At 42.4% G+C, this 139,613-nt stretch overlaps 2 protein-coding genes across 3 annotated transcripts; one reads left to right on the top strand and one right to left on the bottom strand.

Annotated features, from left to right (window-relative positions):
* Positions 1 to 25,283: 25,283 nt before the first annotated feature.
* On the bottom strand, positions 25,284 to 27,119 carry lbx1a (ladybird homeobox 1a). The gene is made up of 2 exons (XM_085799052.1): positions 26,782 to 27,119; positions 25,284 to 25,810 (listed from the first exon to the last, which is right to left on the bottom strand). The coding sequence occupies exons 1-2, from the start codon at positions 27,107 to 27,109 to the stop codon at positions 25,284 to 25,286; spliced, it is 855 nt and encodes a 284-aa protein (XP_085655178.1). The 5' UTR covers positions 27,110 to 27,119.
* Positions 27,120 to 102,493: 75,374 nt separating this feature from the next.
* slc2a15a (solute carrier family 2 member 15a) lies at positions 102,494 to 131,293 on the top strand. Of its 2 annotated transcripts, none has more exons than XM_085800952.1 (12): positions 102,494 to 102,762; positions 110,460 to 110,558; positions 114,074 to 114,234; positions 116,099 to 116,223; positions 116,843 to 116,988; positions 117,603 to 117,735; positions 118,167 to 118,354; positions 121,512 to 121,622; positions 122,449 to 122,550; positions 126,714 to 126,789; positions 129,181 to 129,308; positions 130,800 to 131,293. In XM_085800952.1, exons 1-12 carry the CDS (start codon positions 102,718 to 102,720, stop codon positions 131,052 to 131,054), a joined length of 1,569 nt encoding a protein of 522 aa, XP_085657078.1. In that variant the 5' UTR covers positions 102,494 to 102,717; the 3' UTR covers positions 131,055 to 131,293. The 2 variants fall into 2 exon arrangements, with proteins under 2 accessions (XP_085657078.1, XP_085657077.1); XM_085800951.1 differs by having other exon boundaries at positions 110,457 to 110,558.
* Positions 131,294 to 139,613: the final 8,320 nt, after the last annotated feature.

The raw sequence follows: 139,613 nt of genomic DNA, 5'->3' as shown, positions 1-139,613 counted from the left end.
TGTTTTCAGCACCCACCTCCCTCCCTCCCCAACACACAGACACCCCTCTTACCTTACCTCTCCAATGTCTCCATACACTTCCATGGTTACAGAGTACACAGTGTGAGTAAATACCCGTCCTGAGTCAGACTGCATGGTTTGGATTAAAGCAGAGTGAATAAGACTGCCGGGCCGAGCTCGGTTTATAGCACAAGTGCTCCATATAAACACCACTTAAAGTGTAAGTGCAGTACATACATCTAGCTCACTGCTGGTGGAATGGACAGTACAAACATGGGGCAGTAAACCCCCCTCCACCCCACAAGTTCTTCAAAAGCACCGGAGGAGAAGAAAGATAATGTTACAACTTTGGTGTTTATTATATTGTACACATATTGGCTGAGTTAGACCTCAGTGGGTGGAGCCAAATAAGATGTTGAAATGGCTGGAATCAGATCTTATTTTTTATCATTTTGGAGAGAAATGTGAAAATGTAAAACAATAATGAGGACAAATCATGCTCATATGGATCAGCCTGGGAGCCACACCTGCCATGTTGTGATATCTGTATGTAGTTGATAGCTGTGTAGTCCAGGAGACTTCTTATAAATGGCGACCACAGTCGTTTCCCTGGCAACTCCTTCTGTCCCCAGTAAAGAGGCATGGATTAAAGATACTGAAGATCTCTGACAGTCTGACAGATATTCTGTTTCAGCTATCTGACTCTTCCTCCTACATCACAACAAAACACATGTTTGCTTTGGTCACAGCGAAGAGGCTCATTCTGAGAGAGTGGAGATCAGGTTCCATTCCTCACTCGGTCTCTGGTTTGTACCTAGTGGTTGACTCTGTCCAAGGTTCACCCTAAGCTTCTGATAATCTAGGTGACACTTCATTGAACACATTAAGAAGACAGGACTTGAGAAATTAATTTAATTGTCGGTGCAAGCTAATTTTAGAACGGCGGAGCAGAGCCGCGAGCTGCTCAGAGCTACGCTACAGAGGCTCATGGGATTTCTTGGTTTCCCTCATCAAACTCATCAAATACACAATCCAACAACTGCACAACGCTCTGGTGGACAAGTTGTGACCTGCACATTCACCACGCTATGAGATAATAACAGAACGTTACCAGACAGAGTTGTTTTAGAGGCAAATTCATGCAAAACCAGTCTCGTAACGTTATTATCTCATAGCGTGGTGAATGTGCAGGTCACAACTTGTCCACCAGAGCGTTTTGGAGTTGTTGGATTGTGTATTTGATGAGTAGGATGAGGAAAACCAAGATGATAAATTCCAAAACATGCAAAAATATTTACACGCATTTGCATTATTACAAATGCAAAAACTTATTCCAAACTTTAGTCCTTAGTTTAAAACTAAACAATTTGTCAAAAGTAAGTTATCGAATGTGGATACTTGCCCATGAAAGGGTTGAGTTGGTTGAGCAGTCAGGAACAATAGAAACAACATTATTGTCCACCACTCTCTTGCGTCACATTCATTCATCTGCCACATCCAACCAGTCATAATTACTACCACCACTAAATGATGCCTAGCAACAAAACTATCTTTGGGTCATAATAACCTATGACTGATGACCTCTGGTCTTGAACAGCTGTTTTCTTCACCAGAGAAAACACAGGACCAGACTAAAGTTTGATCCACACTAAAACAAAGACTGGAGTCTCATGGTTGGGTTGTAGTCCAGACCAGCAGAACTACAGACCTGTGGAACAAACCTGTTTGTGAATATAATGTGATAATGAATTACAAGTGCTTAGCAGCTGTTATTCACTCTGTATTTAAAGCTGCATCTGTTCATTCATATGAGTTTATGCTACTAATCAAGTGCAGAGCAGATGATCCCTTCCAATTTACACCACATGTGCACGCTCAGTGTGGTGTGTGTTTTCAGGAATGTTAATGTGGAGACCAGTGGTGTTAAGACAGTAGTAAATCTTTTAAAACCAGGGCCTGCTTGTCTCATTCTTATATTCTTCATGTCTTCTTGTCTCTGCTTTCCTCTGAACAGACCATAAACGCATCAAATCAAATGTAGAGAAATATATCTAAATGGAAAAAAACAGATAAGTGTGAAAAACAATCCACTATGTTATTGTAGTAATTAACAAGTTAAACATGTAATATTATAAATGATTACTTATATTGTAATAATGATGGGGAATTCTAAGTACCAATAACTGCAATATAATACTTCGTATATACGTCATACATTAGAGTAGATTAGAAGAGGTTATTAGAGCTGTTACAACACTGTACAATCTGAAATGTAAAAAATAATAATAATAAAAATCACACGCTTTCACACATAGTGACACTTGTCTTTCTCACCACACATATGAAATGAAAGCAGTAACACCTTTATTTCACATCAGCATAATCAGAGAAATATTCTGTTTGTTGTCAAAGGTTATAAATCAACATAAATAATTTACCAGGATGAAAAATGAATTGCAGAGAGGAAGGCTCTGCAGACCTTTGCATTTCAATGAGGTGGTGTAGGATTTTACTGAAACTCTGTTCTTTAATGCAACACTGGATGTTCTGAGATGATCCTGACCACAGCTCAACAGTGTTTCTCTACCGGTTTTGAAATAAACTACAGTTAAGTGTCAAGTCTCTGCTTTAATTTCTTAAAGTAATTGACAAACAGGTTTCAAAATATTTTGTATCAATTTGAAATGCGAAGAAAGGTTATACAAATGGCTGGATTTATAACAAACAAATGAAGAAACACAGCTGATGGAATTACAAGATGACTCTTGATCTGATGTGATCTTGATTTGGCAGGAGACAAACTTCCAACGCTGACAATGATCTTCATAATAATCTGAAATGAAACAGTCGACACGTCTTTGTTATTAATGCAAATGTACATTATGACCCGGTAAAACTGTGAAGTTGTTATTGAACATGAAATGAAAAACTGCATATCAATAACTATGATGCTTTATCAAAACCCTGACTGAAGCGTTCATTCATTCATTCATTACAGTAAATCAACCATTATTTTACCTGTGTGTAAACACCAAAAAATGCTGTGACATCACCTGCAAGTTCCTGCAGAGTGGTTTTGGAACTGGGAGTGAATTGATCCACTGTCACCTTATTGAAATTATCTGATATATATAAAAAAAACAATACATGTAAAAAAACAACAACAACAAAAAAACACAACAACAAAAACTTGTGCAGTCATTTCAGCGTTACCAGTGATAAGCAGTTAGGACCATATAAAACCCAGTGTCTTTTTGCACCTCAGAGTGATGGAGGGACATCCAACCTCTGCATACAGAGTGTTATAATTATCACCAGTGATAAATCATGTAGCTGCAGAGTCATAAACAGGACTCAGAGTGGTAGTTGAGGCAGCCGCTACTGACAGTGCTGCTGGATTCAGGATGATTATAAAGTTATGGGTCGAGTGCATCAGTGATAGAATAAAACTACTGGAGCTACAGTTTAACAGCACGCCAGCAGCACATTTAGACAAGAGCATTTTAGCAGCACCACACTTAGTTGTATTGTTGTGTTAGCTGAGGAAGAACGTGCCTTTATCTCAGCAAAGAGTGAAAATAACTTAACATGAAAGACTTAGACAACTTATCAGATTTAAAAAAAACTCCTTTACCCAGAGGACTAAACAAAGCTGCAGCAGAATGGATGTAAGCAGCTTTACACACAACAGGCAGCTTCAGGGTCAGTGCACAAGTTTTCCTTTTAGATCACATGTGCAGTGAGGACACGCCCCCTTGTGGTTCACTGCAGTACACAATATTCAATAAGACTAAGATCAGAAAGCAAAAGAGTGTTGATCCTCTCTCACAGAGCAGATCCAGATCCAGATCCAGATCCAGATCCAGATCCAGGTCCAGATCCAGATCCAGATCCAGATCCAGATCCAGATCCAGATCCAGGTCCAGGTCCAGATCCAGATCCAACCAACAGTTTGGAGTTGAACATTTGGACACGTGGCATTCAAGGATGCCTCCCCCTCCTGCTCACATACAGCCATCTCTGCCTTGCACTGCTATAAGGAAGTGTAAAAGTCATTGGCACTTTCTGAGTTGACTGTATTGATTAAATTATTTAAACCTTGTTCAATAAAATCCTCTTCAAATCTGTTCAGAGCTTTAGATTCAGGTTGTGGGGGAGTCATCTAGAATTTTGCTGCCAGAAAAAAATATTTTAGTTCTTGGGTTTGAATGTTTCTTCAGTGGAGAAGAACTGGGTGTATGATCTAAAGGCTCCACACAAACCTTATAGCTTTTTTTTTTTTTTTTTAATATGACATGATATTTTAAAAATAAAATATTGATATCATGTTAATACACATTATGGTGATGGAAGATGTTGAGTCTTTTGTGTATCAGTGCATCTTGATGCCTTTTCACACACTGAACCTAGACAGAAAACACAATAGATGAATTTACTTTGAGTGTTGTTAATTTGATCCACTTTATTCAAAATTGATATTGTTATTGTGATAACAATGTTACGTAACGTGATTTTTTTTTTGCTTAAAATAACTCTTATGAAAATCTGACTTTCCTTCAGAGTAACATCCATGCAGTATATGATATGGACAACTTTTCAACAGCTTGTTACCGAGCCTATAGGAGCACAGATTTTGGCTCTCTGTGCACCATTTTCCATTTTTCCATAGTTCCATATTTCCATATTTCAAGCAGACGTTCCTCTGCTTCCTCCTGCTGTAGAAGTCTGAGCCTTTTCCAAACCACTGGTGGTGTGTCAAAGTTTCATCAACCTGTCAGCTACATGACCCTGCAGATACATGACTCCCCTGATTGTCATTGTTATTGTCATGTTATTTATCAAAATGATTTCCTCACCCAGCCCTGTGAGACATAAAGACCATCCTCATCTGTGTGAGTCTTCATCAGCTCATATGTATTTTCTTTGTTGCTGACTTCAGAGTTTAGGTCCAATTTTATATAATAGGCCTACTTAAAACATGACAGAAAAATGACAGGGACAGATATTCTTCTTAAATGAAATTGTAAGTTGATGATTTCACCACAAGGTGTCAGTAGAGGAACAACAGACAGGCAGACCATCACCACAGACCTGTGAGGCTGCAGCAGCTGAGACTCAGTCAGCTGTTATTATCAGTGAAGCAGGAAATCAGGGTCACCCACTTTCCCTATAAGGTAGGCTACCTCTACCTTCAGCTCCTTGGCTCTTGCACATGAAGGCCTGAAGCAGCCCTGTGCTCTTTCTTCTCTCAACGTCCAACAGATAGTTCAGAATTATTTCTATTTTATCTTTTAAGGCCATCAGAAATTTAAGTTACAGCTCAGTCTCAACAAGACACCTAGTCAAAGAAGAGTAGGACATAGAGCCAAAAACACCAGGCGGTGCCAGGACAGAACTGAACTACGGCCTGCTGCCCTCCTGAGCAAGCAAACAGCATCAAACAATATGCAAATAATATTGTCAACTGAAGTCTAAATGTGTTACCTACCTGCTGGACAGGAACAGGAAACCAGCCGGTGAGAAGTCATACTCATCCAAGACCATCAAATCAGGTTTACACATGGTACATGCTGCCTCCAAGAAATAGCCATAGGCTATTGTCATTCCCTGAATTCCTCTGCTTTTACCTGTCTCTGAATTAAGTGTCACTACGGTGGCCCTGAGAGCTCACACTGCAACTTAAGAAAACAGGAAAAACACACATTTAGAATACATCATCAATTTGACAATCCATGCGCTGCAAATACAACGTAGCTGAAGTGTGTCCAAGGAGTGCATGATGGAGTAGTTATAACCACAGTTGGCCATGTTTTGAAGGCAAAACATAACTTGATGATGTAAAGTGCTGAACCTGACTGGTGCATGTTGTCTGACTTAAACTGTGTGTGTTCCAGCCAAACTGATTTGTGATTTATCTGTATGCATTTTGACCTCTTAGGGTTACCTTAATTAAACACCTTAAAGCAGAAGTAAGTGGAATGTTTGTGTTAATATAAGTCTTAAATAGTTGTATCTTCCGACAGCAATCACTTCTATAGAGTGTTTGGTCTGAAACACGGGTCTGTCAGTCACTCTGCTCTGCCGTAAGCCGAGGAGAAAACTTTCCTTGTATCCTACAACCTTTATCCAATGAGGAGAGAGAACGGCATAAAGGGGCGGTCCTCTCTGTGTGTGCAGCCAAGGGATGCGCGTGAATGTGGTGACGTAGGGGCGAGGGCGGGGACTGCTAACTCCATCGGCTGACAGGAAGTTAGCCAAAATGACTGGATCGCTTACTTCTGCTTTAAGGGTCCCGTATCTTTTTGACCATAAAGCAGATGTAGGTTCCACAGGCCTGAACTGTGAAAGTACACAGCTCCCAGTGACAGAAAGGTGCAACCAGCCTATATTCAGAATACCCTGGTCAAATGAGCAGATTTTCTAATTTGGTGATGTGATGAGCTACACAGTCAGCTCCCCCATCCATCCCCCCTGGACAGTCCAGTCTTTCTACTTTATTACTGTGATAACACAACAGCAGCTACACAGTTATTGGTTATCATGAAGCCACTGCACAGCCCTCCCAAGGACAGCAATATTACAGCTCAGTGGCTGACGTTTAGTTTACTGAAATACTGTAGGAGTTTAATCTGAATTTGAATTTGTCCACTTGTTCAGTTCACTGTGACACTGACTAAAACATTCACATTGATCTGTTAATTTTACCAAGCTGTAAGAGGCTACAGTCTGAGCCGTGTGGTTGGCCTGGTAAGAATCACTGATAGGGGTTTCATACTGGCAGGGCTTGGGTACCGGCTGGTTCTGGTTCCCAAACTCAATTGGAACCAGCCAACGCGTTCAGACTGAAAAAGTGGAGAGTAGCAGGAAGAAGAATGCAGCAACTGACAAAAAGAAAAAGAGAAAAATAATTTGCAGTTGTTCTGCTGAGGAAACAAAATGCTCGGTCAAGAAAGAGCAAGTTATATGGTGAACTTGTGGAAGAGATGGCTTAGGCTGGGTTCACTCCAACTGCAGACCAAATAATTAATCAACTGAAAAAACTGAGAAAGGACAGAGGCAGCAAAAAAGCCAAGGTTCTGAGAGACCAGAACGGTGCCAGAACCAGAACCAGAACCAGAACCAGAACCAGAACCAGAACTGTGTCTGTCTGAAAGCGACCCGAGTAAGGTCTGTTGCAGAGACGAGGTCAACCAACTTTCTTTGTCTTGTAGTATAACCATACAGTAGTAACTCATGTATGCTACAGACCACAGGGATGGAGTTCAGGCTCATAAACACAGTACTAATTAATGACAGAGTTAAAACGCTCAGGGTAACTAGGACAGTTCATCTTGTTGATGACCTCATTCAACAGACTCGTGCAGGTAGACTCACTGGTCTGTACTCGAGTACACACAGCTGTTCACGTATCAGGATTGATTGCATGCAATTAGTAGCACAACAGGTTTGATTTCTGCTGTGAGCTGATTTGCAGTGAGACTTCTAGAAATGATGTAGCATTGAAGTACAGGCAATCTGTGAAGAAGATAATAGAAGGTAGCACTTCTGTTACAGCCTCCACGTGCCCTGAGAACCTGTCCAGGATTTTGGAGCAAACACCCTCTGAAGAATGGAACTTCTAGATAAACGTACAAGCTGCACGTCACTATCACGATGTGCCCGCTGGACCAAACCAGCCGGGGAAGAGAGGAGGATCATCAATGTTTAGCTTGAGTCCCATTCAATAGTCATCAGTGTGATCTGCAGCAGCATAGCAGAGCTCATCGACGTCCCGGTTGCTGCTGTAATGCACGCACATGTGGTACAGTAGGTCTGACGGCTTGATGTTGCCTCGGTCTCATCATTGTTGAGATACGATCAAACTCTACAGTAATGATAACATACCATTCTTATTCATATTGAACTATTTAAAACAACTTTTCAATGATTGATTTCAATTTCTTACCAAAACGGAAGAAAAATATTCATTTTTTTCCCTTGTTGTTGTTGGTATCAGTTGGTGGTGTAACTCTCCCTGGCCACATGTTATGGGATTTACTTTTTTTTTTTTTTTAACTTTATTTGTTTATTTGGTCTGGACAATGCATATTACTGTAATGGACAGTGAGTGCTAGAGTACCCACAGTAAATACACCGGATTTAGCACATGTGCTAAATTACATCCGTAGTCCCCAAAACAATACAACAAACTAGAAAATTTCCTTTCGGGAAATTTTGAATGGGCCACGGGGCTACTGCCGGTTGTGCCATCTCTGTCAACATGGGAATCAAACCCACGATCTTAAGGTCAAGACAGAGCTGATCAGACAGACACATGATCATCTTTCTATAAGCACTGATATGGAGGAGCTGTAACCACATTAGGTTAACTGTGTATGTGTGTGTGTGTGTGTGTGTGTGTGTGTGTGTGTTTATCTTGTGTAATAGGGCCAGGACTCAATTAAAACAATTAATCGAATTAATTAGAGGCTTTGTAATTAATTAATCGCAATTAATTGCATTTTAATCGCATATAAATATTTGACCTGAGAACAGTGAGAAGCATTTTTTTCACATGGATTTTAGTATACCATTGAATGACTGAATAGCTTAAGCAACAAAACATTGTTTTTTTTTTCAAGGTGGTACTTAACCAAGACCAACATGCAAATTATCGATTAATTCATTAATCGATATTTGATACAGATTTAAATGGTCTTTCCTGCCAATACACTATGATGATTACTGTAGTATTTAACTAGGCTACATAAATCACAGTAGCATAAAATGATTTGTTGAACGGACCAGGTGATGGGCTGACTGGTCCTGTCTAACTTCTGTGTACTGGGTGCCATTGTGCAGGGTGTTAAGGCAGCCTTCCTCCACTGCAGTCCCTATGGTCCTGGACCCTCTGGCTGGTGGGGTGGGCTGCTTTCAGCTGGGGGGGACTCTATCAGCTGCTCCCACGAGAGGCATTTGACGCATTTGACACCAACAAGGTTTAACTTTAAAACCAGATTAAATCATGGTTTAAGTTTAAATTCTGTTGCACGTTAACTGTGTTTTAATCACATGAAGGTGTGTGTGTGTGTGTGTGACTGTAATCACATGAAGCTGGCTCTAGAGTCTGTGTGTGTGTGTGTGTGACCGACTTGACACATAGTTAATTAGTAGCTGCATCCTGTGTCAGTCTGATTTAGCTGTGTCTCTGTTTATAAACATTTAAACGAGCGCCAGGTGGATTGTTTATGAAGTTAACGAGCTCTGGCCTGAGGATCAAAGAGGTTACCACGGCGATAGGGGCCCCCGCAGGCAGACAGAGAGAGAGAGAGACAGACAGAAACATGGAGAAAAAGAGCCATTTTCTGCCTCTGCACCAGTCTCACATTTAGGCTTAGGGTGAGAAAACGGTAACTCCTATCAGAACAAAACACAGATCAACGTTACTGAAAATTTCGGTACAATTTGGTGTTTCTACAGTAAATATTTTGGCGACGCTGGCAGTTTTAAAACATCAGGCCGTTCTGCTTCTCTCAGAAAATATTTGTATTGGACTCAATGAGGAGCAGGGACAGACGTGGCCGCACTTAGAGGCTCAGAGTTTAAATTCTGTAAGTCTCTCTGATATTTTGAGCAGATTAAGAGATCAAGGATGAGCTCGTCTACAACCGTGGCCGAAATTATGTGTGTTTTTCTGGCATCTCTCCCACTCTAACCGATGATGTCACCCACTCTGACACGAACATTCTGTGCAATACACACCCATTATAATCTCATAATTTCTCCAAAAATGATCATGGTCATTGATCATGGATTGATCAAAAACTATATGACCTATCAAAACGTGGAGTAATTCCGCCAATACACAAGACTTGTGTCTACTGTTTAAAGTTTAAATGGAGTCTCTAGGTGAAAGTATGCCTGAGCAGTAGACGTTTGTTAAACTCCAATGATTGGTCTTTTTCGCTCTTTTTTTTCCGCCCGTCCCATTGACTTACATGCAAAAATTTTGCGCAGTTTTTCGCGACGTAAACTGTTGAGAAAAGTAATAGCACACCGATCCCGATCAAGCCGCACGTTTTGATATATAATATAGTAGTAGCGAATCGAAAGTCGAAGTAATAGCACACCGATCCCGATCAAGCCGCACGTTTTGATATATAATATAGTAGTAGCGAATCGAAAGTCGGCCGGAAGTGGAAAAATAACTAGAAAAAACATTTCCAAGAATGGAAATGGTGTGAATGCTGAAAGCAATGCTGAATGAGCTGAAGAAATTGTTTAAACAATGCTGAATGAGCTGAAGAAAGAAAGAAAGAAGAAAAGGACAGAAGGAAAGAAAGAAAATGGGAAGGGTAGATGGAGAAAGAAAGAAAGAACAAAAGGACAGAAAGAAAGAAGACACAGAGAGAAGGGTAGATAGAGAAAGAAAAAGGTAAGAAAAACAGAATAATAGAACATAAAGAGAATAGAGAATGAATGAAAGAGACAGAGGAGTAGTAAGAAAGAAGGAAAGATATTGGGGTGGATAAATGAAAGAGAGATATATACAGAGAGCAGTAGAAAGAAAGAAAGAAAAAGAATGGGGTAGAAACATAGAAAGAGAAAAGGAGTAGAAAGAAAAACAGAAAGAAACAAAGATGTAAAAAGAAATGGGGTGAAAGAAAGAAAGAAAGAAGAAAAAGAGAGAGGGGGATGATAGATAGAAAGAGGTAGATGGATGGATGGATAGGGAGGGAAAGATAGAAAGAAGTTATGTAAAACACAAATGAAGGAGTAAAAGAAAGAAAGAAAAAGAGAGAAAAAAAGAGACAAAGGGTTTATAGATAGATAGATAGATAGATAGATAGATAGATAGATAGATAGATAGATAGATAAATAGATAGATAGATAGATAGATAGATAGATAGATAAATAGATAGATAGATAGATAGATAGATAGATAGATAGATAGATAGATAGATAGATAGATAGATAGATAGATAGATAGATAGATAGATAGATAGATAGATAGATGTTAAAAGCTGCATCCTATGTCCCAGGCTCCACCTGTAATTGTACTACTATTAAAGCAGATATCAGTGGAATGTTTTTGTTAATATAAGTCCTAAATAGTCCTATTTTCCGTCAGCAATCACTTACATGAAGTATTTCAGCCTAAACACGAGTCTCTCCGTCACTCTGCTCTGCTGTAACCCGAGGAGAAAATTTTCCTTGTGGGATACAAGTGTTATCCAATGAGGGGAGAGAACGGCATGAAGGGCTGTGTGTGCAGCCAAGGGATGCGCGTGAATGTGGTGACGTAGCACGAGGACCAATTGATGCCTGACAAGGGCGGGGGCTGCTAACTCATGGTGCGTTCAAGGAAACTCGTACTTTGTGTTTTTCCTTCCTGTGAAGTCATACCAGTTCGATCTGGTACGAGTTCACGGGTCGGAAGTTACGAGTGGCCGTTATAGGGAACTTTCACAGACAACAGGACGGTAAAAACACGAGCTACGGGTTACCTGGAACGCTACCAAGTCGTAGTTGTGACTTGAAGCTGTAACTTACGGTTTCAAAAGCCTGCCTTGAACACAGCATTAGCCGAAACGGCCGTGCCGATGATATCTGCTTTAATAGAGTTGGAAAGACTAAACGTCTGAACTTAAATTCATGAGAAAAATATAAATTGTTGGAGATGTTTATGTGACAGTTGAGGTTCCTGTCACTATGCCTCCAATTGATCATGTGCCCTGGCTACTTGGCCAAGGGGATGTCCCTTTGGGTGACTGGCAAGCGCGCATGACTCTTACCCGGGAGGTGTGGGTTCAATCCCCGCCCGGGCCCTCTTCACCTTGCCACATTCTGGCGTTGTTGGCAGGATCCATGTAGTACTAGTGGTGGGTCCATGGATTCCTAATGTGTGGCAGCCTGCGCGGAAGCACGAGGACGTGCTTGTGAAAAGAGGGGGAGAGATGTGACAGTTGAGGTTCCTGTCACTATGCCTCCAATTGATCATGTGCCCTGGCTACTTGGCCAAGGGATGTCCCTTTGGGTGACTGGCAAGCGCGCATGACTCTTACCCGGGAGGTGTGGGTTCAATCCCCGCCCGGGCCCTCTTCACCTTGCCACATTTACATCAAAAGTATAAAATAATTGAGAGGTTGATGAATGTGAGCTGAAAACCTGTGTGTGTGTGTGTGTGTGTGTGTGTGTGTGTGTGAGTCTGACGGTCTCTCTGTCTGCGTGTACATGTGCAGAAAGCCACAGAACTCCTCTCTCCCTAATGATCTGATTGATTGGCAGCCTGCCCTCAGAAGTTACCATGGCGACTCAACTAACTGCTTACATTTTACTGTGTGGAACAGTGTTGTGTTTGTGTGTTTGTCTGTTTGTGTATGTGTGCATGTGTGACTGTATGTGAGTGTCTGTGTGTGTCTGTCTGTGTGAGTGTGATGCCTGTGTTTGTGCGTGGACATCCTCTGTCAGTCTGGTTTATCATGTGTGTGTGTGGGGCTGTGTTTAAAAACATCTTAACGAGCGGCCAGGCTGCACCTGCACTGTTCTATTAATAGACTTTGATCACGAGCTGGCCGCTACAGCTGGACCAACTGCACTACACAGAGCTGAGCAGAGCAGTGAGATTTGAGCTCGGAGCAGCTTCTGAAAACAGCCCAGAAAAAGAGAACTTATCAGAATGTGGCCATGACTACTGGGGCAAGGAGACCTTCCTGAGCACATTGATGTGCATTAAATGTTTGTAGGGAAAAAACTTTTCTCAGGGTCGCAAGGTAGAAAAGGGGGGCATTTCTGTTTTTCTAAAAAAATCAGCTCCTACTTTTATATTGAAGTGGATGAGCCACTGGAGCGGGTCTAGCTGCACAATTAGGCTCATAGAGACAATTCTGTAAGTCTGTCTGCTGTTTTGAACACATCAAATGAGACACGACAAGTGTGGCTACAAACCGGTGAGGAAATCATGTGTCTAGAGTTTAATTTGTGGCCGTGCTGGCAATTTATCCAGAAAAAATCCTGAATGTTTTTTCGATCCCTCTCACTCTAGCGATGATGTCACTCACTCTAAGCCCTGCTCGTTAGACGCAACACACACCCATTATAAAGCTGGATTTTGTCAAAAAACTTAATGATTTTAAAGCGGCCAAATATCAGAAACTGTTGAAGATATCAATAAGCTGAGTCATAGAGGAATACTTAAAAAGTTTGTCTACAGCTCAGAATTTGAATGAAGTCTCTAGCTGAAAGTATGTGGACACTTTAAAGGCTGAAAGAAGTAAGAAGATTTGAAGAGTTTCAAGACTGTTCCAATGCATTCTCTATGGGGAAAAAAAAAATCAGAAATAGTTGAATATTGCAAAAGTATGAATAGTTGAAAAGAGAAAAGACATAGCACACCTGTCCCGAAAAGGCTGAACATTTTGATATTTGAATTGTTGAAATAGCACAAAGTATGAAGGACTAGTTACATGACGAAGAAAGGCAGAAAATGGCCGAACCGAATGGCCGAACCGAATAACAATAGTGTGAATGCTTCCAGCATTCACACTAATAATAAGAAAAAATCCACACAATAACAGTTGCAGGGACCAGTGCCCGGTGCGATTGCCTGCGGCCCTAATTAACATAAAAAGTCCAAAAAGACAGAGGACCATTAGATAACAGGAAAAGTACATTTACATAATTACAGGGTTATACATGATTTTATATAATCTATATAGCTGGAATTAACATGATTCATTGAAATATAAAAATATATACAGTATCTATACAGTTGCGATTGACATGATTCATTTTAAATATAAAAATATAAATCTATACAGTTGTGCTTGACATGATTTGTTGAATTATAAAAATATATATATATCTACACAGTAAGTTGCAATTGACATGATTCATTGAAATATAAAAATATATATATCTATACAGATGACCACAAGTCTGATTTTGTGACACAAGACACAACAATGAGGCATCACTAGTGTAACATTTCTAACAACTGTTCTTTTCACCTACACCCACCCTATCATACTAGTGGTTTAGAATCTATTTCTGGCTGAAAATATCCCTTGGATTTCAGTGTACATTAGTCACCATCTTCCTCCACCCACAACTGGAAGCAGGGCCGCTAGTCTGCCAGGTTACAGCCAAGGTCCTCTCTTGTATTAGCTTATTTGTTTTTTTGGAGGTGTATTATGTCAGGCCATGTCTTGTTGCACTGAGCCCGGCACATGCTGACACATTCATGCAGTGCAACCTGATGAAGGTGCATGAACACTTCGACCAAGAGGCTTTGCTGTACAACTGTACAAATCTCACAGGTGGTATGAACTAAGCCGACCAGCAGGAATACGATGCCCTAATTGATGGAGCCGGGGCTCCAGCAGAGCGCTAACCACAGACCGGAGCGACCACATGTCTGAAATGTGGCCCTTTCAGTGGCCGGGCCCAGAGCCTGAGCCCTGAGCAAAAAGGAATGAAAAATAATCCGACGGGCCCGGGACAGGAGATCTGGCTGATGGTGGAGCCCCCCTGCAGAGTCCTGAGGCTGCTGATGTTTCATCGCATCTGCGCTCCAGAATTGTATCTAAAAAAAGAGGTAACGGTGAGCTGCCTCCCTGGAGGTGAAGAGTCATAAAAGATGTAAGTATTAAAATAAAATGTGGGCGAGAGGAAAACATGTGACAGGACCAAAGCCGTCCAAGATATGGTGTCATGTACAATCTGTGGCCTTCATTTCTCTAAGGGACTTAGTGTGGATGTGCTCACTCCCATATTGTTCAAGGGCAAGAGGGACTAGTGTTTCTCAACCGGTGGTACTCGGACCCCTAGTGGTACTTGGTGTAATTGCAAGGGGTACTTTAAATGATAAAATATCATTTTATTGAGTTATCTTTACATACATTTATCATTTTATTAAAAGAGTAAGCCATCATTATTGCCTCAAGCTAATCTGCATTTTCCCCAGTCCCATATGCCATAATATAATTTTAATGGTTTTGATTCACTCTCTCTCTCTCTTTTTTCATTGACTACATTACACCATACAACAATCTACAACAAACTCAACACTTCTTGTATTCTTTTCAAATTATGAGCCCCACCAATAGTGTTTCATTGGACAGTTTTCATTTAATTGGGCCTTTAAATATCACAATGGAAGATGTAATACCCACTAACATGCAATCTTTAGTGTACCGCACCTTTTAGAAAGAAACTTTTCAACTTACATTTATTGAAACTTGGTATTTACCTTTAAGGGAGTACATACATTTGCTGTTTGCTACATCTATCTTTAAAAATACAGCATTGAAATTGCATATTTGGCATCAGGAGAGTTATGCAATGATACAATAAAAAGGCCATTTCTATTTCTGTCAAATTGATTTGGGACTTTTTTGCCCCCCAACCTCATGCTTGGGTAGTATGGGGGGCCAAGGGGTCCTCAGGGTTGCTAGAAAATATGCAGAGGATCCAGTTGACTGCTGTATGCTGCTGCTATGTCTTATCAACAGCGCCCTGCTGGTTCCTCAGCGCTGGCAGGAAGAGCACAAGAGTTAAGATAGACTGTAATTCCAGAAGATTGATGTGCTGTGGAAACCAGGGCGTGTGCCACTGATCGGTGGCTCCCCATCCACCAGGGAGGCATCAGATGACACGATCTGGCAAGGGACAGCGGCCCCAGTGCCTTGCCCCGTACCAAGCTGGCTGACTGCTCCTGACAACAGAGCGCTACACATAGTCTGTGTGTTACTAACACTGGTTTGCATAATGTCTCTGTGGGCCAAGTTCAAGGCTCAAGATGCAGCAGCGCCGCTCTGGACACATGTTCAGAGGAGCAATGTGAACGGTGGCTGCCATGAAACACCACAGGGTGGAGACAAAATATCCAGCTGACCCCGATGCCAGGGGTCAACGGACTGGGATGGCTGAGAGGGCTGGAGCTTAGTGCTGCTGGAGCTTAGTGCTGCTGGAGCTGGCTCGCACACAGGCCATCCTTGTGTAAATATGGATGGGAAGACCATCTTGATGCAGGGGTCCTAGACCTGCATCCATTTGAACCTGTGAGGGTCTATGTGATAAAAAGGGCAATGAACTCTAGATTCCTCTTTACTGGGCAGGTAGAACCTCAGATAGCGTTTGTGTGCCTCTTACAATAAAAATGTTTTATTTATATTCACTATAGAACCCAGCCCTCCCCAGATCAAAAAAGAGCCAATAGATCGTCTTAGGTGGGCAGGAACATTTTACATCCACATCATGGGTTTATTTTACAGTAATCCGAGGTTCTTTGAGGACGTTTCAGTGTGATACTGTGCCGATTAAAGACATCAATGGCTTGGTAGTAATTTATCAGTTAAGTTAAGATCTCGAATAAGCAGACGGGTGATGGGGATGAAAGAATATCGATGATGATAGATAAATACAAAATACAAAATAAATACAAAAGATGTATGTATGTATGTACTGTATGTATGTATGTATGTATGTACTGTATGTATGTATGTATGTATGTTTGTATCTATATATGTGAATGCATAATACACCTACGCCACGCATGTAGGTTTGTGATACATGTTTGTACGTATGCTTTTTTTATGGATATTTAAGAAAAGGGGTGGGGGCTATATATAAGCTGAGGCTTACAGCAGAGCAGAGTGACAGATCCGTGTTTCAGACCAAGCACTCTATAGAAGTGATTGCTGTCGGAAGATAGAACTATTTAAGACTTATATTAACACAAAAATTCCGCTTACTTCTGCTTTAATATTGTGATGCACTTTAACTGTGCATGCACTAATGTCCTGTCCATGCACCATTGTACGTATGTAGCAGCCTGCATGTATGTCCAAGACAAATTTCCTACGGGACAAATACATTTAACTAACTAACTAACTAGTCGAGAAAATCCTTTTGTTGTGAGTTGTGAGTTCTTCACATGATTCTCCTCTGCAGCCAAACTACCTGAGGTGGGTCAATGCAGCCCCCTTTTATGACTGAACGTATGACTAACATCTTCAACATTGTAGGTTATTTCACAATTTGAGTTATATTTTCATCAGCATTTTCCTTCCATTCATACACCTTTTTACAGAGGTAAAATAATATGATGACCAAACTATTCCGAATTCCGGTCACATGACCAAAAAAAAAAAAAAAAGCACGAGACGACGAGAGGAAGTGTTTTGTCTCGGTTTGACTGAACACAGAGACAACAGGTGAGCTGGGATGCAGGTAAGTGGACATGAGATGAGTTCAGATGTTTTTTTTTTTTTTTTTTTTATGAGTTCAGATGTTTGCATGAATGAAAGTAAGTGTGCACTAACGGTCGGTCACTCTGTGAATAGGGGTTTGTTAGCTGGATTGATTAAGGTGAAACCAGGGTGGTGCGTGTGTCTCCACGCTGTGTGCAATCCATGACGCCGCCGCTCCGTCATATCATCTTTTGTCTGTTATCGAATAAGACATACAGTCTGAACCAAAGAGGCCCCGTCCAGACGAATACGCGGCTTCACCGAATCCGATCTTTTTCTTAATCGTTTTGAATAAAATCTCCGTAAACACGGCATCGTTTTCAGAAATATCTGCGTCCACACGGATCACCTGAAAACGACCCAAAACGCTGTAGTAGCCTACCTACATACTGCAGGCGTGTGTGGGGTGTGTGTGGCGCTGCAGCGCTGCCTGCCACACATAAACACTTAGACAGAGAAGAAGACGGGAAGTCCCCGCTGTAATTCAATAGAAGAAGAAGTTCCCCGCTGTATTCAAACTCAAACATGGATTAAATGTTGACAGGGAGTCGTGTCAGAGTAAATATGATGATCAGTGATGATTAAACAGGCGCGATTCAGCCGCAGCGTCTGAGCGACGCAACGTTAGTCGGCCGTTGTTGTTACGTCCATAGACTGTCAGTGTGTAGCTGCTGCAGCGGTGTGTGTGTGTGTCTCAGGTTACAGGTAGAGCGGCGGGGGGCATGACATCATCGTTTTAGAAAAAGTCCGTATTGGCCGTCCAGACGAAAACGCTGGGGCGGCGTTTTCAAATTTTCCCACTCTGGGACCCGTTTTCAAAAAATACCGTTTTCACCCCCTGAAAACGCCGGATTCGTGTGGACGCGAGGCCGATCCGATAAAGTATTTATCTGGATTCGAAAAAAACGGATTCGTCTGGATGGGGCCTAACTGACACTGGACTCACTAGTGATGACAACGCTTTAGAAGTGATGCAAATATAACTCTGCCTTTGTGTGCAATCACTCTCTCTTGCCATCTAACATTATAGCATTATAATTATTTGAGCACATTATTTCGCAGTCTATAGGCACTGAGTGACTGAGTGGTGAACTTACACCATTGGCCGGTCAGTCGGGTGTTTGAGTTCCCCCACTGACCGCTGCTCTTTCTTAAAAGGATAGTTCAACATTTTGGCAAATTGGCCCATTGCCATAATCCCTATAGTCATAGCAGTAGGTTTGTTACCTTTAATTGTCTGTGCAAGCTATTTTTAGAACGGTGGAGCAGAGCCGTGAGCTGCTCAGAGCTACGCTACGGAGGCTCATGGGATTTCTTGGTTTCCCTCATCAAACTCATCAAATACACAATCAAGTGGACAAGTTGTGACCTGCACATTCACCACACTATGAGATAATAGCACAACGTTACCAGACAGAGTTGTTTTCAAGGTGAATGCAGAGACTGCTTGATGAAAAACTGCTCCTGAACACGCAGCAGTTTTGCACAAATTTACCTCAAAAACAAGTCTGCATCAGCCCAAAATGATCAATCTAACAGTGGTTGTCAAAAAAAAGAAACACCACAGTTTTGTCTCGGCTTGATGCACAGTTGCACTCAGAGCTGGATGTCTGAGATCCTCCTCCTCAAGCTGCCAAACCCTCTTGTCTATTTATACTGGTTTGTAAACCGAGAGCGTCCTCTTAACCACCGCAGCCTGGTACAATGCCTGAATTACTGCTGATCCATCTGCTCGTCTTGTATTCCACCCATTGCAGTGCTCTTGTGTTTAGAAGGCTTTGAAATTCACAGGCGTGTTACTCACCCTGGACTTCCTGTTTGACAGCATGTTGGATTCAGGACCACACTCTCTTGTCTCCTGGACTGGAACATCAGCGTGGCTCTCAGAATTTGAAACACTGGGGCCTGTGACTGTGGCCAGAGCACACACACACACACACACACACACACATGCACACTATCTCTACATGTAAGATCAGGCTTATACTGTCCTCTTTGGCTTAGTCTCAGGTAGTTATGCTGCTTTAGTCCCAGACTGCTGGGGGTTCTCATGATGCACTGAGGTCTCTCTATCTCTCTCTCTCTCTCTTTATCCTCTCTTTCTCCTCTCTTGATTTATCCTCTGAATGTGTATATTTCTTGGGGAGGTGCTTCTTATAAGCCCATGTAGGGTTTTTTAACCTCTCCTGCACTTACTATTCTTCTTTCATTTCTGTTTTTTGTAATTGTCGTTTTTTATGGTGCAAATAAATAAATACAAATACAAATAAATATATCTGTGATGCCTCCAGGGCCGTTGCTAGGAATTCTGGGCCCCCTTAAATAATACTAAAGTGGGCCCCTCCCTCTAACTTTTCCAGTTTTTTTTTTCTTAGAGTATAATCATTTTTTATTTAGCCTACTTTGTTTTGATGCTAATGCAGCATTACACTGCAAAAACTCAAGTATCTTACCAAGAATATTTGTCTTATTTCTAGTCAAAATGTAATTTCTAGTCAAAACAAATCTCATTATACTTAAAATAAGACACATCATATTAAAAGTAGCTTGTTTTTAGACACTTTTTACTCCTTTCAAGCATATTTTCACTTGAAATAAGTTAGTGATAGTGGGACACATTTTTCTTCCTTATAACAAGCACAAAAAACATGTTTTCACTGGCAGATTTCTCTACTTATTTCAAGTGAAAATTTGTTTGAAACAAGTGAAAATGATCTAAAAACAAGTAAATTTTTAGGTGATGAGTCTTATTTTAAGTGGAAAGAGATTAGCTTTGAGCTAAAAATGAGACATTTGGACAAGAAATAAGACTGAGTTTTTAGAGTGTACTATGAGTATTAGTCAGGGTCTTATGCAGAATAAATCAGTCATACAAAGATTAGACTACTGGGGTTTTTTGTGGGCCCCACTGGGCTCTGGGCCCCTAGAATTATCATCACTTTTCTCCCCTATACAACGGCCCTGGATGCCTCTCCTCTCTCTCTCTCTCTCTCTCTCTCTCTCTCTCTCTCTCTCTCTCTCGCTCTCTCTCTCTCTCTCTCTCTCTCTCTCTCTCTCTCTCTCTGTGCCCTTATTCTGCAGTGATCTCTGTCTGTCTTATTATTCATAGATTATCCTCCAGTATTATAGGGTTATAAAAATAAATGACTAACAACACACAGAGTCAACATTACCTGTATAGCTGTTATTATCTTTCACCATTACAGTTAACAATCATCAGTATTTGCTGCTGTTTATTTTTTGACACTGGCTCTCGCCTGTTCAGAGGCAGAGATGGATGCTCAAAAGAAAAGGCTACATTTATGGTCCTTAGCACAGATCCACATTTGAAACACTTTGAAGTATTCACTGTGCACAAATATTGACCATTTAATCAGAGTTAATCAGTCGTCTGCAAAGTTTCTGCTATTGGGAATAATTCATTATGTAAAAATCCCAGTAGGTATACATTTAAAAACCTGCTGTGCTTGTAATCATAGTGATTGCCATTAGATCTGTGCTGACATTTCTTCAATGGACACAGATATTTGATTTCATGGCCTCACCATCCACCACAACTTCTGAGTAAATATTTTTCTGCATTATTTCTAAAACCAGAATACTGTCTCCTCAGCGACACGGATGTGACCCTTTTTTTTTTTTCTTCATTTTCTTTACTTTGTATTTGATTTCAATTCTAAGTTATAAATTGAATCATGACGAATATAAAGCATAAACACACAAACGTATGTCCCAACAACGCTCGCTCATGTTGACATATTAAAGGGGATCCTAACCCCCAAAATGTGAGAACTGACAAAAAATCTGTAATGTTCAGGCTCCCTAGGTTGAAATCCATGTGGTTTTATGAGCTGTTCCCTCAGTTGTCTTCCAGTGATGTAACTAGGTTTAGAATTTGCATAACCCCACCCCTACCTGCTACCGGTAGAAGGGGCGGGGCAAGCAGTGGTTCATTAGCATTTAAAGGGACAGACACTGAAACCAGCCGTTGTGAACAGGGCTGTTTAGAGAGGATGAAAAGAGCTGTGATGTTTGATCCTTGGGGGATTTTACCACAGCATGTCACAGACATGTCTTTAAGACACCTGGGAACTATTTTAATTTGTGGAAAGGGGGCAGAATATGTCTCCTTTAAAAAACATTTTTATGATTAAGCAAATTTAAATGACTGCAGAAAATAAAGATTAACATATCACATGACTGGAGCTCAGTTTTTTTTGTATCTCACCAATACAAGCTTGGAACACACTTCAGCCAAACACCAGTGGGTGTCACCGGGTTTCCCTTTAAATCCACTGCATGTTTGTTTGCATCTATACTATTCATATTTAGCTGCAGCACATGCATGAGGACTTTTCTGCTTGCATCAACACATCCAGATCATTCTGCCTTGTATTAAGCTGCAGTATGTTCACTTCCATTTATCAATACACTTTGATTTACACACAAGTGACCATACTGTACAGACACACACCTAATCTACACATGCACACAGGATAACCCCCCCCCCACACACACACACACACACACCTGCCCTCTGTAAATCCCGGGACACTCTGACAGGCCACATTAAGAAGAGCCTGCTCAGCATGAACACATCATAAAAGTGGACAGGCAATTTCTGTTTTCACCAAATAGCCAGCCGAGCTCGTTCTGCATCTGTGATTTTAATACACTCGACAAGCAGCTTAGCAGCCAGGGAGAGAGAGGGCTCAGGCCCCGGGGGGGGAGGGAGGGCGAGGGACTGTGTGTGAGAGTGCAAACAGAGAGAGAGGGTGTGAGAGAGAGAGTTATGCCTTCCAGCACTGCTAAATCCATTTCTCCATCTGAATTATCAACTAGAATTTGATTAATATGCAAATTCCGAGGGGGGAGGGAGAAAGTCATGGGATAATTCTCTTTGTGGATAGTAATTAATCACCGCATAAAGTAAATTAATACATATATCAATTTTGTCAGGGACACGCTTAGTTCAATAGCCCGTAAAATTGAAGTTTGAAGTGTTAAGGGGCTCTACAGGCACGTTATAACTAAAACTTTCAAATCAGCCCCATTTAGTGATCAATCAAGCTGTGCCCTGCGGCAGAGGCAGCTCATTTCTTCAGCTCCGTCCTCACACAGAAACACACACGGCTGCTTAACACACAGTGCTCCTCCAGCAGAGCTGCAGCAGAGTCAGAGTCACTACAGCACAGAACAGCCCTGCACTGCACAGTGTGTAGAGATGCACAGAGCACACAATGCACTGGACAGGGGTTTGTTGTGATTGCAGAGATCTTCAAGTCCACTCTGAAAACCTTTCTCTCCAACCTGGTGTATCATCCAGCCTGAGCATGACAATCTGAAGTGTTCTTTTCTTTAATTGCTATTTTAATGTTTGCAGTTTGCTTTGTTTTCTTTTCACTGTGTTCTATTCTATTCCACTCCTATGTTGTATTGACTGTACATACCCATGTGCAGCACTTTAGTCAACTGCTGTCGTTTTTAAATGTGCTATAGAAATACATCCTTGACTTGATTTGAAGAAGACCGAACACAATGTATCATCTGATTATTAGACAAAGCTGCTATAAGGACTGTGGCCATATGTCATTATTACAATAAAAATCAGCAATGTATGAATATGTTAACAATTTTTTCTCCCCCTGCAACTAATTATGTACGATTGTATTAATGTAATTAATATAATTACAAATATTGTTACAATGTTTTTAACAATAATATTTGTTACACCATGATGTAAGTGCAATTTTATCTATCTATCTATCTATCTATCTATCTATCTATCTATCTATCTATCTATCTTGAAGAATATATATATATATATATATATATATATATATATATATATATATATATATATATATATATATATATATATAAGTATATATAACACTGAATTATCAGACAATCATATTAAAAACATTGTAATAATTATTATTTTCGTAACAAACAATTATTTTATAAGATGAATAATAAGTTACCAGGAATTATTTATAAATAAAAAAAAGTTATAATGAAGTAATAATACAAGTAATAATAAATATATATGTGAATTTACATACCCAAATCATAATTGTCATACTCCTCTCCCTGCTGTTAAAATAATAATAATAATAATAATAATAATAATAATATAGCTGTAACCTAATATTGCCAGTGAATACTTGTGTGTTGTATTAATGTATTTGTCATTGTGTGGCAGGTCCCAGATGGTGACATCCAGTTGTTTAGAGGTCCAGAGAGAGAGGGGGGGGTGTGGAGAACAGGTACATGCATCAAACTTCCAATTTTCCAGCAGACTGATTAAATTCTCCTTCTTTTTCCTTCATTTATCTGGCAGACTAATCTGCACCGGCCTGGGTACACAGTGGTGTTGTCCACGTTGAAGGAGGAACCCTTCTTTTTCTCTCTTTGACCTCCATCTTACATTTATGGGGGATTTAATTAAACCAAATTCTACATTTTTAAAACTCAAGCTGACCACTGCATGCGTATATAGTCAGTCGGTTTAGTCCCCACTGTCAGATTCATTAATATGACATGACAGAAGATCAAATAAAAAATGTTGCTAATTTTTGACCACCATCTTATTGAACAATGCTGAAGACCGTGAAAGCTCCAGAAAAAAACTAAATACTGATCATGGACTTTATAGAAAAAAACGGAAATAATTAGGGCTACAACACGTTTTGGAGTTGCTCACGTATAGGCTACTCAGCCTAAAATGTAAGATAATAATAATAATAATAATAATAATAATAATAATAATAATAATAATAATAATAATAATAGGCCAAAAATACAAACAAATTGCTATTACTATTATTATTTTTAGTAGTAGTTTTAGTATTATGATTATTTATAGCCTAGCACTCTCTTCAACAAAGTGGTTTAGTATGTGATTTAAAAGCAGACAAAAAAGAGTAATATATAAGTGCGTGTGTGTCTGACAAATGTGCGTGTAGAGCATCTAACTTGTAATGGGCTACAGTGTAATAATGTCTTGTGCTGAACCAGGTGCGGACAGAGCAGACAGACTGCCACAGGTAGCTGATGGAGAACAGATGAAGTGTGTGACTGACAGCTCCGTCCTCTTCCACTCCATTATTTCTGAGCCGGGACCGGCCCACACAGCTCCATTCACATTCATGACCATGTTGTTTTCTCTCTCTCTCTCTCAGCGCAGCGGGCCCGCAGACCTGCAAACATGTCCCTCATCATATGCGACAAAAGGATCAGGGCACGGCGCTGAAGAGACGGGTTAAGTCAATTCATCAATGTGAACTCGTAATTGAGAGGAGAATCCTGAAACCATATGGCCGCTGAACGCGCTCCTCTGGCCGCCATTGTGCGCTGAGACACACGCGCTGCTGGAGAGCTGCGGCCCCCGGGGGAACACACACACACACACACACACACACACACACACACACACACACACACACACACACACACACACACACACACACACACACACACACACACACACCCCAGATTGTGCTTCTCACAGAGCAAAATGAAAATACAGGCAGGAGGTCAGAAGGCAACTCGCTGCTGTAATGAATCATTTTTTCTCCCAAACACAAACACACACAGTGAGTGTATAACGGAGCTGTGGTTCACTGTATTATAAAATGTGCTATACACTGAATATTTGAAAAGGTCCTTTTATTATATGTCGTCGGTTTAGTTTACATTACATTTGTACACTTTTCTGCGTTGTGTATATAGCAAAGGCACTTAAAGGGTGTACAAAGCATTATAAATATATTAAATCGTGATTTATTACAAGCTATTACACATTACTTTATGTGTGTGATTATCATTTCAGAACAAATAGAATATCAAAACACTCGGCTCGAGTTTATAAAAATGATTTGCTGAATCCTTCTGAACCGTTTCCAACATCTATGAACCACCTGACCCGCGTGTCTGCGCACCTGCGTGTGTTCCTCAGTTTGTCACACTTGTGTGTGTTTATGTCTGTGAACGGTTTGAGCGTGAAGGCTGCCATCCCATAAATTTGTCCCTAAACACCCCCCCCCGGCTTCAGTCGTCCACGTCGATCTCCTCCTCTTCATCCTCGGAGCAGAACTTGCTGCTCAGCCGGTCCGTGCACCGCGACGAGGCGGGGGAACAAGGCGACATGTGCGGCCTGCTGGGGTCCAGGCTCTCGGTGTTCGTGGTGGTGTCGTGGTCGCGCGGGGACGTGGAGGAGACCGGGTCCGGCTCGGTGTGTCGGCTCAGACCTTCCGCCGCGCACTTCTCCAGCTCGGCCAGCTTGGACAGCTTCTCGAAGGCCACGGGGCCCACGGCCTTGGCCGACTCCACGTCCGCCTTCATCTCCTCCAGGTCCCGCTTCAGCTTGGCGCGCCGGTTCTGAAACCAGGTGATGACCTGCGCGTTGGTCAGACCGAGCTGCTGGGCGATCTGGTCCCGGTCCGCGGGGCTCAGGTACTTCTGGTACAGGAAGCGCTTCTCCAGCTCGTAGATCTGGTGGTTGGTGAACGCCGTGCGGGACTTCCGCCGCTTCTTCGGGGTGTTCCTCTGACCGAACAGAGTCAGACCGTCTCGGCCTGAAACAGAGGGACAGAGTGGGTCATGAAAAACAACAACCAAACAGAACAGGAAACATTAAAAGAAAATCTCAATAGTCCAGAAACGAATGAGCCATTAACAAACAATAATAATTAGTTTCATTCAGCTGATCAGATTTGTATTTCTCTAATCCTCAAGACTTTCTTCCAAAGATATAAATTTATAGATTATTCCCTCATGGAAATTAAAATGTATTTTACACCAACTAAACAATGAATTTTTAAAATTACATGACACTGTTACATCTTAAAAACATTTTTAATAACCACAGCAACCCTGCACCACTACACTAAACCAAATACTTTCTTAATGTCAATGTGCAATATATATTTATTCTTACAGGTTCTACTGATTTTTAATAACTGGATGATTTTTTTTCTTCCTGTGTGAGCATGCATGTATGTCGTTGAGGATGTCCGTTTTTAGTCTTTTTTAGTCCTTTTTAGCCCTGGAATGGATGTGGCACCACAAATCTCGTTGCACTTTGTTTGTTGCAATGTCAATAAAGGCTATTTGAATTTGAATTCATAATAAAAGAAGACTGAAAATTAAATGTGAAAATTCATCTTGAAGTTATTTTCATTTCTATTAAAAACAACAACAGTGTTTTATGTTATTACACTACACTTTTTTAATATAATAAAAAAAAGGCCTAACGTTTTTAATAACTGATCAATTTAATGAGAATATCTTAGTCTCACTATTTCACACAAAACGAATTACAGAATCCTGTCAGAATAACAACAAATTAATAATAGTAATAAAAAAAATTAACTACAAAATAAAGTTAAGACCAAATTAACATTTACAAGCACATTTGAGTCATCGATTACATTTTAGATTTTTCTTTAATTAGTACTTAGAAAACAGAACAGGCCTGCTGCGGCTCAACAAACAGCGTGTGTGAAGCATATGTGTCTGAACATCATACAGAGTAGAAGTGTTTTACCCTCGGCCGCCTGCAGCACGCTGACCTCCAGGCCCTTGAAGGTCTTGCTGGCCAGCTCCTCCAGCGCGCAGAGCGGGGAGGTCTGGCTGAGCAGCGGCCGGCTCAGGCTGTGTCCCGGTCCCGCCGAGGACAGCTTGTCTCTGGGGGAGAGGAGGTGCGCCGCTCCGCTCAGGGAGCAGCTCCGTCTCACCGGCTTGTTGAGGATGTCCTCGATGCTGAACGGAGTCAGCGGCTTGTTGGAGTTGGCGGGCGGCGGCAGCTGGTCCAGCGGACTGCGCCTCCGCTCCTCCAGCACCGCGGGGTATGTGGACTCGTCCTTGGAGGTCATGGTGAGGCAGCGAGGGGGGGACAGACCCCCTGACTCTTTTTTGTGTGTGTGTGATTTCAAACAAGAGCGATTCAAAAGCGTTGGGAGTTGCGCGCGGACAGGTTACCAAGCAGAGGGAAGGTGATGATGATGATAATAATAATCCGCGCGGCTCGGATCACAGGTGCCTCTGCAGCCGCATGTCGGCCGCGTGCACAGCTGCAGGCTGCAGGGACTCTTCTCTCTATCCCAGCTCACAGTCCCGGCGCGTTGTCCGGAGTGACGCGCGCGCTGAACCCATCCGCTGGACGGTGATGAACAGAAAGCAGCAGAGATTGACCACCAGTAACAAGTTATTGCTGACTGGAAGGCAATCAATTACTCTCTCTCCCTCCCTCTTTCCTCTCTCTCTCTCTCTCTCTCTCTCTCTCTCTCTCTCTCTCTCTGTGTGTGTGTGTGTGTGTGTGTGTGTGTGTGTGATGCAGTCAGATACCGGGGAGCGGTAATTAGAGGGCAAGGCGGAGAGGAGGAGTCCAATTAGAAAGTAGAGCAGGTCCCACTTAACACTTTCTCTCTAAAATTAGATCATTTGTCACAAAAACAAGCAAATGTTTCTCTCCACGTGACATCATCCTCATTTGAATACGCGGCGTGTAATTGGCACCGCGCGTTTCTTTCTTTCTTTTTTTTTGATTTTTTTTTTTTTTAGTTTTTTCACCGGGCGCGTTCGTGCCAATTTGGAAACACCAGCGCACTGTGTCAATCTTCAGGCCAATTACACTCAGATAAAGTCCCGCCGAGCAAGACAATCAGAGACAGAGAGAGGGAGAGAGAGAGAGGGAGATCAGCGTGGTAACACTAGATGAGTGACAGACAGGAGGCATCATGGGCCGAGCTCCTCCACCCGCACACACACTGAACAGCACCATGCGCAGAAACAACGCGCACGCGAAATGACACTAGTTTACCACTAGAAACAGACATCAGCAAAAAATATAGCTCACATTGGTCCTGCATGTTACTCATCTGATAATTAACATCATTATAGTCTGTTTGCAAAATTATTATTTTTGACAGATGTTGGTGTCTTGTATTTTAATGTCATTTGGAACAAGGCCTAATTAATCATTTATAACATTAGTGATTCCAGGGCCGTTGCTAGGAATTCTGGGCCCCCTGAAAGAATACTAAAGTGGGCCCCTCTCCCCTGACTTTTCCACTTTTTACAGACTACGTAGGCTATGTATTATCATTTTTCATTTAGCCTACTTTGTTTTGATGCTAATGCAGCATTACTACGAGTAGTCAGGGTCTTATGCAGAATAAATCAGCCATACAAAGATAAGGCTACTGGGGATTTTTGTGGGCCCTATAGGGCACTGGGCCCCTAGAATTATCATCACTTTTCTCCCCTACGGCCCTGAGTGATTCCCTGTTTAGGATGTAGACATGTTACAGTAACACATATCACAACAGCTCAGTGTTATTTTAAAAAGTCTGGGCCATAACAAATATGTTCACACTGTGTAGGTTCAGTGACAGCTGAAATCAGTCCTATTCTTTGGACTGATTTCAGTCTGTATTCAGATATATAATGATTGTTTGCTTTAAAGTGTTGGCTTGGCAGTGTGGAGCATTCAGACCAAACCATTATTGGGGGAGGGGAGGGGGGTTGTCCTGAGGCCTGGCAGCTCTCACCAAACAGTTACACACTGCATGGCCTGCTCCAACATACTGTAGTACACACAGGAAGAACATCTGCCACAGCTATTTACTGTCATCACACGGCCACTGTTTACTACTGAGAGTAGGAATGACAACACAGCATGGAGGTCGCCATGTCGCCCCTTAGATCCAAGCAAGTTCCTGAGCTTTCATCTGCCACTCATGTTTTTATTTTTTTTATTTAAGTATTTCTGGGGGGCCGCTATGCCTTTTAATGGGGAGACAGAGACAGGGAATGACATGCACCAAAGGGCTGCCGAGGGGAATCGAACTGGGGTCGCTGCAGGGAGGAGGACTGTAGCCTCTGTATATGGGGGGCCTGCAACGCACAACACCATCTGATCAGTGATATTTATTTTTATCTAAAAGTACAAATGTAAACCAAACACATAATATCTTACCCATATGGTATTTATAATAATGATAATATGATCTTCAGAAATAGATAGATAGATAGATAGATAGATAGATAGATAGATAGATAGATAGATAGATAGATAGATAGATAGATAGATAGATAGATAGATAGATAGATAGATAGTCCAGTTAGCCCCCACAGCTAAACATTTAGTTGCAGGCCATAAAGAAGATGGATTGGTGATTAGGGGAGTTTAGGGAGGCCATCTGCAGTCACAGCCTTTTGGAGCTTTGACAAAGTCCTCGGATGGTTTTATTTTGTAATTTACTCCTGCTTGGGTCGTGCTGTGACATTTGATTACACGCCTTGTCTTGGATCTTTGTGGAGCGGGCCTCCCGCCTGCACCCTCACCCGTTTCATTCTCCATCACTGAGCTCAACATCCACACTGATGGATGCCATGTCTTCATCTGATACCCGCTCCCAAATGGAGAAACATTCACTTTCTCTACCTAGGTTTTTAATTTCATCTTTGGGAAGTGGTCTCTTGTGAAGTGCCGACCTGGGGGCCGGGGGCCGGGGGCCCCCACGGCTGCTCAGCTGTAAATATGGACCGCATGTGGCTGCGCGGGACTCTGCTAACATTAAAGAGCTGCAAAAATCTGTAAAAGGAAATGGGCTTAGTTTCTCCATGTTTTACGACTGTCTCGCTGTAACAGTTAACTACAACACAAGCAGTAACTGATATTCAAACTGGGACAAATTCAACTTTTAAACTTCACTCAAATGTCCTTGTTCTGAATTACTGAGCTCTCCTGTAAAGCTATCTAATACAATGAGTTTCTGATTGTGTTTCGTCTATAGACTATGGACTGATAGAATATACATTTCTGTTCAAATACAGTGAGTTAAACCCTGGAGAATTTCTCAAACTATTTTACTAATCACACACACCAATATGACATGTGTGGCTGAGCTTTGTAGAGTCAACACAGATTCAGAGGAGATGAAAATTCAAATTGAAGTGTTTTACAGTGGAGAGTGAACAAAAGTCATGAGCTCTGAGGTCTTAAAGGACATGGTCAACAACAATAGGCTGTGGTACCAAGGTGTGCCAAGAAAACCATCAACAGCCTGAACCGTTGATACAAGGCAGGATGGATCCATGCATTCATGTTGTTCTGATAAATCTGAATGTGATGATATTATGATATTGCTCGCAGTATTACACACAAGCACAGATGTGAGTGGAAACAAATTAGGAAATTACTTTTTTAAAACTAAATGCCTATAGATCTACTGTCAGGTTGAAAAGTTTGAGACTGAATGTTGTCACAGGAGTGGGACAGCTTCTCTTTCTGGAAGAGCTCGGTATGCAGGTCAGGTGTGTGTAGGAGAGAGAGAGATGCTGGTGAAGTTAGTGTAGCTGTTAAAGTAGCAGTGCAGTGTATGAGCATGATGAATAGCACTGATGCTCATCCCTCCAGGAGAATTAAGAGTCATGTAGAATCAATACTGAGGCACAACAATCCTGTTCTGATGGCATGTGGTGACATGACACGTTGTGAGTCACAACAATTGGTTTACATTATTGGTGTAATGTGATGATGCATGGTCTGATTTTCCAGTTCTGGGGATCAGTGAGGAACAAAGCCTGCCTATATTTATTAATGCACTATTTTACTGTGCTATTATCACAGCAATAGGGTTTCCAGGTCAAACTCTATAGAAATTCATCTATCTATCTATCTATCTATCTATCTATCTATCTATCTATCTATCTATCTATCTATCTATCTATCTATCTATCTATCTATCTATCTATCTATCTATCTATCTATCTATCTATATTGAATAATATAAATGTAACTAATTATTAGATAATATCAAATATTGTAATAATTATTATTTCCATATCATATTATAAACTATTATTTTATGAGGAAAATAAAAATATGTTACCAAAAGTTATAATAAAACATAATATGTTCTATTTACCTATCTATCTATGGACAGTAGCCATGTTGCTAATGCTAATACTGCTAGTAGCCACAGAGCTACCAAAAAAAAAAAAAGAAAGAGAGAAAGAAACAAATATCTATTCGGAGACTGAAAATATTCTATTTTTACTTGCTATGATAAATGAAAAACAAAATCACAATACACAATAAGTTACATTTTTGTGTCAGTTAGTAAAGGTGTAATGTGTACGATCTGGCCACATCTGTTCTGAAATAATTACACTAAAGTAACTATATCAACAATAATTGCACATATAAAAAGTAAAAACAAATTGTAAGCACCAGGGTGACAACATATACGTAACAATATGATTACCTGGATGGGGACAAAGAGTTGAAATGCTGCCTCCCATGGATGTAGAGAGAGTCACATGATCTACATCCTTAACTGAACAAGATTTTTAAAAAAGAAAAGAAAAACAAACACATCGTAACTTACTCCTAAAATCTGACTCATCTGACAGGTGGGATTACACTCACACCTGTACCACACATCCACACCACAGACGTGTAGGCGTGTTCATGAGGAAGGATTTGACTGGTGATGAATGTGTTTGCCGTGCAGACGCTGCTGCTGGGAGCAGACTACAGGACAGCTGCACCTCTGCTGCAGCGTGTGATGGATGGTGCTGCTTCCACCAGACAGGACAGAGTTTAGGGAAGGAGCGCACGTGGACACACATGAAACACACACAAGACAGAAACAAAAGCGGCCCTGCAGAGGGTCCAGTCTGACCCGTAGGATGAATTTGTGAAGTGTGAAGTGTGAAAATTTCATAGAAGACAGAAGAGGCATATTGTTAAAATTGCAGATATTTTTCTCAAGAAATTTTTGGTTGTTCATAATGTTTTGTAAAAGGATACTTCATTAACTTTAAACAAGTTAATAATGTACTTGTACTTCTTTTTTTTTAAAGCATATTTTATTTTATTATCATTATTATGATCCTATTATTTTACTGGTCCAGCCCACTTGAGCTCAAATTGTGCTGTATATTGCCCCTGAACTAGAATGATGTATTGATAAAAACTGAAATAAAACCTAAACAATGTGCATTATGAAAATGTTTGTTAGTGTACGTATGCAAATTTACCTTAACTAAATAAAACACATTTTCAGAAACAATACAGAACAGATTTTAAAAGGATCATAAACTATGTGCATTATATTTATGAAAATGTTTGTTAGTCTGCATACATGCAAATTTACTGAAACTAAATAAAACACATTTTTAGAAACAATACAGAACAGATTTTAAAAGGATAAACTTAAATTCACGTTTTACAGTAAATAAATTAGAAAATCATCACAAATTCATATAATAGCTATAGATTCATTATGAACAGACTGAAATATTTAATGTCTTTATTTTAATTGTAATGATGCTGGCTTACATTTAATGAAAACCCAAAATTCAGTACCTCAAACAATTAGAATCTAGTGTAAATGTCTTCTTTATTTAGAGAAATATATTATTGAAATATTGTTGAAATATTGTATAAAATGTTGTCATTTCAATATATATATGAGCTCTGGTGTAAGTTTGAATATCAATGTTTCCTGTTTACACAGACAGTGGCTTTGTCTTCAAACATGTCTGACTTTAGCAACCCCAGTGGAGGTGTCAATAAAGACAGACCTGAGGGCTGTGATATGTCAGATAGAAACTACCATGACATGGATGTGAGAGTAGATTGTCTGGACACAGAATAGTGGTACATCATCAAGATATTGTTGCCATAGAAACAAAATTCTCATTGACAGCGGCCTTTTTGGTGAAATGGTGCGAGATGCTCCTGAAAGACGCTTAAACCACATCTTGCCCTCCGCCTACACAGAGGTGGTGGAGATAAATGCGACGCCGTGTGTGAATGTGATCGAATGTCTGGGCTCTGAGGGCGGGGCCAGGTCATGTGATCGTCCCAGACTGATGTCTTCAGTGACCGAGGACCATGACTAAAGGGATTTATTCATTACTGATGACTGATGACAATAGTCTGATGTGTTCATTAATGGTGAGCGGGGGGCCCCCCGACCTCCCCCCTGCTCCCCACCCCTGCCCAGCTGCACACTGTGACAAATCAACACTTTGATGAGAGGAACTTGTTACTCCAGTTTCAGTGTTGAGTTTTTTTTTCTTTTTTCACTTGTCGACTTGTATGTCTGGATGTGAAAGGTGAGGAGACGGTTCTTTATGTGCTCTGTACTCTGGGCCCATGAATGCATAGAAAACACTTCTCTTATTGATTTAAAGAAAGAAAAAGAGTGTATTTTATAAATAACAAGCAAATCTGACATTATTGAGTTCATCACTGCTTCTGTAGTCTTTCACAGCTGCAGCTGTTGGAGGTGGAGCTGGTTGAACTGTTTTTGTGTGTGTGTGTGTGTGTGTTTTTATAAAGCGATGGCTTCAGTCCAGTGGTTCCCAACCTGGAGGTCGAGCCCCTCCTAGAGGTCACCAGATAACTCTGAAAGGTCGTCACATGATTAATGGAGCAGAAGGTGCTTCTGGCTAATCTTTGGCATTTGCTGAACTGTTGAATAATTTCACCTCCTTGTGCCTCAATCAGTGATGGAAATGAAAGCATACAAAGTTTAGAGGAGAATGTCTCTTTGGTCTAGTTACAAAAATTGTTGACTAAAACTGAGTTTAATCCTGTTTCAGTGAGTTTGTGTGCGCCCCCTCCCATTAGACATGTGACCACATCTGTTTCCTGTTACAGCATGGAACAGGTTCTCAGCTGGAGGAGAACTGCTCGGACATGAGAGCATTACAGTTGTCTGAAGGATAAGGAAGTAGAAGTTTTACGTTCATCAGATCCAGGGCCGGCTCTAGCCATTTTGGTGCCCTATAGGCGAGATTACTCTCGGGCGCCCCCCCCAACAATGATCATAATGATCATAACGATAACATAGCAGTGTATCTCTATGTCCCCTCTGACCCTGAGATACACAACTTGCACAACAATCAGTAAAATTGCATTAAGTAGGCTAAATCCTGGGTGAAGACATGAAAAAATTAGTCTCTTCACAATCATGAGAACAAACTGTTGTGGTGCTTGAAATGGGTATACGAAAGTCTGGGCTTCACAAAAGCAGTGGAATATACTGTATGATATAAGGCGATAAGTGCAGAAAAAAAATTGTGAAATTGCTTTTTGAGCATAAATGATAGGCTTAACTGTCATTCTCACCAAATGTCTCAAATGTGGGATAACAGAAGCTAAATATTGACTTCACGTTACATTTCAAACTTCATGAGATGTGTGTAGCCCTAAATGAGAAATTTTCTCCAAATATCAACTAAATAGACAAAAAACACACAAAATGTACAATATTTAGCCTATATAATGTACAACAAACAAAAAAAAACTAGTTTGATAGCTCAGCAGGTCTGAATACAGAGCTGGAGCTGATCTGGAGCTGTGGCCCACTGGCCCTGCTGTCTGAGCAGGCTGAAATCTCAACTCTCTCTTCTTTTTTCATAATCTTCCTCATCAAATTAGTCAGAACTTTAAACCTCTGAAGCACCGTCATCATCCTCACTGCTTCTCTCTCTCTCTCTCTCTCTCTCTCTCTCTCCCTCTGAACGACTCTGCTGTTTCGAAGCGCTTCACAGTTGTTTTGATTGACAGGTCGTCAAGGGCGTGCGGCCGTGCGTATTTGAAAGAGGAGAGTCTCCCGATCACAGTAGTTGAACCGCATTTCTACTGCGTAAATGACCGAAATATGAAAAAAAAAAAAAAACATATCGAGACGGTCGCGCAAACGCGCCGGCATTTGTGCCACACATCTAATTAAAAATGTGGCGTTTCTAACAAGAAAACGGCTTGAGAGCATTCCTGGTATCTGCTGTGTGTGTGTGATTATACACAATTTAGGAACATGTTTGTCATTGTTTATTTATTTGTTTTGGGGTTTTTTTTCTACACAGAAAACACTAAGTGAGGGGGCGCCAGCGGACATAAATCATTATTATGATCTTTTTTTTTTCTTTTTTTTCCCCCTGGACTGGCGGCGCCCCTCCAGCAGTTGGCGCTCTAGGCGACCGCCTATATCGCCTATGCCTAGAGCCGGCCCGAATCAGATCTCTGCCATGTTGAGTTGTAATTGTCCTATCACTTAATTCAACTATTTAATTATAAGTGAAACCAGTTATTTATCGATATCATTTTGTAGTTTATCTTTTTTTTTCACATAAATGTGGTATATAACAGCCTTCCTTCCTTCCATTTTTTGTGAATGAATAACTGGCAAGAAAGTATTCTCTCCTTCTTCTTCTCCTCCGCTCCTCTCCTCTCCTCTCCTTACCTCCTTCTTCTTCTCCTCCTCTCCTTTCCTCCCCTCCCCTTTCCCCTCTCCTTCTCATCTCCTCCTCTCCTCTCCTCTCCTCTCCTCTCCTCTCCTCTCCTCTATAAAGAGGTTCACTGCAGGGACAACATGGCGTTAGGTGGAAATCATTCTTTCCATATGTCAGCCAGCGTAATGATCCAGTCCATTGTTTTCTAGCCAGTTGTGGTCAATAGGGTGTCACATCTAAGGTTGTGTAGTTAACTACCTGCTGCTGGGCGATGACTTAATGACATTCAAGAGATAATCTAAAGACCATGTTGTTGTGTTTTTTCCCTCTGTGAAAGATATCTGGCATCATTAATACCAACTAATATTGTTATTGCTTGAGCAGCGTGTCATTTGTCAGTGAGAAGTGTGCTCGAGGAAAATCGATGTTTAATTAAAGGGAAGGTGTTTAGCAGCATCAGACAAAAAAACAAAACAAACAAAAAACAGAGCGTGTTTAAAGGTGTACAGAAAAGAAAACTGAATTTGAGCCCACTCTGGATCATAAAATTAATGTGATAACTCATCTTACAGACGATGTAGGCCAAACTTTGTGCAAAATTCTATTTTTGAGTAAATCCGGGATGAAAGTGTGTATTTTTTTTTTCGCATTGGATAACGCAGGCGCACGGATTATACGTCAGCCTGTACACGATTCACCAGCCACTGATATTGGATCTGTCATCCGTCATTCAAACGTCTGAGAGACGCACACACACACGGAGCTCGGGCTCGCCCCAAGCTTTGAATATCCCGCCCGCTCGATAACGACCAATCAAATTCGTTTTCCTCGCTCGGGTAAACTCGTGTTGCAGCTCGTGACAACTCGGCGCAACAAACAGGACAAACGGCCATTTCTGTACACCTTTAATGGACGGTCTCAGCTGATCACTGCTGTTTGACAGGAAGCTCACCGCTCTGATTAGCTGCATCTATCACCTCACTCATGGGAAATGGAGTACTACGACCAGAAGATTACAGTTAACTCACAGACAGTGTGCATCTGTAGTCATTTGTGTGTTACTGTAATTTAAAGGCGTATGTGTGTGTGTGTGTGTGTGTGTGTGCTCAGGTCTGGAGGATCTCAGTTAACCAAATGATGTGCATTAATGAGTGGGCGTAGCATCAGTTGAGTTCTCAGTGAGTGTTAGTGCAGCCTGAGTGACTGTCAATGAGAGGAGGCTGTGTCCTCCCAGCTGTAACACACTGCCATTCACACTGATGTATGACACCACTAACACTCTCTTAAAGGAACATTGTGTAACTTCTCCTGTTATCTATTCAGGAAAATTGATTATTTCATTCAAAAGTCTGTTTTTCATTAACCAGTAACCCCCCCCATCAACAAAGTGAAGTGTTCCTTTCAGCTCTGAATGAGCCGTTCATATCATTCATATCTCCATGGAGCGGGTAAGCTCGGTGCTGCTGCCATGTGGTGTCTCCATGTTTTTACCTTCAGTGGCAGCGTGACGGTAGGTAACCACGGAAACTACGCTGCTGCTGCTTCATAGCTGTCGGCTCAGGTGGAGGTGGCGTCTGTGAAAAGTCACTGCGGTAACGCAGTGAGGAGGAATGGAGCGTTACACTGATGCTGCATTCACCTGCAGTCGGGCAGGGGGGGCGACCCCCATTCCGAAGGACCGCCATTCCGACGGTCTGCCAGTCCGAAATTATTTATTTAATCATTTATTTCTATATTGTTTGCATGTATAACTCTGTTTGGTACTTCCGGCTGGTTTCCGGTTGCGTTCACCCAGCTCGGTCCCGTTAGTTCCCGGTTAAACGTTAAACACGGGCGGACCTCTGCTGCTCGGTAACCACGGTAACCAGCTGCTCCGCGGACACAAGGGACGGACCCGCCGACCTGTCCGGTGTCTGAGCGACTCAGCGGACACGCAGCGACCGGCTGCCCCGCTGCTGCTGCTTCGTTTGTGGGGACAGAGCTGCGTAGGACCGGAGCACCGGGCGGTCTCCCCGCTGCGTTAACCTGTTGTCAGTGACTACGGGAGCCCTTTTAGCTCAAACGTGTTGAGTTCGCCTGGCAGTTGGCTCGCACCAGAGTGCGGTTGCTTTCACACATCAACTAGTGCACCAGAGTTCGGCTGGAGCCGAACCGAGACCGCCTCCTCAGGCCGTACTAGTTCTGGTGCATTAGAGTGCGATGTGCTTTCACACTGACCCAAACGGGACCAAATTTAGTGCGATCTAAATTTAGTGCGCACTAACACTGCAGGTGACACCCTTAGTCACAGAAGTCCAGAGAAAGCCAGTAAAACGTGGGTCAGGTCAACAATACGACATCGCCATGACAACATATTGTCACGTGTATTGTTTTGCCTTGTGCTGACGGACCACTTGTTTACATAGAGGCTTGTTTATGCCGTTACGTGCAGTGGCTGTCGTCCATCTGCCGTCTGCCCAATTTCATGTGAATGCAGCATGAAAAATACGATTGAGTTGCTTGCGATCTACAACCACAACGCTAGATGGGAGGAATTCCTACACAATGTACCTTTAAACACCAGATCACTTAGTCAATCACCAGCATCCACCTCAGAATGTGGCTTTTGTGAGGTGCTTCCTCAGTTATCTCAGTTAATTCACAATTACAATTACTCAAACACAATTGCTTTTTGAAACCTCAAAACTGTAAACACAACACCACTGATCACACAGAAAAATGGAAAACACTGTCACTGCACAAAGTGTTTGCCCCTGTGTCCTGCTCCATCCATACTGTAGTACACTACCATCACAGGCTGGAAATGCCACCTCGCTCCTGCATTGATCCAGCACCGGCCTCTCCAGATCAATGGGAATTAAAATATTCCTGAGGCTAGACAAGAATCCAGGGTCACAACCTTTAGGTGACTCACACTGATTGGATGAAAAGGTTGCTGTTCACTCACACTGTGATCCTGCCATGAAGCCACAGGGTGTTCTAGATATAGGTGCGCACACACACACACACACACACACAAACTTTTACATCTACCATGACCACTTCTTGGTGACTGTGATCGTACATAGGAATTCCAAAGTGCATTTGTTGAAAATACATATTATGGAAATATCACTTTCTGAAGGCTCTTTAACATATATTTAGGTGTTTGTCTTGGCTTCCGGCCCCCAAAATGTGAGAATTGACAAATACAAATCTGTAATGTGCAGGATCCCTCGGTTGAAATCCATGTGGCGTTACGAGCTGTTCCCTCAGTTGTCTTCCAGTGATGTAACTAGGATTCGAATTTGCACAACTCCACCCCTACCTGCTACCAGTAGAAGGGGCGGGGCAAGCAGTGGCTCATTTGCATTTAAAGGGACAACAGCTCTGGAGTAATTGTGATGGTTTAATAAATGGCTTAACTTGTTACAAGGGAGAATGGAGGCTCTCTGCCTTCCATGTGCGTGTCACTTATTGCGTCTCTTGACTGAAAAACAACTTTGCAAGATCAGCACCGCTGCCCCCGGTGTCCCAGCTCTCCTCTCCACGCACTGCGACACAAATGCACTCTGTAAACCATAATCTCTTGTTTATGACAGATTAAACTACACAAATATACACGTCGTAACATCGTATATGATATATAACGCTATCTACTGCTCTATTGATTGATTTCGTTTCATTGTAAACAAATGCACATGGCCAGGAGGAGGGTTAGCAAAACTTACAGACTTACACAGTTCCTCTCTAATTGTATATGAACATAATTTCTGGGACACAGGGTTACAGTTCTACACATGTCATGAGGACATCGTACCCACCAAGACAATTTGTTCAGACTATTCATCACAGTGTTAGACAGGGCTACAATGATAAAACCATGGACTGTTTTAAGGCCTGAAACTAACACCACTGGGTTTGTTTTCATCCACACTGCTCAACACTTAAGCAAGAAGCGCCCAGGACACTCAGTGTGTCAGTGTGTGTGTGTGTGTGTGTGTGTGTGGGGGGGGGTTGGGTGGTAAATGTCCTTTTGCCTTCTCTGGCTGACATTTTTCTCCAAATCAGCTGGTAACCAACACTTGTTCCACACTTGAACTCTTGGTAATGGATCACTTGGTCCAAGGTGTGTGTGTGCATGTGTTGTCTCAGTCTTACAGTGCACATGCAGCTCACTTTCATCACATACACAGACACACACACACTAACACACACTCTGGGCCATTTTCTCTTTGTGCTTTTTTGCACGTCCTTGTACATGTCTGCACTCTATAAACATGTGTGTGTGTGTGCTGCAACTGAACTTGTCCGTGTACCAAGGAAGCAAACACACACACACGCACACACACACTCAACACCTCACCCCCGCTCCTGCACAGATGTGTGCGCGCGTGTTTGCGCGTGTGCACAAATAAATATCTCAGGCCTCTCAGATTGCTGAAAGATTTATTCCCCTGCCAAGGCAGCAGAAAATTGACTTGTTTCATGGAGGCAGGGTATTGACACACTACAGAGAGAGAGAGAGAGACAGAGAGGAAAGAAGGCAAAAAAATCAAGGCACCGAGTCAGAGCAGAGAACGATTAATGGAGCGCAGGTAAAGAGAGAATGAAGAAAGGGCGAGAGAGGTAAGCGGCGGAGTGAGTGAGAGAGTAATGTAATCAGCAGTGTGGGAAATAGCTGAGAGTAAAATGGCCTGGCTGACATTTATATAAGAGGATATTGATGACATGAATCCACCTCTCTGATAAAGCTGCTCATTTAACCAGTACATCATTCACAGCCTGCAGAGACACCACACGGTCGCTGCCTCTGTGTGTGTGTGTGTGTGTGTGTGTGTGTGTGTACTCTCTGTGAGTTTTATTCCTTTAGAGCAGTAACATTTTTCTCCTTCAAAGGACAGTTCTTTAGAATTAAATAAACTGAGATAAACAAATGTAAATGTTGTTCAGCTCACAACAGCATCAGATTTGTGCTTGAATGAATGAATGAGTGTAACTAATGTTTTGAGAATGAAAGAAGCTCCTACGACTCAATGCAAGGCAAGGCAAGGCAAGGCAATTTTACAGGGAGAGCCGATCAGCTCGATGGGAGGACTGGGTGGCAGACTGGTCCATGGGAAGGAAGGGGAGGCCGGTCTAACAGCAGGGGAAGGGGTGGGAGGGGGGGCGATGCAGGGGGCTGTTGGTGCAGAGAGATGGAGCTCCGGTGGATCTGCGGAAACACAGAGAGAGTGCGAGACACCAAGGCCAAACTACAAAGTACAACAGAAAATGACAGTTCAAAAATATATACTGAGGAGAGGAGAGGAGGGGAGAGGAGAGGAGAGGGGAGGAGAGGAGAGGAGAGGAGAGGAGAGGAGAGGAGAGGAGAGGAGAGGAGAGGGCTCTGTGTAACCAGATGTGTCCCCAGCAGTCTAAGCCTATAGCAGCATAGTTATAAAATGGTTCAGAGCTACCTGAACCAGCCCTAACTAAAAGCCCTGTCATAAAGGAAGGTCTTAAGTCTAGACTTAAATGTAGTTAGAGTGTCTGCCTCTTTGACCCATGGAGTGAGCTGGTTCCACAGTAAAGGAGCCCGGTAACTGAAGGCTCTACCTCCCAGTCTGTTTTTGGAGATACTGGGAGTCACTAACAGACCTGCATTCTGGGAGCGAAGTGCTCTGGTAGGACAGTAAGGAATGATTAGTTCTTTCAGATAGGTTGGAGCTTTATCAGTAAGAGCCTTATAAGTCAGCAGAAGGATTTTGAAGTCTATTCTAAATCCTACAGGAAGCCAGTGGAGAGAAGCTAAGGTGGGAGAGATGTGCTCTCTCTTCCTAACTCCTGTCAAAACCCTTGCTGCGGCATTCTGGACCAGCTGGAGACTCTTTAGAGAGTTTTTCGGACATCCTGACAGGAGAGAGTTGCAGTAGTCTAGCCTAGAAGTGATAAATGCATGTACTAGTTTCTCAGCATCACTCTGGGAGAGGATATTCCTAATCTTAGTGATACTGCGCAGATGGAAGAAGGCGGTCCTAGTCACGTGTTTTATGTGGGAGCTAAAGGAAAGGTCCTGGTCAAAAATGACTCCAAGGTTCCTCGCGGTTGTACTCGGGGTCAGGGTGATGCCATCTAGAGTACTGTAGCGATCTGATTAGAGAACGTGTCCCTGAGATGTTTAGGTCCAAACACAATGCAGAGACGGTTACAGGGAAATGACTTAACACCTCTGTTTGCTGGATGTGAGAAGCCTGTCCTGTTTGCATGTCTTTAAACCAATCACAACCTTCATGTGTGATGATGAGCTCAGGATCAATCAATCAATCAATCAATTTGTTTATTTCGGGCATGTCAATTTAAATCATCATCATCACACTTCATCATCAAATAATACAATACATGGCCGAAAGGGAAAAGCGGGAGAAGCAAAAGCTTATCTAGTCCCGCCCCCATTACCCACAGAATAAGAATATTTGTCATACATACATATCTTTTTGCTTTTTTTCTTCTTTTCTTTCTTTCCAGGATGCACTGATGGAGTCACTGCAACATCATGTTAGAGGGGAACATGTGCACCAAACCTCTACCTGCCTGCTAGACTTTAAAGGGAACCTATTGTGCTTTTCCAGCTTTTCAGATTTATAAATATGTTTAAAATGTCAGATACTTGTTCTAGAGGACGTGGAAGGGGAAAAACACTGTTTAGTACATCAAAGTACATCAAGTGGTTTCATTTCCCATGAGGCTCTACACCGTTCAAAGACGATCAGATACCGTCATAGTTCTGACCATAACGGCGATTCGGTGGTGTTATTCCTATGAGCCGCCGGGCAGCCTCCGGGAAACCGAAACTAGAAATGCCGACCTAACAAAATAACCATAAAGACAAAAAAGTAAAAGTACGATTTACATTAACCATCTCTGGAATTTAAAGGCCATTTTCTCAAAATGAGTTTTTCCTCATACTTTCCACTTAAGCAGCACTTTGAGACACCAAACCTTCCAGTTTTATACCTGTCTATATTCTGAAGGTTTTTACAGAGGGGATTGTTGATATATCATTCAAGCCTGATTTATACATCATGGTGAAATTAGATTTTTTTTAGGGCTGGTGACAGTATTTTCTCATTTACAGAGTGATAAGAGAGACATCCATAATCCCCTCTCAATCAACACAATAAAAACAGAATTTTGAAAGGAGTTTATCCATTGTTCAGATTTCAGTTCTGGAAATGTATGCAAATTAGTGCATATTTCATTAGATATTGCCTCCTTTACATAACATACATTTTGACAAACCTTGTAATACAAAAAATATTTGTCTTAAAGCAATACTTACCAATCTGGCATTTCACTCAGCACAGCACAAACATTTGAAAATCAACAGCTCCACCTCCCTCACAAGTCCCACCCACCTCTCGCTCCTGCCGCATCTCCACGAGCCCCCTCCCTCCCTGTTGCATGCGTTGGCATGGCAACGGTAAACAGAACAGGAACACGAGTGAAACGGGAACAACACAAACAAACACAACACCGGAGTTTTAAACCATAAACGGACTCAGTGATGATGACTGATGAGTTTTATAATAAACTGTTGTTAGCCTACTGCTACTGGAGACGCAGGGGAAGTGATTGTTACAGATTACAGTTCTCAACGAGCCGGGCTGGCGGCCGGACCAGCGCCACCTGATGCGCTGGTTCAGGCCGAAAGTAAATCCAGACCGAGCCGAGTCGAGCCGCGGCGGTCCGGATTTCAACCGGGTCCGGACCGTAGAACTCACAGAGCTAACAGTAGCCTAGCCGTTAGCACAGAGCTAACAGTAGCCTAGCCGTTAGCACAGAGCTAACAGTAGCCTAGCCCGCTAGCCGTTAGCACTGGATGCTTTATAGTAGGGTTTCTCAACGGGGGCGGTACCGCCCCCTGGGGGGCGTTGTAAACATTTTGGGGGGCGCTGGGAGCGTGAGGGCTGAGAAGGGGGCGCTCAGACATGAATAGGGGGCGCCACAACTTGGCTTGTACAAAGTCCATTTTAACTCAGCACTTAACATTTTAACATTGTAACTTTCATGGTTTCCCAGCTTTTTAGTGCAAATAACCGACCTATCTAATTTATGGGTGTTTCAATAAATTCTAGGCTACTGAGCTACATGAGATCGGTGTGTGTCCTTTCAAGAGCGAGAGCGGTGTGTGTGTGTGGTCGAGAGAGGTGAGCGAGCGAGAGTAGAAGCTGTCGAGAGGAAAAATAAATATCTTAACTAGGGCCGGGACTTCAACGCCTTAATTAAGATTAGGCCTAATTAATTACACAAAAAATAACGCATTTTAATCACACTTATTTTTGCACCGCGAAACGGTTCTCACTGGATGTGTTTCAGGCATAGCCTACGGATTATACTGGAGCACAATTATTTAACGAGTTAAAAAGCCACCGACACTGATCACTGCCTGAGGAGTTTGCAGCCTGAACGCAGCTCAAACCGACCCGGTGCACGGCGACCAAGCTTTGATAAACACACCGGATCCGCGCTGGTTTACAGTATCCTATCATCTCGTATTTTAGCCGGTCGCTACCTGTGTTATGTTCTAATAACATGGTCACACTGTGATACATGGGTTTGCTGTATGTTGCTAAATAGTGGTTACGGTCCCTTTAAGAGACTGTGTGATTATTCTGGGATGCGACGTGACGTGTAATGCGCGCGCATTGTAAACAAGGAAGTGTTGATCTACACCTGAGACTGAAGTAAAGAAAGGCAGTGTATGTTCTGAAGCAACACGTATGCGTGTCAGTCTTTCACACACAACATTTGGCGACGAGGATGGGATGGATTTAGCCTTCCCCCACTCGAAGTGTTTCTCGCGGTGCCCGGGGAACCCGCAGTGCCATGGACACGGTGGCTGACAGGTTTTAATGCCTATGTTGATGCGCTCGGATTCTCCGACGACGAGCTTCCCGACAAGCGAAAGACCGCTATCCTCGTCCACTGCCTCGGTACCGAGGGCCAGCGTGTTCTTGGAGCGCTCGGCTCAGCAACAACTTTCGAGGATACAGTCAAGCTGCTGACGGACCATTTCTCTGGGAAACAACGTGTCCTGATACGGCGGTACAGACTCAGGAAGCGCCACCAACAACCCGGCGAGTCCATACAGACTTTTGTAGCTGACCTACGTGAGCTGGCACGAGCCTGTGAGTATGGCGCTTTGCATGACCAAATGATCAGAGACCAGCTGATAGAAGGCACGTCATGTGACAAGACACGGGAAAAACTGCTTATGGAACCTGATGATTTGACACTGACTGATGCAATCAAAATAGCGTTGCAAGTGGAATGTGCTCTAGAATGCTCTACTCTGCTGACCAGCCCTGCTCACCACACAGCGTTAGCACAACAGCTGCAGCGCGCAGAAACGTCACAGTTTTCCCCGTCTACTGATAGCGATGACAGCCTGCCTGTGCAACAAATGAATAGACAGCGCCCCACTGTGGGCTCCAGACGCAATTGCGGCAACTGTGGATCCAGTTCTCATGCTACAAGAGCATCACAGTGCCCTGCCCGTGGACAGGTTTGCAGAAACTGTTCTAAATTAAACCACTTTGCTAAAGTCTGTCGTTCAGCTCCAACCAATGAAGCACAGCAGCACAGGCTTCCCCAGTCCACTTCCGGATACACAGAAATTAGTAATATCCGTTCTACACGAGTATCATTCAAAACTTGCACAGTGCAGCTGGGGGAGGTAAGCGTGCCACTCATCCTGGACACTGCGGCTGCAGCGTCGCTCCTCAATTTGGCCACATACAGGAAATTCTTTTCCCGCATGCCACTGGGACCCCCATCCACAAGCTTGCGGGGATATGCAAATTCTGCCATTGAGATTGTGGGCACAATTGACCTGCCTGTCCGCTATGGTACGACGCACCTTCCCTCCTTCCCTTTTCATGTGGCACAGCGGGGAACCAACCTTCTTGGCCTCGATCTCTTCATTGCACTGGGCTTCTCTCTGATGGACAATAGTGGAAGAGCTATAATGCAGGTCTCCCCAACGATGCACCAGCAGTGGCCAGCGCTGTTCGACGGCCTGGGCCGCTTGACAGCATTCACTCATCGGCCCCTGGTTGACCCTGCCGTGACACCAGTTATGCAGCCCCTCAGGCACCTGCCACTCACCTTCCGGGAGGGCGTCACTGCAGAGCTCACCTCCCTGCTAGAAGAGGGCATCATCGAGCCAATAAATGCAGCACCTTGGATCTCAAACCTGGTGGTCGCACAGAAAAAGTCAGGGGGCCTCCGGGTCTGTGTGGATTTGCGACAGGTCAACAAAGCTATCATTCCAGACAAATATCCTTTACCTACAGCTGAGGAGCTCACCTCTCTTTTCCATGGATCAACGGTCTTCACAAAGTTGGATTTACGCCAGGGCTACCTGCAAGTTCCCCTTCACCCGGCCAGCCGGGACCTGACAGCATTTGTGACACACGCTGGGGTGTTCAGGTACACATGCATGCCGTTTGGTCTTAGCTCTGCCCCCAGCTGCTTCCAAAAGGTCATGTCTACAATTCTCGCTGGGGTCCCGGGGACAGCAGTTTACCTGGACGACATTGTGGTGCATGGGCCAGACCAAGCCACCCACGTTGCCCGCTTACACAGAGTGTTTGTGGCCCTCACCAAACATCACCTGACACTGAACGGGGAGAAATGTCTCTTCTCAGTACCGACTGTGGACTTTATTGGATTCCGCCTCTCAGCTGATAGCATTGCACCTCTCTCCTCCAACGTTGACGCAATACAACGCATCCCTGAACCAACCTCCACCACACAGGTTGCATCGTTCCTAGGAATGACGGCTTATTATTTGCGTTTCCTGCCCAACTACTCACAAACGACAGCACCCCTCCGCCAGCTCCTGAAGAAGGAGGAGCCGTGGGCTTGGTCACCACAGTGCTCTGAGTCATTTTCCATTCTGAAAAAACAATTAACCTCACCTCCTGTCCTCGCCCATTTCAGCCTCTCAAGCCCAACCTTCATCACCTGCGACGCCTCCACTGCTGCAGTTGGAGCTGTCCTGTCGCAGCTTCATGACGGCACGGAGAGGCCAATCGCCTTCGCATCTCGGGCCCTGACACCCACTGAGCAGCGGTACTCCGTGGGTGAACGTGAAGCATTGGCCTGTGTGTGGGCGTGCGAGAGGTGGCACATGTATGTCTATGGCCGTCATTTCACCATCAGGACGGACCACCAGGCCCTCACAACAGTGCTCTCCACGTCAGGTTCGGGACACAAGCCTCTCCGACTCCATCGCTGGGCGGAACGATCTCCTTTCTCGCTCCATCGCAGCCCCAAACCCTTCTGTACCATCACACGATGAAGAACCGGCTCTCATCCGAGCGCTCTATGCACCATTGCAGCCAGTAGTCACACTGGAGGAACTGAACACTGAATCAGGAAGAGACCCGATACTATCCAAGCTGTGCACCTACATCAGAAACGGCTGGCCGTCCCACATCCCGGAAGAGTTGAAACCGTTTGCTCGGGTGAAAGACGAGCTCTCCTGCTGGGCAGACACGTGTGTCTCGAGGGGGCTCTGCACCGTAGTCCCAAACACTTTGCGTGCACGTGTCCTGTCAATGACACATGAGGGTCACCTGGGAATCGTGAAACTCAAGCAGCGGTGCCGTGAGTTGGTGTGGTGGCCAGCCATCGACCGCGATATTGAACATCTGGTCCAGGACTGCTCAGCGTGCCTCCTCAGTGGGAAAACCGGACCCCCTTCAACCCCTCCCCTGGCCTTCACGTCCCTGGGAACATGTACAGCTGGACATCTGTGGGGAAATCCATGGCCGTGGTGTTCCCCACCACCAGCGCTTCCTGGTGGTCGTTTATGACCTCCACTCTAAGTGGCCGGAGGTTGTGCCAGTGGGGACGGTGACGTCGCACGTCATGGTTCGGGTACTGGATGGCCTCTTTGCCCGCTGGGGCGTGCCTCGGGCCATAACAACAGATAATGGCCCGCAGATGACATCTGCGGAGTTCTCTGACTTTCTTGCCAGCAGGGGTGTCAAGCACATCCGAACCGCTTTTTACCACCCACAGGCCAACGGTGGAGTAGAGCGTTTTAATGCAACACTGAAGAACGGGATTCGTGCACACCTGGCCCAAGGCTGTGCATTCGAGGAGGCACTCAACCAGACCTTGCTGCACTACAGAGCGAGCCATCACTCCACCACGCTTGTGTCACCAGCGTTTCTGATGCTCGGACGAGAATTGGGACTGCCATTACACAGGCTCCGAGCACCAAATAGAGACTTTCCCATGCCCTCCCTGGCCCGAATCCGAGAGACTGTTGCTGCACGGCAGCAGGAGACGAGGGAAAGGGTGGACAAGAAGTGCAGGGCGAGGCCACCGTCCCTTCAGGTCTCAGACTGGGTCAGGGCTCGACGGCCGCAGCGACACAACAAGTTGGCCTCGTTCTGGTCCCAACCCAGACAGATCAGTCGCCTTCTTGGCCCCGCCACATTTCTGCTCGACGACGGATCACGGTGGCATGCTAGTAGGCTGAGGAAAGTCCCAGCACCCCTCTCTGAGCACTTGGCCACGGCACGAGCCCAGTCACCATTCCCCTACAACATGGCCACTGATCCGGGCCCACCCCCGGCCCCGGTTGCACCCCCCGCCCCTGTCCCGCCCCCCGCAGCCCCCCTGTTGCCTTGCAGGACTATGTCGCGAATTACCATGCTTAGTCTAGCGGTGTTCAGTTTTCTTGACGAATGTTTGGGCTGGTTGTTAGTTGGGGTGGTATGCTGTTTGCTCTTTCGTGGGGGGAGGAAAATGTTATGTTCTAATAACATGGTCACACTGTGATACATGGGTTTGCTGTATGTTGCTAAATAGTGGTTCAGTCCCTTTAAGAGACTGTGTGATTATTCTGGGATGCGACGTGACGTGTAATGCGCGCACATTGTAAACAAGGAAGTGTTGATCTACACCTGAGACTGAAGTAAAGAAAGGCAGTGTATGTTCTGAAGCAACACGTGTGCGTGTCAGTCTTTCACACACAACAACCTGAGCTTCAAAAAAAAAAAAAAGCGGAGTTTCCTCTGCTGCAGCTGAACAGCTGATATGTGGTCAAGACAGCCACAGACCTGTCACTGCCTCACGTGGATCTCAGAGCTGTCTGTCCTCAGACTGTCCTGTCCCTGAACATCACACAGAGACGACATGGAGCTGCCTGTGTGACTGGTTACTGAGATTTATTAATGTTTACATCAGGCTGAGTTCAACAAATCAGTTTATGCTTCTGTGATTAAAGCAGATATCAGTGGAATGTTTTTGTTAATATAAGTCCTAAATAGTCCTATTTTCCGTCAGCATCACTTACATGAAGTATTTCAGCCTAAACACGAGTCTCTCCGTCACTCTGCTCTGCTGTAACCCGAGGAGAAAATTTTCCTTGTGGGATACAAGTGTTATCCAATGAGGGGAGAGAACGGCATGAAGGGCTGTGTGTGCAGCCAAGGGATGCGCGTGAATGTGGTGACGTAGCACGAGGACCAATTGATGCCTGACAAGGGCGGGGGCTGCTAACTCATGGTGCGTTCAAGGAAACTCGTACTTTGTGTTTTTCCTTCCTGTGAAGTCATACCAGTTCGATCTGGTACGAGTTCACGGGTCGGAAGTTACGAGTGGCCGTTATAGGGAACTTTCACAGACAACAGGACGGTAAAAACACGAGCTACGGGTTATTGGAACGCTACCAAGTCGTAGTTGTGACTTGAAGCTGTAACTTACGGTTTCAAAAGCCTGCCTTGAACACAGCATTAGCCGAAACGGCCGTGCCGCTGTTATCTGCTTTAAGTAGTTAAATACAACTAATCGTCATAGTGTAACTTAGTGGCAGGAAAGACCATTTAATCTGTTCTCAGGTCAAATATATTAATTTCGATTCATTACAAAGCCTGTAATTAACTCATTGAGTGCCAGACCTTTTATAAAATGGTCAGTGCCAGGTGCCAGCGTTTTGGGGCATTTTGAGTAATATGTCAAGACCCAGAGAGTATTTTGTACTATGACTCTGAAAACACCAAACAGCTCAAAGGAAAGAGGAGACTCTCTATATAACTAGGGAAAAAACCATTTGTTTGTACCTTGTTCCATTCTTGATTTATCTTAAGTTGAATAGAGCCTGGTTGCACCAAAAAGACCACTTTTTTTCTAGAAAGCTGAGAAAAATGCATTTTTGTGAAAGAGAGTCTCTCAAGAAAAATAGTGATTTATCCGTTTTAATTTTGGCTTCAAAAACATGTAAGACATCAGAAAATTTCATTTCACATGTTCCCCCCCCCCCCCCAAAAAAAAAAAAAAAAGACTAAACAAAAAACAACAACAACAACAACAACAACAACTAAAATACAACAAGTACGAGCAGTTGCTGCCTCTCCTACGCCCCCCTCCCCCTCCCCCTCCACTCCCTCCCCTCCCCTCCCCTCCTTCTCCTCCTGCTGCATCGTCTCTGAAGGAGGGAGGGAGACGTCGTGGCGTCTTCAGCCTCTCTGCTGGACGCGGCCGCGGCAGCGACTCACCGCGCTGATCTCTCGGTTCGTCGTCACGTCGGTTAGACAGCAATTGGTGAAACTGACTCCGCGATCCGCCTCCGCTTTGGCATTTTGGTGCTGATCATCTAGATGAGTTTACCTTTCCTGCCTCCTCTGATCACTTCATGCTGGAGCTATGCTAATAGCATCCGTGGCTAAGCTTTCCTCCAGCTCCGTTACACTTGTTCCAGGCTCTGCCCGTCGTTTTTCTCCAGAAATAGAAACTTTTTCCGACTTTTTTATCTCTGTACCGATCGCGCTCGTCTTCTCCTCCTTCTTCACTTCTTGCTCTGATCTACAGTCTCCTTCGTTCTACACATCCCAGAAGCCCCAAAATTACTCACAGTGTGCGCGAGAGCGCCCCCATTTACCAGCCGCAGAAAACTGCATTTGACGTCTATGGACGTCAATGGCACTCAAGCGTTGGATTTTGATTGACGTCCATAGACGTCAATGGCACTCAATGAGTTAATTAGATTTTTTTTATCGAGTCCCTGCCCTAATCTTAACGTACATATAGTTTTCATAAAAATAAAGCTGCTGTCTGAGACCAAGAACCAGAGTTTGCCGCTTCCACTGCTGGGTAAAAGGGAAGAAATTATCCTCTCTCTCTGCTCCCTGACCACGATCGGACCATGGATGTGGATCGGACGAGCCGAACAGGAACGGTCTCCATAGTAACGACCGTAAACAAACCACAGCAGCAGGGAATCCCCGGGAAATCCCGGGGAACCCTTTCCGACACTTGGCTACTTTTGACAGCTGTCACCTCCAGCCTATTAAATGGCGGGCTAACACTTCAATAACCAATGAAAATGTACACAAGTACGATTACGTAATCACATTTAATCACAATCCATAAACACATTACAATCAAAAATGGCGGAAAATAAGAAGAAGTGCCGGCAGTACAATTCAAATTACATAAATTATGGATTTATTCCATCACCGACGAATGTACATCTGCCGATGTGCCTGCTATGTGAGCAGGTTTTCTCGAATGAGGCCATGAAGCCGTCGCGATTACAGGAGCATCTGTCAAAAAAACATCCTGACAAGGCATCGAAAGACTCGGCCTACTTCCAGTCACTGAGGGATCAGCATTCAAGGCGCCCTACGATCAACACCATGTTCGCGCGGAGCATCAACCAAACAGAGAGCGGGTTGGTGGCGTCTTATAATATAGCTCTACTAATTGCAAAGGCCGGCTTACCGTTCACTGTAGGGGAGTCTCTAGTTATTCCCGCAATAAAGGAGGCGATCTCCACCGTCATGCAGCGCGACCCTGCACCAGTCACCAAGTCCATCCCGCTCAGCAATGACAGTGTGGCCCGGCGCGTACGGGAGATGTCCATGGACACTGAGCAACAGCTGTGTGCTACGTTGCGTGACTGCCGCTTTAGTGTCCAGCTGGATGAGACCACCACGGCCGACAACAACGTTCTCCTGATGGCCTATGTCCGTTATGTGTCCGGGAGGGATCTGCTTGAGGATTTCCTGTTCGGGGAATACCTGGCCACAGACACGCGAGGGGAAACCATCTTCGCCGCCCTGACAGAGTTTGTAGGAGGAGGGTGAAAGGAAGCAGGAGATGACATCACTGGTGAGGAGGAGGAAAGGAGGTTAGAAATCAGACCACCTGTGAGAGTCTGGGAGGCGGGAAAATCAAACAAAGGAGAGACTGAAAGGAGGAAGGAGGTCTGAACACAAGAAGTGAGAACAAAAGGAAAGGAGGAAAAGAGTTTAAAGTAAAAGTGAAAAAAAGACTTTAACTGAGGAAAGCTGAGGAATCGGTACGTGGACCCAGGACTCGGGAAAAGGAACTGAATCCCTGGAGCAGGCGGATCTGTCACTGCTCGGACTCAGGCGTGGCTTTCTCTCCGGGTCGGAGGACAACCGTGTACCCCTGTATCAGCAGATAAGTCCCCTTTACCCCAAACTCTCCTGGCTTCTCCCTGTCTGACCTGAGAATTACTCCTGCTCTCTCTCCCCCTCTCCCTCCCCTACACGACACACACATACCCCATCTCCTACCTGCCCGGAACTGGATTCTCTTCCCCTCTCCCTCCCCCACACACCTACATGCACACTCCTATGAACTGAATTGAACTGAACTGAACTGCATTCCCTCCCACACTTCACTCCCTCACCTTCCCCGGAACGGACTGGCCCCCTGAAGACTCACATACAAATCCCTGTCCCTCCCCACATACCCCCCTACGCTCATACATACACACTCTTGGACTTCATTTAAGCAGAGACTTTATGTAAGGAAACAGTCTGCATATTTACGTTTAATTTAAGTTCTGTGAATTGACTGTTTTACCTCCTGATTTATCCTGCTTGATCTGATTAATTAGATTAATTAGTTAAACTGTTTGATGATGATGATGATGATGATGATGTTGATGGCTGTCTGAGAGACAATAAGAATCTTTACTTTACCATCCTTAACCTCCTTGAGTTTGATGTGTGTGATTTTTGCTGATTATATGATGTGACTTATGTAGCAGGGAAGCGAGCTGCTGGGTTTCTCTCCCTTAGGAAGTAATCGTTTAACATAGAAATCATAATATAAAAGTGACAGTCAGAACTTACTATTCTGCTGTCTGGCGCCCAACCTTTTATTCTACTTAGGGAGAGGCTTCTACGCTACAGAAATGGCGCCCAACGTGGGGCCTGAGCCATAAGCTCCTGCTTTATATTACGTTAAAGGAGTAAGACATTTTTTTGTTGTGCCTGTTCTTTTGGGTTCGTTGTGTGGGTTTTCAGGTGCAGCCCCTCTGCACCTGCTATTTGCAATGTTCAAATGTTTTCCATGCTGCTTCGACTGCTATTGAAATTTGTTTAAGGTGATGAACAAAGCGGTTGTGCTGTATTCTGTGCCATAATTCATATTTCATATATTGCAACCACAACCCCCCCCACACACACACACACCCCCACCTTGCAGTATGGCTAAACAGAATTCTACCTTATCACCAAGTGTTTCCCTGGATATAGAAGCTCCAGATGTTCAAACCCCTTGTGCCACGCAATGTGCCCCCTCTGGATTCGGTGCCCACTTACAGACTTACTTTCCAACCCCCAGACAAATTCTAGATGGAGCATTGGAAGCCACAGTCCCGCTTAAATCCTCTCCCCCCTCGGATAACTTACATGCAGGTGATCAATCTCTCGCTTGGGAAACTGAGCCTTCTTCACCTTATTCAGCAGCGTCGCCTCCTCAGTATGAACTTCCCCGGGCCATACACACCCCTGCTCGGGGTCTGAATCATCTCGCAGAACAAACACAGAAAGGCTGGAACAGGATGCACACGGAGATGAAGGAGCAACATGTGGCTATTAAGGAGCTAACAACATACTTAAAGGGAAGCCAAGATTCTTCAATGGGACAGATTAAGGATCTTGGGAATCAAATAAATACCAATCATCAACAACTTCGTACTATGATTGCATCACTTAAAGAAGGTACGGAAACTGAAATGGATAAGCTAGTAAAAGGAGTCAAACTGATTGTGGAAGAGGAAGTGAAAGCCTCTGAAAAATCTGTGTTGTCTGAGGTTCACTTCATGGTGGAACAACTTCAACTGGAGGTCCAACAGGAGCTGAAAGGTTTCCACAAGAATACACAAGAATGCGTTCGTAAGTTGGCACAATCAGTGGAGACAAGTAGCGTTGAGCTGACCAGGATGGCGACCAGCCTTAGGAAAACGGAGACTGAAAATAAGGAGCAGTTGGCACGGCTGGAACAGACCTCTTCTGGTCTGGAAGGACGGCTACAGTCATTCATTGCAGAGGTCAAATCTACCTCCTCTTCTTTAAGTTTTAAGGAGTCTTCTGACAAACCATCCCCAGCTATCGGTACAACACCACCTGTAATGAAAAGTGATCATATCCGTTTGACCTTTCCCACCTATGGAGGGCCGGAGGATGATCCGGATCCCCTTAATTATTTGTCTAAGTGCCATGACTTTCTTGCCTTGCATCCTTTAATCGATTCTGATGTTCTGGCCACTTTCAGAACTGTCCTCCATGGCACTGCTCGTGACTGGTGGGAAATCGCCAGATTAGATGTCACTACTTGGAGCCAGTTTGAGACTGTCTTTTTGTCTGCCTTTCTTTCAGAAGACTATGAAGATGAGCTGGCTGAACGTGTCTGAACCAGCCGACAAAAAGAGAATGAATCCATCAGAGACTTTGCTTTTTCTTACCGAGCTCTCTGTAAAAGATGGAAACCCTCTCTTACTGAGTCTGACATTGTCAAAAGGATCTTAAAAAACATAAAACCTCTTCTTGCTAGTCAGCTCAGGGGTCGAGTGGATTCTGTTGAGGAGCTAGTGCGTCTTGGTCATCAGTTTGAAAAGGACTTTGAGCAGCAACTTGAATACAATCGTAGAATGGGGACTCGAAATGTTCCTCCTTTTCACAAGCATGCTACCTTAGTGCAACCTACTGACAAACCGAGACCAGCTGTTTTGTGCTGGAGGTGTAAGGGAGACCATGCTCCTGGCTCTTGTCCACATTACCATTCACCTGGTGGCTCTGCTACCCCTTACCGGCAGCAGGGGCCGCCAAAGCACCATCCCCGACCCCAAAAATCAAAAGGGTTGCCCGGAAATGGTTCGGTGTCAGTAGTGAAATCAAAGAACTCTCTCGCACCATCCTTTCAGCAAAAGCAAAATGGATCCTGTGCATCCATCCCCTTAACTCCATGTGCCCCACCTGAGACCTCTAGTCCCCAACAGCTTGTTGTCCCAGTTTCCATTGGTGCATGGCGTGGAAAAGCCATTGTGGACACAGGGGCTAGCTATACTCTCCTTCACGAGTATCTCTGGGTGGAGTTAGCAGGCTCCAAAGCGGACCTCCAACCCTGGACAGAAAGTCCACTGTACCTGGCGAATGGGGCGGCCGCCATTCCCATTGGATGGGGAAAACTGAGCATTGATCTTCAGGGAAGAGTGTGCACTCTATCTGTCGCTGTACTGGGACCAGAGGCTCTGGCTTATGGTATGGTGCTAGGCCTTGATTTCATCGCTAGTGTGGGGATGGTAATCACTGTAGCTGAGAGAGCTTACAGTTTTGTGTCTGACCCTTCTGTAACCTACCCGTTTCAGCCAGGTAGTGCTTACTTCCCACAGCACACCTCTCGGCTGACAAAAAACAAGCCAGGCCAGTCACTTTCCCTGATCAGCTCTGTTCCACCTCCCATCCTCACTCTGGAACCAGTGCGAATGGAAGTGCAAGATTACATCAACATCGCTGTGTCTGGTGCTCACTTAAAGGAGGAAGGAAAACAACAATTACGGCATCTTCTGGAATCTAACCCACAGGTCTGTAACCATACACCTGGGAGAACTGATGTTCTGCAACACACCATCTACACCACTAACTGTGTGCCAATCAAACAGAGACCTTACAGAATGCCGGCTGCTAAGCAAGCCATTGTGGAGGAACAGTTAAGGGAGATGATCGCTGCTGGAGTTGTTGAACCCTCCCATTCTGGGTGGGCCTCTCCTGTAGTACTGCCTCCGAAGAAAGATGGTGGACACAGGTTTTGTGTTGATTTCCGGAAGGTCAATGCTGTCACAGAGACAGATGCCTATCCTCTCCCTAACATCAATGAAATTCTGGAGTCACTTTCGGGTTCCTCTCTGTTCTCCACAACAGACTTAAACAGCGGATACTGGCAGGTACCAATGGATCCTGATAGTAAAGCCAAGACTGCCTTCGTCACTCATGTCGGCCTGTATCATTTTAATGTCATGCCGTTTGGACTTAAAAATGCCCCGGCCACTTTCCAACGACTAATGGAAAAAGTCCTGGATGGTCTGCGTGGTGAAATCTGTTTCGTCTACATTGATGATATAATCGTGTACTCATCCTCTGTAACCCAACAGTTTGAGCGCTTACAGGCTGTAATGGATCGACTTCGCACCGCTAATCTTACGGTCAATCTAAAGAAATCTAGATTTTGCCTGCAAGAAATCAAATTTCTTGGGCACATCGTCTCGGGAAACGGAGTCAGTGCTGATCCGGACAAAGTTGAGGCAATTCGATCCTACCCTGTACCAACAAACCTCAAGGATGTTCAGAGATTCCTAGGACTTGCGGGTTGGTACCATAAGTTCGTTCCCGACTTCTCGCTCAACCTTTGAACGATCTCAAACCTGTCAGCACGCTTTCGATCAGCTGAAGTCCTGTCTGATCTCTCCCCCTATCTTAGGGCATCCTAACCCAGAACTTCCCTTCTCCGTGTATACTGACGCCAGTGACATTGGACTAGGAGCTGTGTTGACCCAGAAGGACCACACCGACGGTGAAGTAGTTCTCGCTTATGCTAGTAGAACGTTAAACCGAGCGGAAAAGAACTATTCGGCAACAGAAAAGGAATGTCTTGCAATCATTTGGGCTCTAGAACGATGGCAGCATTATCTGGAACCAAAGCTCTTCACTGTTGTCACGGATCACTCTGCCTTAAAATGGGTCCTCTCCTCAACGAAAACCACGAGTCGGCTGATCAGGTGGGCACTAAGGCTGCAACGTTTTGATTTCATTGTGGAATACCGGAAAGGAAAGCTAAACAGTGCTCCTGATGCTCTTTCCCGGATCCCTCCTCAGGTCCAGTGTGGTCTGTACTCTAAAAAAACGGACGAAAACATATCCCTATCTCTTGAAAGGGTTCCGACAGAACAACATAAGGACAAAAAAGTGGAGGAAATCTTGAGGCAATTGGCTGAAAAGAACAAAAAGGTGGAACAGGAGTTTGCGGCCGTGGAGGACAAACTATATCATAAAAAGCAGCTCACACCAATTCCACTACCGGCTTTACATCCCCCTCAGTCTTGTTCATGAAATCCTCCAGAATTATCATGAAAGCCCTTTGAGTGGACATGCGGGCATCTTCAAAACCTATAAAAGGCTGTATGAAGTAGCCTATTGGCCTGGGATGTGGTCGGATGTAAAAGCCTTCATCAGACAATGTACGGTCTGTCAGAGTTTGAAAGCAGACAACCAGAAACCTGCCGGCAAAATTCAGCAGACCCGTGTCTCCAGCCCCAACGAGATGTTGGGCATTGATCTCATGGGACCCCTACCCAAAAGTCCGCAACGGCACGAATATTTATTGGTGGTGGTTGACTATTATACCCGCTGGGTCGAGTTTTCCCCTCTTCTTTCTGCTAAATGGGACCAACTCCTTCCGGAGTTCCGGTTTGCCATTAACTCTGCAGTCCAAGAAACTACAGGGGTCACCCCTGCTGAACTACATATCGGCCGGAAGCTTAGCAGCCCGTTGGATAAAGTTCTAAAAGGAAAAGTTTATTCCCCAGATGCCCCTGCCTATGATGTCGTCCAGCAGCTGTCGCAATTTAAAGCAAATGTGGAGGAAAACATAAAGAAAGCGAAACAAAGGCAACTGAGAAGTTATAACAAGACTCGCCGTGATGTTGATTTCCGACCCAAACAGAGAGTGTGGGTTAGGAATTTTCCTCAGTCACAGGCTCAGCGAAAGTTCACGGCTAAGCTGGCGAAGAAATGGAAAGGCCCCTATAGGGTGGTCCAACAATTAGGACCCCTGAACTACCGTGTCGTTCTGGAAGATACGGGTGGGGATGTAAGGACGGTCCATGTCTGTAATCTGAAGCCTTTCTATCCGAGTGCGGAAGACTTGGAGCGCCTGGAAAGACAAAAGATACTAGACATCTTCCAGGAAAGTTCAGAGGAGGAGGATTTCATCGGATTCTTGGAGTAACGCTCTGTGCGACCACTAGGCGTGGTCTTGTCGATGGGAGGAGGAGTGTAGCAAGGAGGAGGGTGAAAGGAAGCAGGAGATGACATCACTGGTGAGGAGGAGGAAGGGAGGTTAGAAATCAGACCACCTGTGAGAGTCTGGGAGGCGGGAAAATCAAACAAAGGAGAGACTGAAAGGAGGAAGGAGGTCTGAACACAAGAAGTGAGAACAAAAGGAAAGGAGGAAAAGAGTTTAAAGTAAAAGTGAAAAAAAAGACTTTAACTGAGGAAAGCTGAGGAATCGGTTCCTGCGGCAGAGGGACATCCCGGTGACAAACGTCATGGCCTGTGCCACGGATAGAGCGCCAGCTATGGTCGGCAGATACCGGGGATTCGCCACCCTACTCAAGCAGCAGGTCCCCCATGTGTTGACAGTGCACTGCGTACTGCACCGTCACAACTTGGTGGCCAAAAATATGTCCCCGTCACTCCATCAGTCCCTGGATGTCGCAGTCAAGGCGATCAACAAAATAAAAGCCCATGCACTTAATGATCGGCTCTTCAGACAGCTGTGTGGGGAAAATGATGAGGCATTTAAGCGCCTGCTGTTCCACACAGAGGTGCGCTGGCTGTCTAAGGGCAACTGCTTGGCCAGGCTGTGCGAGCTTTTCCCTTCAGTCATTGAATTCCTCGGACAGGCAGACGCAGCCTTGAAGGCCAAGCTGTGGTCCTGCCGCCTTGACATTTTCTACCTGTCCGACTTCTTCGGGAAAATGAATGAGGTCACAATGAAGCTCCACGGGGATGGGATCACGCTGGTCCAGTCCAAGGCCACCATCTGCAGCTTCCTTGCGAAGCTGGAGCTCTATCAGCAAAACCTGGGAAGGCGACAATTAATTCACTTTCCGCAGTTGGCCAAGGTGGGTTTGAATTACGGCCTGTTCATACTACGCAAGAAAGAATTGTGTGATTGGTCAGAATGTGGAAATATTAGGCATTTCATAGGTCGGACATGCCAGCTCCGTTGCCTCTTTCTTTCCATCTTCTCCGCAATCGCGCATAATAAGCTATCAATAAATCCTCCTCCGCCGCTTCAAACGTGTTGTTCTTCTCCTCAATCAAAAAAAAATTGCCATCTCCGCTAAGGGGATTCCCACAGGGGGATTCCCTCAGGGGGATTCCCTTCGCGCGCGATATGTGTACTGCAGTGGGCGGGGCGTATGAGGGACTCCCAGGACTAAAAAAAAAAAAACAACTCCCAGGAGTTCCGCGCATGAGTTTCTCCTGAAGTAGCCTAACCTATGAAATGCCCTGACCATGAGTATGAACAGGCTCACTACGTTTTTATCTCTGCTCTCATGATAAAATGAAATAAGTGTGGGCTACAAAATAATACTAGTTTTACTGTGCTTGTTCAGGCGTTGGATGAGCTGACGGAGAGTCACCTGCTCGTCTACACTGGCCACTTGAAGGCGGTCAAGGCCGACATGGCGACTCGATTCAGGGATCTTGAGCAGTTAGATGTGCCTGGCTGGGTGATGGAGCCATGGCAAGCAGATGCTGTCAGCTGCGAGCCCGAAATCCAGGAGAGCCTCATTGACCTCCAATGCGACGAAGAGGCAAAGGCATCGTTCCGGGCCTCTGGTTGGCGTGCCATGTGGCTGACGCAAGGCCAGCGTTTTCCCCCGTTGTGGGAGAAGGTCCACCTCCTGCTCCTCGCCTTTCCCACGTCATATCTGGTCGAGCAGGGATTCAGCCAAGCGCAGCACATTCAGACCAAGTATCGAAACCGTCTGAACCTGGTCTGGCGCGCTCAGACTTAAGTTAACATCCCAGTGTCCAGAAAAAGAAAAAAGCTTGCAGCGGCCCACCAAGCACAGGGCTCTCATTAGGATGCTTTCAGTAAAAAGCACTAGTCCTGTATAGTTCCCTTCTTTAAAATACATGTGTTTTTTTTCTTCTTTTTCCCTTGGTTCAAGTCAGCGTCTCAGTCCTCAGGCAATGACCGTTGGGTTTCAAATGTTTGATTAGCCTAGAGCCCATTAATTAAGGCACGAACCATTTCTGATTTTCTATTGGTTCATTCATGTTGTTCACGTGAAGTGTGCGTGTTGTTGGCATACATTGGCCTGCCCTACTAAAACTATTCTTCAACAAATTCTGCTGTGGTGGTATTTTTCTTCCCAAGTTCCATGTTGCTTAATACACCTGAGGTTATTTTCAAATGTTGTGATATTGTGAAGTGATATAAACGTTAACCACTTATATTCAGACTTAATATGCAATTCATTCATCATCCTCAAAGGCTGTGTGGCCTTTCTCTCAGTAGAAACACCAGTTTGACTTTAATTCTATCTCACAGCTCTTTTCAGAAATTTCCTAGCAATTCAAGAGCTCAGGGTCCCATTAACAAAAATAACATTTCCATGTTGTTTGCAGTTTCTCCAGACATAGTGTTGAGTAATATACAAACATGGCCTACTATATGTGTCAAAAACATACATTTTGGGGGCAATGTTCAAATTAAAATCCATGCTTTCATTTCCTATAAAATGGTCAGACTTGCTCAGCAGCACATCATGTTTTGGGGGGCATAAATACAACTCCAATCCAATAAAAACAGGGACTTTAAAGCAAACGAATGGCTTCTCTCATCATACAAAACCCGATGTCAATTGAAGTCCTCTGGTCTTAACACACTGTTTACTACAAGAACATTTTTTTTGGGGGGGGGGGGGCAGTAAGAGGATCATGGTATGGTCAGGGGGTTTTTTTCAAAAAAGGTTGAGAACCACTGCTTTATAATGTGACTTCCTGTGTTTACGTATCACTCGGGGCTGCTCACTATATCAACGTTACAATATCAGACATGAAACTCCGCGACCAGCTGCGGCTGCAGTTATTGGTCTTTTAAAAAACTATTTATTTCCAAAAACCTTCTTTCTTGTGTGTGTTGTGACTCTAGTCTCCTCTGCTCATGTCCTGCTACTGCTCTGTCAATAAGCGTTCTTCCTGGTCGGGAGGGGGGAGAGGAGGAGAGGGGTGCACAAAGTGATTACATATTAAGTAGGTTCGGTCGCTCGTCAAATCTTATTAATCGGACCAAATAATATTATTGGTCAGACTTTTCTCAGAATTATATGAGAATGAAAAAATGATGAGTTTTTAACCCTGTTGGGTTTCTCTTACATTTTAATGTATCATCAGATTATTAATAGCATTTTAACTTAGACAAAGAAATGTGCAAAAGTTCCAGAAAGGTAAGTATTGCTTTAATGTTAGTGATAAACTTGGGAGGTGTCATGGTGATATCTGTTAGTTAAAACTTTTACCCTATTCACCTGTAGTGTCCCCCCTGAAGTAATCCACATGGGCAGATTCAGGAGCTCTGAACCACGAGTTTGACACATCACAGGTTGAGGGGAAGTTCCACTGAATCCTGGTATTTCAGAGCAAAGCAGGAAAGAGCCAGAATTTACACAGACAGCATGTATGAGATAAGGAGTTGTTGTTTTTTTCCCAATAGTGCCCCCACTGGGGTCCAATATCATATTAAAAGCCCCTGAAATAAGCATAATAGGTTCCCTTTAAAACCCTTAAACAGGCAGGAGTGGAAAATAAGTTGCAAAAAATAATTTAATGTTATCACTCATCTCTTTAGGCCCTAAGAAAAATATTTCAAAATTCAAAATATATATATATTAAATATTTTGGATTTTATGAGTTGTATCTCCCGGGATACGTTGCCCTATTAAGGTATAAAAAGAGCCCAAATGATAAACATATTAATGCTCATTTTGATGAAGATAAGTTATACATTCTTGTATTCCTTGGTCATTTACATTACACATAGCCCTTTTAAAGTTGATTTTATTCATTTTTTCCAATCCAATTTTGTAATCTCATTAGAAAGCAGTCTCATAAAGAAGTGACACGCCACTGCTGCTACTCCATCAAAAAATCCTAGTGGAAACACTGTTTTATAGTGAAGACAGGCAACAAACTTTTGTATGTTTTCAAGTCTGCATAAGGGAGAAATTAAAAAATAATATTTTTGCATATACCTTTAGAGAGACAGAATTTTATGTTTGTATTTCGCACTAATATTAAATTAACTCATAATAACATTTTATTCTAACATTTTGCACCTGGGAATGGCAGAAGATGGCAAAATACTTGCTTGTTTTGTGCACATAGTTAGGAAAAGACTGAAAAACAAAAAGACCTCTTGTGGTTCAGGTTCAGGTTCAGGTACCAACTAATTAATCCAGGTGTGCCTGACCATAGTTGTGAGGTCAGACACACCTGGATTAATTAGTTGGTCCAGTAATGTAAGACAGGAAATAAACAAGCTGGCTTATTTCAGGAAGTAGTGGAACTGTGCATAAAGTCCATTTGCAGTCAAATTGTTTTTCATCAACAAAAATTTGTTACACAGATCTTCATTGGGTACCCCCCCACTTTACATTATACCGTGACTATTTCATATCGTGAGCCCTATGTCGTATTTCGTAACGTATCGTGAATTGACTATTTGTTACACCCCTAACTACATACATACCACCAGTTATTATTTATTTTTTAGCTATTTATAGTCTGTATTTATTGTTGTGTTGTGTGTGACTGGTTCTGTGACAGCAGTTGACCACATCCTTTCTTTTCCCATAAAATGACCTAGCCGAGATGCCCTGCTTGAAAATAAATATATTTATTTAAGTAAAATACAGTTATACTGTTGTAATGGGCAAAGCTGTGCATGATAATATCTGATACTGCAGTAATTATTAGCATTCCTTCCAGTTTGAAACAACATTTTGAATAATGAACATTGACCAAATTCTACCCCTAATCTGGCAACGTATCTCATGGGATACATACATTTCAAAAGCTGCTAAGTAACACCCCAAACACAGTTGGAACATTTTTTCTTCATGAGAATGTTTAGACAACTGTTCTAATTCATTTTAGGAATTTATACTGTTGTTTTATTGAAAATAAGTATGATTAATATATGATAAGTTGCACGGAAGGAAGCAGGTTCTCCACCACCGGCAGCCATGATGTTTTCAGATCAGGCTGACGAAACGATGAAAGATAGCCTGAACCAAATCATATCATCTAGATGCTAATACCAGACAAGACTTTTGATAAATGCAAACTTCATTAGTGAAAACCTCCCAGCACACCCCCTACAGGATGTTAAAGTGGGTGTATCTCCCGGTGCACGTTGCCTGTTTAAGGGTTAAATTGGAGTCTGTCCTCATTGTTGTATGCTCACCTTTACCAGTTCCAATTAGCCTAACCTGCTGCATGCTTGTTCTTTATTTCCCTCATCTGCCTCCTGTTTCCATAGTTACTCATCAGTTCATTTGCTTATCTCTCTGCACACACACACACTTGGGTATGTGTATCTGGTGAGATGGGCAGTTTTTCTGCTGTTCTCAGCATTGGGATTACCAGCTTCATATTTAGCTGATACTCTAACTGGGTCTGTACACACAGCAGCTACACTGCTACCACTATGTACACTTTTATACTGTGTTGATACTTCATGTTACTGTCAATGAAGGGTATGTTCATTATTTACTTAAACACACAGCACCATGACAATGACAAAGCAAATCCTACACCTCTAATGGAAAACAATGGGCCCTGTTGTGTTTTATATTATATTATAGTCTTATCATTGGATTATAATGGGAGTTTACATGGAGAAATGTTTGATCAGTCTTTGGGTAGAGTTTTAGTCCACAGTTCGGCATGGCACTAAAGACAAGTTATAGTAATAACAACACCAGCAACAATAATGATATAATATAATATACAATTACAATAATACAATATTACAATTACACGTATAATTAATATGATACATTTTATACTCGTTTAACAGATCAGGTAAACTTGAAAGGTGTGTTTTATGTTATTATATGAATTCACCCTTGTTGTTTTGACTGATATGACTTTAAGGCTGATACTGTAATATTGGTGTTGGTTCTTCTAATCAACGTGCTAGATGCTGAAGAAATGCTGGGCAGATGTAAAAAACAAAACAAAAAAAAACAGTAAAGAGTGTGACGACATGACCTCATAAACAACACACACACACACACACACACACACACACACACACACACACACACACACACACACACACACACACCTCCTCACTCCTATGTCTATTCAGCTTCCTGTGCACAGTCTCACAGATCCATTGATAACAGCCATATGTAACTGAAGTCAATGATTTAACAGTCTGAGGCAGCGGAGCTCAGTGGCTAACAGTAACCTGAGCTCCACAGACTGTGTGAGGCCAGTCTCTTTGTGTGTGTGTGTGTGTGTGTGTATTCACACAGGTGCCTACAGAAACACCACGCCAAATTTAACTAAAGATCTTACAGATAAATCTAACTGTATCTACAGAATGTAAACATCATGATGTACAGTGTTGGTTGGTTGGATGCAGTTTCCCTCTATAACATGCAGACACCATGGCACTGTGTATTTCTCACCACATTATGTTGATGACAGTGCAGTTGCTTATGCTGACCTCAGGTCAGTAAGTCACAGAACTGTGCTGAACCTGTCAGAGCTCTCCACAATACTCTACAATATTACACATGACATTTACACTACCCCATAAGAACAAACACAGAAAGTATGCATTGTACACTCTCATGATTAAAAGTAGAAAAAAGGCTTGCCTTATGTACAGTCACATTCTTCAGCAATACTGTCTATTCCACCAAACCTGAGTTTTTACACAATCAAATTATCAGATGTAGTCAAATTTATAGTCATTCCACTAGATCAGCAGATGATGGTCAAATAGCATTACCATGCCCAAAATCCAACGCTTTGAAAAGGACAGTTATCTTTTGTGCCATTAAGCTTTGGAATAACTGCCCCCACCATATACGACAATCTAACAGCAAGTCCTCTTTCAAATACCATCTAAGAATGCACTATTTAACAGCTGAGAAATAATCCAGTCTGTCAAGTATAATATCTTATCCCTGTTTCGTCCCGTCTGTTTTGTTCCTGTTAAATGAATGACTGATATTAAGACAACTACCAACTTGTTTAAATGCAATCAAATGTAAGGCATAAAATGTAAGATTTCACAGCACCAATGTGCAAACACGATGTATTAAGATGTCTATTTGACTGTTATGATATTGAAAATGTGATATGTTTTTTTTACATCTCTTTTCGATGTAAGGTACTTTGGACCCCAGGAAGACTAGCTTGTGCCACTGGCACGAGCTAATGGGGATCCTTTTAAATAAATAAATAAAACATGTAACAACATATTCCATTGTTAATAATACAATAGTCATTGTCAGCATGGTTCTGTGTATGACACTGTGTGTGTGTATAATACATTGGCATAAACCTGGCACAGTGGATCAGACATCTTCATCTTTACCTCTTTAGAAGGTGTAGACAGTACACACACACACACACACACACACACACACACGGATACACACTCCATGTTCAGCGTATATAAACAAACACAGACAAAGATGCAATCACTCACTTCCCCGCTGACTCGTGACCTCAGGAGTTGACCTCCATTAACCTGTGATGACCCAGAGCAGCAGGCTCCACTCTGATACTCTGAGCTGTTGTTGTTTACTGACACACTTTACTTTCTATCACACACACACACACACACACACACACACACACACACACACACACACACACACACACACACACACACACACACACACACACACACACACAGCGTTGTCACAGCAGATATTTTGACAGGTGATAGTGGGAGAAAGACAGACGACATTAACAGTATTAGCGGTGGCTTCGGTCCATGTAGGTGTAGATCCAGGGCCATGCCAGTATATTGTCACTGTTATGTTTTGGTAATGTCATCATCAGTTTGTCATTTCAGCTGTGGTGAGATTACTGTATTACTACTACTAATTGTAATGGTGATAATAACCATAATATACAGCACTTATTATACACAAGCTCAAAGTCCAAAAAAAAAAAAAAAGTAATACAGTAATAGAAAATAAAAATGTTGATGATAGTAAATTATTATTAAAATTAATAATATTAACTAAAATTAATAATAACAATTATAAGCTAAATTGGACAAATTTGTTTCCAGACACATTCCTCTTTTTATTCCAATTTGACCTTTGACTAGGTATAATGATTATATACTCAGTCCCAATAATCAGTTTTGAGAGGATATACACTTTATCTATCTAGAACAAATCACATTGTCGTCATTCATTTCATGAGAAGAGGTAAAAAAGAAAAAAAAATCTGGGCAACAATGTATTTTCTTGTAGGTCGTCCTACAGTTTAGGTTTTCATGTTATCTTGTGCTTTTGTACATTCAATTGTAACATTAATATTACAGTTTTTTTCAATTGCTAACAAGCAGTGGTCGAAACTGAAGACACATGTTCAAAACTCTTAGCACAGCCAGCATTTCCATCAGGCATCTCAACTAAACAGTTCATCTCATCCCCAAAATGGTGTCTCACCAACAAAACACTTAATACATGTCTCAAAATAAGCTCATTCTACCACAACACTAGCACATAGTATCACTTTGGAAACAAACACTGTCACTCTTAGCACACTGAACTACAAAACACTAACAACAAAGAACATTTCTTAAAATAAATTTTATCTTTGAAGTTTGAATGATTTTTTTTTTCAAAATCAGTAAATCAGTTTTATTATAAAATAAATACTGCAATATCTTTGCACTTTGAGTGTTCTAGATAATATATTGCAACAAGAATGAATCAGGAATGCAGCAATTTACATCAAGAAAATTTATTTTCTCTGTGCCCTTGCATAAGTACTACAGTAAGGGACCTTACAAAAAATAAAAAGGTTTACTGTAAACAAAAAAATGCAGAATCTCCAGAGGTAAGATAATGTAAGTAAAAACAACAACAACAACAACAACAACAACACATGTATACATTCACACCCTGTCGTCTGCATTTGGCCACATGTTTTCATCCACGTCACATCTAATGTCATCTCTGGCGATGCACCTTGGGTAGAACCTTTTTGCGTGTCTGATCCACCCCTGGCAGGCTTCGGGAGAAATATCTCCACACCCAGCATTCATTGCATCCAGCAAGGAAAGCTGGTTGTGTGGAGCATGATCATAGACCTTCCACCTCCACGCCGAGAAAAACTCTTCAATAGGGTTTAAAAAGGGCGAGTATGGAGGCAAAAACAGCACAGACATCCTGGGATGTGCGGTGAACCACTCAGTCACTGTGCGAGAACGGTGGAACGCCACAATGGGCCCTAGTTTCTTGGCGCAGTGCAGGTGGCGCAAGGTAACGCAGCTGGTCTAATGCAAGTTTCGACCAGCGCAGCCTAGCGCAAAGTCAGATTGGAAGATTGGCAGATCGCGCTGCGCTGAGATAGGCGTGGCCGCGCAGCAGGGGGAGGCGTCACAGATTCAGCTTGGTGCAGTGGAAGTTTTGTGCGAAAATGTCCCGCCGAGGTTGCGCTGAAAGCTCGCCACCTCCAACCAGGTCTAATCTCAGCGCAGCGCGAAGCGCAGCAGGTGCAGTGGAAGTTTGGCTGACTGACCTGCAGTGCACACACGTCACCAAGACCTCACAGGCAGATCTCCACAGTTCCAGACACATTTCAATGCAATAAATATCCACAATAACCACTATTTAATGCAACTAACGGAATCAACACGTGGATTTATATCTATATAGATTGTCCCGTCACATCTGACGTCAGATCAAAGCAGAGATCAAAGGCTGTCGGTGCGTAATGGAAACTCCACCTGAATTAACACAGCAGGGACAAACTGGCACTGAAAAGCAGCTGTGTATGTCCCAAGCAGGACTGAGGGTGGATGACTGCATGTCGCTGCCGTGTTGAGACTACGCACTGCCGTTGTGATGATCGCTTTATTTATTTATTTACTTATTAATTAATTAGCGCGAGCGACCGCATCACGCAGCCGTAATGAAAAACAAAACACAAATCATCATCTCTCTTAGCCCACCACAACAGCCTCGGTATCAGATAGTCAGTATATAGCCTACTACAGTATACTCAGCATCTCTATCACAGAAAAAAAAGAGAAAAAAAGAGACGGACAGAGAGAGAGAGAGAGAGAGAGAGAGAGAGAGAGAGAGAGAGAGAGAGAGAGAGAGAGAGAGAGAGCGTCCTTTACGCTGATTTCATTCCGCATGGTGTTTGTTTATGTTGTGATTAGTGTAGCCTACACCTCTCATCTTGGTTACACAGGGTTTGAATAAATGTGAGTTTCTTTATTAGTTTATTAGTTATTAGTTGTTGTTTCTTACACTGAGCACCGGTTCTCAGTGTATCAGATCAATCCTGGTTAAGTATATTAGTAAACTCATTATTGGTCACTCTGAGCTCGGACCTCCGGACCAAAACAGCTGTTTCCTCCTGGGAGAGGTTCGGCCTCTGGCGTCGCTGTCTCCTCCGTCCATGTCAAAGTATAAAATGACAAACTTGCAGTGCGCATCGCCCGCGGCGCAGTTAAAGGTGAGGAGAGGAGCTCCTTTGATTGGTGAAGATCCGAATCGGCTGTGTTAATCCCACTTCTCCTCCTCCTGTCTCCCTCCCGCCCTCTCTCCTCCCCCTTTGCCGTTTGCGCCGGTGGGAGGGACGAGGGGAGGGATTGCGCTGGTCTAAGTCTGACTGCGCGGCCCACCAATCTTGCGAAATGGACCTGGGCCACACCCCGTTGACGTGGCGAAGCTGCGCTGATGTTAGACTTCACCTGGTCTAAGAAACTAGGGCCCATTGTCCCAGACAACCACAAAAGTGGTATCTCTTGCCCTTTGACCTCTCTCCCCTGCTGGCACAAGTTGAATATGGAGCTCATCTAAAAAAGAAATGAGCCTGTCTGTATTGTACGGGCCAATGAGAGGTTTATGTAGGAGTAAACCATCATTAGAGATGGCTGCACACATCGAAATATTTCCGCCTCTCTGGCCTGGTACATCCGTCGTTGCCCGCTGTCCAATGACATTTCTTCCTCTTCTTCTGGTTTTTGCCAGGTTGAACCCCGCTTCATCGACAAAGATAAATTCATGTGGAGTTTGTCTGGCCTCCATCTCCATTACTGTCTAAAATAAAAGAAATTCACAGTTTTACAGCACATTATACATGGTTATGTATGTCTGGTTACAGTAGTAATTGAACAGACATCTTACCTGGACATATTGATAACGAAGTTGTTTGACACCTTCTCCATTTCTTTCGAAGGTTGCTTCATCCTAACTTTATGCTTCTTGAGGACTCTGGCAATTGTGGCAATGCTGACAGCATTCACATTTGCAAAGGTTCTGTTGTCTCTCAGCACTCTGTCCCGAATTTCCCTCAGCTTTATGGCATTTTTTGCGATGACCATATCAATGAGAGCTCTTTCCTGTGCATTCGAGAAGATTCGGCCTCTTCCTCCTGTACGTGGCAACCTATGCATCCTACATACAGTGCAATAACATAAAACACAAAATAATCAATACATATTTCCCAAAATGTCAGCTAATGTAAAAACAAAGATTCCTTTTTTTTTGTAAAATATGGTTCAATCATACAGTCTGGTTTCAATACAGTAATTGTGGAACGCATGTCTTACCTGTTGTTTTGCTGGAAAATTCTCATAATTGATGCAACCGTCGACCGCTGCAAGTTCGGCTGCACCCTTAAACCAGCCTCTCTATAAGAGAGTCCATGATTTACCACATGGTCAACAACTGTGGCCCTAATTTCATCAGAAATCACAGCTCTTGGTCTTCCTCTCCTTCCTCTTCTCCCTCTCCTGGCCACTCTTCTCTCTCTGCCAACCTCACCTGGTGCTCCTTGATCCATATTTCCAAAGAAAAAACAACCAGAAGCCACCCCTTATATGGTTTCTAATGAGGCCAAACGCATATCACCTGGATCGGTTTTGACCTGGAAACTAACCTCCCCTGTGTTTGGAGTTACAAAATATTTTTATTTATTTTTATTCAATAAAATATTTTTGATTTGATGTTTTATAGAGTTCAATGTTCCTGCAACAGAAATTACCCATGCCCTCCCCTATCATTCTGTTTTGATTGTGTTTTGAACTGTTTTGAACAAAGTGTGTTAGCATTTGAAAAATGTGCTGTAAAAGTCTAGTGTTTTGCAGGTGGTGAACTAGTAACTAAGAAAGGAGTCCATGAGTTTTGGTGACTGTGGTCACTGAATGCATTTAGTGTGAAAGCAATGAAAAGTGATTCACAGTTTGGTCCAAATGGACTTGAGTTTTGCAAACTGTGTTAAGAGTTTTGAACATGTGTCTTCAGTTTCGACCACTGCTTGTTAGCAATTGAAAAAAACTGTATTATAAGGTGGAGGCTTCAAATAAGCCCACCGTGGTTTCTTGCCTCTCCCTGCACAATTTCATTATTACCTATTATGTTTTATGCTGTATTCTTTTAAATTGTGCAAAATAAAAGAACTAAGAACTAAGGTGTTTTGAGGTCACATGCCCATTTGTTAAAAAATCCCGCGGCACACCACTAACCAAAAATGTTAGAAAATGACACAGTGCAGCCTAATACAGTAATGCAATTTTATAGGCAGGTGTTGTGTGTGTGCTTGTATATGTGGGTGTGAGTGTGTGAGCATATGTAATTCGGAAACATGGACACCAGGAAGAGTAGCTGCTGCAGTAGTAACAGCTAATGGGGACCCAAATAAACAAATAAACAGTAAATATAATACAAATTGTGTCTCTTACAGTGTAGTTAGTTTGTTCTGACTCAGTAATGGTCAATGCTAGGTCATGGTGCAGGCTTCTGCCACTACACTCATTGACATAAAAAAAAGTCCTATTTTATTAGCCAACTCTGCCAGACAGTCACTATTGCAGACACAGATGCTCAACAAAGCCAAATTATTTTAGGAGCTAAATGATTTTTGTTTGGACACAAACTGTTAACTGATAACAAGAACTTGGATTCTGATTTGACTTTGATTCTTCTTCTTTTTTTTAACTGTCAATCAACTCATGGGAGCTTGTCAACACCTGCACACTTCCACTCGTGCCTTCAGCCATATTTCACAGCAAACATGTTAAACTTATGTGGTATATTTTGATGTCGATGCTGATGAAAAGATGACCACTCTGACACGTCTGGTAAAAAGGAGTTTATTACAAAAAAGATGTAGTGTCAAAAAGCCGAATCTTCGAGAAGCCTCTATAGCCAATTGACCCTTTGTTGGCCTTCTGATTGGTCTGCTGATCCACCAATCAGAGCGCTTCTCCCCATGTCACATGTTGCACAACATTCTAAGGTTGGACAACCCTGGAATGAAACCCTATGAAACGAGATAGGTAGACAGCAATTTTTTTGGCAAAAACTACTTAATAATTTTTCAATATGGTTAAAATGTGCCTGGGGTTCCTGCAATAGCAACTCACGATATCTGTAACGTATTCCTGGAGTCATTTTTATCCCATTCCCCAAACCTAAGACATCAATAAACATAGGCTACTTGGCCCTTGTGTACTGTATTACTTTAACCTTCTGTTAGTTGAGCTTAATAATAGGGTTTGGGGGTGGTCCACTAGGGGGAGCTCTAGGCATAGGTCAGGGGTTAACTGCAAAGTTTTGTTTGTTGTTGTTGTTGTGTGCAGTGAGCCTGTTTTTCCCTGGCTGTACTGAAGTGCTATTGAAGCTCATTCATTCTCCAGTCCACTCTCTGGTCGTGTTCATAGACAGAGAGGATCTAATACCTTCAAAGTTATCTAGCAAACGTAACATTACCGCTGCTAATGTCTTTTGAACTTTGTGAAGTTTTACGAGGAAAAACGGGAGATCGGCGGAGATTAGGCGTTAGCTTGTAGCTAACGTTAGCTAGCGTCGTTAGCTACTAGCTAGTGAGTGACCAAAACAATGATTTTTCCCCATTTTTCGGAAAAGTCAGGTAATGCCCGTTCAATCGCTATTGAGCCACGTCTGTCCTCTATCATGGACACTATTTTTCTGATGCATAAGTTAATTAAAATTTTCTTTACAAGCAATTTAAATCTGCCTAATTTTCAATGGTTTCCAATGGGAGTTAACCCTTCCGTGACCATTGTTTGTCCAACCTAGCAACAGTAACCGTGGGGGGCGGGGCCTTGACAAAGGGTCAATTACGAGACCTCTTTCTCTTAGCCAAAAGTCCTGACCTTATATACTGTAGTATGTTCTAAAACTCCACCTCTCTAAACAGAAGGAATGAGTATTTAATCAATAAGAGTCAGCTGCCACACTGAGTGGTACAGTAGCTGACGTCATCAGTTACTTTGGACCTCCTTTTCAAACAATGATATTTATGTACCTTGAACTGTTTATTTATCTATAACTGTCATGCACTCAAGACTCAATCATTCTGACAGTAGATGTCCAGCCTGTGTTATAACGTCCGGTCTCACAATTAACCCTAAGGGTAAATTACTTAACATATTAGGAGGTAGAAAATACACCACATATTCCCCCCTTCGAGGCTAAAAAGTTTCGACAAAACAAAAAGCAACATCTAATTAAAAATAGAAAGATACCAAAAAGACTAATGGAGTGTAGGAGCGAAAACCTGTCAGGCAGTTAACTTAAACCAAGACAGGAAATTCTCCCACGGCCCCAACTGCTCATGGCGACCACTTTACAGCACTCCAAATACATTAACACGATAATACACAAAACTTTTACATACAATACTTCAAGCAGATACATATGGATACCTCAGAAAAATAAAACCAAAACGGTATCCAATTTCAGGCTGGTCAACCCATTGGACCCTCCATTGGATCTTTCCCTGCCTAACTTTAATCTCCCTCGACGTCAAAAAGAAAAGAAAACATCTGAAATCATCAGAAATGATCACAAATCATCAAAAACATATCATAGATGGTGACAAGTTTACCAATTCAAATACATAAAAACATGAAATCACACTGTCTCACTGTCGGGACACTGCAGCTCCTTCGCAGCGTCAACTCCTACTGTAGACATCTTATCAGTGTCCATGTTCAGGGTCCTTCAGTCCATTCTCAGGGCCCTAGTTTGCTGGCGCAGCGCAGGTGGCGCAAGGTAGCGCAGCCGGTCTAATGCAAGTTTCGACCAGCGCAGCCTAGCGCAAAGTCAGATTGGAAGATTGGCAGATCGCGCTGCGCTGAGATAGGCGTGGCCGCGCAGCAGGGGGAGGCGTCACAGATTCAGCTTGGTGCAGTGGAAGTTTTGTGCGAAAATGTCCCGCCGAGGTTGCGCTGAAAGCTCGCCACCTCCAACCAGGTCTACTCTCAGCGCAGGGCGGAGCGCAGCAGGTGCAGTGGAAGTTTGGCTGACTGACCTGCAGTGCACACACGTCACCAAGACCTCACAGGCAGATCTCCACAGTTCCAGGCACATTTCAATGCAATAAATATCCACAATAACCACTATTTAATGCAACTAACGGAATCAACACGTGAATTTATATCTATATAGATTGTCCCGTCACATCTGACGTCAGATCAAAGCAGAGATCAAAGGCTGTGGCACGCGTAATGGAAACTCCACCTGAATTAACACAGCAGGGACGAACTGGCACTGAAAAGCAGCTGTGGAGGTCCCAAAAGCAGGACTGAGGGTGGATGACTGCATGTCGCTGCCATACCACTCTGCCCTTGTGATGATCCCCTTTATTTATTTATTTATTTACTTATTAATTCATAAGCGGAGAGCGACCGCATCACGCAGCCGTAATGAAAAACAAAACACAAATCATTATCTCTCTTAGTCCACCACAACAGCCTCGGTATCAGATAGTCAGTATATAGCCTACTATAGTATACTCAGCATCTCTATCACAGAAAAAAAAGAGAAAAAAAGAGACGGACAGAGAGAGAGAGAGAGGAGGACAGAGAGAGAGAGAGAGAGAGAGAGAGAGCGTCCTTTACGCTGATTTCATGGTGTTTGTTCATGTTGTGATTAGTGTAGCCTACACCTCTCATCTTATACACAGGGTTTGAATAAATGTGAGTTTCTTTATTAGTTTATTAGTTGTTGTTTCTTACATTGGGCAGCCGTTCTCAGTGTATCAGATCAATCCTGGTTAAGTATATTAGTAAACTCATTATTGGTCACTCTGAGCTCGGACCTCCGGACCAAAACAGCTGTTTCCTCCTGGGAGAGGTTCGGCCTCTGGCGTCGCTGTTTCCTCCGCCCATGTCCAAGTATAAAATGACAAACTTGCAGCGCGCATCACCCGCCGCGCAGTTAAAGGTGAGGAGAGGAGCTCCTTTGATTGGTGAAGATCTGACTCGGCTGTGTCAAACCCACTCCACGCCTTTCTCTCCTCCTCCTGTCTCCCTCCCGCCCTCTCTCCTCCCTCTTCACCGTTTGCGCCGGTGGGAGGGACGAGGGGAGGGGCTGCGCTGGTCTGACTGCGCGGCCCACCAATCTTGCGAAATGGACCTGGGCCACACCCCGTTGACGTGGCGAAGCTGCGCTGCACTTAGACTTCGCTCGGTCGAGGAAACTAGGGCCCTCATTGTCCTTAATCAGGTATCTGAATCACTTCAACACCTCAGGATCCCTGTAGAACTGCTCTTACAGTAGTCTTCTTCCAATATCATTCTAAGAGAACAGATGGAAAACACACACCAGAATCTTTTGCGCCAAACAAATACAAATTAAAACAAAAACACATAGACACATTACATCTAAATCAGTTTTGCAATTTTATCCTTGCAATTTTATCCTTGCAATTTTGTCCACAAACTCTCATCCATTGTCTAAGAATATTCAATCTGGAAGTCCTCACCTGCATATGACTTCTCTAGACAAAAACTTGCAAAAAGTTTAACAAAAATTTGGCTAACTTGGCAAATGACTGAGTATTCAAATTCAAATCTATATCCATACACCTTCATACTCCTTCTTAACCTCCCCCCTTGCAACATGGGCTAACCCATGTGCCAACCTAAGTACAGTCCCATCTACTGTAGTTTGATCAGAAAATACTAAATGTAACTTATACATTCCTAAGGAGATGTTAATTTTTACTCTACCCTTCCTAAATAGTGGACATCTTGTTTTTGTCTGTTCATTCACAGAATCGACCTTTCAGAAAATATTTCATATTCAAACAGAAAATACTCATATTTCACTAATGATGAACTATAATTATTAATTCCATCCAAACACAACTGTTTTTGACTTCTTTTGAAAATTCACTCAGACCTCATACTAAAAACTCAAATAACCTAAGACCATACAACAGCAATGAAGTTTGGTTCCAACTGAAACAAATATTCAACTAATTGTATTTCAATTGTCACAGTTAATGAAAGACAGATGGATAAATTTCCCAACTTCAAAAATCAAAAGAGAGTTCTATAGATAAAAATTCAGAATGCCAAGTCCACACACCAAATTCATCAACTACAGAATCAATGTCCTAACTCAACACTAACCAATAGACTAAACACTAATATCCCATTAATTAAATGATCAGTCCGTTGTCAAGTCTTCTTTCTAAATAATTACAACATACAACTTTGGGTTTTATGTATGTGAGCAAGTAAATGCACTCTGCAAATCCAAACTACCAATCAAACTAGATGTGCAACCAAATGTATACACATTCATTTAAATTGTATTCTATTATAAAGAGTTTGTGGATAAAATCACACTAGCCTTAATCACTGGATCCAGATGCATGCGCTGTCGTCTGCAAGCCTCAATCCATGTGATGCAGACCAGCTGTCCTCTGTCCACCTCTAGACACACTTCTTGAGCTCTGGTCTCCTCTTTGAACTCTCACACCATGTAGGGAAGACAAACAAATAGTTAAGTGTTATATAAAATCACTAAATTGCACAAAACACATTCCTACTGCAAGTCTTTCTTTCAAAAATTGTGTATTATAAGTTTAAAAGGTTATAATTTTATAAAAACATTCTCACTTAAAGTGTTTTCCCAAAATTAATCAGGCTTTATCAAAAATTCTCCACCACATAAAAAAGTCCTTCTTCCGGGGCTCATACATTTCTTTACAGATTTATTTTCCAAAAGTCCTCTGAAAAGAGGCTCATAACATCTTTACCAAAAGTCCCCTTAGAGGATTCATATATTTAACCAAACGTCCTTTGAAGGTTTATAAGCACATCCTCCTCAGGCTCATTTAGATAAAATATCTTATCTTATAAATTCCTATTCATGTATATATTATCATTATTATTACTACTATTATTATCACTATTATTATTATTACAGTTATAACGTTCTTATTTCTCAAAATATTCTAATATTTCATATGTAAACTTAATTCACAAACAGACGAATAACATTTCTTTTACATTTTTTCATACACACACACACAAGGATCCCAACACAAAACATTCAAACTTTGTGATCACACTTTCTTCTTAACAGCGCAAAGATAGTTTCACTATCTCCTCGAGGTCATTCCTTACTTTAACTTTATTCTCTTCTACTTTACAAGTAGTCATTACCGGTATCTCTTAAATTCTCTTTCTTTCTTTCTTATTTAGGCCTAAAAAAACTTTGACTAGGTCAATCAAATGTCTACTTTACAAAGCACTTTTAGACTCTTCACCTACTCACATTATAGTTAGACTATATATGGTTAAACCATTTAGACATTCCTCATGTAGTTATACTACGTCCCCTTATCAGTATTTCTTTGTTACCCTTAACCCCATTTTACTTTTTCCCCTTCTTTTATTTTACCTTTACACCCAATGTTCACCCCAAATTTATTTCACTTTCCTCTATTTTATCATCTCTTTAATACCCCCCTTTGACTCTTTAGATACCCCACAAAATGTCCCTTTATTCAAATTTACCCCTTTTACCAGATCATCTCTTTAATACCCCCCTTTGACTCTTTAGATACCCCACAAAATGTCTTTTATTCAAATTTACCCCTTTTACCAGACATCCCAATCAACCCTCTTTAACCAAATATATACCCTCTTTTCAATTGTACCCTCTTTAATCCCTTTATTTTATTTCCCCTTATTTTCTTCTTGTATCTTCTCTTCTCTTCTTATTTAGGCTTTCCTCTTTATTCCTTACTGTATGTAATTTCACTACATCCCCCCTTTTTGAATAGGACTATTCAAAACATGTCCATCGTCAACAGGAAGGAGTCCCAACTTAAAAATACCTAAAATAAATTTCAAAATTTAGGAGATGGCCAAATCACCAGCAAAACAGATCAAACCCACAAAGGTTCTTTAACGGTGCAACCCAACAGCCAACAGACAGCAGTTCCAAAAAGCAAACCAGCGCAAGGATTAGTAAAAAACTCACCCTTAACTTGTGCGTAATCGAAGCAAGAAGCTGAAGCTGGAAAAAGGTCGCAACACGTCCGAAGTTCGTGACGCCAATTAGAAAGAAAAATTAAATGAGTCTATTTTTCAAGCTTGTTTGTAGCGGAAAGCTCCTCTTCCCGGTTTGTCAAATTTGGACAAACCAGGGTCTGTCCTCTTCCCAGTTCCTCCAAATTTGACGAACCGGGAAGAGGAGCTTCGAGAAGCTTCCGCTACTAAACAAGCTTGAAATACAGACTTATTTAATTTTTTTCCGGACAATTTCGCATTTCGGGGCTTCAATACAAGACGGACATTACATACGAGCAGCATGGAGGAATTTGGATGTTTTTTGGTGTGTCTTTTTGTTACGAAGACAGTTGGTATCCATTTGCAACCGTTATATGGACATGCACTGCTACGCCGAGACCCCCTGTAACTCAGAGAAGCCACGGAGGACTCTGAAACTTCTCCCAGCCCTTAGTCCACATGAGGGTGTGTAGATAATGAGTGAAATTTCAATTTTGGGTGAACTATCCCTTTAAGATATTTTTGTATCTGTTTACTGTTTGGTAATGATTTGTCAGTCCACTTTCAATACCTATAGGGGCCCACCAGTGGACTCTGGCTTGCAGGCTGGGGGCCACTGGAATATCACCAACATCAGGTGAACATCTGAATATGTCGAATTCCCATAATACATAATTTATATGCATTTTTTGACCATATACCTGAGAATTCATATTGAAATTCCCATCATCTGTGTAGATGACACATGTACACAACCCCTCTCTCGACATCTGACTCATCACCGCAGCAGGGGGAGAGGGCATCTGAATAAGTGTGTTTTCGTGTGTTCGGTGTGTTGACATTTGGGATTCGAACATGATCTGACACCTGGCCCCGGTGTTAACCCTTTGTGCATACCACGCAGATACTGTCACGTTACAATAGCTACAGTGATCCGTGCCTCTGGCCGGCTTGGGGCCGCTGCAGGCAGGGAAAGTTTATCCCGTCTTGTGTCCCTGGAACAGGTGCAGGATTTTGGCATTGATGGTGCAGCTTAGTGCTCAACAGCCGAGAGGGGTCGGAAAATAACATTTTTACTGCACACGCAAGGAAAAGGTCTGAGAAAGAGGGAAGTATGGAGAAAGGGTTTTTACATGTAGGTGGTAAAGGGTAAACTCTCAGTCCAATTTCCCCTCTTAACAAGAATAAATAAATAAAAGGAGAGCCATCTGTTTGTGCACACATCATTTATTGGTCTTTAATACTGGTATCATAATCACCAGCTGTAGGTCAGAGCTCAGCCACTGCTCTATTTACCCTACACCTCTTTCCACACGCCTAACAAGGACATTTACTACTGTGCTACTGCTGTCATCAAGAACACAACTTCATTACAGTCAATTAAATCTGACAACACACGACCCGGGCGTCTTTCGACACGTAACACAAAGGACACTTCTCTCGTTCGCTGGTTTCACAAAGGCCTGAAGTTAAAATGAGCCAACTGCTTTGTCAACACATTAACCTCAGGCCATTTGGTTTGGGAACATTTGTCTGGCCTCACTCACGTCCAAACATGTCTCCGCTGTCGCTCCGTGTTTTTACGAGCTGGCATTAGAAGTCGTTGGCTGGAGATTCCTGCGCTTCCACGGCGGCCGTTCCCCCCCGCGGCCCGGAGCTCTCAGAGGCAACATGGGAACGTGAGGAAACTGGGAGAAGGCCACACACGGAGGACACGCAAGTTTCACACATCAGTTACACACACACACACACACACATGGGGTGGGGGAGATGGGAGGAGATTCCAAGGGGGCCTGTCAAAAGAATGAGTTTGAGTGCTGGGATTGGATGGACTGGGAGAAGGAACCAATTGACACCTGTAGTCCTGGTAAACACAGAGTGCAGGAGCACAGATTTAAACACATGTGTTTAAATGTCCCATTTACACTTGACTTTGAGAGCCCGATGGAGATAAAGTATGGATGCACGGCCTGACGTGATATTTGAACAGGTGCGAATGGTGACAAATAAAACTGGAATCTGAATCTTTCATACACAGGCTCTTATAGGATTAGGATACATATAGAAACAGAGTGGAGAAATCTGCTGTACTGAGACTGTATTTGAATTTTAAAGAACAAATCAAGACTCTGTAAAGATGTTATATGAATGTCTTTAAATTTGTCTCTTCTCTAAAAAGCCTTAAATTTAAGACTTAGACGTGACTTTGCTCCAAATGTAATGAGAGCTCGTCCCTTCCTGTATCTCAGCTCAAACTGTTGAATCCCAAAGGTGCCAGGCAGCTGGCAGGTTTGCTGAGTCAGTATCACCAATACACATAGAGCCAAATACACATCAGACCTAATTAATGGTGTGTAGACAGTTACAGTGTGTATGCAAATATATGAATCTAAATTCAAGGAAGACCACTTCTAGATGCAAAGTCAACACTGTACAGGATGAATTCCTTATTTTCAATCTGCTTCAATCATGCTGATGGAACCAGTTTGACACGATTTCAGCTCTGCAGTATCACACATGATTCTTGGGGAAGGAGCCATCAGAAGGTGACAGTGAGAGTCAAAGATACTCAGGTGATATGATATGTGAGGGGTAATGTTGAGTGAGACGGTCGTTATGGCTTTGCGTCAGGGTTCTATTCATTCATTCTATTCTACTATTCATCCTGAAGGTTTTTTTTATCCATAACGTCGGGCTCAATCTACATTATCCCTCTAATTACACAGCTTACGAGTGAAATAAATAATTTGAGACACAATGTTGATCATGAATACAGATGTTATTGGTTTATAAATTACATCAAATATCAACATAAAATAAATAAATAACATTTATTGGTTTATAAATGAATACATTGGATACATTTCCACCCACAATAATTCAGCAGCGACAAGGAACGTTTCTATTTATAATTTATATTCAAAATACAACTTTTATTGGTTCATAAATTAATAGGCATCAGGTAAATCTTACTCTCAAGTGTAGCCTAAAGTGTTGTCAGAGCGGATCAAGGCAGGTGTGTTATACTTAACAACCATCAACAGACAGTAGAATGTAACGATTGACCAATCAGAATGCGGCATTCACTAGAACTGTGTAATACGATACGATACGATACGATACGATACGATATGTAACTTTAACTTGTATGAGTTGTTTTCGGCCAGGAATATCTGTACTTTAAACAGCTACCAAATACAGGTGTGAACTTTGTCCACCTCTGGATGTGACCAGCCAAAACACCCGACATGTCAGGGACCTGCCACCAGTGTTTGGATGCTGTCGTACGTTTCCATTGCAGCATCATTTCTCCTTTCCATAGCTCAACAATGTGTCAGTGAACTACACACTATCAGTGGCCATCCAACCCATGACTATGCAGTAGTTATTAGGCCTACTAGTATTAGTCCATCATATGAACAATGAGAAAGCTCTATAGTTGCAATTACAGAGATGATCAGAGACTTTTCAAACTTTCCTTTAATGGATTTAAACTGAGAGTGACTTCCTGCATTTGTCTTGAGCCTTTGCCTCTGACAGAGAACGTCTTATGGCCATTTTAATTTAGAGCTGCAGCCTGAACCCATGCTCTGGTGCCACAGTGGGGATTTGAATTATCTGCACCACATCAACCAGGGCTGGAGATATTAGGTCCACAAGACTCTGTAGATGTGTCATTTCCAGACCTTTATAATAAACCCTTCACTGGGACAAATGCTGTTGATCTCTTGTGTTGAAATTCAGTTCATGTGACATGTGTTTACCATGTGTAGCTGTGGCCACACTCTGCAAATTTAGCTTAAATGCTCACAAGTTAAAAAATCAGAGAGCAGCAGATTTGTAAGCCCAGCATGGATGTACAGTGGAGGACGACAAAGACTGTGCTCTGACCAATTTCATGCTGAATGACTTCTAAAGATGCCACCAGTAATATGTTTAGGGTTACATGTTGAAAGTAAGCCCACACACTAACTCAGCAGTCAGGTCTTTTATGGTTTCAGACTGGCAGTAATGTTGCAGCAGCTCTGAGGACCAGAACCATGTTCAGCATGTACTCATGCCTCCTATGAGCCTGGAGATGAAAGAGCCCAGCGAGGGGTATCTGATATCAGCCTATAGGGATTAGAAGGGGATCAAGCTTTAATTCCCTCACCAGCCCAAACGCTCAGCCTTAAATCACAAGATGAGTTTCACATAGGTGAAATTTGTTTTTCTTTTCCATTCAAAGTCAGACCATCAACACACATACATACACAAACCCCACCTCTTACTGTACCATTTGTATTAACATGGTCATACAACTACACAGCAACAGCAAATGTGTTATAGGAAACATTATCTAAATTCAATTTAATAGGAATATATGTACTTTAAACAGCTACTGTATACAGTCTCAGGTCTCAGTCTCTTAACGCTGACATAAAAGTGAATATATATGTGGTGTACTTTTTTTTTCATTTCATTTATTTATTTAAAAAAGGACAGTGTGCAGTGACATTAGTTATTGAAACAATAAAAAGATGGCTGCACCAGATTTAGCGGAGCCGCTAATTTCCATCTGTAGTCCTGTCCTGTAGTACAATTATGATATTGTGATTAGCTGCAATGGAGGCTTTGTGACTGGAAGAACCATTGGTCTCCTATTTCCCATAAATCCATCATCCTCTCATCATTGTATCAATCATGGTTACAATTATATCACTGCAATAAACACTGCTGCTACATTTATTCCATCTCTGCCCTGCACTTGTTCTGTGAGCAATGAGAGTGCTGAGAGTTTGGAGCAACAAGTGTTACACTACTGTAAGACTTGTTTAAATTTTTCAAAATAAAACAGGTCAGATCTGTCTTGGACTCTGGATGGGTTGAAAAAGACCATTAGAAATGATGCTGCTCCTCGATTGGCTTAGGTTAGCCATGCCCACCCAGTGGCAAAAGCTACATGCATAACAAATGACTTCATACTGACATAGTGCATCTAACTCTGCACTTAATGCTACAACTGTTTTTACTGTTCCTTGCTTGTAATATGATGTGGCTCATGAATGCTCAGTGAATATGAATGATAGTATAGGCTGCAATTTTTTTTTTTCGTTGTTGTTTTGGATGGATTGGATGTATGGACACAGATAATTTCTGCTATGAAGTTAAATTATCTGTGCAGACATGGTATTTGTTTGAAAACACCGCCTTTTAATAAAAAGGCAGCAGTGTGAATGTACCTTCAGGGGTCGTCACATGATTAATGGGAGGAAGAACAAACTATGGTCTGTTTTCAATTCTAATCTGTGATTTGAGGTGAGGTGCTGGATCATTTGAACATTTATTGAATGAAACCAAGCGTGAAGTTTGGAAGGAAATTCACTATTTGATGGAGCAGTTAACAACAAAGACATCTAAAATGTGACAGCTAGCCATTTACTGTATGAGACGCCAAAAAGGTTTAATCTGCAATGATATACAGTACAAGTGGATACAGAAAAGGAAAGTAACACTTTATAATAAGTTAACACTATTAAGCATTAGTTAATCATTAAATACTGAATTCATCACTTATAACACATGAATACTCATTAGTATATAACACAGTTAAAAAAGCACTAACTGTTTTTAGAAACTACATATTAATGAGTATCCATACGTTATAAATGAAGAATTCAGTATTTATTCATGCTTAAAGGGACATTGTGTAACTTCTCCTGTTATCTATTCATGAAAATCGATTATTTCGTTCAAAAGTCTGTTTTTCATTAATCACCTCCATCAACAAACTGAAGTGTTCCGGTAAGCTCTGAATTTGCCGCTGCACGTAACGGCATAAACAAGCCTCTATGTAAACAAGTGGTCCGTCAGCACGAGGCAAAACAATACACGTGACAATATGTTGTCATGGCGATGTGGTATTGTTTTACCGTCTTTCTCTGGACTTCTGTGACTAAAATGACATCTGGTTTGTTAGCGACGGCCGTCTGCCCGACTGCAGGTGAATGCAGCATCAGTGTAACGCTCCATTCCTCCTCACTGCGTTACCACGGTGACTTTTCACAGACGCCACCTCCACCTGAGCCGACAGCTCCGGTGTCTCCGCTGAGTTTCCGTGGTTTCCTACCATCACGCTGCCACTGAACGTAAAAACATGGAGACACCACATGGCAGCAGCACCGAGCTTACCCGCTCCATGGAGATATGAATGATATGAACGGCTCATTCAGAGCTGAAAGGAACACTTCACTTTGTTGATGGGGGGATTACTGATTCATGAAAAACAGACTTTTGAACCAAATAATCGATTTTCGTGAATAGATAACAGGAAACGTTACAAAATGTCCCTTTAATAGTGTGCACTTAAAGGGATAGTTCACCCAAAATTGAAATTTCACTCATTATCTACTCACCCTCATGTGGACTAAGGGCTGGGAGAAGTTTCAGAGTCCTCTGTGGCTTCTCTGAGTTACAGGGGGTCTCGGCGTAGCAGTGCATGTCCATATAACGGTTGCAAATGGATACCAACTGTCTTCGTAACAAAAAGACACACCAAAAAACATCCAAATTCCTCCATGCTGCTCAAATGTAATGTCTGTCTTGTATTGAAGCCCCGAAATGCGAAATTGTCCCGAAAAAAAATTAAATAAGTCTGTATTTCAAGCTTGTTTGTAGCGGAAGCTCCTCTAAAATTTGGATGAACCGGGAAGAGGACAGACCCCGGTTCGTTAACCCAGAGAAGCCATGGATAACTCTGAAACTTCTCCCAGCCCTTAGTCGACATGAGGGTGAGTAGATAATGAGTGAAATTTCAATTTTGGGTGAACTATCCCTTTAATATAAAGTGTTACCAAAAATAATATTATACAAAAATGAACAAGAATGGAAAAGGAAAGTATAAAGGCTAAAAGAAAGGAAAGGAGGAGGTGGACAAAAAGAAAAAAATATGTATCTGAGAATGAACCCTTTAAATCAGTGTCAGTGATTAAAGAGGAGAGAGTGAGATCTGGCCTGTGAGATGAAGAGTGAAGAAGAGAGGGAGCCAGAGAGGAGGAACAAAAGGTTAATAACAGTGATGAGCGGGAATTGGCAGGGAGGCCATTAAAAACAAAAGAGCAGGAGGGAGAAGCCAGGGGCTGGAGGTGTACGGTGCAGCGCTGACAGCCTTAAATGGAAAGGTCTGACTTGACTGTACACTACACCACAAGTGTCATAGGCTGCGCCGCATGATGCTTGTCTAGTTGCAGGGAAAACAATCACAGTACTCAGTCAAGCCATTAATAACTGTTTGCGAGTCTGTGTGTGTGCATATGTGTGTGTGTGTGCATCACATATGCCCATTTGTAAGAGTGTGTGTATGTGTGTATGTGTGTGTGCTCCAGGGTGTTAATTTCCAGCGATGGGATGAGTCCTTGGCATCCCAGCGTGATTCATATTAAAAGTCAATTGGCCTTAAAATTTGGCCAGACCCCCAAAGTCTGCAGCGGCGAGACGTAGCTGTCAGCTAATGGCACGGCGAGCCCACACTCATACTGGCTGAAATTGAATCTGACCACAGAAGCCAATGGGCCAGACAGTGTCACAACGACTGACCATTACGCCGTTGATGACATCCTCCCTGCGATCCGGCGCACGCTTCCCCCCTCGCCCGGCACGCTGCTGCTACCGCTGGCCAGTTGGTAGCGTGTTGCCCACAAGCTCCCATCTGTGACACATTGAGATTTATGGAGAATAAAGCTCCCAAAAGAGCTCTTACATCAAACTGTATGAACTGTTTTGGTACAGGAATGCACCAGCACTGCCGTACGTATACGTGCAAGGGCCGTGCGCATGTGTTGTCTGTAACCTCTTGGCCTGTAACATTAGCGAGAGCTATCAGCATCTCCTTGCTCTTAATTTTTCGCCTGTGTGCCTGTGTGCTGAGGTATGTCAGTGCTGGCTGGGAAATAGAAAGAGATGAAAGCAGAGAGGCTATTACCCTCCTGCTGCTGCTGTGATTTCACTATAACCTCAACTATAATTACCGTGCACGCTATTTTGCAGCAGCACCAAACTTTACCACTTAGGACCAGAGCATTTGTTTCTGGTTCAAAAACTTCTTGTAATCTCCTCCTTAGGCCTGCCATGATTTAGCCTGATGAACAAAAAAGGGCTGGAAAGTAAAGGCTGAAAAAGTTGGAAGTTGTATTCATTTCTGCGCAGACATTACTGTGAGCCGCTTGCAGGACTTCAACTGTGAAGCCTTGGATGAGTTAAATGATGAGTGTGAAAGGTGTCAGAAAGAAGATCCTGTGCACATTAAAGCAGAAGTAAGCGATCCGGTGGTTTTGGCTAACTTCCTGTCAGCCGATGGAGTTAGCAGTCCCCGCCCTCGTCCCTACGTCACCACATTCACGCACATCCCTTGGCTGCACACACAAAGAGGACCGCCCCTTTATGCCGTTCTCTCTCCTCATTGGATAAAGGTTGTAGGATACAAGGAAAGTTTTCTCCTGGGCTTACAGCAGAGCAGAGTGACTGACAGACCCGTGTTTCAGACCAAACACTCTAAGTGATTGCTGTCGGAAGATACAACTATTTAAGACTTATATTAACACAAACATTCCGCTTACTTCTGCTTTAAGTCAGAAAGACAGGGCTTTTATTTTGAAAACTGATTAGCTGCCTGTACTTATGGCAGTGATAGGTGTAGTAACCCTTTTATTTACCAAAAGAATCACAGCAGCTGATTGAGTGAGTTTGATGACGCCTGAAAATGAAAAGAGTATCCAACAAAGTTTCCAACAACAACAAAGCCTGATTTCACTCTCATGGTTGTTGCTTCAATATCTAAACAAAACCCAAATCCTTTTCAAAAGACGGTCTATTTTCCAATATAAACACTATACACACATTCACTTCAGCCACACGGTCATAAAAAATATGTGCTTCTGTTATCAGCTGCACCTGAGACTGATTACCTGCTGAATCAATGACACTTCGCATCAATGCTTGATGCTTGGGATGGTCACCAAAATAAAACACAAATATACTTGACTTACAATAGGCTATTTGAGTCAGTACTGATTTACATGTAATGGCAAGCTATAAGATTGCCAATAGAGGAAATTGATAATTAAAACAAACCAAAAAACAAAAAGCATATTTTGGTTTTTACTTGAACAAACTTGTTGGGTGAAGATCAGATATATTAAACTTCTGATACACACAGATGACCTACTAAAATAAACAGTGCTGTTGTCGGGTCTATTCAGTTTTAGTAGACTGTTGGTTTGAACAGTTGGTTAAAGAGGCAGCCTGTGGTGAAAGTGTTTCTGACGCCCTGCCCAGTGACAAACTCAAGGGGACAATGTGAAAAACAGTTTGTATGAAGAAAACATCTATAAATGCCTAACTGGCAGCATGTCAGAGCTCAGAATATGTCCTGATAAACAAAGGAAAACAGAGAAGATCTTCTGTAGTTTCTGGTCTTCTCCACCACTGAGAGCTCACACACACAGTGATGGGACATCGGTGGCGATGCAGATGCCCAGTATCTAGTACAAGGACGCTTCCATCCCAACAAACCACTGACCCTCTGGTTAGTGGACCACCCATGTTTTCTGTTCTCTGTCCTTCATCCCCTCTCTCTCCTCCCCCCTCCCATCCACCGCTCTTTCTCCTTTGCTTTTCCGTTGGATCCATCTCGGTGGCAGATGTACGGGGCCCGGGGCAGCACAGAGCCTTTGTTAACGTTTCATTCTTCTCTCACCCCATGACAGCACTGAAACCCTCTGGACTGTGGAAAAAAAACAGCTTTGCCTCCACTCTTTCCTCCATTTAGTCCACACAGCCACTCAGCTGAAGACAGAGATGATGCTGCCTGGCCGTTCAGGTCAGGGTTGATAATTCCACGTTTACAGTAATGCATTTCCAACAGGTCGTTATAGGGATAATCTTTATAGGACAATTCTCATTTATTTCCAAGAAGTTTATCTATCTGTCTTAAAAAAAAATACAAACAATAAGTGTGGAATAATTTTTCTGAAGATCAGCTGACTTTTAGCTGCTGCCGCTAACTCACGGAGTTAAGGTGTCTGTCCATCCATCATCCTTGCAATGTTACATGCTAGCATGTGGCTAATGCCAACACCATCAATCACCCTGGCGCTTTGCTAGCACATCGGCAATGTATTAACCATTAATCTCATCAGTGCCGTCTTTCCACATCATTTCGAGGCTTTGCCATGATTCCTAGGACTAATTTGATGGTAATGAACCCATCGACGCGCAGTGCTTGATGAATACATTGATAAATCACCTTCTGCTGCGATTTGGACAGGCCACATCTGATCCTATTAGATGATCTCCAGCCCTCAGTCTGTTAAATATGCATGTAAAAGCTGTGTATAAACTGACTGATGAATTAGATGTGATGATACGATAGTTCAGGCCTTCATTTGTCAGCACTTCCTGTATGTTGGCAACATGAGTCTACTCAGTTTAACTGCCCCTTCAGCTCTACTTTCTCCATACACTGTAAGTTCAGTTGTTTTGTACCATAAGGTGAGAAATGAACAAGTGTCTCTTCCACTGAAGTCTATCAAAATACTTAATTAGGAGGGAGAGAAGAATGAATCATATTGTATCATAAACATGATATAGAAGCAGTTCACATTTTCAATTCAATGTGAATTAATATTTTAAAGGTCTGTTACTGTATCAAATTAAATGTCCATGTGTTTGATTATACAGTAGCTGTTCTAGGTTCTATATTAATACTGTGAAAACATCAAAGCTTCAGTCAACAAATAAATGCACACAGCCTGTATTCAGAAACTGTGCCTTAAAATAGTTCCTAAGGGTTTCTGTAACTTTGTGATGTCACAACAAAGCAGCACCATCATCCATCCAAACCTTCAGGATTTCCAGAGAAAAGTCTGAGAGAGGAGATGTTAAAATACACTGGTGGTGAAAGCAGACACTGACTTTGGGGTTTATGTGGTTTAAGTGTGGACACACTCGAATGCCTCTGTTACACAATGAGAGGCAACATACGCAAGTACAACAGCTTCAATCGTGTGACCACATTCAAATTGTTGGTTTGTAGTTTTGACATGCGACTGCAGCATTACTCCCACAAAGCCCACAGATCAAAGGTGATTAGTTATTCAGTCAATCACAGCAGGTGGTCAGTATCTGGGGATCAGTGGCTGGTTATGTCAGACAGTATCTCCTCCTCCTCATAGGTGTTGCACATTTTCCATCACTAGTTTAACGTGTGTCAGTGCAGTAAAGCTGCAAGTGACAATGACAGTCACAACATCTACACTGCATCAGTATGTGAGGATCAACATGTGAATGGATGACATCAGACTGAAGGAGCTGCTGCACACAAATCAGGTTTGTCACCTCAACAGTTCATATAGGCATCAGCAGAGCAGGGAGAGTCAAGTGCAGGAGCCGAGGCTTCTGGCTCATTTTAGAAGTATGAACAGTGAGTACATGTTTGTGAAAGTTGCAAAACTGTAGCATGCACCTTTGCTTTGGTAGAAATTTTCAAAGTTTTTAAATTTAAACACTTATTCAGGATATTCTTATATGTTGGTTGATCATCACTTCCTGGTTTGTCCATTGTCCCCTTCAATATTTCATAAATCTTGTCAGCTGGCCATACAGAATTTGTAATGTTAAAGCAGAAGTAAGCGATATTTTTGTGTTAATATAAGTCTTAAAGGGATAGTTCACCCTAGAATGATATTTCGCTCATTATCTACTCACCCTCATGTTGACTAAGGGCTGGAAGAAGTTTCAGATTCCTCCGTGGCTTCTCTGAGTTACAGGGGGTCTCGGCATAGCAGTGCATGTCCATATAACGGTTGCAAAGGGACACCGGAGCTCTTCGTAAAAAAACACACACAAAAAAACATCCAAATACCTCCATGATGCTCGTATGTAATGTCCGTCTTGTGCTGAAGCCCCAAATTGCGTAATTGTCCCGAAAAAAATTAAATAAGTCTATATTTTAAGCTTGTTTGTAGCGGAAGCTTCTCGAAGCTCCTCTTCCTGGTCCGTCCAAATCTCGCGTGATTTGCGCCGGCGTCAGCATGCGTCAGTGCGGTTACTGCGAATCACGCGAGATTTGGACGGACCAGGAAGAGGAGCTTCGAGAAGCTTCCGCTACAAACAAGCTTAAAATATAGACTTATTTAATTTTTTTCGGGACAATTACGCAATTTGGGGCTTCAGCACAAGACGGACATTACATACGAGCATCATGGAGGTATTTGGATGTTTTTTTGTGTGTGTTTTTTTACGAAGAGCTCCGGTGTCCCTTTGCAACCGTTATATGGACATGCACTGCTATGCCGAGACCCCCTGTAACTCAGAGAAGCCACGGAGGAATCTGAAACTTCTTCCAGCCCTTAGTCAACATGAGGGTGAGTAGATAATGAGCGAAATATCATTCTAGGGTGAACTATCCCTTTAAATAATTATATCTTCCGACAGCAATCACTTACATAGAGTGTTTGGACCGAAACACGGGTCTGTCAGTCACTCTGCTCTGCTCTGAGCCGAGGAGAAAACTTTTCTCGTATCCTACAAGTTTTATCCAATGAGGAGAGAGAACGGCATGAAGGGCTGTGTGTGCAGCCAGAGCCAGTCTGGTGCAGCCAAGGGATGCGCCTGAATGTGGTGACGTAGGGACACGGGCGGTTATGGTGCGTTCAAGGCAACTCGTAACTCGTGTTTTTCCGACCTGTGAAGTCGTACCAGTTTGATCTGGTGCGAGTTTACAGGTCGGAAGTTACGAGTGGCCGTTATAGTGACTTTCACAGGTAAAACAGGTCGGAAAAACACGAGTGGGATGCCTGGAACGCTACAAAGTCGTAAGTCGTGACTTGAAGCTGTAATTTACGGTTTCAAAAGCCTGCCTGGAACGCAGCATTAGCCAAAACGACCGGATCGCTTACTTCTGCTTTAATGTTTTGTGTGACAACCGGATACTGAAAAGAAGAAGGTATAAAATACCCTAGTGGCCTTAAAGCCCCAGTGTGTAACTTATTTGGCTTTTTATTAGCAAAAATCAAACATGTCTTTCATAAATACGTATTTCACTAAAGTGGAATCACACCCGCATACAAATGAAAGCTTTCTGGTACCTTAGAATGAGTTGTTACAAGTCGTTACCAATATACAAGGGGCGGCACACCGAACCGAGGCGGCCATGTTGCATCGCCATTTTTTACGTTGAGTGGCAGCGTGACTGTAGGTAACCATAGAAACTCATCAGAGCTGTCAGCTCGGGGAGAAAGTTTTCCAGGTAGCGCCTGTTAAAACTGTCACCACTGTGGAGGAAGGACGGAGACACTGGTGTTGCATTCAGGTGCAGTCAGGCAAACGACCGTCGGCAAACCAACCGGATGTCATTTTACTCCACCAGAGAAAGACGGTAAAACGTGGGTCAATAAACAATACCACATCACCATGACAACATATTGTCACGGCAGTATTGTTTTGCCTCGTTCTGGCGGACCACTTGTTTACATAGACGCTTGTTTATCCTGTTACATGCAGCGTCTGTTGTCTGTCTGATGTCTGCCCCATTTCACCTGAATGCAACATCAAGAATATGTTCAGATATGCAACTGCACCGCTAGATGGGGGGAATTCCTACATACTGGGGCTTTAAGGTTTCCCAGATACATTTAGAAATTGAAAGTCAGCTATTGGATCTTGAATTCTTGGCAAGACAATGGTTTGATACGAGAGGCCACACAGAAGGAAACAGCAATTTGGACCAGCTGCTGATGCTACAGACCCAGCACTCCACACGGTGAGGTCCTGCAAACCACTTCTATTACCAGATAACACAAAAAGAATAAGACACAGTCAGGAGAGAGAAAAAAAGGGAATGGCGTGCTCGACTCTAGTGTAAAGATAAAACTGGGTGCCGGCTCAAAAATCGAAACACTGAAAAAACTGAAATGGCAGCACTCACAAAATAAACTTGAAATATTTATTTAACGCACAGCAGTGCCTGACGGACGCGTTTCAGCCCTTGGCTTTCTTCAGCGTGAGCACAGTCAGGAGAGAGACAGTTATAGAGATGTAGCAGAGAGAGCAGATAGATACAGTAACTTTGCTCTTTGTAAACGGTCTGCTCTGATTGGTCTGTTCTCAGATTGGTGACATGTTGGATTTGATCCTCTTCTGCATGTGGCTAGTTAGCCAGCATCTGTTACCATGGTGATACCCCAGCTCTGAGACAGTTTGGTGATACCACAAACTCTGAGTGAAATAACAAGGTAAATGGATCACACACAACACACACTATACAGAACAACTCATACTATAAAATGTCAAACCACCACTGTGCAAACTGAGTGTTGGTCTTTGGCCAACTGAAGGGCCAGTAGCTATACCTCACACTGTGATGACATATGAACTGAAGTGAAAGATAGCACAGTAGGCTAGTGATGAGCTTTAGACTGACAGGATCATGTCCTGGATCAGTGCAGTTATTACACACACAGTTTGTTGGGAAACTGCTACATTGTGAGAAGTGTCAAAAAAGAGGTTCTGCTCCTATAATTAGATTAGAGCAGCAGCTCTAAGTATGGAGAGCTGGCACACACACACATATTATATCTCTTACACACACGCTGTTTGGCAGAAACCTCATATCATAATCTCATAATGACCATATACTGCTTGTGTGTGAAGACACAGAAGTTTAGACTCACTTTCACTTTCACTGGTATACACATATACATGCATATGTACAACACTTTAATATGATACTATATAAAACTTAATTCAATATAATGTAATATAACACTTTAGTTACAGTTTTGGAAAGATATGGGCTGAGTTTTAAAAGAGGTAGTTGTATCCTGCCTCATATAGTTGAGGGTTTTTTTTCCTGAAAATGCAAAAAGTCCACAGTCCCACCATAGACACCATATCCAGAAATTCATCTTTGATTTCACTGATTAGCACGTATCTTCTTGAGCACAAAAAATAATTCTTGGTTTATTTGTTTGTTTGTTTCCAGAGCTTGCAACCAGCAACCAGACCTCACTGGCTTGTTCTAACTCTTTGGTCGTATAACCAGACATGAGGGAGGATGATTCTGTAAAACCAAACCAAACAAATTAACCCTCATTTGATCTGTTTAATTTCTCCCTAAACCCTTAACACAAAGTGAACATCAGTGATTTCCTTTTTTTTTTTTTTTTACATTTTGTATTGAGTTGTCTATTACATTTGATTAAAAAAAACAGCATATTCTGTGTGTGTGTCTCAGTGTCTTAATAGATGAGTCCCAAGCAGCCGTCCTCTATCAGCCTCCACACTCAGTTTCTATGCTAATTCAGCAGTTTATGGTCCAGAACATGTGAAGCTTTTGTGTGGAGCAGCTTTGACTGATCACAGCCTGACAGCTTCAATGTGTGTATGAGTGCACACTTTATTATTATTGGTGGGAGGAGCCAGGAGTTGGCCAGCTCCGTCCCCGATGAGCAGCTGAGTCTGCCAACACACACACACACACACACACACACACACACACACACACACTCTCTGGGCTCCATCCATCACTCTGATGTTAATTGTTACAGGCTTAAATAAACCTCTATTACCACCTCTTAACACACGTGACCTTGTGTAATGTGTGTGAATACAACAGCAGGGAGTGTGTGTGTCCCAGGAGCATACTGTTTGTCAGATGTTTTTCTACGCGCGCAGCCTGAATTAACAGAGTGTGTGTTGTTCCTCAGAATTAGCCAGGTTGGCACAAACCCACAACACACACATCATAACCACCATTGTGTTTTATGACTATACAGACATGTGCTGCTGTTTAACACACTCCTCTCCTTGCAATGTGGCTCAAAGCAGGTCTGTTTTATTTAGGCATGACCCACCACACCACACCGATCTAACACCGGCATTAAAGGGATAGTTCAACATTTTGGCAAATTGGCCCATTGCCATAATCCCTATAGTCATAGCAGTAGGTTCATTACCTTTAATTGACGGTGCAAGCTATTTTTAGAACGGCGGAGCAGAGCCGCGAGCTGCTAAGAGCTACACTACGGAGGCTCATGGGATTTCTTGGTTTCCCTCATCAAACTCATCAAATACACAATCCAACAACTCCACAACGCTCTGGTGGACAAGTTGTGACCTGCACATTCACCACGCTATGAGATAATAACACAACGTTACCACACAGAGTTGTTTTAGAGGGAAATTCATGCAAAACAGCTTCCTCTTGAGGGAAGTTTTTCGGCAAGCAGTCTCTATATTTGCCTCTAAAACAACTCTGTGTGGTAACGTTGTGTTATTATCTCATAGCGTGGTGAATGCAGGTCACAACTTGTCCACCAGAGTGTTTTGGAGTTGTTGGATTGTGTATTTGATGAGTTTGATGAGGGAAACCAAGAAAGCCTCCGTAGTGTAGCTCTGAGCAGCTCACAGTCTAGCCGACAAATAAACAAACCTACTGCTATAGGGATTATGGCAATGGGCCAGTTTGCCAAAATGTTGAACTATCCCTTTAATGCCAACAAAGCTTGTTTGTTTGGCCTCCATGTCAACTTTAAGTGAACTATATTCTTCAGTTGCTTCATGACGTAATTGTGAATAACGCAACAGAAGGATAGGTAACAGTATTTGCTGATGTTTTTTTCTTAGTGTCCTCCAGGAAAGACTTGTGTTCTTAAAAAGGTGAAACATTGCAGATTAACTCCACTGGACTGCTGCAACTGCTCAGAAATCTTATTTAATATTCATGGCTAAAATAAATAATGTAACTAAGCTTTGACTGAATAGAAGAGTATCAATCCCCAATGCAGTGATTAACCTCTTCTAAAGTTTGAATGGAACTGGATCTGCATACATCTGATTTGATTTCTGGCACCTGAATGAATGAACTTTTCTTAAAATCTGCCACAAGAACAATCAAACCGCAATGCAAATGCAGCAACACATGGTGTCGGCCTGTTCAAAGTATGAGAGACAGGTCTCAGCTGCAGCCTCCACAACATACGTGTGAGTCCTGTGACAACATTTATATCAGACTGAGGTGTAAACTTGTCTATGATGCTGATGATGTCTTTTCTATGAATAAGGTGGTGGCGTCTTTTCTATGAATCAGCGGGGGCAAGTGTCCTTTTCTCCGTTCCATTATTAACAGCTCACTTTGTGGAACACACATTACAGTAATAACAACAGTCACCAACGGTCAACTGCCGCTTTTTATTTCATGAACTTTTAATTTAGAGAAGAGACTATGAGATGAAGTAAATCTGTTGGTCTAAAATTTGCTATATCTCTGTCTGTCTTTATTTCTGGTTGATTGTAGCCTAAAAAAGAGAGAGATGTAAAATAAAAAGAGAAAAGAGTGTAGCTCTTTTCATCTAGCTTTGGGTTAATTGATAAAAACAGAAGAAATGACTTGTGTGATGGTTTATAGTAGTTATATAAATGTTGTGGTGCAATAACAGGGCAGGTCAGAGTTTGTTTAAATCTATAAGGTTTAATGAAATTATATTGTTAGATTTGTGTCAGTGCTCTGTAAGGTCACTCGTTATACGTAATATTGGTGGGTTTTATTCTTTGGTTTTTATGTGTGTGTGTGTGTGTGTGTGTGTGTGAGAGAGAGAGAGAGAGAGAGAGTGAACTGTGCACTAACATTTGAACTCCGTGCTCACATCTAATCAGTGTTTCCATTTTGGAAAGCAGCTTTTACTGAGACCCTGGAGGCTACGCACACACACACACACACACCTAATACAACCTAAAGTATATTAAGACCTGCAGGCGTTCCTGTTCTGCCTGTGTGACATTTCCAGTGTGGATAGGAACAGAGAGTGGACTGACCCCTCTGAGCTGTCAATCAAACAACAAAGTGAAAAAAGAAAAACAGCTCAAGGTCTCCGTCTTTTATTTTGAAAATACTCCCAGCTCTCAGTACTGCAGACACCTAACCAGATAGAGTCAGATACATTTTAATGTTCAGTTTTTACTGAGGCTGTTTCAGTCAGAGCAACTGTAAGATGATTTCATAGAGAGCGTCTGTCAATTAGCCTCAATTAAGACGGGGAAATATCACTTCCTAAGAGATGGGACCTTTAAAAGCAACTGTAAATCTCGCCGCTGTTGACTGACCAGTGGTTTAACTGATGACCCTGTACATGTACTCCTGGGTGTGTCAGTACAAGATGACATCACTGGACGAGAAGCACTACTGTTCATGTTCTTCAAAGACTTTTGTGTTTCTGTGGGGAAGTGACAGCTGACTGGCCCAAGAGTAGAACGCTCAGAGCCAAAGAACATGACAGGAGAGACCACAAATCTGAGATAATAGGAGAGAGTAAAATAGTTAAGAAAAAAAAGGACGTGAATAAGGTCCAACTTACTGTAAATCAGCCTCCTCTATTTCTTCACTTGAGTCTGTGGCTTTAGTGAGGAGACCCAGGGCCAAATAAGATATTTATATCATTATCTACTTTGAATTATATGTTCTTAAAGGCAACAGCTGTTCCATTTTATATAAGTATATTAAAGGTGCATTCACAACGGACCTTTTATTTTTATCGCTGTCACTCCAATCGCTCCTTTGTCACCGGCACCACCGGGATTACGGCAGCCAATCAGTATTGAGCGGCAATCGACTGACGACCAGAAAAATGACGTCGACTTGGGATTTCTCATCTCAAACGACAAGCGATTTTTCGCTCTGTCGCTCGGAGCCCCAGCGATTTTTCGCCTGAGCGAATAATCGCTCAGTCGCCTGTTTGAATTGACTTAATATGTACACTCCTCACCAGCGACAAAAAATAAAAGTTTCAGTGTGAACGCACCTTACTATTGTTGTCATTATGTGCATAAAAACTGATGTTTGCCAGATTATGTTTTCCTTCAACATATTTATCTTTCCTTCAAAATTTGGCGGTTAATTATCTTATCTTCATATGTTCAAACATTACAAACTAAACACATGTACTGTAGTTCAGGCTAGACGGTTAAGAGTACTTGGTTAAATTTCACTGCTTCCTGATCAGACTTTCCCATCCTCAGACGAAAAGCTGTGGCTTTAGAAACTACCCCAGGACTATCAAATTCCCCTCCTCCCTCCATTCATTCTTCTCACCCTATAGAGTTTCAAGGCTCAAGTTTTTTTCAAGTTTTTCTTAACTTTTTATGATCTAATTTTGACCTTTGACACGTTTAAGTCCGACTTTTTTTTCTTTTTTTTAGAGCATGGGAAAGTAAAACTTTAATCAGACATTTACAGTGGTTTCTACTATCCCAGGGTAATAGTAATACTATCTATACTGTAGTACTACTATCTATATTCTATCAGACTAACTAAGAATCAGACTAACTCTATGTGCCAGCACTGGTCAAGTCTCCTGTGCTGTGAGCTAAGAAGTCTGTCTCACTGTGAAGCATCTTCCACTGGATGGATGCTCATTCACTCTGACTGTCTGTACTGCAGGAATAATGACATGATACATCACTGCACTGAGAGGAGCCTCATGTTTAACACACACACACACACACACACACACACACACACACACACACACAGGCTGTCTCCCAGCATAACTAATGGGGACGTTTCATGGTGGTGACAGCGAATGGCGTGTGTGTGTCTTTCTGAGCATTACGGCTGTTACGGTAATAATGAGAACAAATGAGAGCCATCCATTTCCTGCCTGGCTGCTGATTGGTCCTGATGGCCAATATGGTGCCAGGCAATCCATCTTGGAGCCACTCCCCCTAACGACCGGCTGGCGACCCGCTGGGAGATCATCAGCCAATGAAACGGCAGCTAACCCTCCCCAGGGCTGAGGAGGAGGAGTATGGAGCCAACACAAAAATAAAGCACTGACTCACTATATACTACCACTACAACTACTGCTGCCAATACACTTCATTGGCAAGGTTTATTGGCAAAATCTGAATATACTTCCCATGAATATATTTGTATAATCGCTATAAAATTAAAATTTGTTTGGTTTCTGTAGCCTCATAATTATTCTCTTATATAGCAAGGGTCTTGCTCTAGAGAGTGTTGCCGTCTTGCGCCGCCATGTTTGTACGGCAGCCTGAACGGAACGCTGGATGTCAAGTTTTCCCCCTCATTTTACACACTGGACCTTTAATATTTGTTTGAATTTACACACTTAATTTTCTTATACAACATAACATACTGTCACTTAACAGACACTATAGCCAGGCTATGATGAAGACCGTAGTGTCACATGAGTAACTGAGTTAAGAAAATCAGTACAGTTCAATAGAGAAAGACACTGGACTGTGTTATAACTCCATAACCAAAAATGTGACATCCAGTAAGTTTGGGATATTTTATCATTTCTGTTTCCTCCATTGATTTCAATTTGTTTCAGTCCCCTGCTCCCACCAACAGTAGGGGCTGCTGTCTGCGGTTGTTGCACAGCTCTTATCCAGCTGTAAAACAGATGTGTCAGTCTTCAACCAGGCCAGCAGTCTTTATTACGTTCCCATGTCACACAGGACCCACAGCCCTCTGTCACACAAGTCAATAACATGACCACCAGGGGGCCTCCATGACTCAATGTTAACACAGTTAAGGAGTGTGTGTGTGTGTGTGTGTGTGTGTGTGTTGCTGTGAGACACACACGAGTCCCATTTTGACTGTGAAAAGGTAGCAAATCCACAACATTGAATTATACTGTATATTTAGCCCTGTGTGAGGATAACTAGCAAACTAGATTATATCTTATAATCAACAGAATGGTTAGTCTGCTGTCTGGGCTCATCCAGTAAGAGAAGCACTAAATGAACAAAGTGTGACCCAAGAACACGTCTAAGGTGACAGATATTGTTTCCCTACATAAGCCTGTGGGTAATAATAGCTTTGACACAATAAAATTCAAGAAGAGTGAATTAGAGAGAGAACTCCTCTGTCATGGGGTCCTTTAATGATGTTTGAGTTCCAAACTGCAAGGAATAAAGAAGTCAGTGGCGTAGTCAGGAAAATCTTTTTGTTGTGATTTATTGTGTCTTAAGATGTAAAAACTATTTAAAAAAAAAAAATGCGGGTAAAGAACACAACAACAGAGTTCTTCACACAATTCTTCTCTGGGCCATGCAGCCCCATTATAAAGATATGGCTCCTCCCACTGAGCCGGAGATTTACCCACAAATAATAATCAATACATAAATTTAAAATCTGGTCTAATGCCACAATTATAAGTTATTTCACAATTTCAGTTATTTTTTATTCAGTGGCAGGCAGCATTTCACTTCCATACAAACACATGTTTTATACAAAAAGAAAAAAAAATCACAACCAAACTGTTCAAACACATGACAAAAAAAGAGGAAAAAGAAAAACATGCAAAATGACCATATATATACATCAGATAAGTTTAAGTGCTTGCATCAATGAAAGCAGGACCAGGACCAGCGATGGTGGAAAATGAATGGAGGACAGTAGAAACGAGTTTGTGTGTGTGTGCCCGCTCAACTCTCAATTACCTGCAGGCTATGTAGTATTCACTAGACTCAGACAAAGAGCATCTATGGCCTAGACCTGTCCTCTAAGAATATTTCTTAGGTGGAGCTTTAAGCCTATAGATGCCAGCCCTCGAAAGAAAAAGTAAGAATTAGCAGCTTAAAGTAATCATAACTCTTGAAACATTATATTTACATTAGGCCAACTAATGTATAGAGGGAAATACATTAAGAAGATTATACCTTTGAAGGCTTATACTGTACATGCTACTTAAACTGATCTGCAGTGACGTTCATGTTTTTTTTATTTTTACACCCCTTTCATACACAGGAAGTGTGTATACTGATAATGTGACATCAGCTTGCCCTTTATGTGCAGTGAAATGACTCCTTTCCAGACACAGAAAGACATTAATCAAAATGAAGAGACTTCCTGTTTAACTCCCTGTCTTCTCTTGTCAGCTGTCCCATTTAACTGACTCTCATCTTGAACTGATGAAGAACAAGCTGGACTCAGTGACAGTGGGTATGAAGGCGCCCTGCCGTGAGCTTAACCAGAGTCACACTGCTTTCAATTCAGTTCAATCTGTCTACCACTAATGATTAACCTGGAGCTAAACTCATGGGAAGGAAGGACAAGCAAGGTCAGCACACATGCACACATGCACATATATACGCACGTGATGAAAACTGGAAGTGGTATCAGACATTAGACAGGTTCTTAAAAAATAAATATGTAAATAAAGTTAAATATATGAATGTAGACTTGGAAGCTATGAATTGATAAATAAAGAAATGAATACCTTATGTTTTATTTTAAAAATATTTCAGGGGACTTTTAATATTCTCATGTGTGCTGATCTGAATTTGTGAGATAACCACACCCACTCATTTATTAATGATATAAATACAAATAACTGGGAAATAAATGAGGGATAAGAAAATAAAAGTCTCCAGAAATAAATTAAAAAGTCATTAAAAAAATGTATTCATTCAGCAATTTATTTATGTGTGTATGGGACTCTTAGGATTAATAAAGTGTACTTATGTGTCTTTACTTAATACTGATTTAGATGACATCAATTCATATCCAGAGTGTCCAGACCAGACCACCACCACCTGGAGCCATTTGGGGTCCAGTGACTTGCCCAAGGACACTTTGACATGTGGACAGGAGGAGCCAACTCTGTGATTAAAGGACGAGCTGCTCTACCTCCTGAGTTCCACTGAGCTTCCTGTCTGGACAAGAAAACCAACAGAGGAGACTGACCTGACCCTCTGAATGAACACATTTAAAGACATTACCCTTATACTATGTTTTCTGTGACTACATTGGCAGATACAGCCAAAGGACAAACACCACAGCCTAGTGTGATAGGAAGGTATTGTCAAACACAACTGATCTCAGATGAAGCGTCTGGAATGAATTATTGTTATATAATAATTACCACAACGTTTATTCTAATGTTATATGTCTGTAAGGATAATAAAGTGATACATCCAAAAGGTCAGAGATCAACTTCACTGTGATATCATACTGTAGCCTTATGTTTTTTTAAACACCTCTGGTCATTATCCACCACTGTAACACAGGAAGAAAAGTTTGTGACCATATTTGCTGTAGCCTAACTTGGGTTTTTGATGGGGGAATAAAGCTGTAACAGGGGGATTCTAGTTACTGAATAGAGTAGATCTTTTTCCCTAATTAAAACCAGGAGAGTCTTAACAGAACCATAAAGCAGAAGAATAATGGTGAAGTCATTACAAATCAATGCGAAATCTGATATTTTGGTGAAAATTGGTGTCACTACACATAACTCACTAAATGTGTCCATTAAAGGGATAGTTCAACATTTTGGCAAATTGGTCCATTGCCATAATTCCCATAGTTTTAGGAGTAAGTTCATTACCTTTAATTGTCGGTGCAAGCTGTTTTTAGAACGGCGGAGCAGAGCCGTGAGCTGCTCAGACCTACACTACAGAGGCTAATGGGATTTCTTGGTTTCCCTTATCAAACTCATCAAATACACAATCCAACAACTCCAAAACGCTCTGGTGGACAAGTTGTGACCTGTACATTCACCACACTATGAGATAATAACAGAACGTTACGAGACAGAGTTGTTTTTGAGGTGCAATGCAGAGACTGCTTGCTGAAAAACTGCCCCCGACGGAAATGCGCATCAGTGGTTTTGCATGAGTTTACCTCAAAAACAACTCTGTCTCTGTAGGTCTGAGCAGCTCGCGGCTCTGCTCCACCGTTCTAGAAATAGCTTGCACCGACAATTAAAGGAAACAAACCTACTCCTAAAACTACTGGGATTATAGAAATGTAGCAAAATGTTAACATTTTAACTATAAGAAGTTTGTATGCACACTGATGCAAAATATAGCCTATGAAACAATAATAGGTAACAAATATGTATTTAAAATGACACGAGACCAACAAACAATTAAAACTTTTTATTGTGAGATAAAAATGGACATGAGAGGGTAAGAAACATCAGTCACTCACTCATGTGTAATATTGTTATTTCTGTAACTATGACAACAATTACATCACAGTGCTAGATGGCCATGCAGGCATTGTTCTGGAGGGCACAGACAAACCTCAGAGCTTCCATAATAAATCATTTAGAGGGACGTAGCTGCTGTGATTAATTAAATGGTTCACTGGACACTAGATTTTTATAAATAGTAAATAGAAAATATTTTGCGGCCTTGAATTCACCAAGATGGATCCACAGCTCACATGAGAAAACTTCTAATCTAATTAAGGGATGGCGCTCGTATCTGCTCGTGACATACAGTATCGCAGGTCTCAGACCAGCTGGGGATGAATTGTAGGCTAATGGAGTGAGTTAGTGCCAAAAGGAAGGATTTTTTGAACAAACCAGCCTTTCATGCAGCAGAGGTAAAGTCATAGGATTAAGAAATGTGTAATGCAAGGCGGGTGATTGTTACCCAGTGATCACTCCCAGAAAACACTGCCCTGCTTCTTTCAACTGCAACAGATATTCTGAGCACATGATCAGTGAGTGAGGACGCTGGCTGGGGGAGTGTTTGATTGTGGGAGCTGCAAAAAAAATGCTCAAATCTTTCAAGTCCCATATTTAAACTTCTCTTGCACTGTATTTGAGGTGTGGTCTGAAGAAGCAAAATTCATCATCAGCCAGTCAGAAGAGAGGAGGCACAGAGCCTCTCCTCTGACTTGCTGGCAAATTTCAGGTAAACACTCTGAACCCTGCCAGGTTGGATGATGGGTCCAGGTGGGGGGAGTCTGGTACATTGTGTGACACCACAAACTTGCAAAAGTTCTTATGGCATATTAAGTTTCTAATTATATTATTAGGCATGCATATTCACATTAACAGATTTGCTTTATAATGAAGACATTATACAAAATGGGACCTTTTCTCTGATGTGTGCATTACTTGACCTGACACTGAACTGCTGAATTGTCCGTCACTGACACAGTGAACTCTCAGCTCCCCCTGTACTCCACTTAATCCTACCCTATAATCTGCTCCGCTTTCTTTTCCCTCATACCCCATTGCTGTCTTTCCTCTCTCCATTTCCTCATTTCTACCATCTTAACCTTTCTTCTCTTTCCTCTCTTGACCTCCTCACCTCCTTTCACTTCGTTTTCTTCCTTCTTTACTCTTAAGTCCTGTACTCTTCTCTTGTCTCCTCTCCTCTCCTCTCCTCTCCTCTCCTCTCCTCTCCTCTCCTCTCCTCTCCTCTCCTCTCCTCTCCTCTCCTCTCCTCTCCTCTCCTCTCCTCTCCTCTCCTCTCCTCTCCTCTCCTCTCCTGTCTCCTCTCCTCTGCCTTTCTTTTTAAATTCACTTAAAGCTAATTGCTTCCAGCAGGCTTTTCTCTCAGTCCGTCACGCTGCTCTCCGTCATGTGATGACACTGTGTGGGTTTGTTTCTGGGGGCCTGTGGACTGCTGCCCGGCACACTGCACATGAACAGGCCTGACCACTGTAACTTGTCTGACCACGCCTGCTGCTGCAGCCATGAGATCCTCAGCAGTGTAGAGGGGAGCCCTCTGGTTCAGCTGCTTGCTGTTTGGGACTGACTTACTGATTTCTTAAATGGCTGAGGAGGTTTTACTTCCACCGTCGGGGAAAGCCGGTTCGGTAAGTTGAGACTGTCTTGCATGATTCAGACCAGATACAGAGCCAAGGTCATCATCTGACTGATCCTCGATTGTTTCAGACATAGAGTCCCATGGAGCTAATAGCATTTACTACCAGCTTTCAAACTTTTAGAACTGCACATGGGACAAAATAGATCAGTGGCTGCACTCAACAATAGGAAATATCTAAAGTAGGTCATTTTTTAAAATTCATGTGATAAACAAACCTACTCTGTACTTTTTGTCACCAGAAATAGATTCTTGAGGCCTGAGGAACGTGCTGGTGTGACTAATCCACAGTGGACTATCATTTATTATGCAGCTTCTTAAAAAAAAAATAAATTAAAAAGTTGTTTTTACATATAGACTCAAATCCGTTGTGAAAATGTGTCATAGTTTCATAGTTTTTCGCAAGTTCATTGGCTGTGTGGTTGAGTCACTCAGCAGCTGAGTGCCAGTGTTTTGAGTGTTTAAATGCTGCTGAAACCATGAAATGGTTAATCATCATCAAGAGGGTTAGGGTTAACACTGAAACAGATCAGTATTATATGTGTGGGCTTACAGTGTTAGACTACAGATCCCAACATCTACTGTACTGTGTGTGTGTTTGTCTTTATTTTTATCTTTATCACATGGTTGGCATCAACGTCAGACAGCACAGTCACAGTGTGGGAACCCACATTTTAGTGGGGACCAAAACCCCTGTTCCCATGATAGAAGAGAATTGAATTAATTGAAGGTCAGAGGAATGCCCTGACTACTAAAAGTATTTAGCCTAATTGGTTAACTCAGTAACCCCCCTACTGGCCGGACCTGGTGAGATGGAAACACACACTTGGCTCATCTGCGTATGTGCGAACAGTTATCTGACCTCAAAGACAATTTGTAGCTACATAGTAATTACCAATGGAACTGAATGCAACTTGGAGCTCTTAGCTCAAAGTTTAAAGGGATACTGCAACATTTCTTTCTCGTGTCTTGCCTCACTCCCGAGTCCATGACCAGCAGATAGACACCATCCTTTCGACTGCGTGCAGTAACAAGGGAGATACGGGCAGAGCTGGTGTACCGCTAATTAGCTTAGCTCAAACGCTGGAAGTGTATAGGTAGTGTTAGCCTGCCTCCTACCTGAGCTGAAATCAGCAGTCAGAAGCTGATTTCATTTTAGCTCTAAACTCTGTAAATATATCACTTTATCCACATTTCAAACATTTTTAGGCGAGAAAGTAGCCGTTTAGATCAGCAGTGTGTCGTTAATTTGTCTAAATACCAGCTGTTTACAATTTGTTCTGACGAATTTGGCGCTACTCAAGCTAGCCGTTGTGACCAACGCACTTCCGGTTACTTTGATTGATTGATTGATTGATTGATTGATTGTATTTACTTTCACAAAATAAAACACCCGTTGCCCTTTACATACAGAAAACCATGACGATAGAATTTGTGCTTTTACTTTGAAATAGGAAGCTAACCTACCCTCGATGTAGCTAGCTTGAACCAAAATAAACCGTCTTTGCTTGAACCCTCCGTTTTGACTGATCTCGTCCCGTTACCGGCATTTGACCGTTCAAGATGCCTTACCGGAGAGTTTTGTCAGCTCTGAGACGAAGATCGGCCCACCGGTTTCCGTTTAGAGTTTCTGAAGAGTTTCTCTGATGACTTAAGGTGGAGGCAGGCTAACACTACCTATACACTTCCAGCATTTGAGCTAAGCTAATTAGCGGTGCGCCAGCTCTGCCTGTATCTCCCTTGTTACTGCACGCACAGTGGAAAGGATGGTGTCTATCTGCTTGTCATGGACTCGGGAGTGAGGCAAGACACACACAAAAAAAATGTTGGTATATCCCTTTAAGTTTAGCCTGCTGTATATCTATATTAACAATGTTCATTAACTTTGCATCACACAACACAAACCAGTCACCAATGCTATGTTGCTAACAATGTTGCTCATTTAAAAGACATTTCCTTACATCACCTTGTGGAGGGACAAACTGTTTGACATCTGTTTACCTTGCAGGCCTTTTAACGATAGGAGGACCGAGCTTTCTGAACAAACTTGCTAGCTGAGCACCCACCAATTTTAGCCTGGAAACACATAGTTGCAGAGTCCAGACACATAGTAGGAAGGGTTCTCACTGGGGGTGTAACAGTACCAGTGTTGGGCACGTTACTTTAAAAAAGTAATTAGTTATAGTTACTAGTTACTTTCCCCCAAAAGTAACTGAGTTAGTTACGGAGTTAGCCTACATGGTAAAAGTAATTAATTACCAGGAAAAGTAACTATAGTGTTACTTTTTTTTTTTTTTAAATAAAATGCTAAAATATGTGTTGTAACGGGGGAAACAGTAATTTACTTGATTACTCATTACTGAAAAAAGTAGTGCCGTTAGTAACGATGTTTATTTAGTCACGGTTCGGTACGTACCTCGGTTCAGGGGTCACGGTTCGGTGCGGCTTCGGTACAACAGACAATTGAATGTAAAACTAAAAACCATCCTCTGTTATAAAAGTAAAAAAAAAAAAAAAAATAGAATACAAAATAAAACAAGTGCATTAGGAGTCTTATAATACCATTCATTAATTCTAGAGGATAAAAACTTGCACTTGACAACTGGTAACTATTATAATATATATATATATATATAAAACAACAAGAAACTAACATCAGTTTACACAGTTAATTCAGGCGAGATGCCAGTTGCTTTGGTGATGTATTTGGTCCTGTCTGTGTTCATGTCAAGAGGCTTAAGGAGATAAGTTGTTGCACACAACTTGTCTTTTCCGGGGTGACGCCCGTCCGTTATGACAGTTGCTGGCAGCAGTTATGCTACGCCCAACGGGGACGTGATCAGCTCTGGTCTCGCTACCAACCTGTGGGAAAGGTTGGCTGTGAGAAAGACATTTCTGTACAATCAGACAGGGCCGGCTCTAGCCATTTTGGTGCCCTAGGCGAGATTACTCTCAGGCGCCCCCCCCAACAATGATCATAATGATCATAACGATAACATAGCAGTGTATTTCTATGTCCCCTTTGACCCTGAGATACACAATTTGCACAACAATCAGTAAAATTGCATTGAGTAAATCTTGGGTGAAGACATGAAAAAATTAGTCTCTTCACAATCATGAGAACAAACTGTTGTGGTGCTTGAAATGGGATACGAAAGTCTGGGCTTCACAAAAGCAGTGGAATATACTGTATGATATAAGGCGATAAGTGTAGAAAAAAAATTGTGAAATTGCTTTTTGAGCATAAATGTTAGGCCTAACTGTCATTCTCACCAAATGTCTCAAATGTGGGATAACAGAAGCTAAATATTGACTTCACATTACATTTCAAACTTCATGAGATGTGTGTTGCCCTAAATGAGAAATTTTCTCCAAATATCAACTAAATAGACAAAAAACACACACAATATTTAGCCTATATAATGTACCCTATATGTGTTGTCACTGTGGTACTGTTTGAGAGGTAAAAAAAAACTAGTTTGATAGCTCAGCAGGTCTGAATACAGAGCTGGAGCTGGTCTGGAGCTGTGGCCCACTGGCCCTGCTGTCTGACGGGGTGTTCCCACCAAACGCGATGAACGCGATTGAATCGCGCGTCAAATGAAATCGCGTCGCGCTAGACGCTCCAGTTTTGACGCTGGTCCAATATGCAAAAAACGCCTCGTCGCGGCATCGCGTCGCGCGACGAGCCCGCCCAAACAACAACATTTCTCCCACTATTTCATTCTCTGGCAGAGATAACCACTATCGCTGCACTGTTCCTGTCCCTGTAGATGGGACAGGACCAGCGGTGTGGGTCTCTGGCTGCAGGAGGAGGAGGAGGAGACGGCTCCGTGAACTACTGTGTGACTGACCGCCTGTTGAGTGCTTTGGGACGGGGCGGCCGGCTCGCAGCGCCCGCTGGTTGAAAACAGCAGTGATAACGGGCTTTCAGGTCCGAATCTCCAAATCAGAAACGTTTGTAACAGCACCGGAAAAGCAACAGTGAAGAGCTGTGGCTTTGCAGCAGCTAATGGGGATCTGAATAATAAACTAAACTAAACCAGAAAACTTCTAATATTGTCAATAGACTCGCTCTGACTAAGCTGCCAAGGGAACACCAGTACGTCCGTACGTCAGCACGTCGGTGACGATCTCAAAGCTGATTGGCTGTCGCGGCGCGTCTTCACGCGAATTCGCCGCAAAAGTTCAATTATTTCAACTCGAGCGATGAAGCGTCATCGCGCCGGGCGACGCGATGGAGGCGATTTTTCGCGGCCAACGCGTCCATCGCGCCGCGCTATCGCGTCCATCGCATCGCCCGGCGCGATGACGCGACTAATCGCGTGTTTGCATTGACTTTACATGTAATCTCGACGCGCGATGAAGCGTCATCGCGTTTGGTGGGAACACCCCGTGAGCAGGCTGAAATCTCAACTCTCTCTTCTTTTTTCATAATCTTCCTCATCAAATGAGTCAGAACTTTAAACCTCTGAAGCACCGTCATCATCCTCACTGCTTCTCTGTCTCTCTCTCTCTCTCTCTCTCTCTCTCTCCCTCTGAACGACTCTGCTGTTTCGAAGCGCTTCACAGTTGTTTTGATTGACAGGTCGTCAAGGGCGTGCGGCCGTGCGTATTTGAAAGAGGAGAGTCTCCCGATCACAGTAGTTGAACCGCATTTCTACTGCGTAAATGACCGAAATATGAAAAAAAAAAAAACATATCGAGACGGTCGCGCAAACGCGCCGGCATTTGTGCCACACCTAATTAAAAATGTGGCGTTTCTAACAAGAAAACGGCTTGAGAGCATTCCTGGTATCTGCTGTGTGTGCTTAACAAATATCAGGTATAAATAACTATAATCAGAGATAGAAATGAACCATAATAGAATTCCTCACTAAATAACTAGAGTGTGTATATGCAGTGTGTGTATAATTGTAAATAATGTGCATAGCATACATAGATTTATGATTCAGTGTTTATTCTTACTAAGGTTGTGGTAGGTGAATGTAGGTAGGTAGTGATATGTGTGTGCGTATATGTCGTTGAGTATCCCTCACTTATTCTTCAGTTTGTTTACATTAGCTAAACCTGTTTTGCCACTGCACATAATAATGTTTGCACTTGAGAAAAAGAAAGGAATATTTAATTTGATTTATTTTAATTTTAACTTGTATACATTTTAGTTTTAGTTTCAATTTGTGGAAGAAGAAGTTAAAAGCTCATGCTTACATCATGCATGTAAGGAGTTATAATAAAACATTTCAAAATGCATGTGCAACTCGGTTAAATAAAAGTCTGTTGGTCCAGTCATATATTTTGTCATTGTAGTTTTCTTAAAATCTCGTCTCGTCTCGTTCTCGTGAACCCAATCTCGTGTCTCGTCTCGTCTCGTGAGATGAGTGTATCGTCACACCCCTATTCATACATGGGTTGTGTCCGAAATCACTCACTCATTCCCTCCTCCCTACTCACTATATAGTGAATTCAATATAGTGGACTATATAGTGGACTCACTGGTCAAATAAAAAAACACTTTCGGACACTACTCCGCCGCACAGTTAATGACGTATTACGTCGTGTAATTAAAACGTTCCGACCGTGATAATAACGGCCGGTGCAGGTACCATGGATACAACCATGGTAACGGCCGGTGTAGAGGAGTAAAGCAATATATTAAGCGGTAATATATATATTTAAGCATCAAAGATGTTCAATCAAACCCACATAGTTTGAAACAACATTCAAACACACACAGCCAGTGTCACAACTAAGCATAATGTCCGCTAGCTTAATGCTAACGTTAATGTAAAACACCATAGACGGGCTAACAGAAATTAGCCTCGCTATCCAGAGTCTGTGGTCAGTTTATCGCTTATTTGCTCTGACGTTTGTTGTGGGAGTCTGTGGAAGCCGCGACCGGACAACTCTGGCAGCCGGACACATTTATTGAGGCTGCTGCACTACTGCATTTATTTGGTAGCTACACCGGTCGTTCTGGGCCGGTGTGTGAACGGCATCGATCCGTGACCGCAATGCATGATGGGATATCTTGCTCCGGTTAGTGACGATCGGATGCTCACTACATTTCGCGGTGAATTGTGGGATAGATTCAGTCACTATATAGTGAACATTAATAATCACTAAACATTTGGACACCACTACAAAATGGCGTGGTCACTATATAGTGCACTATTGAGTAGGGGGTGATTTCGGACACAGCCATGGTGTTGTTGTGTAGGGTTGTGACATTCCGATGCCTTTAGTTGCCGGGCGAAAGCTAAGAAAAATAAACCCACTCACCCACGTCAAATATCGACGTGTGAATTACCCACACAGGAATACATCCCCGGTGTGTACGGGCCTTAAGGCCATCAGGGCTCTGTCACATGTAGCCAAATTTGAATAATGCAACTTTTGGTTCCTTTGTGACCCAGATTATCCTACAGTGCATTTTGACCAGCTTGGATTATTGCACAAAGAAGGCAGTGAAGGAACAAACACAAATCTATCAAAAGTCTTCACTTCAAATGTTCACAAGCTCCCACATGATGACAACGTGACAATCCAAACACTCATGATCACTATTGGTCAGTCAAAGACCCATGAGTCATCTGTCAGTGGGTGTGTTTTTGGATCCACTGTCTCTCCACCCTCCACCACATCGTCCACCACCTACTGTGGCTCAGATGCTCCGACTGCTTTTAAGAAATCCTTGTGTCCTGCCAATTTCCTGCCAGTCCTTCACCCTGCCTGCAGGTCTTTTGGGGGATACAGGTGGTGGATGACCTTGTTGTGAACAGCTACTGCCTCCTCAGTGGATGAACCAGTGGACTCCAAACACAATATAATAGGGCTGGGCCGATACGCTTTTGTGCCGATTAGATTCTCTAACAATTTTTGGGTCCCGATTCGATTTAAATTGCGATTCTGATTAAGCAAGTATTGCGATTCGATTTTACCAAGTATTGCGATTTTATATTTCATTTATTGGGATTTTCTTTCCTTAAACAAGAGCAGGTTGAACCAAACACTTGATAATACATCATAAGTCATATAAACAATACACACATCACATCAGTTTGTCTGTTGTGTTAGTTTGTTCACATAGATAGATGTGAACAAACGAACACAACAGGCCGGTTTGACTTTGTCGAGTGTAATGGCACAGAGTACATGATTGTACAATAAAGATTGGTCGTCCCAAAAAAATAAATAAATAAATAAATAAATCGCCAGAAAAAAATCGCGATTAATATAAAAATCAATTTTTTTTGGCCCAGCCCTACAATATAATGCTTTACTTACAAGCCTGAAAAAAACAAATCCTGCTCGACCCACAATCAGGTCACGTGTCATGGCAATCACACTGATCCTGCAACGCAAAGTCTAACTACTACTACTATTTTCAATCAGATTCTATAAAATGTATTAGGTTAAAGTGTGTATATTATGGGCAAAGTGTACATGAGTTCCTACTCCACTTCCTGTTGCACTAATGTCTTCTCAGACAGGAAGGATGCAAGTGTTTTCCTCAAACTGATCAACTTTGTGTCATAGAAGAGGATGGAATTTGATATTATGTTAGTAATGTCAGATGTTAGGCCTTGCTTGTTAGACCTGCTTCATGTTTTTTTTGCAATTGAAAAGCCACAAGTCTTCCTCGTGGTCTCTTGTTCACTCTCTCTCCTCTCCGTCCTCTTACAGCAGCAACTGACCGGCTCTCTGTTGGCGGTGGCGTTCCTCACCTCCTTTGGGAGCTCAATGCTTTATGGCTACAATCTGGCTGTGGTCAACTCCCCTGCAGTGGTGAGACACACACACACACACACACACACAATCAAGAGATTATCAACCACGCAAAGTGTCCAGGGTCCCTCAGACCTGCAAAGTCCCAACTTCTCTGTGTGTTAGGTTGTCAGTTAATATAATTTGTGAAGGTATTTGAAGCATTAGCTGGTTTAGCTAGCCTTTCATACAGAAGCCCTGTGCACATCAAATTATGACAATGTGTGGCCCAACTAAAACATTTTTGCCAGTGAGTTCCCTAATAAGTTAATGCTGAGACCAAAATGCATCATAGAAAGTCGAGAGTGAGGCAGTTTTGGATTTAAAACATCACATGTGGCACTGGGAGTCATTTTGTCAAACAGCAAAGTTCTATACAGAAGTGATAAAAACAGCTCATAGTGATTCAGGATAAATGATCAATAAACTCACAATATTTTTTAAAAAGTAGTAGTTACAGTTTTTCTCAATTGCTAAGACACATTTCTTGAAAGCTGCTCTCCTTTTCTCTAAACTGTGAGCATAAACCCCAATTTCCAAGCTACATTCACAAAACCTCAGACTCTTCATGCAAAACCAAACTTTCACCTCAAAACAGTTTAATCTGTTCTCAAAACTGAACTATGTTGTCAAATCGTGCCCCAAGTCAATCAAAATTACTGTAAAAAACAGAAGATGCTCACACACACACACACACACACACACACACACACACACACACACACACACACACACACACACACACACACACACACACACACCAATTTCCAAAGAAGGCTAACTTCTTCTTGTCAGCAGATGGAGTTAGCAGTCCCCGCCCTCGTCCCTACGTCACCACATTCAGGCGCATCCCTTGGCTGCACACACAGAGAGGACCGCCCCTTATGCCGTTCTCTCTCCTCATTGGATAAAGGTTGTAGGATACTGTACAAGGAAAGTTTTCTCCTGGGCTTACAGCAGAGCAGAGTGACTGACAGACCCGTGTTTCAGACCAAACACTCTATAGAAGTGATTGCTGTCGGAAGATAGAACTATTTAAGACTTATATTAACACAAACATTCTGCTTACTTCTGCTTTAATCTAAGTAGTATTGAACTATGCTTACAATGAGTAACATCATTCTACACAGCCCTGCTATTATTTTAGATTGAATAAAGTGTGTCTATGTTTTTTTTTTCTCTCTGCTGGTTGAAATAGACAGAGCTCAGAATCAGACATCCCTCTGCATCTCTGTGCATTTACATAGAGAAATAGCTGTGATTTGAATGTTACAGGTAGAATGGAGACAAAAACTGATCCATACAGAGTAGTAGGTTGTAGCTGTTATGAAGTACTGTAGATGAAAATGTTTCAGTTAAAAGTGTTTCAGCTTGAGTAAAACTAGTGTTGTTTTTGGACTCTGGCTTCATATCAGTCTACAACTGTGTGTGTGTGTGTGTGGAAAAAGAGTAGTTGGCAGAGTTTGTGCGTGTGTGTGTGTGTAGAGAGAGAGACAGAGAGAGAGGCTGCTTGTTGTGAGGAATGTGAAATGCCTGGCATACAGGACGTTATTAGGAGGAATGCAGCTTCTGGCGCAGTCAGTGAGGATGAGTGTACAGTTGAGGATAACACACCATGGAGAGAGAGAGCTGAAGACTAACTGATACAAAGATCTGATTTAAGCAGACAACAATCAACTCTCCTCATTTATCTGTTCAAATCAACTTAGGTAGATGTGACTTTACTTTGGAAATATAAAAAAAGCTCTTGAGTTCATTTAAATTATGTAGCCGTTCTCATTGCTGCCTGCTGTTAGAGGACAGTAGCTGGTGAGAGCCAGAGTCCTGACATCGCCTCTGGACTGACTGTGTCGCCAGCTTCTCTAACTCCCCCAGCTCACTAGGTGAACAGAAAGAAGTATGTTGGTTTCCTGGGGGTTTAATATCTAGATTCTGAGGTACATGGTGAACCCGGCTCTTCTGAATCCTTGATAATATAAGTTATTATACCACCGGTAGTCATCAGGCTATATATAGCTATCAATATTATCCCAGGTTCGAGCCTTTTTAGTGTTTTTTTCATTGTGTCTTGTATGTCCTTGTGTTTCTCCACCTGACTTGAAGCAACCACACAGAAGTTCCTATATGTGTGTGTATGCACAAATAGTTTTTTTTTTTTTTTTTTTTACCTTTGACCATATAATACATTATGCCCCAGAACACTAGTGCATCAGTGTGTGTGTGTGTGTGTGTACAGTATCCACCTTTTTCCGAACATCAAAAACGTAAGCCGGTTTTGCTCTTCTGGTGGAATTGAATGTTTACGTTCCCATGGTCTCAGTAGTCACGGTAAATGCATGGATCTTTTTTTTTTTTCATTGAAAATCTGTAAAAGACATGGATCATCACGCCAGTTTTTTACAATGGACATCATACAGATGAACATCCATTGTTAAAAGGGAAACGTAAACATACAATTCCTCCGGAAGAGCAAAACCGGCTTACATTTTTGACATTCGGAAACTTGTGGATATAACTGGCTCCCTGGCATTCTTTTGTGTATAGACTGTTGTTAAGTGTTGAGTCCAGCAGTCTAGTGTAGAATATTGAGGTCTGATCAACAATCACAGTGCAAAGTGCATACAGCTAAGGTAGCCCTAAAGGGACAAACATGTCAGTCACTGTCTGTACTGACTTGATTGAGGCTGTAATGCTATCATTACGGTAACACTTTACGCATCTATAACGCATAATAACCATACCTTTAATGAGTTACAATTCAGTTATAGCACTGTATAACTATAGTTACACTCATAAATGATCATAATGCTGTATAACAATAATCATAAAACACTATAAAGCATTTTATTACACGTTATAATTGTTAGTAACTTGCTGACAATGCCCACAGCGATAATGCATTATAAATATAGTTATAATGTGTTATAATGCTTATGCTTATTAAGACTAATAATAATTTATGTGTTTACAATGATAGTTATACACATTTACAAGTTACTAACAATTATAACATATTAAAATACCTGACCTTATAAGTCATGATAAATGACTTATATGATTATTGTTATAAAGCATTTATGAGTGTTTATAACTATAGTTATACAGTGCTATAACTGCATTATAACTCATTATAAGTATGGTTAATGCGTCAAATAAAGAAATAAAGTGCTACCTTCATTACAACGCAACGTGTGTGGTAGTGGGAGCAGCAGAGTTTGTGGCTCCTGCTCGGAGCTGCTGGTGACATCAGCATTAGTGAGCCTGATAAACACCAAACAATGATGTTGTACATGAACGAGATTCATGTGTCTGCAGTGGCAGAGAACACAGGACACTGAGAACCGTGCTAGAGCTCAGTGAGATGTTTAGGGCTGGCTAACAGTAACATGAATAAACAGCAGGACAACAGCTACATAGTGACACTCCCCCTCATTCCCACCCCTCCATCATGGTTTTTCCATATTGCTGTCACCTGATAACATCCTCCTCCTCCTCCTCCTCCTCCATCCTGTTTCTTCTCTCCCTTAAACCCTCAGTACATCAAGAGGTTCTACAACCACACGGTGGTGAGTCGAAATGGAACGAGTCTTAGTGAGGAGACCCTGACGGTCATGTACTCTCTCACTGTGTCAGTCTTCGCCATCGGAGGTCTACTGGGCTCCCTCATTGTGGGCATGCTGGTCACTCGCTTTGGCAGGTAAGAGACCATCTCTGAGTTGTGGAGCAGAATGTATCTGATGCTCTGAGTCAACCATGATCCTGATATCGCCTTTACTCTATTTTGAAGGGATAGTTCAACATTTTGGCAAATTGGCCCATTGGCATCATCCCTATAGTTTTAGGAGTAGGTTCATTGGTGCAAGCTATTTTTAGAACGGTGGAGCCGAGCTCCGAGCTCTGAGCTACGCTACGGAGGCTCATGGGATTTCTTGGTTTCCCTCATCAAACTCATCAAATACACAATCCAACAACTCCAAAACGCTCTGGTGGACAAGTTGTGACCTGCACATTCACCACGCTATGAGATAATAACACAACGTTACCACACAGAGTTGTTTCTAGGTAAATTCATGTAAAACCGCTGATGCGTGTTCCCGTCTGGGACAGTTTTTCATCAAGCAGTCTCTGTGTTTGCCTAAAAAAAAACTCTGTGTGGTAACGTTCTGTTATTATCTCATAGTGTGGTGAATGTGCAGGTCACAACTTGTCCACCAGAGCGTTGTGGAGTTGTTGGATTGTGTATTTGACGAGTTGATGAGGGAAACCAAGAAATCCCACGAGCCTCCGTAGCGTAGCTCTCAGCAGCTCACGGCTCTGCTCCACCATTCTAAAAATAGCTTGCACCGACAATTAAAGGTAACAAACCTACTGCTATGACTATAGGGATTATGGCAATGGGCCAATTTGCGAAAATGTTGAACTATCCCTTTAAGGCCTTGTAGACTCACACATCTGTGCCAAAGAACCCAAAGAAACCAAACCAAACCTACATCATCAATCATGTTGCTCTTTTTTAGTGTTTTAACAGTGGGGTTCACACCCCTCTGCAGTGTCACATGGTGCAAAGACATTCTTCAAAATGCATCTTTTCTCTGAAGAGAAAAAGAAAAGTTGCACTTTGTCCATTCAGATTGATAAAGCTCATAGAGACTCCTCCTCAGGCTGCTTTAGCGTAACAAGTGGAGTTTAGCATCATGCGGGCAGCGTTTGTCCTCAGAGCTGCTTGGATGTTGGACCCGCTCCATCCTGACACCGATTACTTTCCTGCTCTGTCCGAGTACGAGAGTGGAGAGAGGCCAGTTGGCAGCGGCGGCCGGGCGGGGAGACGCTCAGCACTCAGCATCTGGTGCTGCCATGACATGAACAACTCAACACACTCACATCTAAAAAAATACAGTGTTGAAAATAATCAGATACTGGCACACAGTTGAACATGATCTAATATTTGTGTATAAAGTGTTTTGTGTGTAAAGGTGAAATAAATGTGATACAACAGACACACGTACACTTCTTTTGGTGCAGAGGACACACCTCTGTCCTCTGTGTCCAGAGCTGCTGACATCCCTCTACCTGCTCTCCTGATGCCCTGTTGTCCTTCAGAGGGCACAGTATCACCCCCCCCCTCCCCTGCCCTTCCAAAGTGAACCAGTACCGGGGAAAGTTCTTTAACATTCAGCTCCAGCCGCCTGAATGCTCCATTCATCGGCACTACTTCACAGGACTTCAGTGGACATTTAAATGCAAATGAAAAGCAGCCGATTTATAATCCCATTTACAGGCCGATCACTTTCTTCACACAGCAGTGTTTTATGGCTAATCATAGCTTATGATCCCCCCCACACACACACACACACACGCCCCCCCCTTGTGAGCTGCGAAAGCATTTTATGGCTAATCAGGTCTTATACAGGCATACATGTCTATCATTATGACTGGGAGGTCGCTGCTGCCGCTGTCCTTGTTTCATAAACCATTGGCTCATATGCTTTTATGCATATTCATTATGTCTCCCTGCTGCTTGTGTTTATACATGTGTGTGTGTGTGTGGTGTGTATTTTCAGGAAAGGCACAATAGTAAACACAACAGTGCTGGTGTTTATCGCCGGCTCGCTCATGGGCTTCAGCAGGATTTGTGGTTCACCTGAGATGGTCATCATCGGCCGCTTCATCACAGGAATTCACTCAGGTAGCCTACATCGCACACACACACACACACACACACACACACCTCTACCTCTACCTCTAATACCGCTGCTCATTTATTGCTGTATACAATAGACCGTGTTTGTTTGTATGGCCAAATGTTTGTGGTAACCCATGTTTCAGTTTAGTTCCACCTCTGTGTATAAAACCAGCAACACTGAGAAGCTTTTCCTGGTTTGGTTTGGTAGAACTTGAGCAGTGCCTCTGAAATGAATAAATCAGTGTATTAGCTGTGTCCCGTCTCTGGGGCTGCATCTGAAGACCTGAACTGGGACACAGCTCAAGCAGGTTTGGTACTCTGAACAAGGTGCCAGAGCAGCATCATTTAAAACTGTAAAAAAAAACTGCAAAAAAAAACAAAGTACATTATGTATGTTGGGCGAGTCAGTGAATGGATGTTGATGTGAGTGATGCACATTGTTTATTCTATTTATTTATTTATTTTTGTTATGAGTCTACATCCTGACTGTGCTGGGTTATTTCCTCTACCCAACCGCGGGGTTATGAAATGTTTTATTGTATAATGACAATAAAGCATCTAAATGATTATAAATATTGTATGATTGTACACCAATGACTGGTTTTCTCCTCTGCTCTTGCAGGCATCTCTCTCAGTGTTGTACCGATGTACCTGGGTGAGATAGCGCCTAAGAACCAGAGAGGCTTCCTGGGTCTCGTGCCAAGTATCTTCATTGGCACTGGAGTCTTTTCTGCGCAGATCCTTGGCCTACATGAGCTTCTGGGAAAAGTAATCATATGCTGTTTTCTAACAGTAGACAGCGTGTGCAGAGAACCGAAGAAAAAGTCATGTGACCATGTGGAGTGAAATTATTGGCATCCACAACATCCCAGTTTTCCCACATCCACTAGTCAGAGAGAGGGAATCATAATTAACATGAATTTGTTCAGTGTTACCAAGTAAAGAGTCCAAACACCTCCAGCTTAAGTTTTAATGAATTTAATGAAATTTAATGAAAAACATCTGATACAGGATATAAATCCTTTACATCAGACTCAAATAAATAACAACATACAAAAATTAAACACAAATATACCAACTCATACATAATCACTAAAATACATATAACAGAATAATCCCCAAAAATCTCAAGAAAACTACAAAAAGAAAGAAAGAGAAACAAACAAACACAAAACAAAATAATTCATACCCTTGCCCTGTTATTATATAAAAAGTCCTTGTTTAAACCCATCAGAGCACCACCTGGACAGAGTAACCTGGACCCTTCATTAGGATTCATTCAGATGAAATGCTTCATAAAGACAACCAATACACGCAAACATTAATGATGATATTGTTGTCATAGTCATACTTCTAACTGCATGGAACCTCATATGTTACAGGAGGAGCATTGGCCTCTATTTCTGTCAGTGGTGGTGATACCCACCTTCATCCAGCTGATGCTGTTGCCATGGTTCCCAGAGAGCCCAAGATACCTGCTGATTGAGAAACACAACGTTCACGCCACCATCACAGGTCAGTGTTGTGGTGCTGCACTTCAACAACAGGACGATAAACAGAGAGAAGAGAGGACTTTAACGTTGTAGAAATACATTCTGTTAGATACGAGCAATAACTGGCCCAATGAAGATCATTTCTAAGTTGTCACAGTGATTTTATACATTTTGAGATAAGCTGTTTTTTTCTGCATTAATTGAGCACTGTGAGCTCCATGGGTTTGGTGTTATGAATTAAACGGTGTGTCATCAGCATAGCAAGAGATCAAACTATTTCATGGCAGATTAGCATCAATGATTGGTAATAAAGTGATAAAGGTGCCGATGACAGACTGACCACTGACACATATCTCTGATTAGCCAATCAGACTGGACTCCACGTGTCAATGTCAAAGATGTGTTAGTGTATATTTTCCATGTGCTGTAACCTCTCTGCTCTCTGTCTCTCAGCTCTGAAGTGGTACAGAGCAAAGTGTAACATCCAGGCAGAGATTGAAGAGATGCAGGAGGAGCAGCGCTCTCTGTCGTCAATGCAGACACTGTCGGTATGGAAGCTGTTAATGGACGACTCGGTGCGATGGCAGGTGCTGTCTGTGATGGTCATCAACGTTGGTATGCAGCTGTCTGGCATTGATGCTGTAAGTAAGAGTTTTACCTGTCATTGTAAGACTGAATAATGGCTGTACAGTTGAGAAAAACTATAGTATATAAGTGGTGTATTATGGGTGTCTGTGGCTTTAAAGTTCTCCTATAGTATAAATACAGATGCCCATGTCTTTTTGATATGAAGCAGTTCTAGGTTCTATATTAATACTGTGTAAGTAAAGCCTCAGGCCAGAGAGAAATTAAACTCAGTGGACTATTCAGAAACTCAGCTGGCATGACTTCTGTAACTTTGTGATGTCACAACAAAGCAGTGACCCCCCTCTCAGCTATCCACCATCCAGTCTTGCAGGATTTGGTTTCTGTGATTGTTTTACCTGAAACCACTCAGAAAATATTCAGCCAACCAGATGAGAGGCAGATCAGAACCTCTACTATATCACTCCTAACCACAACGTAATAGAATGAGCCTCTCTGTATTGTTTACAAAAAAAATTCCATTCTAGCCGAGGACATGATGAAAATGTCTTATTCTCAAAGGGGGAAATCATAAACTGTGTAAGTAAACACTCACTCGACAGGAAATAACATACAGCAAGTATAAGTCATTTCTACTCTAGCAGTACCTCTGCCAGTACAATTACATATTATGTTGGTATAATATAGTGGTATAATTACTATTAATTTTACAGTTTCTGGCCTGTAGGTAGGTATGCTGGCATTTCCCCCAAATGTAATAATCAACATATTCAAACGGTGTTAAGTGTGTTCTGAAGTGTTATGGTCCAGAGGGTATTTCAAGGTTTAGCAGGTGTTTAAAGGATTTCAGCAGACATATTCTGACTCTATAGCCCCTCTTGGTGCATGTTTACCATCAGCTGTTAGATGCCAAATGTTGTCTGGTAAATTGAGTCTTTAGGGTAAGTGGCACAACCTTTCAACGAAACACTTTAGTCCAGTCTGGCATGTTTCACTTGCTCTAAATTTCCCTTTGCTCTTGTTCCCCTTTAGCCATTTTGCCCTCTTCGTCCACCTTATCCCCTCACCCCCACCCCCCCAGTCCCTGCAGCTCCTCCATCTGACTTGGCTTATTAGACAAAGACGCTGAGATGAGAACAGGCCTAAATGATCCTTTATTGTTTTATAATCCTTGTGTGGTCTTGCGAACAAAGCCAAAAGCTGGAGTCATCATTTTTCTGCCGACAGGATTTGCCAAATTCCCTCTTTGAATTATGCCCCGGAGATTAATTAATTATTCAAATGATTACCGGGGCGCCCGGGCCAGACAGTGTGCACTGTAAGCTGTGGAGCTGAACTCATTAGCACACCCTTCTCCAGGCTGTATTTTTAGCTGCTAATTAGTGCTGAAACTTGCATATGCTGAGAGCAGCACTGAGGACGAGGGTTATGGGGATACAGGTAGTGATGGGGAGGAGACTAATCAAATTAACCACAGTGAATTATGGCTGTGGTGATGATGATGATGATGATGATGATGATGATGATGATGATGATGAACTTAGTGCTGAGGGGTGATACCTGAAATAATGTCTTTTTGGTTTGATGCCCAAAATGTGGTTTGTGTGTCGCTGTACTTCCCTCCCTGTTCCTCTCACCATCACCGTCTGCTGTGTTTTATTGGCTTGGCTTGTTATAACTACAGTAGGAATTGGTTTGATGAGGTTAAAGCAGAAGTAAGGTGAATGTTTGTGTTAATATAAGTCTTAAATAGTTGTATCTTCCGACAGCAATCACTTCTATAGAGTGTTTGGTCTGAAACACGGGTCTGTCAGTCACTCTGCTCTGCTCTGAGCCCAGGAGAAAACTTTCCTTGTATCCTACAACCTTTATCCAATGAGGAGAGAGAACGGCATAAAGGGGCGGTCCTCTCTGTGTGTGCAGCCAAGGGATGCGCGTGAATGTGGTGACGTAGGGACGAGGGCGGGGACTGCTAACTCCATCTGCTGACAGGAAGTTAGCTAAAACCACCGGATCGCTTACTTCTGCTTTAAAGGCTCTATCAGTTCTCCTATAGTGCGATATCTGTCAAGTTGAAACAGGCCAATAAGAGTTCAGTCTGAAGTGGATGGAATTAGTTGAGATTGTTGAAAGACTTGAGAGAGGGTTTTATTCTTTGGACCTGTCAGTGGTGCCCACTAGTGGAGTATGAGGTCACTGAAGGGCTGAGAACAATCACAAAGTCACAGAGGTCCGGTTTTAAAGGGATAGTTCAACATTTTGGCAAATGGGCCCATTGCCATAATCCCTATAGTCATAGCAGTAGGTTCGTTACTTTTAATTGTCGATGCAAGCTATTTTCAGAATGGCGGAGCAGAGCCGCGAGCTGTTAATGGGATTTCTTGGTTTCCCTCATCAAACTCATCAAATACACAATCCAACAACTCCAAAACACTCTGGTGGACAAGTTGTGACCTGCACATTCACCACGCTATGAGATAATAACACAACGTTACCACACAGAGTTGTTTTAGAGGTAAATTCATTCAAAACCGCTGATGCGGGTGCCCGTCCGGGGCAGTTTTTCGGCAAGCAGTCTCTGCATTCGCCTCGAAAACAACTCTGTCTCGTAATGTTCCGTTATTATCTCTGAATACATACAGGCTGTGTGTATTCCTCTGTGGACTGAGGCCTTGATACTTTCACAGTGTTAATGTAGAACTTTATTTACTATATTTTATTAGAACCTAGACCTAGACTAGTATTATTTAACTACACATGGACAGCTGCCTTTATGCTGCATGGGACCTTTAAAACAGTGCTCATTTATTTATTTGTTTATTTACAGTATGCAATGAATAAGCTGTACATGCGACACTGGACAATCATGTCCATTTGGCCACTGATTTGCCAATTTGTTCATTTGAACTGTAATGTCACTTCATCATGAGATTTTCCATTTTCCGCTTTAAAATAATTTAATAATTTGAAAAAGAAAACAAAAGTTTCTTCACTCAGTCTACTGCAGCGTGATACGGAGAGAGTTTTGGGCTTCAGTGCAGTAAGTTTAACTGGCTATGATTATCACAGCCTCTAACACATCCATCTTTAATGTATGATCAGTCATTCTTTCTGGTCCAATCTTTCAGCACACCACAGGGGAACTGTCAAAAAAATAATTAACTTGCAATGTAAATAACCTCACTTATGTTTGTTCTTATTTTCCCTCCACAGATCTGGTTCTATACCAACGATATCTTTGAAAATGCAGGTATCCCACCTCCAGAGATCCAGTACACCACAGCAGGAACAGGAGTTATAGAAATCATTGCTGGACTCATTGGGGTAAACTGTCAAGCTGTTATCTCTGTGTTAGTGTTGTGTCTTGGAGGCCTTTTAAAATCCATGCATTAGAGATAAGAAGATGAATTTAGTCACATCTAGCACACTGTCTAGCTGTGTCAGCTTTAGAATTGTTGGTCAGTATGTATCTGCAGAAGAGCCAGTCCAGCTGTTTGCCTCTGTTTACAGTATTTATACTTAAAGGGATAGTTCACCCTAGAATGACATTTCGCTCATTATCTACTCACCCTCATGTGGACTAAGGGCTGGAAGAAGTTTCAGAGTCCTCCGTCCCTTCTCTGAGTTACAGGGGGTCTTGGTGTAGCAGTGCATGTCCATATAACGGTTGTAAAGGGACACCAGAGCTCTTCGTAAAAAAACACACACAAAAAAACATCCAAATACCTCCATGCTGCTCGTATGTAATGTCCGTCTTGTGCTGAAGCCCCAAATTGCGTAATTGTCCCGAAAAAAATTAAATAAGTCTATATTTTAAGCTTGTTTGTAGCGGAAGCTTCTCAAAGCTCCTCTTCCTGGTCCGTCCAAATCTCGCGTGATTTGCGCCGGCGTCAGTGCGGTTACTGCAAATGAGGGTGAGTAGATAATGAGCGAAATATCATTCTAGGGTGAACTATCCCTTTAACCTAACTTTGTCCTGACACCAGCACGAGACTGATATCTGAACTTTGAGATCACAATGAAAACAAAGACATAGGTTTCATAACCACTATACCCCCATTACTCCTCCAGCTCACAGTGATCTCCATTATTCCATCTGTAGTGTGTATTGTGTATTGTGTGTATATTACATGTGTGTCTCCTCCTGCAGTGTTTCACCATAGAGCGGCTGGGCAGGAGGCCCCTCATGGTGGGCGGGTTTGCCATGATGGGCCTTTGCAGTGGTGGAATCACATGTGGACTCATTTTACAGGTGTGTATGTGTTTGTTAGAGAGTATTTTTATTCAAGTCTTGTAGCCAAAACCAAAATAACAACAGCTTACTCAGTATTTGGGGAATGTGCTTTATCTGTGGATAGAACACAATGGGCCTCATTCACCAGTATCTTCTTAAAGGCCCCATGGCATGAAAAATGTGATTTGGGTTATTTTTTGGTGCTTGGGGAGGTCTCTGGGCCACGTATATACTGCCCCATGCATCAAATTGGTCATAAACGGAGAAACACACACCGCCCATTTGTAGGAACTGTCTCTTTGAGACGAGCAGATAGCACTTCCTCCTTTCTGTGATGTCACACACAAGGTAACTCCGCCCACCGTGACCAGTTGGTTTTTTTCAATTTATATGAATACAGCTTAGGTTTCAGTTACTTGCCTGTGATTGGCCCGACCACATACCACTCAAAAACAGTTGGAGGAGAGGTTCTCATTCTCTCTTCTGATTGGCCAAATGACCTGTGACTGCTAGAGCTCCAGAAAGAGGCAACAGAAAGGGGCAATAGAAACAATATCTAGCCTATTTTTTAGGCCTTTTCTCGAAAATTGCATATCCATAATAAAATGAGTATATCTCTGCAACCACAAGGTATATTTGAATACTTTTGGTGTCATAGTAAAGGGAAAAAAATGAGGAATTGCTGAGATGTGTAAATTTCAGTATATCTGTTACTGGTAAAGAGTAAATGAAGATGACACACAGAAAAAAATTAATAAAAATTAATATTCGCCTAAAAAAAAATCATATTTTTGATGAGTGCCCTTTAGAATAATGCTGATGAAGCTCAAACTCTCTATAAAATCATTGTACAACATGTGAACATTGTCTCTGCAGTGGTTGATTCTGATTAATTGAAGCAGGACAAAATTATTGAGATTTTACTACAAAATATCCAGGCGAACTTTCCAAAATGTCCATTTTTGGCACAGCTTGGAACCACCTGCTACTATAAACTATTGTTTAATCTTTATTTTCACACAATTTGGATAAACTAACTGAAAATAAATCTACTGGAACCGATTGTAAATAACTAACATAGTGGATTCAGTGTCTCTGCGTACTGCTGCACTCAGAGCAGCTTGTTTGGGTGGGTTTGGCTTTCAGCCTCTATCTCTGCAGCGCAGTGGTCGATTCGAGTGAGGGGCGGCTCATTGTGACCATTAGAGAGAGAGGAATGACGCTAGACCCAGGTCGATGTGATTGGCCGCACTGGCAGCCATGTGCCAGCCATGAACCAATCAGATCAGCAGATCCACGTGCAGGCCAACGTGGGGTTGTATGCGCGCGCACCAGGCTTCCGTGTAGGGTCCTAGAGCCGTCGGGTTTCGGCCCGGCTGATTCAGATGTAAACACTAGGCAGAGTTCAACTGGAAATATTGTGGATTTACCCATAACACAACCTTTTCACGGCAAAACAGCAAAGGTAAGAGCAAATGTACGACCATGTTTTGGCCACGCAGTGTCTGTTTTTGCTCGACTTTGCTGGTTGTTGTCTTCTCCCTCTGCCGTGCTGCTGCTAGCTGCTGTGTTAGCTGCTGTTGTTGGGGGACGCCCCGATGTTCACGTTCAGATGAGCGGTCGCTGATGTGTTTTGCATAATGTACAGTAGTATACGAGCCAGAAATGTGGCGACTGGGTCCACACAGAGGTGCTTTATGAAGTTTGATGTCTAGTTGTTTGTTTGAGTAGTGTTTGGGCTGTGTTTGGGTCATATAAACATGGTTTTTACACGTTGTAGCCCAGCTTCTGCTGTTTAATTTGACATATAATATGACCATATTCTTTCATAATCAGTGCACTGGGGGCTCTGTTATTGTTATGCATGTCTTCAAGTCCCCCAAATGGGGGACTTTGGATTTTAATAGGTTTTAAGCAGATCACAGGTACTCAAAACCAATGATACATCTTGTTAGGGTTATCAGCAGGTAAATAAACCCAGAGAAAAGTGCACAGCATGGGGCCTTTAAGAATCTTCTTAGAAAACTCTACGTCAGATTCATCAACGTGTTCTTAAACCGCAGAATTGTTCGCAGCTGTGCTCCTACATTGATGAACGCTATCTCCTCGTAAGTTGAGAGCGTGTGTCAGGTGAGCCGAATTAGGTAACTGCCCGTAAAAGGGCATGGGACTGCAGGGCAGTGTGCACATAGGACCCACAGGCAGTGGCGTGCACAGATTTTTGAAGGGCAGGGGCAAAAAGAAAGAAAAGGGCACATACAGCGCGTTTTTGCCACTGAAGAGGGCACTTTAGCACCTTTTTTTCAACAATTGGGCCAAGAGGGGGGCAACCCCCCACCCCCAGCCCTGTGCACACCACTGCCCACAGGCACTGAGCAGAGAAGGTGAAGTGAGAAAGAATGTTGAAATGCTCAACTGAAAATCTGGGAGGGAGCATCAGACTCCAAACGTAAAAAGAACTTTAGTTGTGAAGTGGCGCTACTGCTGCAGGAATGAAACAAACAAACACACAAATAAGCTTATTAGTTTATATTTTTATTTATATTTAGATATATTTAGTAGCGTCAGCAGTGGATGCAGATGTGACATCATAAATATCATCATATTATCACATATGATTCCTAGTGGTGCAACAGATCGTTGTTGATCCATGATCCGTTCGGCATGCAAATGGTCTGTGGATCGGTTGATGGAAAAAAAAGAACAGATGTGTGTGCAGTATAGTGTGGGAACACTTAGAGTAAGCACACCGTTGCAGCCGGCAATAATAACAAAAAAATCAGGTTGTATCGGCAGGTGTACCTGCGCACAACAACAAACAACACATGTACTGAATGCCACAATCTTCGTAAAGTAGGACTTAAGAATAAATCTGTTCTTAAAGGTACATTGTGTAAGTTCTCCTGTTATCTATTCAGGAAAATCAATTATTTGGTTCAAAAGTCTGTTTTTCATGAATCAGTAATCCCCCCCATCAACAAAGTGAAGTGTTCCTTTCAGCTCTGAATGAGCCGTTCATATCATTCATATCTCCATGGAGCGGGTAAGCTCGGTGCTGCTGCCATGTGGTGTCTCCATGTTTTTACCTTCAGTGGCAGCGTGACGGTAGGTAACCACGGAAACTCAGCGGAGACACCGGAGCTGTCGGCTCAGGTGGAGGTGGCGTCTGTGAAAAGTCACCGCGGTAACGCAGTGAGGACTGTGAGGACTATGAATGCTGCATTCAGATGCAGTCGGAAAAACGGCCATCGGTAACAAACCAGATGTTATTTTAGTCACAGAAGTGGAGAGAAACGTGGGTGACAACATATTGTCATGTGTATTGTTTTGCCTCGTCCTGACGGGCCACTAGTTTACATAGAGGCTTGTTTAAGCCGTTACCTGCAGCGGCTGTTGTCCGTCTGCCATCTAACCGATTTCACGTGAATGCAGCATGAAAAATACGACTGAGTTGCTTGCAATCTACAACCGCACCGCTAGATGGGAGGAATTCTCACACAATATACCTTTAAGGACGGTTCGTGAATGAGGCCCAATGTGAGAGAACCCACAGCTACATGATATAGTCATAACTGCCTGTTCACATCTATGGTGTACTGCAGTGAGCTGCACTGAGGGTGAAGTATAGAGCTATCACATTAGATCTGCTCTGAATCACTGTTTCACATCCACACTGACTCCAACAACAGGCACGGCCCGTAGATACTATAGATTTAAATCCATTCTGTGCTCATCAACAGAGTGCTGTTTCCAGTCTTTACACCACAGACACAGCTACAGACAGTGCAGTGTCTCTTGCTCCCAGCCTTGCAGGTCTGTTGGAAGAAGCTCAAGCTGCCATGAAAGCAAACTAAGCCCTCGCCGAAAGGCTCCAGGCTGACACATTATCTCTTCTTCTGTCACTTTCCTCCCTTCCCCATCTTCGCTCTCTACAAGTCGCTTCCTGGTAGGAGGCAAGTGGAAGTGATGGAGGAGAAGGAAGGACAAATGAATGCATCCCAGATGTTCAACAAGGGGGGGAACAGCTGCGCCTGTCTCACTTTCACTTGGCACAACACACAGTGCCACGGCTTTGTGAAACAGTGATTTACATGCAGAGCGTGGAGCGGGGGGTTGAGGGGGGAATCACGGCTGGGAAAAATAACTCAGTGTGAACTGATTTCTTTTTCTGGTCTCTGCAGGCTCACATATCGTTCATGCGCTATCTCAGTGTTTGCTGTGTGGTCGGCATCATCGCAGGCTTCTGTATCGGCCCAGGTGAGCTGCCCTTCTCTGCAGGTTACATCCATACACTGAACTGACTGTTATGTTCAGCTGTTCAGGGTGATCAGTCCTGTCAGAGGAGACATGGACACACATTATTTTACAGGTTGAAGAGCAACGACAATGTCAGGAGAAGTATGGGTGGTCTGATACTGTAGACTTCATTCAGAGAGAAGAACTGAACTCACTGTCAAATAAGAGCTGTCTTCTCGTAGCACAGCTCTTGAATGAATAATCTATTATCAGAATTTTTGGTTACTGTGTTTTTAAATGACACGTAACTATGTAAACAGCCTGAAGTGTGTTCTGTTGATGATGCAAACAGGAGTGTACTACTATTAATAATAATAATAATAATGTGGATGATGCAAATAGGACCTGTTTCAGTCCAACTATCACTACTACTACTAATCATAATAATCATAATCATAACAAGAGGTATTATTGATAAATTATTTGATATGAACATGTAATATGATGTTACAATTTCAGTTTTCAGACATCATGCAACAAAACAAAAATAAATCTGACATTAATTTGTTCAAGTATCTTATTATCTGATTTCTCTGATGAACTGCTATAATGATTTATTTCCATGGGCTGTAAGGACCTTGGTGAAAAGTATATGGAAATACTGTATATGCAGAGATAGTTGATACTTCTAATTGGCTATTCTTTCTTGATCAATTACTCTGGTGATTTTTCCAATTGGCTGTGCTAAAGAGGAAGTCACTGTAACGTGTCTTTCTGTCTGTGTTTGGGTAAAGGCTGAAATAATTCAAATAAAACTGCAACAATTGAAACATGTGACATACCAGCTGAGTGGAGATGATTTCATTCTTCAATTACAGCTCTATTTTTAAAATCAAAGCTCTCTCGCCCTGACGTCTCTATTTCCCAGGTGATGAACACTCCTATCGACCTGGTTAAGGTTGCCTTGTGTTATTGGTTGGCGCCCTCTAGAGGTCGTCCTTTAAAACATAGGACAAAACGAATTGTCTGTGCTGCTGTTTTATTGTGTGTTTTTCCCCAGTTCAAAACAGTTCATTTCTATTTTGTTAGTAAAATTTTAAAACATTATTAGCAATAGGTATAACTATGGTTTATGGTAATACAGGATATTACTTTTCACATTGTAAGTAAGGCTTTCCACAGTAAGTGATAAATATGCCTGTTTATGTTGCTCTTTGCAATTATGCATGCTGACAAATCCACACTCTACACCCCCGTGTAAGAGAGACAGATAATGCAATTTTAATGATAGAATATAATAATAAAATATTAGTAATATGCATTCTGTGATGTATGACTCTGGTGTCCACATGCTGGCCTGACCCTCTCCTGATTGGCTGATTCCTATTTTCTCTAATTAGCCTTTCATAGACCTCATTGGTGTGAACGATGATGAATGAACACGCATAATCAAATCAGGAGCATGAATAAAATATTTTCTCACTTGCCGCCACATCCTGTTACAAGACTCATCTGCGCTTCCCTTTAACACACACTGCAGTTGATTTGTGTGAGAAAAACGCTCAGATTAGACTCTTAAAAACTTCCTCCATGTTGGTATGTATGTGAAGAATAACGGTTAAATTAATTAACTCTTAACAATCAGCAGATTCTACAGTACATGATGTGACAGAAGATACAAGTTCTGGAACTGTGAACAAACCAGATTTAAAAAGTATGTAGTATGTATGTATGTGGTAGTGATGTCCACAGAATGATCTCATCTTGTAACTGGATAAGATATGATGTCTGTCAGCTCATCTACCATTTGCAGAAGAATTAGGTAACACTTTATAATAAATACACACTATTAAGCATTAGTTAAGCATTAAATACTGAATTAATTATTTATAACACAACAATACTCATTAGTATGTAGTTTATAAACACAGTTAAAAATGTTTTACTCATCATTGATAAGCACTAACTGTATTTATAAACTACAAACTAATGAGTATTCATGCGTTATAAATGAAGAATTGAGTATTTATTAATGCTTAACTAATGCTTAATAGTGTGTACATAATATAAAGTTTTACTGTACCAACAATTAAAAAGGCTGATGTGCTGTAGGTCCAGAGGATCTTCTGTATCTCTCTGTCCTGCATCGAAGATAGAGGAGCACTAAAAGTGGAGGTGTTGCGTATGAACGATGTGGGTAAAGACACGAATCACATGAAGGGAAATGCAGGATCAGTCATTTATGGACCTTCATGATATCTTAGAACCGGGTTAAACAGATTTCTTCTTTGTATTCTGTTTCTCATTGGCCCAAACCAATGGAGTTTTAACCATGGTGTGCCCCAGGCTCGTTCAGCACAACTCTGATTTGTGTTGATGTTTTCCATGTGTTGGGTCTTGTCTCTGTTCCAGCGGGGGTTCCCTTCCTGGTCACAGCAGAGCTGTTCAAACAGTCCCACCGCCCGGCCGCCTACATCGTAGGAGGATCCCTCAACTGGCTGTCCAACTTTACTGTGGGCTTCGTCTTCCCCTTCCTACAGGTGAGAGCCACCTGTATACAGGAACAAAGAATCCTGTACTGCTGCAAGAAGAATTGTACTTGAAGCTGAAATAAATAATGTAAAAAATAATCTCTCCAGATGGCTTTGCAGTCTGATGACTTATTCTGTTTTGAATCTAAAGAGCCTTCATTCAGGGCCGTTTGTTGTGGTTTGGACTGTAGGTGCATATTCCAAAAAGCTGATGCTTAATTTTTGTTTAGTTGTTATCCAGGAAACAAAAAAAAAAAACATTGCTGCTTTTAAAGCACCACATGGTACTATTCGCTGTATTTGTCATATGATGGTTAAGCAGTTTCTCAATTGAGAAGCAGAAGTAAGCGATCCGGTAAGCGATCCGGTCGTTTGGGCTAATGCTGCGTTCCAGGCAGGCATTTGAAACCGTAAGTTACAGCTTCAAGTCACGACTTACGACTTTGTAGCGTTCCAGGCAACCCGCAACTTGTGTTTTTCCGACCTGTTGCACCTGTTTTACCTGTGAAAGTCACTATAACGGCCACTCGTAACTTCCGAACTGGTACGACTTCACAGGTCAGAAAAACACGAGTTACGGGTTGCCTTGAACGCACCATAACGTCTTGTCAGCCGAGTTAGCAGCCCCCGCCCTCGTCATGGATCTATTGGTCCTCGTCCCTATGTCACCACATTCAGGCGCATCCCTTGGCTGCACACACAGAGAGGACCGCCCCTTTATGCCGTTCTCTCTCCTCATTGGATAAAGGTTGTAGGATACAAGGAAAGTTTTCTCCTGGGCTCAGAGCAGAGCAGAGTGACTGACAGACCCATGTTTCAGACCAAACACTCTATAGAAGTGATTGCTGTCGGAAGACAGAACTATTTAAGACTTATATTAACACAAATATATCACTTACTTCTGCTTTAACCATCAGACAAATACAGCGAAATCCATCTTGTCCTTGATTTGCTATTGATGTATAATTGGTGTATAATAAACCAGGCTTCCATGCTGTGGACAGATATACAGTAGATAAATACACTTTGGCAGAACATTATCGGTTCCTCCAGTCTTTTAAATTGGCAAATGACTCCACAACAGAATTAATCATAATTCAAAGTGAGCAGGTTTTTGACATTTGACCTTTATACATAGGCCCTGAGAACCTAGGGTGAACTCCTAACATGGAGGTCAATGACCTTTGTTCATCACTTTATTTTTAAAGCTTCAGTTGGTAACAATTATTCAGTAATATTTGCTGGAACTGTCACTATATTCTGATGGTCAGACATTACATAAATGGTTAATTTAGGACAAAATCCAGCTCCTCTGGCTCCATCTACAGATTCTCCACCAGTCAGACGGTGTATTGTCTTGAAATTTCTGACCAAGTCGCGGAGTTTACTTTCACTTTTGTCAACTTACCAACTGCAGCTTTAATACCATGTTGGCTGATTCTCAGTCTCTGGAGTTTTAAACCCATTTGTCCGTCTCCTGTTTTCATTCCCTCCTGTCAGATGGCGATGGGGTCCTACTGCTACTTGGTGTTTGCCGCCATTTGTCTGTCCGTGGCCGTCTACGTCTACATCGTGATCCCGGAGACCAAAAACAAGACCTTCATGGAGATCAGCCGAATGTTCTCCAAGAAGGAGGCGGTCTTAGAGACCCAGGGCCTGATCCACGTGGACCAGCTGAAGCTGAAGAAGATGAACGGTTACGGCGGAGTGGAGCACACGTCGCTGGAGTTCGACAGCTCTTCTTCTGTACCCTAACTGAGCAGAGCAACCCATCACTTCCTCTTCTCCATTCTCGCATTGTCCATTGATCCATGTTCACCCAACACCACCTCACATGGACTCAGTGGGCTCCTGTTGGGTGAATCTGGACTTGGATGACTCAGGTAACACACATCACTGCTGAAGGTGCTGTTCAGTTTGCAGTCCTGGTTACTTGCAACATCTTATCAGTGTAATGTTTCAGTCTGTGTTTCTCCTGTAGCTTTTTCATGAGCAGAGTGGGCTAACGTTACTGTGGGGGGGGGGGGCATGAGGGGCGTTTGGGGGTGGATGATTCAATTAAAGCACTTTCATCATTTAGTCGTGTTTGTGATATATTGAGCTCAGCATACCTGCTTCTGTTGTGAGGTTGTAAACATGAAGAGTCATGAGTTGTCATGGCAACACGCAAAGCAGAAAACGTGTGAGTTTGTGTGATGATCAGAGCTTGTGTGAGACTGGTGCTGTGTAGTTGTGTAGGATGTGACAGAAATTAACCTAAGTGCTTCTTTTAATCTTTTGTATATTTCAGTAAAAAATAATTATATATAAATTCTAATGCATGTTTTGACTTCTTCATCTTCATTTGGCTGCAGATTGATGTTACGTGTTAAAGGGATAGTTAAACATTTAGGCAAATTGGCCCATTGCCATAATCCCTATAGTTTTAGGAGTAGGTTTGTTACCTGTGATTGTCGGTCCAAGCTATTTTTAGAACGGCGGAGCAGAGCCATGAGCTGCTCAGAGCTACGCTACGGAGGCTCATGGGATTTCTTGGTTTCTCTCATCAAACTCATCAAATACACAATCCAACAACTCCACAACGCTCTGGTGGACAAGTTGTGACCTGCACATTCACCACGCTATGAGATAATAACGTTGTTTTCGAGGTAAATTCATGCAAAACAGCTGATGCGCGTTCCCGTTTGGGGCTGATTTTCGGCAAGTAGTCTCTGCATTTGCCTCGAGAACAACTCTGTCTCGTAACGTTCCGTTATTATCTCCTAAAACTATAGGGATTATGGCAATGAGCCAATTTGTGAAAATTTTGAACTATCCCTTTAATATTGTTTCACTTGTTATAAAATAAAACCCCTCTCCAGTCATTTTACAGACTGTATCAGAGTACTGTGAAGTGGGCCAAAGTTTGTTTTGTACAGTAAAATACGAGTTTGTTTGAAACATGGACTTACTGTGTAATCTTTTCCAATCAATTTTAAAACTTGATTGCATGGTTTTGATGTAGGCCTATACATAACTCGGTATTTTGTTCATTATCATGAGACCAATTAAAGCTCAAGATCTTTGTTGAGATCCTTATGGCTGTGTGTGCAGCAACACAACTGTGGTTTTGCTTCCAGCTCTGCTTCATTCAACAGCCTCAGTAAATTGTGACAGAGAATCAGCATCAACTGTAGGTTATTATACCTTCATGTGTGCTGTGGGAGGGGCCACTGTGTTTCTACAAGTTGATAGATTAAACATTGCTTATACCTGAGGCTTTACTGTATATACACTCAATTATGCCTCTGATTCTCTGACACACACACACACACACCACCCTACCCTGATGCAATGCTGACCTTTAGTGGTCAAAAAGGGAACTGACCTGCCAGTCCACGGAGACTCCACTGAGAAAAGTAAAGGTGAGGTTTCATTTTTTTTGCCAAACAAACTGAGGTCACGTTTCTATTGCATGTAAACTCTCAAACACTGCAAAGCTGATTTTGTAAACACCTCTTTACAGTTGTTCACCATGTACTTGTACACATGTCCTTACAAAAAAGTATTTTTAAAAAAGTACTACATAGGAAAATGTGTTGTTTTAATGGATGAATCCATTTTGTTGTAAATCTTAGCTCATATCACATATCTTTATTATTACGGTAATGGCATTCCAACAGCTGGACAGATGTGTGCTGTGATTTGGCTAATGAAGCTGTCATCAGCTGTGTGTGATACTAAACAAGGTATTCCATCTAATGTGATCCTCTCTCTCTCTCTCTCTCTCTCTCTCTCTCTCTCTCTCTCTCACTCTCACTCTCTCTCTCTCTCGCTCACACACACACACACACACACAGTTGCCTTGCCTTGCAGATTGTAATTAATGACAGTGCCTCTGTCCCTAATAAGTATTCTGGTGGTCTTTATTGCAGAGTGTTCCCCTCCGGTCATACAGGCCTCTCTCACTCCCTCTCTGTGTGTGTGTGTGTGTGTGTGTGTGTGTGTGTGTGTGTGTGTGTGTGTGTGTGTGTGTGTGTGTGTGTGTGTGTGTGTGTGTGTGTGTGTGTGTGTGTGTGTGTGTGTGTTACCCAGTGTCCCTTGCCAAGTGGTTGTCATCAGTGCTGATGGTATTACATCAGGGAGGCACAAGACAGTGACAAATGTCTGTCATCATGGAACAAGGCTGATGACAGATAGAGTGGAGGCGACGCCACTGAGTAATAAAAGTGGATGGATGGATGATCCAGTAGCTGCAGACCCTCATACACTACAGCCACTCACAGCTGCTCCTATCGGACCAGAGAGGAAGACACACTAACCCTAAACTCAAGCCAAACCCAACTGAGCTAGTATTACAGTTTTCTGCATTGGTTTGGCTCATTTCTTGAAACAGAAATTACATTCTCAAAACTCTTAATATTATTTGGCAAAACAGTTCTACAGTTCAGCACAACCCTATAGCTTACTTGCAAAAGCTTACATCTCTCCCAAAACAGTTCACTCATGTGTCAAAACTAAATTCCTTTCTCATATAAATAGTCAGTGCATCAAAAAAAAAAGCATCGTCCCTTTAGCATCGTGTGAGCACTGCAGGTCAAAAATGTTTAGATGTTTTGTCACTATGGCAGAGGAGCTTTGAAATGTCCCTCATGTCCACCTCTCAGTCTGAGCCCAGTCCTTCATTGACAGTGGGTTTTTTTTAATAAAAGATTTTATGGTAAGAGTAGCTTCCAATATTTAACATCACACATTGCACTCAATTGTAAACATTTTTATTCACGCACATAAAGCAACTTTTATTCATCGGAGTAAAAAGAAAATGGTAGCACTTTATTTGACGCTTTGTTGTAACGCATTATGATCATTTATGAGTGTTTATAACTATAGTTATACAGTACTATAACTGCATTATAACTCATTAAGTATGGTTATAATTCGTTATAGCAGTGGTAACCAAACTTTTTTGGCCCGTGACCCTATTTTGCCATCACAAATTTCTGGCGACCCCGCCGTCAATCATACATCAACTCAGATATATGCTGCATTTTATTTGAACTCAATTTATTGTCAATAAAGTGAAAGTATAGAATACAGTTGTTTAAGATTGTGTGTAGTGATTTTAATCATACATTTAAAAAGAATAATAATTAGTTAAAAGAATATTTTTAGAATATTCAGTAATTTTTTTAATCAATTACTAGACATTTCAGGCGACCCCATTTGAATTCCAGGCGACCCCACGTGGGGTCCCGATCCCAAGGTTGAAAAACACTGCGTTATAGAGGTAGGCATCAAATAAAGTGTTACCAAGTAGATAGAGCATCATTTACTGTAATATAAACACAACAGAACAACAAAACAAGGAAAGTATATGTAGCCTAGTTGTAAGATCGCCGCTACACTAGTGCTGTAAATAAGGATATTCATGGTATTATGTTATTGATTAATTTTGACAACTGAACAGACTATTGTGCATGTAATGACTTATACAATGAAATGATGCTGACATGTTTTGGAGAGAGCAACCATTAGACTGAGAATCAACTATCAGTTTAGATCAATAAGACCTTTTCACTTGGAAATTGTGCTAAACGTAGGTTACCTGTACTGTAAGACATTTGCAATTTGATGAAATGAATGAGAAATACAATTCTGTTGTGAACAACTGTCAAGTGGTTTGGAGGTTTGTGTTGTTTTGAGAATGTAATTTCTGTTTCAAGAAATGAGCCAAACCAATGGAGAAAAACTGTAATATATTATTGGTGTTCAGCAAAAAAAATCAATTTCTGATTAGGATCAAAACAACAACACACTCTAATGTAAATGCAGTGATGCAGCTGCAGGATCATTGAAAGTGCAGCATCAGCAGCAGGTGTGACAGGTGCAGGTCCATCAGACTGGAGCAGGTCCAGGTGTCCCAGTCTAACAGCAGCCACTCAGTTACAGGACTGATGGCCACATGACTCTGTTTAATGACCAGGCTGTCATCCAGAAGCATTAGAGACTGAAGCCGTTTTCCCACTGAGATCCACTGTAAAGGATGCTGCTGTGCTCAGAGCAAAGACTGTTCTTATTCCTGTTCTCCTCCCTCTCCATGATTTTCCTTCTGTTCTACGCTCTCCTTTCTTCTCCCCTTCTCTTTCCTGCTCTATCTTTACAATATTATTACAAACATTTTTTTATATACATATAATTTTTGTTTCCTGGATCTCCCAAATAGTTTTTGCTAGATTTCTGATCCTGTGATTTATTGTGTTGAGTTTACTGATGTCATTAATTAATTTGCTTTTTCCATCTGTCCTATCGAGCTCTCTATCAGTTTGTCTGAGACCTAAAGATGGTGGGCAGTGAAAAATAATATCCATAACTTATCAATACGTATTTCCGTGCAGAATTCCTTTCCTCTGTAATAATAGTGATTATTATCTTTAATCATCTACTTTGCCTTGTACACAAATGACTCGTCACGCTGTTGTTAAGTTTTGCAGGTCCTCATCACACATCTCTTGTCCTCTGTCTGCCCGTCCTCCCTGCTGTCCTCTGTCTGTCGGAGCTGTGACGGCGGGTGTGTAAATGCTCTGGCAGAGAGCTGATGAATGTGGCACTTCTCTGCTACAGGCTGGAAGTGTTTTGTGACAGAGTGTCTTACGACTGGGCCGGCCTATTCTTTATGCTTTGGCACCATGCTGCCACTCAGACAACATGCACCTCACATAAATACACCAACGTGCAGGCTGGGAGTCCCTGGGAGAGCTGTGTGTCTGGGGTTTAGTCTGTTTTTTTTTGTTTGTTTGTTTTGTTTTCAAGAGAAATGTTGCACATGTTCAATTATCCTGAAGATCAAACCAGTCAACCTGATCAATGACAGGAGAGCTGCTCACAATATGCACAGATGAGTCCAGTATGAGAATACATGACCTGTATGGAAAGTGTCACAGGCCAAATTCTCATTTAGAGAGAGAGAGAGAGAGAGAGAGAGAGAGAGAGAGAGAGAGAGAGAGAGAGAGAGAGAGAGAGAGAGAGAGAGAGAGAGAGAGAGATAGATAGATAGATAGATAGATAGATAGATAGATAGATAGATAGATAGATTCAATATGAATTTGGTTGATGTATAGGTTGCATATTACCGAGCAGGATTATCTGTCTAAAATAATCCTGCAGTACACACAACAGTGTGTGATTAGTGGCTGAATGTCAGATTTATGTGGCTGCAGAGTCTCTATTTCTGAGGGAAAAGCCTTTTTTCTTTCTTTTCCACTGGACATACAGGTGCATCTGAATAAAGTAGAATGTGATGGACAGTGGAGCTACAGCCAGGCTCAGGAAACCTCTGCAGGTGTTTGGAGTTAATCAGCTGATTAGAGTGTGACATCATGAGGTTACGATAGAGAACTGTTTCACTAGATTCAAGCTTTTTGTGATAGTAAATTTTAGGTTTTTATTAAACATAAGTGATAATGATTACAGTTAAAAGAAATAAAGCTGGGGCGGCGTTTAGCTCAGTTGGTAGAGCACCCGCCCCATGTGTTGCAGGTGGCCCCGGTTTGAATCCCGTGTCGAGCGGCCTTATCCTGCGTGTCAGTCCCCCGCTCTCTGCCTCCCATTTCCTGTCTCTCTCAACTGCCCTATCAACAATAAAGGCATGAAAAGCCAAAAAATATACTTAAAGGGATAGTTCACCCAAAATTGAAATTTCACTCATTATCTCCTCCCCCTCATGTGGACTAAGGGCTGGGAGAAGTTTCAGAGTTATATGTGGCTTCTCTGAGTTACAGGGGGTCTCGGCGTAGCAGTGCATGTCCATATAACAGTTGCAAATGGATACCAACTGTCTTCATAACAAAAAGACACACCAAAAAACATCCAAAAATACCTCCATGCTGCTCGTATGTAATGTCCGTCTTGTATTGAAGCCCCGAAATGCGAAATTGTCCCGAAAAAATTCATTATCCATTTGCAACTATTATATGGACATGCACTGCTACGCCGAGACCCCCTGTAACTCAGAGAAGCCACGGAGGACTCTGAAACTTCCCCCAGTCCTTAGTCCACATGAGGGGGAGGAGATAATGAGTGAAATTTCAATCTTGGGTGAACTATCGGTTTAAAAAAGAAGAAAAAAAGAACTAAAGACATGAAAAATTTCAGTCTGTGTGTATTGAATCTATATAAGATGAGTTTGAATTGAACTATTATAATACATTCACTTTTACATGATTCATTTTGATTCACAACATGTTTGTGTGTTCTGCACTCCGTCAAGAAGTTGAGAAACATGGACTGGAAAACTGGAAATACTGGAAATACTTGATGCATCCAGTGGTCCATACATGGGATACCAGGGTGAAATAAACACCCAAACATCCCAGGTCTGAACATTCAAAGCTACAAAGTAACCGATCTCTTGCATGTATGTGATGGACTGTCTCTCTCCATCATTTGTCCCCTCCTTCATGTGGTTTGTGTGTCTCCAGTTGGTGGTTGTCCTGCTGGGCGTGGCCAGCCGCTACCAACCCACCTGTACATCTGGAACCACATGATGCTGCTGGATTTAAACCTGCATCTCCCCTTCATCCTTCAGCAGGTTGTTCAGCTGCTCTGCTCCATAACTCCTCAATGAACCGATCCGATTCTTCTATCAGTTCACCCCATCAGAGGTGGACCGGCTGAAATCCCAGTAAACATCACTATTTTAGAGGTGGGGGTGGGCGGGCTCCTGCTCCTGTTTTAAATGTTAATCACCACTGCCTTGCCCCGGGGCAACAGACACGGCCACAGTTGCTGGTATGCTAACGCGGCCGGCCAATAAGCATCCGAGCCGTTTCCAGAGCTGAGCTGGTTTCTGCTCCGCTGCTCACGTTTATTCTCCCACATCATTAAAGACAGTCACATGTTGATTGCAGCCTTTCATTCCTCAATGTGTGTGTGTTACGGTGTTTTTCCACCTGTTGGCTTTGATGTGGATGAGCAGTGTGTGTGTCTTTGTGTGTGTGTAAGTGTAAGTGGAAATGTAAGGCTATTGTCAGGGTGAAAGGTTAATAATTAACCATTTAATAGTATCCTAACTTCACTCATGTGCATTCAGGAACATATCTGGTCTTCTTGCTGCAGCTTAGATCATTTGGCGTAAGAGCAACTTTAGTGTGACTCAGTGTTAACATGATAGGATTTTATAAATATTCATAGTTATCATGTATTTGCCATTAACCACATTTCACCATAATGATATGAAATGACTTAAGCAACTTTAGTCATGCCTGGTAAAAGAAAAAAGAAAAAGACTGAATCGGGCCTCAAGTGCAACTGGGATATGGAAATCTGCAGAACTGAGATGTAATTAAGAATTTATATATATTTTTAAATAAAATGTAATAACTGATTATTGATTATTCACACAGGAGATGTGTCTTATTGTGGTCTGTTTTGTGCATATTGCTTAAAATCTGCTCATTTTTAAATAAAGCTTCTGATATTGAGCTTTACACAGGAGGCTCAGTGATAAGGGACAATACTTCTTCTTAAAGCACAATCAAACATTTTACACTCTATATCCTACAGTAGAATATCCATCACAAAGGCTACATAGTCTCCTCAAAGTGATGCTTTCAATGACTTTCAGTTTACATATGATACAGTATAGGAAAAGTTTCCAGAGAGCAGACTCAAATTTCTGGCCCATATACTTCTACATCTGGGCAGATTTCTATATTGGAAAAGTAGGAAACCTGCACACGGCTCAAGTGTGGGCCTGAGTTATTGTTCTTTCAGGTAAATTGTAGATCAGGCAACTAAATACCCACATGATAATGTGTATTTTTCTTTTTATCAACTGTAAACCATCACTTAATATCTTCACAGATATGGTCTACAGGTGAAATCCTGAACACATCAGTGGTGACTTCACATGATATGAAAATCTATAATAATTCATCAGAACATTAACCAGCAACAGTCAGACTGTACAACAGCAGGGGGGGGTGGGACGGGCACAACATCTGCACTAACTGAAATTTTATGAATTGTATTTCTTTTATATGAGAGTGTGTGTGTGTGTGTGTATATATATATGTGTACATATATATATGCATATAGGTGATAGTTTGTATATATATAGGTATATTTTATACTTTATTTTACTCTTTTATATTATTACTACATCTGTCTGCATTAGCTAAGTACTCTCTTTCAGAATGTTTGGAGCAGCTGACAGATGAATTTCCTTCGGGATTAATAAAATATCTATCTATCTATCTATCTATCTATCTATCTATCTATCTATCTATCTATCTATCTATCTATCTATCTATCTATCTATCTATCTATCTATCTATC

The sequence above is a fragment of the Trachurus japonicus genome, chromosome 15 (genome assembly GCF_045865225.1).
Source record: "Trachurus japonicus isolate A0001 chromosome 15, Traja_1.0".
NCBI classification, from domain to species: Eukaryota; Metazoa; Chordata; class Actinopteri; order Carangiformes; family Carangidae; genus Trachurus; species Trachurus japonicus.
This window is presented reverse-complemented; position numbering and strand designations above follow the sequence as displayed.

Coding starts and splice junctions, on each gene's coding strand:
- lbx1a (XM_085799052.1), bottom strand. CDS start 27,109: ATGACCTCCAAGGACGAGTCCACATACCCCGCGGTGCTGGAGGAGCGG. Junction 25,811..26,781: donor CGTGCTGCAGGCGGCCGAGG/GTAAAACACTTC, acceptor CCTCTGTTTCAG/GCCGAGACGGTCTGACTCTG.
- slc2a15a (XM_085800951.1), top strand. CDS start 102,718: ATGGCTGAGGAGGTTTTACTTCCACCGTCGGGGAAAGCCGGTTCG. Junction 118,355..121,511: donor AGCTGTCTGGCATTGATGCT/GTAAGTAAGAGT, acceptor TTCCCTCCACAG/ATCTGGTTCTATACCAACGA. Junction 121,623..122,448: donor TCATTGCTGGACTCATTGGG/GTAAACTGTCAA, acceptor CTCCTCCTGCAG/TGTTTCACCATAGAGCGGCT.